Genomic DNA, 144,179 nt, shown 5'->3' with positions numbered 1-144,179 from the left:
ATTTGGTGTACTTTTTGATATTTTATGTACAGTATGTAATATATATTTACTGTAATTTTTGATAATTTATTTACAGTATATAAAATGTATTTGGTGTACTTTTAGTTAATATTATATATACAATATATGAAATATATTTACTGTACATTTTGATATTTTATGTACAGTATAGAAGATATATTTGGTGTCCTTTTGATATTTTATGTAAATTATATAATATATATTTGGTGAAGTTTGTGATATTTTACATAGGGTGTGTAATATATATTTACTGTACTTTTTGATATTTTATTTACAGTATATAAAATGTATTTGGTGTACTTTTAGTTAACATTATATGTACAATATAGGAAATATATTTACTGTAATTTTGATATATTATGTACAGTATATAAGATATATTTGGTGTCCTTTTGATATTTTATGTAAATTATATAATATATATTTGGTGTAGATTGTGATATTTTACATAGGGTGTGTAAGATATATTTACTGTACTTTTTGATATTTTATTTACAGTAAATAATATACATTTGGTGTAATTTTTGATATTTTATGTACAGTATATTAAACATAATTACTGCAGTTTTTGATAGTTTATTTACAGTATATATAACACATATTTGGTGTACTTTTTGATATTTTATGTACAGAATGTAATATATATTTACTGTACTTTTGATATTTTATTTACAGTATTTAAAATGTATTTGGTGTACTTTTAGTTAATATTATATGTACAATATATGAAATATATTTACTGTACATTTTGATATTTCATGTTCAGTATATAAGGTATATTTGGTGTCCTTTTGATATTTTATGTAAATTATATAATATATATTTGGTGTAGTTTGTGATATTTTACATAGGGTTTGTAATATATATTTACTGTAATTTTTGGTATTTTCTTTACAGTAAATAATATATATTTGTTGTAATTTTTGATATTTTATGTACAGTATATTATATATAATTACTGTGGATTTGATAGTTCATTTACAGTATATATTACACATATTTGGTGTACTTTTTGATATTTTATGTACAGTATGTAATATATATTTACTCTACTATTTGATATTTTATTTACAGTATATAAAATGTATTTGGTGTACTTTTAGTTAATATTATATGTACAATATATGAAATATATTTACGGTACATTTTGATATTTTATGTTCAGCATATAAGGTATATATGGTGTCCTTTTGATATTTTATGTAAATTACATAATATAAATTTGGTGTAGATTGTGATATTTTACATAGGGTGTGTAATATATATTTACTGTACATTTTGATATTTTATTTACACTATATAAGATATATTTGGTGTACTTTTAGTTAACATTATATGTACAATATATGAAATATATTTACTGTAATTTTGATATTTTATGTACAGTATATAAGATATATTTGGTGTCCTTTTGATATTTTATGTAAATTATATAATATATATTTGGTGTAGATTGTGATATTTTACATAGGGTGTGTAAGATATATTTACTGTAATTTTTGATATTTTATTTACAGTAAATAATACACATTTGCTTTAATTTTTGATATTTTATGTACAGTATATTAAATATAATTACTGCAGTTTTTGATAGTTTATTTACAGTATATATAACACATATTTGGTGTACTTTTTGATATTTTATGTACAGTATGTAATATATCTTTACTGTAATTTTTGATAATTTATTTACAGTATATAAAATGTATTTGGTGTACTTTTAGTTAATATTATATATACAATATATGAAATATATTTACTGTACATTTTGATATTTTATGTACAGTATAGAAGATATATTTGGTGTCCTTTTGATATTTTATGTAAATTATATAATATATATTTGGTGAAGTTTGTGATATTTTACATAGCGTGTGTAATATATATTTACTGTACTTTTTGATATTTTATTTACAGTATATAAAATGTATTTGGTGTACTTTTAGTTAACATTATATGCACAATATACGAAATATATTTACTGTAATTTTGATATTTTATGTACAGTATATAAGATATATTTGGTGTCCTTTTGATATTTTATGTAAATTATATAATATATATTTGGTGAAGTTTGTGATATTTTACATAGGGTGTGTAACATATATTTACTGTACTTTTTGATATTTTATTTACAGTAAATAATATACATTCGGTGTAATTTTTGATATTTTATGTACAGTATATTAAATATAATTACTGCAGTTTTTGATAGTTTATTTACAGTATATATAACACATATTTGGTGTAGTTTTTGATATTTTATGTACAGAATGTAATAAATATTTACTGTACTTTTGATATTTTATTTAGAGTATATAAAATGTATTTGGTGTACTTTTAGTTAATATATGTACAATATATGAAATATATTTACTGTACATTTGGATATTTCATGTTCAGTATATAAGGTATATTTGGTGTCCTTTTGATATTTTATGTAAATTATATAATATATATTTGGTGTATTTTGTGATATTTTACATAGGGTGTGTAAGATATATTTACTGTACTTTTTGATATTTTATTTACAGTAAATAGTATACATTTGGTGTAATTTTTGATATTTTATGTACAGTATATTAAATCTAATTACTGCAGTTTTTGATAGTTTATTTACAGTATATATAACACATATTTGGTGTACTTTTTGATATTTCATGTACAGAATGTAATATATATTTACTGTACTTTTTATATTTTACTTACAGTATATAAAATGTATTTGGTGTACTTTTAGTTAATATTATATGTACAATATATGAAATATATTTACTGTACTTTTTGATATTTCATGTTCAGTATACAAGATATATTTGGTGTACTTTTGATATTTTATGTAAATTATATAATATATATTTGGTGTAGTTTGTGATATTTTACATAAGGTGTGTAAGATATATTTACTCTACTTTTTGGTATTTTCTTTACAGTAAATAATATATATTTGGTGTAATTTTTGATATTTTATGTACAGTATATTAAATATAATTAGTGTAGTTTTGATAGTTTATTTACAGTATGTATAACACATATTTGGTGTACTTTTTGATATTTTATGTACAGTATGTAATATATATTTACTGTAATTTTTGCTAATTTATTTACAGTATATAAAATGTATTTGGTGTACTTTTAGTTTATATTATATATACAATATATGAAATATATTTACTGTACATTTTGATATTTTATGCACAGTATAGAAGATATATTTGGTGTCCTTTTGATATTTTGTGTAAATTATATAATATATATTTGGTGAAGTTTGGGATAATTTACATAGGGTGTGTAATATATATTTACTGTATTTTTGATATGTTATTTACAGTATATAAAATGCATTTGGTGTACTTTTAGTTAACATTATATGTACAATATATGAAAAATATTTACTGTAATTTTGATATTTTATGTACAGTATATAAGATATATTTGGTGTCCTTTTGATATTTTATGTAAATTATATAATATATATTTGGTGTAGATTGTGATACTTTACATAGGGTGTGTAAGATATATTTACTGTATTTTTGATATTTTATTTACAGTAAATAATATACATTTGGTGTAATTTTTGATATTTTATGTACAGTATATTAAATATAATTACTGCAGTTTTTGATAGTTTATTTACAGTATATATAACACATATTTGGTGTACTTTTTGTTATTTTATGTACAGAATGCAATATATATTTACTGTGCTTTTTGATATTTTATTTACAGTATATAAAATGTATTTGGTGTACTTTTAGTTAATATTATATGTACAATATATGAAATATATTTACTGTAATTTTTGATATTTTATGTACAGTATAGAAGATATATTTGGTGTCCTTTTGATATTTTATGTAAATTACATAATATATATTTTGTGTAGTTTGTGATATTTTACATAGGGTGTGTAATATATATTTACTGTACTTTTTGATATTTTATTTACAGTATATAATATACATTTGGTGTAATTTTTGATATTTTATGTACAGTATAATAAATATAATTACTGTAGTTTTTAATAGTTTATTTACAGTATATATTACACATATTTGGAGTACTTTTTGATATTTTATGTACACTATGTAACATATATTTACTGTACTTTTTGATATTTTATTTACAGTATATAAAATGTATTTGGTGTACTTTTAGTTAATATTACATGTACAATATATGAAATATATTTACTGTACTTTTAGATATTTTATGTAGAGTATATAATATATATATGGTGTCCTTTTGATATTTTATGTGAATTTTATAATATATATTTGGTGTAGTTTTTGATATTTTACATAGGGTGTGTAATATATATTTACTGTAATTTTTGATATTTTATTTACAGTAAATAATAAACATTTGGTGTAATTTTTGATATTTTATGTACAGTATATTAAATATAATTACTGTAGTTTTTGATTGTTTATTTACAGTATATATAACACATATTTGGTGTATTTTTTGATATTTTATGTACAGTATGTAATATATATGTACTGTAATTTTTGATAATTTATTTACAGTATATAAAATGTATTTGGTGTACTTTTAGTTAATGTTATATATACAATATATGAAATATATTTACTGTACTTTTTGATATTTCATGTTCAGTATATAAGGTATATTTGGCGTCCTTTTGATATATTATGTAAATTATATAATATATATATGGTGTAGTTTCTGATATTTTACATAGGGTGTGTAATATATATTTACTGTACTTTTTGATATTTTATTTACAGTAAATAATATATACTTGGTGTAATTTTTGATATTTTATGTACAGTATATTAAATATAATTAGTGTAGTTTTGATAGTTTATTTAGAGTATATATAAAACATATTTGGTGTACTTTTTCATATTTTATGTACAGTATGTAATATATATTTACTGTACTAATTGATATTTTATTTACAGTATATAAAATGTATTTGGTGTACTTTTAGTTAATATTATATGTACAATATATGAAATATATTTACTGTACATTTTGATATTTTATGTACAGTATATATGATATATTTGGTGTCCTTTTGATATTTTATGTAAATTATATAATATATATTTGGTGTAGATTGTGATATTTTACATAGGGTGTGTAAGATATATTTACTGTTCTTTTTGATATTTTATTTACAGTAAATAACGTACATTTGGTTTAATTTTTGATATTTCATGTACAGTATATTTAATATAATTGCTGCAGATTTTGATAGTTTATTTACAGTATATATAACACATATTTGGTGTACTTTTTGATATTTTATGTACAGAATGTGATATATATTTACTGTACTTTTTGATATTTTATTTACAGTATATAAAATGTATTTGGTGTACTTTTAGTTAATATTATATGTACAATATATGAAATATATTTACTGTACATTTGGATATTTTCTGTTCAGTATATAAGGTATATTTGGTGTCCTTTTTATATTTTATGTAAATTATATAATATATATTTGGTGTAGTTTGTGATATTTTACATAGGGTGTGTAATATATATTTACTGTATTATTTGGTAATTTATTTACAGTAAATAATATACATTTGGTGTAATTATTGATATTTTATGTACAGTATATTAAATATAATTACTGTAGTTTTTGATTGTTTATTTACAGTATTTATAACACATATTAGGTGTACATTTTGATATTTTATGTACAGTATGTAATATATATTTACTGTAATTTTTGATAATTTATTTACAGTATATAAAAAACATTTGATGTACTTTTAGTTAATATTATATATACAATATATGAAATATATTTACTGCACTTTTTGATATTTAATGTACAGTATAGAAGATATATTTGGTGTCCTTTTGATATTTTATGTAAATTATATAATATATATTTGGTGCAGTTTGTGATATTTTACTTAGGGTGTGTAATTTATATTTACTGTACTTTTTGATATTTCATTTACAGTATATAATATACATTTGGTGTAATATTTGATATTTTATGTACAGTATATTAAATATCATTACTGTAGTTTTTGATAGTTTATTTACAGTATATATAACACATATTTGGTGTACTTTTTGATATTTTATGTACAGTATGTAATATATATTTACTGTAATTTTTGATAATTTATTTTGTGTATACAAAATATATTTGGTGTACTTTTAGTTAATATTATATGTACAATATATGAAATATATTTACTGTACTTTTTGATATTTTATGTAAAGTATAGAAGATATATTTGGTGTCCTTTTGATATTTTACGTAAATTATATAATATATATTTGGTGTAGATTGTGATATTTTACATATGGTGTGCAATATATATTTACTGTACTTTTTGATATTTTATTTACAGTAAATAATATACATTTGGTGTAATTTTTGATATTTTATGTACAGTATGTTAAATATAATTACTGTAGTATTTTATAGTTTATTTACAGAAGATACAGCACATATTTGGTGTACTTTTTGATATTTTATGTACAGTATGTAATATATATTTACTGTACTTTTTGATATTTTATTTACAGTATACAAAATGTATTTGGTGTACTTTTAGTTAATATTATATGTACAATATATGAAATATATTTACTGTACATTTTGATATTTTATGTACAGTATAGAAGATATATTTGGTGTCCTTTTGATATTTTATGTAAATTATATAATATATATTTGGTGTAGATTGTGATACTTTACATATGGTGTGTAAGATATATTTACTGTATTTTTGATATTTTATTTACAGTAAATAATATACATTTGGTGTAATTTTTGATATTTTATGTACAGTATATTAAATATAATTACTGCAGTTTTTGATAGTTTATTTACAATATATATAACACATATTTGGTGTACTTTTTGTTATTTTATGTACAGAATGTAATATATATTTACTGTACTTTTTGATATTTTTTTTACAGTATATAAAATGTATTTGGTGTACTTTTAGTTAATATTATATGTACAATATATGAAATATATTTACTGTAATTTTTGATATTTTATGTACAGTATAGAAGATATATTTGGTGTCCTTTTGATATTTTATGTAAATTACATAATATATATTTGGTGTATTTTGTGATATTTTACATAGGGTGTGTAATATATATTTACTGTACTTTTTGATATTTTATTTACAGTATATAATATACATTTGGTGTAATTTTTGATATTTTATTTACAGTATAATAAATATAATTACTGTAGTTTTTAATAGTTTATTTACAGTATATATTACACATATTTGGAGTACTTTTTGATATTATATGTACACTATGTAATATATATTTACTGTACTTTTTGATATTTTATTTACAGTATATAAAATGTATTTGGTGTACTTTTAGTTAATATTACATGTACAATATATGAAATATATTTACTGTACTTTTTGATATTTTATGTACAGTATATAATATATATTTGGTGTCCTTTTGATATTTTATGTGAATTTTATAATATATATTTGGTGTAGTTTTTGATATTTTACATAGGGTGTGTAATATATATTTACTGTAATTTTTGATATTTTATTTACAGTAAATAATAAACATTTGGTGTAATTTTTGATATTTTATGTACAGTATATTAAATATAATTACTGTAGTTTTTGATTGTTTATTTACAGTATATATAACACATATTTGGTGTACTTTTTGATATTTTATGTACAGTATGTAATATATATTTACTGTAATTTTTGATAATTTATTTAAAGTATATAAAATGTATTTGGTGTACTTTTAGTTAATGTTATATATACAATATATGAAATATATTTACTGTACTTTTTGATATTTCATGTTCAGTATATAAGGTATATTTGGCGTCCTTTTGATATATTATGTAAATTATATAATATATATATGGTGTAGTTTCTGATATTTTACATAGGGTGTGTAATATATATTTACTGTACTTTTTGATATTTTATTTACTGTAAATAATATATATTTGGTGTAATTTTTGATATTTTATGTACAGTATATTAAATATAATTAGTGTAGTTTTGATAATTTATTTACAGTATACATAACACATATTTGGTGTACTTTTTCATATTTTATGTACAGTATGTAATATATATTTACTGTACTAATTGATATTTTATTTACAGTATATAAAATGTATTTGGTGTACTTTTAGTTAATATTATATGTACAATATATGAAATATATTTTCTGTACATTTTGATATTTTATGTACAGTATATATGATATATTTGGTGTCCTTTTGATATTTTATGTAAATTATATAATATATATTTGGTGTAGATTGTGATATTTTACATAGGGTGTGTAAGATATATTTACTGTTCTTTTTGATATTTTATTTACAGTAAATAACGTACATTTGGTTTAATTTTTGATATTTCATGTACAGTATATTTAATATAATTACTGCAGTTTTTGATAGTTTATTTAGAGTATATATAACACATATTTGGTGTACTTGTTGATATTTTATGTACAGAATGTGATATATATTTACTGTACTTTTTGATATTTTATTTACAGTATATAAAATGTATTTGGTGTACTTTTAGTTAATATTAAATGTACAAAATATGAAATATATTTACTGTACATTTTGATATTTTCTGTTCAGTATATAAGGTATATTTGGTGTCCTTTTGATATTTTATGTAAATTATATAATATATATTTGGTGTAGTTTGTGATATTATACATAGGGTGTGTAATATATATTTACTGTACTATTTGGTAATTTATTTACAGTAAATAATATACATTTGGTGTAATTTTTGATATTTTATGTACAGTATATTAAATATAATTACTGTAGTTTTTGATAGTTTATTTACAGTATATATAACATATATTTGGTGTAGATTTTGATATTTTATGTACAGTATGTAATATATATTTACTGTAATTTTTGATAATTTATTTACAGTATACAAAATGTATTTTGTGTACTTTTAGTTAATATTATATGTACAATATATGAAATATATTTACTGTACATTTTGATATTTTATGTACAGTATAGAAGATATATTTGGTGTCCTTTTGATATTTTATGTAAATTATATAATATATATTTGGTGTAGATTGTGATACTTTACATATGGTGTGTAAGATATATTTACTGTATTTTTGATATTTTATTTACAGTAAATAATATACATTTGGTGTAATTTTTGATATTTTATGTACAGTATATTAAATATAATTACTGCAGTTTTTGATAGTTTATTTACTGTATATATGACACATATTTGGTGTACTTTTTGTTATTTTATGTACAGAATGTAATATATATTTACTGTACTTTTTGATATTTTATTTACAGTATATAAAATGTATTTGGTGTACTTTTAGTTAATATTATATGTACAATATATGAAATATATTTACTGTAATTTTTGATATTTTATGTACAGTATAGAAGATATATTTGGTGTCCTTTTGATATTTTATGTAAATTATATAATATATATTTTGTGTAGTTTTTGATATTTTACATAGGGTGTGTAAGATATATTTACTGTACATTTTGATATTTTATTTACAGTAAATAATAAACATTTGGTGTAATTTTTGATATTTTATGTACAGTATGTTAAATATAATTACTGTAGTATTTTATAGTTTATTTACAGTATATATAACACATATTTGGTGTACTTTTTGATATTTTATGTACAGTATGTTATATATTTACTGTAATTTTTGATAATTTATTTACAGTATATAAAATGTATTTGGTGTACTTTTAGTTAATGTTATATATACAATATATGAAATAAGTTTACTGTACTTTTTGATATTTCATGTTCAGTATATAAGGTATATTTGGCGTCCTTTTGATATATTATGTAAATTATATAATATATATATGGTGTAGTTTCTGATATTTTACATACGGTTTGTAATATATATTTACTGTACTTTTTGATATTTTATTTACAGTAAATAATATATATTTGGTGTAATTTTTGATATTTTATGTACGGTATATTAAATATAATTAGTGTAGTTTTGATAGTTTATTTACAGTATATATAACACATATTTGGTGTACTTTTTGATATTTTATGTACAGAATGTGATATATATTTACTGTACTAATTGATATTTTATTTACAGTATATAAAATGTATTTGGTGTACTTTTAGTTAATATTATATGTACAATATATGAAATATATTTACTGTACATTTTGATATTGTATGTACAGTATATATGATATATTTGGTGTCCTTTTGATATTTTATGTAAATTATATAATATATATTTGGTGTAGATTGTGATATTTTACATAGGGTGTGTAAGATATATTTACTGTTCTTTTTGATATTTTATTTACAGTAAATAACGTACATTTGGTTTAATTTTTGATATTTCATGTACAGTATATTTAATATAATTACTGCAGTTTTTGATAGTTTATTTACAGTATATATAACACATATTTGGTGTACTTTTTGATATTTTATGTACAGAATGTGATATATATTTACTGTACTTTTTGATATTTTATTTACAGTATATAAAATGTATTTTGTGTACTTTTAGTTAATATTATATGTACAATATATGAAATATATTTACTGTACATTTTGATATTTTCTGTTCAGTATATAAGGTATATTTGGTGTCCTTTTGATACTTTATGTAAATTATATAATATATATTTGGTGTAGTTTGTGATATTTTACATAGGGTGTGTAATATATATTTACTGTACTATTTGGTATTTTATTTACAGTAAAGAATATACATTTGGTGTAATTTTTGATATTTTATGTACAGTATATTAAATATAATTACTGCAGTTTTTGATAGTTTATTTACAGTATATATAACACATATTTGGTGTACTTTTTGATATTTTATGTACAGAATGTAATATATATTTACTGTACTTTTTGATATTTTATTTTCAGTATATAAAATGTATTTGGTGTACTTTTAGTTAATATTATATATACAATATATGAAATATATTTACTGTAATTTTTGATATTTTATGTACAGTATAGAAGATATATTTGGTGTCCTTTTGATATTTTATGTAAATTACATAATATATATTTGGTGTAGTTTGTGATATTTTACATAGGGTGTGTAATATATATTTACTGTACTTTTAGATATTTTATTTACAGTATATAATATACATTTGGTGTAATTTTTGATATTTTATTTACAGTATAATAAATATAATTACTGTAGTTTTTAATAGTTTATTTACAGTATATATTACACATATTTGGAGTACTTTTTGATATTATATGTACACTATGTAATATATATTTACTGTACTTTTTGATATTTTATTTACAGTATATAAAATGTATTTGGTGTACTTTTAGTTATTATTACATGTACAATATATGAAATATATTTACTGTACTTTTTGATATTTTATGTACAGTATATAATATATATTTGGTGTCCATTTGATATTTTATGTGAATTTTATAATATATATTTGGTGTAGTTTTTGATATTTTACATAGGGTGTGTAATATATATTTACTGTAATTTTTGATATTTTATTTACTGTAAATAATAAACATTTGGTGTAATTTTTGATATTTTATGTACAGTATATTAAATATAATTACTGTAGTTTTGATTGTTTATTTACAGTATATATAACACATATTTGGTGTACTTTTTGATATTTTATGTACAGTATGTAATATATATTTACTGTAATTTTTAATAATTTATTTAAAGTTTATAAAATGTATTTGGTGTACTTTTAGTTAATGTTATTTATACAATATATGAAATATATTTACTGTACATTTTGATATTTCATGTTCAGTATATAAGGTATATTTGGCGTCCTTTTGATATATTATGTAAATTATATAATATATATATGGTGTAGTTTCTGATATTTTACATAGGGTGTGTAATATATATTTACTGTACTTTTTGATATTTTATTTACAGTAAATAATATATATTTGGTGTAATTTTTGATATTTTATGTACAGTATATTAAATATAATTAGTGTAGTTTTGATAATTTATTTACAGTATATATAACACATATTTGGTGTACTTTTTCATATTTTATGTACAGTATGTAATATATATTTACTGTACTAATTGATATTTTATTTACAGTATATAAAATGTATTTGGTGTACTTTTAGTTAATATTATATGTACAATATATGAAATGTATTTACTGTACATTTTGATATTTTCTGTTCAGTATATAAGGTATATTTGGTGTCCTTTTGATATTTTATGTAAATTATATAATATATATTTGGTGTAGTTTGTGATATTATACATAGGGTGTGTAATATATATTTACTGTACTATTTGGTAATTTATTTACAGTAAATAATATACATTTGGTGTAATTTTTGATATTTTATGTACAGTATATTAAATATAATTACTGTAGTTTTTGATAGTTTATTTACAGTATATATAACACATATTTGGTGTAGATTTTGATATTTTATGTACAGTATGTAATATATATTTACTGTAATTTTTGATAATTTATTTACAGTATATAAAATGTATTTGATGTACTTTTAGTTAATATTATATATGCAATATATGAAATATATTTACTGTACTTTTTGATATTTTATGTACAGTATAGAATATATATTTTGTGTCCTTTTGATATTTTATGTAAATTATATAATATACATTTGGTGTAGTTTGTGATATTTTACATAGGGTGTGTAATTTATATTTACTGTACTTTTTGATATTTTATTTACAGTATATAATATACATTTGGTGTAATATTTAATATTTTATGTACAGTATATTAAATATAATTACTGTAGTTTTTGATAGTTTATTTACAGTATATATAACACATATTTGGTGTACTTTTTGATATTTTATGTACAGTATGTTATATATTTACTGTAATTTTTGATAATTTATTTACAGTATACAAAATGTATTTTGTGTACTTTTAGTTAATATTATATGTACAATATATGAAATATATTTACTGTACATTTTGATATTTTATGTACAGTATAGAAGATATATTTGGTGTCCTTTTGATATTTTATGTAAATTATATAATATATATTTGGTGTAGATTGTGATATTTTACATATGGTGTGCAATATATATTTACTGTACTTTTTGATATTTTATTTACAGTAAATAATATACATTTGGTGTAATTTTTGATATTTTATGTACAGTATGTTAAATATAATTACTGTAGTATTTTATAGTTTATTTACAGTATATACAGCACATATTTGGTGTACTTTTTGATATTTTATGTACAGTATGTAATATATATTTACTGTACTTTTTGATATTTTATTTACAGTATACAAAATGTATTTGGTGTAGTTTTAGTTAATATTATATGTACAATATATGAAATATATTTACTGTACATTTTGATATTTTATGTACAGTATAGAAGATATATTTGGTGTCCTTTTGATATTTTATGTAAATTATATAATATATATTTGGTGTAGATTGTGATACTTTACATATGGTGTGTAAGATATATTTACTGTATTTTTGATATTTTATTTACAGTAAATAATATACATTTGGTGTAATTTTTGATATTTTATGTACAGTATATTAAATATAATTACTGCAGTTTTTGATAGTTTATTTACTGTATATATAACACATATTTGGTGTACTTTTTGTTATTTTATGTACAGAATGTAATATATATTTACTGTACTTTTTGATATTTTATTTACAGTATATAAAATGTATTTGGTGTACTTTTAGTTAATATTATATGTACAATATATGAAATATATTTACTGTAAATTTGATATTTTATGTACAGTATAGAAGATATATTTGGTGTCCTTTTGATATTTTATGTAAATTACATAATATATATTTTGTGTAGTTTTTGATATTTTACATAGGGTGTGTAATATATATTTACTGTAATTTTTGATATTTTATTTACAGTAAATAATAAACATTTGGTGTAATTTTTGATATTTTATGTACAGTATATTAAATATAATTACTGTAGTTTTTGATTGTTTATTTACAGTATATATAACACATATTTGGTGTACTTTTTGATATTTTATGTACAGTATGTAATATATATTTACTGTAATTTTTGATAATTTATTTACAGTATATAAAATGTATTTGGTGTACTTTTAGGTAATGTTATATATACAATATATGAAATATATTTACTGTACTTTTTGGTATTTCATGTTCTGTATATAAGGTATATTTGGCGTCCTTTTGATATATTATGTAAATTATATAATATATATATGGTGTAGTTTCTGATATTTTACATAGGGTTTGTAATATATATTTACTGTACTTTTTGATATTTTATTTACAGTAAATAATATATATTTGGTGTAATTTTTGATATTTTATGTACGGTATATTAAATATAATTAGTGTAGTTTTGATAGTTTATTTACAGTATATATAACACATATTTGGTGTACTTTTTGATATTTTATGTACAGAATGTGATATATATTTACTGTACTAATTGATATTTTATTTACAGTATATAAAATGTATTTGGTGTACTTTTAGTTAATATTATATGTACAATATATGAAATATATTTACTGTACATTTTGATATTTTATGTACAGTATATATGATATATTTGGTGTCCTTTTGATATTTTATGTAAATTATATAATATATATTTGGTGTAGATTGTGATATTTTACATAGGGTGTGTAAGATATATTTACTGTTCTTTTTGATATTTTATTTACAGTAAATAACGTACATTTGGTTTAATTTTTGATATTTCATGTACAGTATATTTAATATAATTACTGCAGTTTTGGTAGTTTATTTACAGTATATATAACACATATTTGGTGTACTTTTTGATATTTTATGTACAGAATGTGATATATATTTACTGTACTTTTTGATATTTTATTTACAGTATATAAAATGTATTTGGTGTACTTTTAGTTAATATTATATGTACAATATATGAAATATATTTACTGTACATTTTGATATTTTCTGTTCAGTATATAAGGTATATTTGGTGTCCTTTTGATACTTTATGTGAATTATATAATATATATTTGGTGTAGTTTGTGATATTTTACATAGGGTGTGTAATATATATTTACTGTAGTATTTGGTATTTTATTTACAGTAAATAATATACATTTGGTGTAATTTTTGATATTTTATGTACAGTATATTAAATATAATTACTGCAGTTTTTGATAGTTTATTTACAGTATATATAACACATATTTGGTGTACTTTTTGATATTTTATGTACAGAATGTAATATATATTTACTGTACTTTTTGATATTTTATTTACAGTATATAAAATGTATTTGGTGTACTTTTAGTTAATATTATATATACAATATATGAAATATATTTACTGTAATTTTTGATATTTTATGTACAGTATAGAAGATATATTTGGTGTCCTTTTGATATTTTATGTAAATTACATAATATATATTTGGTGTAGTTTGTGATATTTTACATAGGGTGTGTAATATATATTTACTGTACTTTTTGATATTTTATTTACAGTATATAATATACACTTGGTGTAATTTTTGATATTTTATTTACAGTATAATAAATATAATTACTGTAGTTTTTAATAGTTTATTTACAGTATATATTACACATATTTGGAGTACTTTTTGATATTATATGTACACTATGTAATATATATTTACTGTACTTTTTGATATTTTATTTACAGTATATAAAATGTATTTGGTGTACTTTTAGTTAATATTACATGTACAATATATGAAATATATTTACTGTACTTTTTGATATTTTATGTACAGTATATAATATATATTTGGTGTCCTTGTGATATTTTATGTGAATTTTATAATATATATTTGGTGTAGTTTTTGATATTTTACATAGGGTGTGTAATATATATTTAGTGTAATTTTTGATATTTTATTTACTGTAAATAATAAACATTTGGTGTAATTTTTGATATTTTATGTACAGTATATTAAATATAATTACTGTAGTTTTTGATTGTTTATTTACAGTATATATAATACATATTTGGTGTACTTTTTGATATTTTATGTACAGTATGTAATATATATTTACTGTAATATTTGATAATTTATTTAAAGTATATAAAATGTATTTGGTGTACTTTTAGTTAATGTTATATATACAATATATGAAATATATTTACTGTGCATTTTGATATTTCATGTTCAGTATATAAGGTATATTTGGCGTCCTTTTGATATATTATGTAAATTATATAATATATATATGGTGTAGTTTCTGATATTTTACATAGGGTGTGTAATATATATTTACTGTACTTTTTGATATTTTATTTACAGTAAATAATATATATTTGGTGTAATTTTTGATATTTTATGTACAGTATATTAAATATAATTAGTGTAGTTTTGATAATTTATTTACAGTATATATAACACATATTTGGTGTACTTTTTCATATTTTATGTACAGTATGTAATATATATTTACTGTACTAATTGATATTTTATTTACAGTATATAAAATGTATTTGGTGTACTTTTAGTTAATATTATATGTACAATATATGAAATATATTTACTGTACATTTTGATATTTTATGTACAGTATATATGATATATTTGGTGTCCTTTTGATATTTTATGTAAATTATATAATATATATTTGGTGTAGATTGTGATATTTTACATAGGGTGTGTAAGTTATATTTACTGTTCTTTTTGATATTTTATTTACAGTAAATAACGTACATTTGGTTTAATTTTTGATATTTCATGTACAGTATATTTAATATAATTACTGCAGTTTTTGATAGTTTATTTACAGTATATATAACACATATTTGGTGTACTTTTTTATATTTTATGTACAGAATGTGATATATATTTACTGTACTTTTTGATATTTTATTTACAGTATATAAAATGTATTTGGTGTACTTTTAGTTAATATTATATGTACAATATATGAAATATATTTACTGTACATTTTGATATTTTCTGTTCAGTATATAAGGTATATTTGGTGTCCTTTTGATATTTTATGTAAATTATATAATATATATTTGGTGTAGTTTGTGAACTTTTTGATATTTTATTTACAGTATATAAAATGTATTTGGTGTACTTTTAGTTAATATTATATGTACAATATATGAAATATATTTACTGTACATTTTGATATTTTATGTACAGTATATAATATATATTTGGTGTCCTTTTGATATTTTATGTGAATTTTATAATATATATTTGGTGTAGTTTTTGATATTTTACATAGGGTGTGTAAAATATGTTTACTGTAATTTTTTGATATTTTATTTACAGTAAATAATATACATTTGGTGTAATTTTTGATATTTTATGTACAGTATATTAAATATAATTACTGTAGATTTTTATAGTTTATTTACAGTATATATAACACATATTTGGTGTACTTTTTGATACTTTATGTACTGTATGTAATATATATTTAATGTACTTTTTGATATTTTATTTACAGTACATGAAATGTATTTGGTGTACTTTTAGTTAATATTATATGTACAATATATGAAACATATTTACTGTACTTTTTGATATTTTATGTACAGTATATAATATATATTTGGTGTTCTTTTGATATTTTATGTGAATTTTATAATATATATTTAGTGTAGTTTTTGATATTTTCCATAGGGTGTGTAATGTATATTTACTGTAATTTTTGATATTTTATTTTCAGTAAATAATATACATTTGGTGTAGTTTTTGATATTTTAGGTACAGTATATTAAATATAATTACTGTAGTTTTTGATTGTGTATTTACAGTTTATATAACACATATTTGGTGTACTTTTTGATATTTTATGTACAGTATGTAATATATATTTACTGTAATTTTTGATAATTTATTTACAGTATGTAAAATGTATTTGGTGTACTTTTAGTTAATATTATATATACAATATATGAAATATATTTACTGAATTTTTCATATTTTTTGTACAGTATAGAAGATATATTTGGTGTCCTTTTGATATTTTATGTAAATTATATAGTATATATTTGGTGTAGTTTGTGATATTTTACATAGGGTGTGTAATATATATTTACTGTACTTTTTGATATTTTATTTACAGTATATAATATACATTTGGTGTAATTTTTGATATTTTATGTACAGTATAGTAAATATAATTACTGCAGTTTTTGATAGTTTATTTACAGTATATATTACACATATTTGGAGTACTTTTTGATATATTATGTACACTATGTAATATATATTTACTGTACTTTTTGATATTTTATTTACAGTATATAAAATGTATTTGGTGTACTTTTAGTTTATATTTCATGTACAATATATGAAATATATTTACTGTACTTTTTGATATTTTATGTACAGTATATAATATATATTTGGTGTCCTTTTTATATTCTATGAAATTATATAATATATATTTGGTGTAATTTTTGATATTTTACATAGGGTGTGTAGTATATATTTACTGTCCTTTTTGATATTTTATTTACAGTATTTAATTTATATTTGGTGTAATTTTTGATATTTTATATACAGTACATTGAATATGATTACTGTAGTTTTTGATATTTACAATATATATAACATATTTGGTGTACTTTTTGATATTTTATGCACAGTATGTAATATATATTTACTGTACATTTTGATATTTTATTTACAGTATATAAAATATATTTGGTGTACTTTTAGTTAATATTATATGTGCAATATATGAAATATAATTACTGTACTTTTGATATTTTGTGTACAGTATAGAAGATATATTTGGTGTCCTTTTGATATTTTATGTGAATTTTATAATATATATTTAGTGTAGTTTTTGATATTTTCCACAGGGTGTGTAATATATATTTACTGTAATTTTTGATATTTTATTTACAGTAAATAATATACATTTGGTGTAATTTTTGATATTTTATGTACAGTATATTAACTATATTTACTGTAGTTTTTGATTGTTTATTTACAGTATATACTACACATATTTGGTGTACTTTTTCATATTTTATGTACAGTATGTAATATATATTTACTGTACTTTTTGATATTTTATTTACAGTATATAAAATGTATTTGGTGTACTTTTAGTTAATATTATATGAACAATATATGAAATATATTTACTGTACTTTTGATATTTTGTGTAGAGTATAGAAGATATATTTGGTGTCCTTTTGATATTTTATGTAAAATATATAATATATATTTGGTGTCGTTTTTGATATTTTATATAGGGTGTGTCATATATATTTACTGTATTTTTGATATATTATTTACAGTATATAATATACATTTGGTGTAATTTTTGATATTTTATGAACCGTATAGTAAATATAAATACTGTAGTTTTTGATAGATTATTTACAGTATATATAACACATATTTGGTGTACTATTTGATATTTTATGTACAGTATGTAATATATATTTACTGTAATTTTCGATAATTTATTTACAGTATGTAAAATGTATCTGGTGTACTTATAGTTAATATTATATATACAATATATGAAATATATTTACTGTATTTTTCATATTTTTTGTACAGTATAGAAGATATATTTGGTGTCCTTTTGATATTTTATGTAAATTATATAATATATATTTGGTGTAGTTTTTGATATTTTACATAGGGTATGTCATATATATTTACTGTACTTTTTGATATTTTATTTACAGTAAATAATATACATTTGGTGTAATTTTTGATATTTTATGTACAGTATATTAAATATAAATACTGTAGATTTTTATAGTTTATTTACAGTATATATAACACATATTTGGTGTACTTTTTGATACTTTATGTACTGTATGTAATATATATTTACTGTACTTTTTGATATTTTATTTACAGTACATGAAATGTATTTGGTGTACTTTTAGTTAATATTATATGTACAATATATGAAATATATTTACTGTACTTTTTGATATTTTATGTACAGTATATAATATATATTTGGTGTCCTTTTGATATTTTATGTGAATTTTATAATATATATTTAGTGTAGTTTTTGATATTTTCCATAGGGTGTGTAATGTATATTTACTGTAATTTTTGATATTTTATTTACAGTAAATAATATACATTTGGTGTAATTTTTGATATTTTATGTACAGTATATTAAATATAATTACTGTAGTTTTTGATTGTGTATTTACAGTTTATATAACACATATTTGGTGTACTTTTTGATATTTTATGTACAGTATGTAATATATATTTACTGTAATTTTTGATAATTTATTTACAGTATATAAAATGTATTTGGTGTACTTTTAGTTAATATTATATATACAATATATGAAATATATTTACTGTACATTTTGATATTTTATGTACAGTATAGTAGATATATTTGGTGTCCTTTTGATATTTTATGTAAATTATATAGTATATATTTGGTGTAGTTTGTGATATTTTACATAGGGTGTGTAATGTATATTTACTGTACTTTTTGATATTTTATTTACAGTATATAATATACATTTGGTGTAATATTTGATATTTTATGTACAGTATATTAAATATAATTAATGTAGTTTTTGATAGTTTATTTACAGTATATATAACACATATTTGGTGTACTTTTTGATATTTTATGTACAGTATGTAATATATATTTACTGTAATTTTTGATATTTTATTTACAGTATATAAAATGTATTTGGTGTAGTTTTGATTAATATTATATGTACAATATATGAAATATATTTACTGTAATTTTTGATATTTTATGTACGGTATAGAAGATATATTTGGTGTCCTTTTGATATTTTTTGTCAGTTATATAATATATATTTGGTGTAGTTTGTGAACTTTTTGATATTTTATTTACAGTAAATAATATACATTTGGTGTAATTTTTGATATTTTATGTACAGTATATTAAATATAATTACTGTAGTATTTTATAGTTTATTTACAGTATATATAACACATATTTGGTGTACTTTTTGATATTTTATGTACAGAATGTAATATATATTTAGTGTACTTTTTGATATTTTATTTACAGTATATAAAATGTATTTGGTGTACTTTTAGTTAATATTATATGTACAATATATGAAATATATTTACTGTAATTTTTGATATTTTATGTACAGTATAGAAGATATATTTGGTGTCCTTTTGATATTTTATGTAAATTATATAATATATATTTGGTGTAGTTTGTGATATTTTACATAGGGTGTGTAATATATATTTACTGTACTTTTTGATAATTTATTTACAGTATATAATATACATTTGGTGTAATTTTTGATATTTTATGTACAGTATAGTAAATATAATTACTGTAGTTTTTGATAGTTTATTTACAGTATATATTACACATATTTGGAGTACTTTTTGATATTTTATGTACACTATGTAATATATATTTACTGTACTTTTTGATATTTTATTTACAGTATATAAAATGTATTTGGTGTACTTTTAGTTAATATTACATGTACAATATATGAAATATATTTACTGTACTTTTGATATTTTATGTACAGTATATAATATATATTTGGTGTCCTTTTGATATTTTTTGTGAATTTTATAATATATATTTGATGTAGTTTTTGATATTTTACATAGGGTGTGTAATATATATTTACTGTAATTTTTGATATTTCATTTACAGTAAATAATATACATTTGGTGTAATTTTTGATATTTTATGTACAGTATATTAAATATAATTACTGTAGTTTTTGATTGTTTATTTACAGTATATATAACACATATTTGGTGTACTTTTTGATATTTTATGTACAGTATGTAATATATATTTACTGAAATTTTTGATAATTTATTTACAGTATATAAAATGGGTTTGGTGTTCTTTTAGTTAATATTATATATACAATATATGAAATATATTTACTGTACTTTTTGATATTTTATGTACAGTATAGAAGATATATTTGGTGTCCTTTTGATATTTTATGTAAATTATATAATATATATTTGGTGTAGTTTGTGATATTTCATAGGGTGTGTAATGTGTACTTACTGTACTTTTTGATATATTATTTACAGTATATAATATACATTTGGTGTAATTTTTGATATTTTATGTACAGTATATTAAATATAATTACTGCAGTTTTTGATAGTTTATTTACAGTATATATAACACATATTTAGTGTACTTTTTGATATTTTCTGTACAGTATGTAATATATATTTACTGTATTTTTGATATTTTATTTACAGTATATAAAATGTATTTGGTGTACTTTTAATTAATATTATATGAACAATATATGAAATATATTTACTGTACTTTTGATATTTTGTGTACAGTATAGAAGATATATTTTGTGTCCTTTTGATATTTTATGTAAATTATATAATATATATTTGGTGTCGTTTTTGATATTTTATATAGGGTGTGTCATATATATTTACTGTACTTTTTGATATATTATTTACAGTATATAATATACATTTGGTGTAATTTTTGATATTTTATGAACAGTATAGTAAATATAAATACTGTAGTTTTTGATAGATCATTTACAGTATATATAACACATATTTGGTGTACTTTTTGATATTTTATGTACAGTATGTAATATATATTTACTGTAATTTTTGATAATTTATTTACATTATGTAAAATGTATTTGGTGTACTTATAGTTAATATTATATATACAATATATGAAATATATTTACTGTATTTTTCATATTTTTTGTACAGTATAGAAGATATATTTGGTGTCCTTTTGATATTTTATGTAAATTATATAATATATATTTGGTGTAGTTTTTGATATATTACATAGGGTATGTCATATATATTTACTGTACTTTTTGATATTTTATTTACAGTAAATAATATACATTTGGTGTAATTTTTGATATTTTATGTACAGTATATTAAATATAATTACTGTAGATTTTTATAGTTTATTTACAGTATATATAACACATATTTGGTGTACTTTTTGATACTTTATGTACTGTATGTAATATATATTTACTGTACTTTTTGATATTTTATTTACAGTTCATGATATGTATTTGCTGTACTTTTAGTTAATATTATATGTACAATATATGAAATATATTTACTGTACCTTTTGATATTTTATGTACAGTATATAATATATATTTGGTGTCCTTTTGATATTTTATGTGAATTTTATAATATATATTTAGTGTAGTTTTTGATATTTTCCATAGGGTGTGTAATGTATATTTACTGTAATTTTTGATATTTTATTTACAATAAATAATATACATTTGGTGTAATTTTTGATATTTTAGGTACAGTATATTACATATAATTGCTGTAGTTTTTGATTGTGTATTTACAGGTTATATAACACATATTTGGTGTACTTTTGGATATTTTATGTACAGTATGTAATATATATTTACTGTAATTTTTGATAATTTATTTACAGTATATAAAATGTATTTGGTGTACTTTTAGTCAATATTATATATACAATATATGAAATATATTTACTGTACATTTTGATATTTTATGTACAGTATAGAAGATATATTTGGTGTCCTTTTGATATTTTCTGTAAATTATATGATATATATTTGGCGTAGATTGTGATATTTTACATAGGGTGTGTAAGATATATTTACTGTACTTTTTGATATTTTATTTACAGTAAATAGTATACATTTGGTGTAATTTTTGATATTTTATGTACAGTATATTAAATATAATTACTGCAGTTTTTGATAGTTTATTTACAGTACATATAACACATATTGGGTGTACTTTTTGATGTTTTATGTACAGAATGTAATATATATTTACTGTACTTTTTGATATTTTATTTACAGTATATAAAACGTATTTGGTGTACTTTTAGTTAATATTATATGTACAATATATGAAATATATTTACTGTACTTTTTGATATTTTATGTACAGTATAGAAGATATATTTGGTGTCCTTTTGATATTTTATGTAAATTATATAATATATATTTGGTGTAGTTTGTGATATTTTACATAGGGTGTGTAATATATATTTACTGTACTTTTTGATATTTTATTTACAGGATATAATATACATTTGGTGTAATTTTTGATATTTTATGTACAGTAAAGTAAATATAATTACTGTAGTTTTTGATAGTTTATTTACAGTATATATTACACATATTTGGAGTACTTTTTGATATTTTATGTACACTATATAATATATATTTACTGTACTTTTTGATATTTTATTTACAGTATATAAAATGTATTTGGTGTACTTTTAGTTAATATTACATGTACAATATATGAAATATATTTACTGTACTTTTTGATATTTTATGTACAGTATATAATATATATTTTGTGTCCTTTTGATATTTTTTGTGAATTTTATAATATATGTTTGATGTAGTTTTTGATATTTTCCATAGGGTGTGTAATATATATTTATTGTAATTTTTGATGTTTCATTTACAGTAAATAATATACATTTGGTGTAATTTTTGATATTTTATGTACAGTATATTAAATATAATTACTGTAGTTTTTGATTGTTTATTTACAGTATATACAGCACATATTTGGTGTACTTTTTGATATTTTATGTACAGTATGTAATATATATTTACTGTAATTTTTGATAATTTATTTACAGTATATAAAATGTGTTTGGTGTACTTTTAATTAATATTATATACACAATATATGAAATATATTTACTGTACTTTTTGATATTTTATGTACAGTATAGAAGATATATTTGGTGTCCTTTTGATATTTTATGTAAATTATATAATATATATTTGGTGTAGTTTGTGATATTTCATAGGGTGTGTAATGTGTAGTTACTGTACTTTTTGATAATTTATTTACAGTATATAATATATATTTGGTGTAATTTTTGATATTTAATGTACAGTATATTAAATATAATTACTGTAGTGTTTGATAGTTTATTTACAGTATATATAACACATATTTAGTGTACTTTTTGATATTTTCTGTACAGTATGTAATATATATTTACTGTATTTTTGATATTTTATTTTCAGTATACAAAATGTATTTGGTGTACTTTTAGTTAATAATATATATACAATGTATGAAATATATATACTGTACTTTTTGATATTTTATGTACAATATATAAGATATATTTGGTGTCCTTTTTATATTCTATGTAAATTATATAATATATATTTGGTGTAATTTTTGATATTTTACATAGGGTGTGTAGCATATATTTACTGTCCTTTTTGATATTTTATTTACAGTATTTAATGTACATTTGGTGTAATTTTTGATATTTTATATACAGTACATTGGATATGATTACTGTAGTTTTTGATATTTACAGTATATATAACACATATTTGGTGTACTTTTTGATGTTTTATGTACAGCATGTAATATAAATTTACTGTAATTTTGATATTTTATTTACAGTATATAAAATGTATTACGTGTACTTTTAGTTAATATTATATGTACAATATATGAAATATATTTACTGTACATTTTCATATTTTTTGTACAGTATAGAAGATATAATTTGTGTCCTTTTGATATTTTACGTAAATTATATAATATATATTTGGTGTAGCTTTTGATATTTTACATAGGGTATGTCATATATATTTACTGTACTTTTTGATATTTTATTTACAGTAAATAATTTACATTTGGTGTAGTTTTTGATATTTCATGTACAGTATATTAAATATAATTACTGTAGTTTTTTATAGTTTATTTACAGTATTTATAACACATATTTGGTGTACTTTTTGATATTTTATGTACAGTATGTAATATATATTTACTGTACTTTTTGATATTTTATTTACTGTACATGAAATGTATTTGGTGTACTTTTAGTTAATATTATATGTACAATATATGAAATATATTTACTGTTCTTTTTGATATTTTATGTACAGTATATAATATATATTTGGTGTCCTTTTGATATTTTATGTGAATTTTATAATATATATTTAGTGTAGTTTTTTATATTTTCCATAGGGTGTGTAATATATATTTACTGTAATTTTTGATATTTTATTCACAGTAAATATTATACATTTGGTGTAATTTTTGATATTTTATGTACAGTATATTAAATATAATTACTGAAGATTTTGATAGTTTATTTACAGTATATATAACACGTATTTGGTGTACTTTTTCATATTTTATGTACAGTAGATAATATATACTTACTGTAATTTTTTATATTTTATTTACAGTATGTAAAATGTATTTGGTGTACTTTTAGTTAATATTATATGTACAATATATGAAATATATTTACTGAACTTTTTGATATTTTATGTACAGTATATAATATATATTTGGTGTACTTAGGTTATTTTATGTAAATTATATAATATATACTTGGTGTAGTTTTTGATATTTTACATAGATTGTAATATATATTTACTGTCCTTTTTGATATTTTATTTAGAGTGTATAAAATACATTTGGTGTAATTTCTGATATTTTTTGTACAGTATATTAAATATAATTACTGAAGATTTTGATAGTTTATTTACAGTATATATAACACATATTTGGAGAAATTTTTGATATTTTATGTACAGTAGATAATATATACTTACTGTAACTTGATATTTTATTTACAGTATGTAAAATGTATTTGGTGTACTTTTAGTTAATATTATATGTACAATATATGAAATATATTTACTGTACTTTTTGATATTTTATGTACAGTATATAATATATATTGGGTGTACTTTTGATATTTTATGTAAATTATATAATATATATTTGGTGTAGTATTTGATGTTTTACATAGAGTGTAATATATATTTACTGTCCATTTTGATATTTTATTTATAGTGTATAATATACATTTGTTGTAATTTTTGATATTTTATGAACAGTATATTAAATATAATTACTGAAGATTTTGATAGTTTATTTACAGTATATATAACACATATTTGGTGTACTTTTTGATATTTTATGTACAGTAGACAATATATACTTACTGAAATTTTTTATATTTTATTTACAGTATGTAAAATGTATTTGGTGTACTTTTAGTTAATATTATATGTACAATATATGAAATATATTTACTGTACTTTTTGATATTTTATGTACAGTATATAATATATATTTGGTGTACCTTTGATATTTTATGTAAATTATATAATATATATTTGGTGTAGTTTTTGATATTTTACATAGAGTGTAATATATATTTACCGACTTTTTATATTTTATTTAGAGTGTATAATATACATTTGGTGTAGTTTTTGATATTTTATGAACAGTATATTAAATCTAATAACTGAAGGTTTTGATAGTTTATTTACAGTATATATAACACATATTTGGTGTACTTTTTGATATTTTATGTACAGTAGATAATATATACTTACTGTAATTTTTGATATTTTATTTACAGTATGTAAAATGTATTTGGTGTACTTTTATTTAATATTATATGTACAATATATGAAATATAATTAGTGTACTTTTTGATATTTTATGTACACTATATAATATATATTTAGTGTACTTTTGATATTTTATGTAAATTATATAATATATAGTTTGTGTAGTTTTTGATGTTTTACATAGAGTGTAATATATATTTACTGTCCTTTTTGATATTTTATTTAGAGTGTATAATGTACATTTGGTGTAAATTTTGATATTTTATGTACAGTATATTAAATATAATTACTGAAGGTTTTGATAGTTTATTTACAGTATATATAACACATATTTGGTGTACTTTTTGATATTTTATGTACAGTAGATAATATATACTTACTGTAATTTTTGATATTTTATTTACAGTATGTAAAATGTATTTGGTGTACTTTTACTTAATACTATATGTACAATATATGAAATATATTTACTGTACTTTTTGATATTTTATGTACAGTATATAATATGTATTTGGTGTACTTTTGATATTTTATGTATATTATATAATATATATTTGGTGTAGTTTTTGATATTTTACATAGAGTGTAATATATATATACTGTCCTTTTTGATATTTTATTTAGAGTGTATAAAATACATTTGGTGTAATTACTGATATTTTATGAACAGTATATTAAATATAATTACTGAAAATTTTGATAGTTTATTAACAGTATATATAACACATATTTGGTGTACGTTTTGATATTTTATGTACAGTAGATAATATATACCTACTGTAATTTTTGATATTTTATTTACAGTATGTAAAATGTATTTGGTGTACTTTTAGTTAATACTATATGTACAATATATGAAATATATTTACTGTACTTTTTGATATTTTATGTACAGTATATAATATATATTTGGTGTACTTTTGATATTTTATGTAATTTATATAATATATATTTGGTGTAGTTTTTGATATTTTACATAGAGTGTAATATATATTAACTGTCATTCTTGATATTTTATTTAGAGTGTATAATATACATTTGGTGTAATTTTTGATATTTTATCTACAGTATATTAAATATAATTACTGAAGATTTTGATAGTTTATTTACAGTATATATAAAACATATTTGGTGTACTTTTTGATATTTTCTGTACAGTAGATAATATATACTTACTGTAATTTTTTATATTTTATTTACAGTATGTAAAATGTATTTGTTGTACTTTTAGTTTATATTATATGTACAATATATGAAATATATTTACTGTACTTTTTGATATTTTATGTACAGTATATAATATATATTTGGTGTACTTTTGATATTTTATGAAAATTATATAATATATATTTCGTGTAGTTTTTGATATTTTACATAGAGTGTAATATATATTTACTGTCCTTTTTGATATTTTATTTAGAGTGTATAAAGTACATTTGGTGTAATTACTGATATTTTATGAACAGTATATTAAATATAATTACTGAAGATTTTGATAGTTTATTTACAGTATATATAACACATATTTGGTGTACTTTTTGATATTTTATGTACAGTAGATAATATATACTTACTGTAATTTTTGATATTTTATTTACAGTATGTAAAATGTATTTGTTGTACCTTTAGTTAATATTATATGTACAATATATGAAATATATTTACTGTACTTTTTGATATTTTATGTACAGTACATAATATATATTTGGTGTACTTTTGATATTTTATGTAAATTATATAATATATAGTTGGTGTAGTTTTTGATATTTTACATAGAGTGTAATATATATTTACTGTCATTTTTGGTATTTTATTTAGAGTGTATAATATATATTTGGTGTAATTTTTGATATTTTATGTACAGTATATTAAATATAATTACTGAAGATTTTGATAGTTTATTTACAGTATATATAACACGTATTTGGTGTACTTTTTGATATTTTATGTACAGTAGATAATATATACTTACTGTAATTTTTTATATTTTATTTACAGTATGTAAAATGTATTTGGTGTACTTTTAGTTAATATTATATGTACAATATATGAAATATATTTACTGAACTTTTTGATATTTTATGTACAGTATATAATATATATTTGGTGTACTTAGGTTATTTTATGTAAATTATATAATATATACTTGGTGTAGTTTTTGATATTTTACATAGATTGTAATATATATTTACTGTCCTTTTTGATATTTTATTTAGAGTGTATAATATACATTTGGTGTAATTTTTGATATTTTTTGTACAGTATATTAAATATAATTACTGAAGATTTTGATAGTTTATTTACAGTATATATAACACATATTTGGAGAAATTTTTGATATTTTATGTACAGTAGATAATATATACTTACTGTAACTTGATATTTTATTTACAGTATGTAAAATGTATTTGGTGTACTTTTAGTTAATATTATATGTACAATATATGAAATATATTTACTGTACTTTTTGATATTTTATGTACAGTATATAATATATATTGGGTGTACTTTTGATATTTTATGTAAATTATATAATATATATTTGGTGTAGTATTTGATGTTTTACATAGAGTGTAATATATATTTACTGTCCATTTTGATATTTTATTTAGAGTGTATAATATACATTTGTTGTAATTTTTGATATTTTATGAACAGTATATTAAATATAATTACTGAAGATTTTGATAGTTTATTTACAGTATATATAACACATATTTTGTGTACTTTTTGATATTTTATGTACAGTAGACAATATATACTTACTGTAATTTTTTATATTTTATTTACAGTATGTAAAATGTATTTGGTGTACTTTTACTTAATATTATATGTACAATATATGAAATATATTTACTGTACTTTTTGATATTTTATGTACAGTATATAATATATATTTGGTGTACTTTTGATATTTTATCTAAATTATATAATATATATTTGGTGTAGTTTTTGATATTTTACATAGAGTGTAATATATATTTACCGTCTTTTTGATATTTTATTTAGAGTGTATAATATACATTTGGTGTAGTTTTTGATATTTTATGAACAGTATATTAAATATAATAACTGAATGTTTTGATAGTTTATTTACAGTATATATAGCACATATTTGGTGTACTTTTTGATATTTTATGTACAGTAGATAATATATACTTACTGTAATTTTTGATATTTTATTTACAGTATGTAAAATGTATTTGGTGTACTTTTAGTTAATATTATATGTACAATATATGAAATATAATTACTGTACTTTTTGATATTTTATGTACACTATATAATATATATTTGGTGTACTTTTGATATTTTATGTAAATTATATAATATATAGTTGGTGTAGTTTTTGATGTTTTACATAGAGTGTAATATATATTTACTGTCCTTTTGATATTTTATTTAGAGTGTATAATGTACATTTGGTGTAATTTTTGATATTTTATGTACAGTATATTAAATATAATTACTCAAGGTTTTGATAGTTTATTTACAGTATATATAGCACATATTTGGTGTACTTTTTGATATTTTATGTACAGTAGATAATATATACTTACTGTAATTTTTGATATTTTATTTACAGTATGTAAAATGTATTTGGTGTACTTTTACTTAATACTATATGTACAATATATGAAATATATTTACTGTACTTTTTGATATTTTATGTACAGTATATAATATGTATTTGGTGTACTTTTGATATTTTATGTAAATTATATAATATATATTTGTTGTAGTTTTTGATATTTTCCATAGAGTGTAATATATATATACTGTCCTTTTTGATATTTTATTTAGAGTGTATAAAATACATTTGGTGTAATTACTGATATTTTATGAACAGTATATTAAATATAATTACTGAAGATTTTGATAGTTTATTAACAGTATATATAACACATATTTGGTGTACGTTTTGATATTTTATGTACAGTAGATAATATATACCTACTGTAATTTTTGATATTTTATTTACTGTATGTAAAATGTATTTGTTGTACTTTTAGTTAATATTATATGTACAATATATGAAATATAATTACTGTACTTTTTGATATTTTATGTACAGTATATAATATATATTTGGTGTACTTTTGATATTTTATGTAAATTATATAATATATAGTTGGTGTAGTTTTTTATGTTTTACATAGGGTGTGTCATATATATTTACTGTACTTTTTGATATTTTATTTACAGTATATAATATGCATTTGGTGTAATATTTGATATTTTATGTACAGTATATTAAATATAATTAATGTAGTTTTTGATAGTTTATTTACAGTATATATTACACATATTTGGTGTACTTTTTGATATTTTATGTACAGTATGTAATATATATTTACTGTACTTTTTGATATTTTATTTACAGTATATAAAATGTATTTGGTGTACTTTTATTTAATATATGTACAATATATGAAATATATTTAGTGTACATTTTGATATTTTATGTACAGTATATAAGATATATTTGGTGTCCTTTTGATATTTTATGTAAATTATATAATATATATTTGGTGTAGATTGTGATATTTTACATAGGGTGTGTAAGATATATTTACTATTCTTTTTGATATTTTATTTACAGTAAATAATATACATTTGGTGTAATTTTTGATATTTTATGTACAGTATATTAAATATAATTACTGCAGTTTTTGATAGTTTATTTACAGTATATATAACACATATTTGGTGTACTTTTTGATATTTTATGTACAGAATGTAATATATTTTTACTGTAGTTTTTGATATTTTATTTACAGTATATGAAAAGTATTTGGTGTACTTTTAGTTAATATTATATGTACAGTATATGAAATATATTTTCTGTACCTTTTGATAATTTATGTTCTGTATATAAGGTATATTTGTTGTCCTTTTGATATTTTATGTAAATTATATAATATATATTTGGTGTAGTTTTTGATATTTTACATAGGGTGTGTCATATACATTTACTGTACTTTTTGATATTTTATTTACAGTATATAATATGCATTTGGTGTAATTTTTGATATTTTATGCACAGTATATTATATATAATTAGTGTAGTTTTGATAGTTTATTTATAGTATATATAACACATATTTGGTGTACTTTTTGATATTTTATGTACAGTATGTAATATATATTTACTGTACTTTTTGATATTTTATTTACAGTATATAAAATGTATTTGGTGTACTTTTAGTTAATATTATATGTACAATATATGAAATATATTTACTGTACATTTTGATATTTTATGTATGGTATAGAAGATATATTTGGTGTCCTTTTGATATTTTATGTAAATTATATTATATATATTTGGTGTAGTTTGTGATATTTTACATAGGGTGTGTTATACATATTTACTCTACTTTCTGATATTTTATTTACAGTATATAAAGTGTATTTGGTGTACTTTTAGTTAATATTATATGTACAATATATGAAATATATTTACTGTACATTTTGATATTTTATGTACAGTATATAAGATATATTTGGTGTCCTTTTGAAATTTTATGTAAATTATATAATATATATTTGGTGTAGATTGTGATATTTTACATAGGGTGTGTAAGATATATTTACTGTACATTTTGATATTTTATTTACAGTAAATAATATACATTTGGTGTAATTTTTGATATTTTATGTACAGTATATTAAATATAATTACTGCAGTATTTGATAGTTTATTTACAGTATATATAACACATATTTGGTGTACTTTTTGATATTTTATGTACAGAATGTAATATATATTTACTGTACTTTTTGATATTTTATTTACAGTATATAAAATGTATTTGGTGTACTTTTAGTTAATATTATATGTACAGTATATGAAATATATTTACTGTACATTTTGATAATTTATGTTCAGTATATAAGGTATATTTGGTGTCCTTTTGATATTTTATGTAAATTATATAATATATATTTGGTGTAGTGTTTGATATTTTACATAGGGTGTGTAAGATATATTTACTGTTCTTTTTGATATTTTATTTACAGTAAATAATATACATTTGGTGTAATTTTTGATATTTTATGTACAGTATATTAAATATAATTACTGCAGTTTTTGATAGTTTATTTACAGTATATATAACACATATTTGGTGTACTTTTTGATATTTTATGTACAGAATGTAATATATTTTTACTGTAGTTTTTGATATTTTATTTACAGTATATGAAATGTATTTGGTGTACTTTTAGTTAATATTATATGTACAGTATATGAAATATATTCACTGTACATTTTGATAATTTATGTTCAGTATATAAGGTATATTTGGTGTCCTTTTGATATTTTATGTAAATTATATAATATATATTTGGTGTAGTTTTTGATATTTTACATAGGGTGTGTCATATACATTTACTGTACTTTTTGATATTTTATTTACAGTATATAATATACATTTGGTGTAATTTTTGATATTTTATGCACAGTATATTATATATAATTAGTGTAGTTTTGATAGTTTATTTATACTATATATAACACATATTTGGTGTACTTTTTGATATTTTATGTACAGTATGTAATATATATTTACTGTACTTTTTGATATTTTATTTACAGTATATAAAATGTATTTGGTGTACTTTTAGTTAATATTATATGTACAGTATATGAAATATATTTACTGTACATTTTGATATTTTATGTACAGTATATAATATATATTTGCTGTCCTTTTGATATTTTATGTGTATTTTATAATATATATTTGGCGTAGTTTTTGATATTTTACATAGGGTGTGTAATATATATTTACTGTAATTTTTGATATTTTATTTACAGTAAATAATATACATTTGGTGTAATTTTTGATATTTTATGTACAGTGTATTAAATATAATTACTGCAGTATTTGATAGTTTATTTACAGTATATATAACACATATTTGGTGTACTTTTTGATATTTTATGTACAGAATGTAATATATATTTACTGTACTTTTTGATATTTTATGTATGGTATAGAAGATATATTTGGTGTCCTTTTGATATTTTATGTAAATTATATTATATATATTTGGTGTAGTTTGTGATATTTTACATAGGGTGTGTCATACGTATTTACTCTACTTTCTGATATTTTATTTACAGTATATAAAATGTATTTGGTGTACTTTTAGTTAATATTATATGTACAATATATGAAATATATTTACTGTACATTTTGATATTTTATGTACAGTATATAAGATATATTTGGTGTCCTTTTGAAATTTTATGTAAATTATATAATATATATTTGGTGTAGATTGTGATATTTTACATAGGGTGTGTAAGATATATTTACTGTACATTTTGATATTTTATTTACAGTAAATAATATACATTTGGTGTAATTTTTGATATTTTATGTACAGTATATTAAATATAATTACTGCAGTATTTGATAGTTTATTTACAGTATATATAACACATATTTGGTGTACTTTTTGATATTTTATGTACAGTATGTAATATATATTTACTGTAATTTTTGATAATTTATATACAGTATATAAAATCTATTTGGTGTACTTTTAGTTAATATTATTTATACAATATATGAAATATATTTACTGTACATTTTGATATTTTATGTATGGTATAGAAGATATATTTGGTGTCCTTTTGATATTTTATGTAAATTATATTATATATATTTGGTGTAGTTTGTGATATTTTACATAGGGTGTGTCATACATATTTACTCTACTTTCTGATATTTTATTTACAGTATATAAAATGTATTTGGTGTACTTTTAGTTAATATTATATGTACAATATATGAAATATATTTACTGTACATTTTGATATTTTATGTACAGTATATAAGATATATTTGGTGTCCTCTTGAAATTTTATGTAAATTATATAATATATATTTGGTGTAGATTGTGATAATTTACATAGGGTGTGTAAGATATATTTACTGTACATTTTGATATTTTATTTACAGTAAATAATATACATTTGGTGTAATTTTTGATATTTTATGTACAGTATATTAAATATAATTACTGCAGTATTTGATAGTTTATTTACAGTATATATAACACATATTTGGTGTACTTTTTGATATTTTATGTACAGAATGTAATATATATTTACTGTACTTTTTGATATTTTATTTACAGTATATAAAATGTATTTGGTGTACTTTTAGTTAATATTATATGTACAGTATATGAAATATATTTACTGTACATTTTGATAATTTATGTTCAGTATATAAGGTATATTTGGTGTCCTTTTGATATTTTATGTAAATTATATAATATATATTTGGTGTAGTTTTTGATATTTTACATAGGGTGTGTAAGATATATTTACTGTTCTTTTTGATATTTTATTTACAGTAAATAATATACATTTGGTGTAATTTTTGATATTTTATGTACAGTATATTAAATATAATTACTGCAGTTTTTGATACATTATTTACAGTATATATAACACATATTTGGTGTACTTTTTGATATTTTATGTACAGAATGTAATATATTTTTACTGTAGTTTTTGATATTTTATTTACAGTATATGAAATGTATTTGGTGTACTTTTAGTTAATATTATATGTACAGTATATGAAATATATTTACTGTACATTTTGATAATTTATGTTCAGTATATAAGGTATATTTGGTGTCCTTTTGATATTTTATGTAAATTATATAATATATATTTGGTGTAGTTTTTGATATTTTACATAGGGTGTGTCATATACATTTACTGTACTTTTTGATATTTTATTCACAGTATATAATATATATTTGGTCTAATTTTTGATATTTTATGCACAGTATATTATATATAATTAGTGTAGTTTTGATAGTTTATTTATAGTCTATATAACACATATTTGGTGTACTTTTTGATATTTTATGTACAGTATGTAATATATATTTACTGTACTTTTTGATATTTTATTTACAGTATATAAAATGTATTTGGTGTACTTTTAGTTAATATTATATGTACAATATATGAAATATATTTATTGTACATTTTGATATTTTATGTACAGTATATAATATATATTTGCTGTCCTTTTGATATTTTATGTGAATTTTATAATATATATTTGGCGTAGTTTTTGATATTTTACATAGTGTGTGTAATATATATTACTGTAATTTTTGATATTTTATTTACAGTAAATAATATACATTTGGTGTAATTTTTGATATTTTATGTACAGTATATTAAATATAATTACTGCAGTATTTGATAGTTTATTTACAGTATATATAACACATATTTGGTGTACTTTTTGATATTTTATGTACAGAATGTAATATATATTTACTGTATATTTTGATATTTTATGTATGGTATAGAAGATATATTTGGTGTCCTTTTGATATTTTATGTAAACTATATAATATATATTTGGTGTAGATTGTGATATTTTACATAGGGTGTGTAATATATATTTACTGTAATTTTTGATATTTTATTTACAGTAAATAATATACATTTGGTGTAATTTTTGATATTTTATGTACAGTATATTAAATATAATTACTGTAGATTTTGATAGTTTATTTACAGTATATATAACACATATTTGATGTACTTTTTGATATTTTATGTACAGTATGTAATATATATTTACTGTAATTTTTGATAATTTATTTACAGTATATAAAATGTATTTGGTGAATTTAGTTAATATTATATATACAATATATGAAATATATTTACTGTACATTTTGATATTTTATGTATGGTATAGAAGATATATTTGGTGTCCTTTTGATATTTTATGTAAATTATATTATATATATTTGGTGTAGTTTGTGATATTTTACATAGGGTGTGTCATACATATTTACTCTACTTTCTGATATTTTATTTACAGTATATAAAATGTATTTCGTGTACTTTTAGTTAATATTATATGTACAATATATGAAATATATTTACTGTACATTTTGATATTTTATGTACAGTATATAAGATATATTTGGTGTCCTTTTGAAATTTTATGTAAATTATATAATATATATTTGGTGTAGATTGTGTTATTTTACATAGGGTGTGTAAGATATATTTACTGTACATTTTGATATTTTATTTACAGTAAATAATATACATTTGGTGTAATTTTTGATATTTTATGTACAGTATATTAAATATAATTACTGCAGTATTTGATAGTTTATTTACAGTATATATAACACATATTTGGTGTACTTTTTGATATTTTATGTACAGTATGTAATATATATTTACTGTAATTTTTGATAATTTATTTACAGTATATAAAATGTATTTGGTGTACTTTTAGTTAATATTATGTATACAATATATGAAATATATTTATGTACATTTTGATATTTTATGTATGGTATAGAAGATATATTTGGTGTCCTTTTGATATTTTATGTAAATTATATTATATATATTTGGTGTAGTTTGTGATATTTTACATAGGGTGTGTCATACATATTTACTCTACTTTCTGATATTTTATTTACAGTATATAAAATGTATTTGGTGTACTTTTAGTTAATATTATATGTACAATATATGAAATATATTTACTGTACATTTTGATATTTTATGTACAGTATATAAGATATATTTGGTGTCCTTTTGAAATTTTATGTAAATTATATAATATATATTTGGTGTAGATTGTGATATTTTACATAGGGTGTGTAAGATATATTTACTGTACATTTTGATATTTTATTTACAGTAAATAATATACATTTGGTGTAATTTTTGATATTTTATGTACAGTATATTAAATATAATTACTGCAGTATTTGATAGTTTATTTACAGTATATATAACACATATTTGGTGTACTTTTTGATATTTTATGTACAGTATGTAATATATATTTACTGTAATTTTTGATAATTTATTTACAGTATATAAAATGTATTTGGTGTACTTTTAGTTAATATTATATATACAATATATGAAATATATTTATGTACATTTTGATATTTTATGTATGGTATAGAAGATATATTTGGTGTCCTTTTGATATTTTATGTAAATTATATTATATATATTTGGTGTAGTTTGTGATATTTTACATAGGGTGTGTCATACATATTTACTCTACTTTCTGATATTTTATTTACAGTATATAAAATGTATTTGGTGTACTTTTAGTTAATATTATATGTACAATATATGAAATATATTTACTGTACATTTTGATATTTTATGTACAGTATATAAGATATATTTGGTGTCCTTTTGAAATTTTATGTAAATTATATAATATATATTTGGTGTAGATTGTGATATTTTACATAGGGTGTGTAAGATATATTTACTGTACATTTTGATATTTTATTTACAGTAAATAATATACATTTGGTGTAATTTTTGATATTTTATGTACAGTATATTAAATATAATTACTGCAGTATTTGATAGTTTATTTACAGTATATATAACACATATTTGGTGTAGTTTTTGATATTTTATGTACAGTATGTAATATATATTTACTGTAATTTTTGATAATTTATTTACAGTATATAAAATGTATTTGGTGTACTTTTAGTTAATATTATATATACAATATATGAAATATATTTATGTACATTTTGATATTTTATGTATGGTATAGAAGATATATTTGGTGTCCTTTTGATATTTTATGTAAATTATATTATATATATTTGGTGGAGTTTGTGATATTTTACATAGGGTGTGTCATACATATTTACTCTACTTTCTGATATTTTATTTACAGTATATAAAATGTATTTGGTGTACTTTTAGTTAATATTATATGTACAATATATGAAATATATTTACTGTACATTTTGATATTTTATGTACAGTATATAAGATATATTTGGTGTCCTTTTGAAATTTTATGTAAATTATATAATATATATTTGGTGTAGATTGTGATATTTTACATAGGGTGTGTAAGATATATTTACTGTACATTTTGATATTTTATTTACAGTAAATAATATACATTTGGTGTAATTTTTGATATTTTATGTACAGTATATTAAATATAAATACTGCAGTATTTGATAGTTTATTTACAGTATATATAACACATATTTGGTGTACTTTTTGATATTTTATGTACAGTATGTAATATACATTTACTGTAATTTTTGATAATTTATTTACAGTATATAAAATGTATTTGGTGTACTTTTAGTTAATATTATATATACAATATATGAAATATATTTACTGTACATTTTGATATTTTATGTACAGTATATAAGATATATTTGGTGTCCTTTTGAAATTTTATGTAAATTATATAATATATATTTGGTGTAGATTGTGATATTTTACATAGGGTGTGTAAGATATATTTGCTGTACATTTTGATATTTTATTTACAGTAAATAATATACATTTGGTGTAATTTTTGATATTTTATGTACAGTATATTAAATATAATTACTGCAGTATTTGATAGTTTATTTACAGTATATATAACACATATTTGGTGTACTTTTTGATATTTTATGTACAGAATGTAATATATATTTACTGTACTTTTTGATATTTTATTTACAGTATATAAAATGTATTTGGTGTACTTTTAGTTAATATTATATGTACAGTATATGAAATATATTTACTGTACACTTTGATAATTTATGTTCAGTATATAAGGTATATTTGGTGTCCTTTTGATATTTTATGTAAATTATATAATATATATTTGGTGTAGTTTTTGATATTTTACATAGGGTGTGTAAGATATATTTACTGTTCTTTTTGATATTTTATTTACAGTACATAATATACATTTGCTGTAATTTTTGATATTTTATGTACAGCATATTAAATATAATTACTGCAGTTTTTGATAGTTTATTTACAGTATATATAACACATATTTGGTGTACTTTTTGATATTTTATGTACAGAATGTAATATATTTTTACTGTAGTTTTTGATATTTTATTTACAGTATATGAAATGTATTTGGTCTACTTTTAGTTAATATTATATGTACAGTATATGAAATATATTTACTGTACATTTTGATAATTTATGTTCAGTATATAAGGTATATTTGGTGTCCTTTTGATATTTTATGTAAATTATATAATATATATTTGGTGTAGTTTTTGATATTTTACATAGGGTGTGTCATATACATTTACTGTACTTTTTGATATTTTATTTACAGTATATAATATACATTTGGTTTAATTTTTGATATTTTATGCACAGTATATTATATATAATTAGTGTAGTTTTGATAGTTTATTTTTAGTATATATAACACATATTTGGTGTACTTTTTGATATTTTATGTACAGTATGTAATATATATTTACTGTACTTTTTGATATTTTATTTACAGTATATAAAATGTATTTGGTGTACTTTTAGTTAATATTATATGTACAATATATGAAATATATTTACTGTACATTTTGATATTTTATGTACAGTATATAATATATATTTGCTGTCCTTTTAATATTTTATGTGAATTTTATAATATATATTTGGCGTAGTTTTTGATATTTTACATAGGGTGTGTAATATATATTTACTGTAATTTTTGATATTTTATTTACAGTAAATAATATACATTTGGTTTAATTTTTGATATTTTATGTACAGTATATTAAATATAATTACTGCAGTATTTGATAGTTTATTTACAGTATATATAACACATATTTGGTGTACTTTTTAATATTTTATGTACAGAATGTAATATATATTTACTGTACTTTTTGATATTTTATGTATGGTATAGAAGATATATTTGGTGTCCTTTTGATATTTTATGTAAACTATATAATATATATTTGGTGTAGATTGTGATATTTTACATAGGGTGTGTAACATATATTTACTGTAATTTTTGATATTTTATTTACTGTAAATAATATACATTTGGTGTAATTTTTGATATTTTATGTACAGTATATTAAATATAATTACTGTAGTTTTTGATAGTTTATTTACAGTATATATAACACATATTTTGTGTACTTTTTGATATTTTATGTACAGTATGTAATATATATTTACTGTAATTTTTGATAATTTATTTACAGTATATAAAATGTATTTGGTGTACTTTTAGTTAATATTATTTATACAATATATGAAATATATTTACTGTACATTTTGATATTTTATGTATGGTATAGAAGATATATTTGGTGTCCTTTTGATATTTTATGTAAATTATATTATATATATTTGGTGTAGTTTGTGATATTTTACATAGGGTGTGTCATACATAGTTACTCTACTTTCTGATATTTTATTTACAGTATATAAAATGTATTTGGTGTACTTTTAGTTAATATTATATGTACAATATATGAAATATATTTACTGTACATTTTGATATTTTATGTACAGTATATAAGATATATTTGGTGTCCTTTTGAAATTTTATGTAAATTATATAATATATATTTGGTGTAGATTGTGATATTTTACATAGGGTGTGTAAGATATATTTACTGTACATTTTGATATTTTATTTACAGTAAATAATATACATTTGGTGTAATTTTTGATATTTCATGTACAGTATATTAAATATAATTACTGCAGTATTTGATAGTTTATTTACAGTATATATAACACATATTTGGTGTACTTTTTGATATTTTATGTTCAGTATGTAATATATATTTACTGTAATTTTTGATAATTTATTTACTGTATATAAAATGTATTTGGTGTACTTTTAGTTAATATATATACAATATATGAAATATATTTACTGTACATTTTGATATTTTATGTATGGTATAGAAGATATATTTGGTGTCCTTTTGATATTTTATGTCAATTATATTATATATATTTGGTGTAGTTTGTGATATTTTACATAGGGTGTGTCATACATATTTACTCTACTTTCTGATATTTTATTTACAGTATATACAATGTATTTGGTGTACTTTTAGTTAATATTATATGTACAATATATGAAATATATTTACTGTACATTTTGATATTTTATGTACAGTATATAAGATATTTTTGGTGTCCTTTTGAAATTTTATGTAAATTATATAATATATATTTGGTGTAGATTGTGATAATTTACATAGGGTGTGTAAGATATATTTGCTGTTCATTTTGATATTTTATTTACAGTAAATAATATACATTTGGTGTAATTTTTGATATTTTATGTACAGTATATTAAATATAATTACTGCAGTATTTGATAGTTTATTTACAGTATATATAACACATATTTGGTGTACTTTTTGATATTTTAAGTACAGAATGTAATATATATTTACTGTACTTTTTGATATTTTATTTACAGTATATAAAATGTATTTGGTGTACTTTTAGTTAATATTATATGTACTTTATATGAAATATATTTACTGTACATTTTGATAATTTATGTTCAGTATATAAGGTATATTTGGTGTCCTTTTGATATTTTATGTAAATTATATAATATATATTTGGTGTAGTTTTTGATATTTTACATAGGGTGTGTCATATACATTTACTGTACTTTTGATATTTTATTTACAGTATATAATATACATTTGGTGTAATTTTTGATATTTTATGCACAGTATATTATATATAATTAGTGTAGTTTTGATAGTATATTTATAGTATATATAACACATATTTGGTGTACTTTTTGATATTTTATGTACAGTATGTAATATATATTTACTGTACTTTTTGATATTTTATTTACAGTATATAAAATGTATTTGGTGTACTTTTAGTTAATATTATATGTACAATATATGACATATATTTACTGTACATTTTGATATTTTATGTACAGTATATAATATATATTTGCTGTCCTTTTGATATTTTATGTGAATTTTATAATATATATTTGGCGTAGTTTTTGATATTTTACATAGGGTGTGTAATATATATTTACTGTAATTTTTGATATTTTATTTACAGTAAATAATATACATTTGGTGTAATTTTTGATATTTTATGTACAGTATATTAAATATAATTACTGCAGTATTTGATAGTTTATTTACAGTATATATAACACATATTTGGTGTACTTTTTGATATTTTATGTACAGAATGTAATATATATTTACTGTACTTTTTGATATTTTATGTATGGTATAGAAGATATATTTGGTGTCCTTTTGATATTTTATGTAAATTATATTATATATATTTGGTGTAGTTTGTGATATTTTACATAGGGTGTGTCATACATATTTACTCTACATTCTGATATTTTATTTACTGTATATAAAATGTATTTGGTGTACTTTTAGTTAATATTATATGTACAATATATGAAATATATTTACTGTACATTTTGATATTTTATGTACAGTATATAAGATATATTTGGTGTCCTTTTGAAATTTTATGTAAATTATATAATATATATTTGGTGTAGATTGTGATATTTTACATAGGGTGTGTAAGATATATTTACTGTACATTTTGATATTTTATTTACAGTAAATAATATACATTTGGTGTAATTTTTGATATTTTATGTACAGTATATTAAATATAATTACTGCAGTATTTGATAGTTTATTTACAGTATATATAACACATATTTGGTGTACTTTTTGATATTTTATGTACATAATGTAATATATATTTACTGTACTTTTTGATATTTTATTTACAGTATATAAAATGTATTTGATGTACTTTTATTTAATATTATATGTACAGTATATGAAATATATTTACTGTACATTTTGATAATTTATGTTCAGTATATAAGGTATATTTGGTGTCCTTTTGATATTTTATGTAAATTATGTAATATATATTTGGTGTAGTTTTTGATATTTTACATAGGGTGTGTAAGATATATTTACTGTTCTTTTTGATATTTTATTTACAGTAAATAATATACATATGGTGTAATTTTTGATATTTTATGTACAGTATATTAAATATAATTACTGCTGTTTTTGATAGTTTATTTACAGTATATATAACACATATTTGGTGTACTTTTTGATATTTTATGTACACTATGTAATATATATTTACTGTACTTTTTGATATTTTATTTACAGTATATAAAATGTATTTGGTGTACTTTTAGTTAATATTATATGTACAATATATGAAATATATTTACTGTACATTTTGATATTTTTTGTACAGTATAGAAGATATATTTGGTGTCCTTTTGATATTTTATTTAAATTATATAATATATATTTGGTGTAGATTGTGATATTTTACATAGGGTGTGTAAGATATATTTACTGTACTTTTTGATATTTTATTTACAGTATATAATATACATTTGGTGAAATTTTTGATATTTTATGTACAGTATATTAAATATAATTACTGTAGTTTTTGATAGTTTATTTACAGTGTATATAACACATATTTGGTGTACCTTTTGATATTTTATGTACACTATGTAATATATATTTACTGTAATTTTCGATAATTTATTTACAGTATAAAAAATGTATTTGGTTTACTTTTAGTTAATATTATATATACAATATAAGAAATATATTTACGCGACATTTTGATATTTTTTGTACAGTATAGAAGATATATTTGGTGTCCTTTTGATATTTTATGTAAATTATATAATATATATTTGGTGTAGATTGTGATATTTTACATAGGGTGTGTCATATATATTTACTGTACTTTTTGATATTTTATTTACAGTACATAATATACATTTGGTGTAATTTTTGATATTTTATGTTCAGTATATTAAATATAATTACTGTGGTTTTTGATAGTTTATTTACAGTATATATTACACATATTTGGTGTACTTTTTGATATTTTATGTACAGTATGTAATATATATTTACTGTAATTTTTGATATTTTATTTACACTATATAAAATGTATTTGGTGTACTTTTAGTTAATATTATATGTACAATATATGAAATATATTTACTGTACATTTTGATATTTTATGTACAGTATATAAGATATATTTGGTGTCCTTTTGATATTTTATGTAAATTATATAATATATATTTGGTGTATATTGTGATATTTTATATAGGGTGTGTAAGATATATTTACTGTACTTTTTGATGTTTTATTTACAGTAAATAATATACATTTGGTGTAATTTATGATATTTTATGTACAGTATATTAAATATAATTACTGCAGTTTTTGATAGTTTATTTACAGTATATATAACACATATTTGGTGTACTTTTTGATATTTTAAGTACAGAATGTAATATATATTTACTGTACTTTTTGATATTTTATTTACAGTATATAAAATGTATTTGGTGTACTTTTAGTTAATATTATATGTACTTTATATGAAATATATTTACTGTACATTTTGATAATTTATGTTCAGTATATAAGGTATATTTGGTGTCCTTTTGATATTTTATGTAAATTATATAATATATATTTGGTGTAGTTTTTGATATTTTACATAGGGTGTGTCATATACATTTACTGTACTTTTTGATATTTTATTTACAGTATATAATATACATTTGGTGTAATTTTTGATATTTTATGCACAGTATATTATATATAATTAGTGTAGTTTTGATAGTATATTTATAGTATATATAACACATATTTGGTGTACTTTTTGATATTTTATGTACAGTATGTAATATATATTTACTGTACTTTTTGATATTTTATTTACAGTATATAAAATGTATTTGGTGTACTTTTAGTTAATATTATATGTACAATATATGAAATATATTTACTGTACATTTTGATATTTTATGTACAGTATATAATATATATTTGCTGTCCTTTTGATATTTTATGTGAATTTTATAATATATATTTGGCGTAGTATTTGATATTTTACATAGGGTGTGTAATATATATTTACTGTAATTTTTGATATTTTATTTACAGTAAATAATATACATTTGGTGTAATTTTTGATATTTTATGTACAGTATATTAAATATAATTACTGCAGTATTTGATAGTTTATTTACAGTATATATAACACATATTTGGTGTACTTTTTGATATTTTATGTACAGAATGTAATATATATTTACTGTACTTTTTGATATTTTATGTATGGTATAGAAGATATATTTGGTGTCCTTTTGATATTTTATGTAAATTATATTATATGTATTTGGTGTAGTTTGTGATATTTTACATAGGGTGTGTCATACATATTTACTCTACATTCTGATATTTTATTTACAGTATATAAAATGTATTTGGTGTACTTTTAGTTAATATTATATGTACAATATATGAAATATATTTACTGTACATTTTGATATTTTATGTACAGTATATAAGATATATTTGGTGTCCTTTTGAAATTTTATGTAAATTATATAATATATATTTGGTGTAGATTGTGATATTTTACATAGGGTGTGTAAGATATATTTACTGTACATTTTGATATTTTATTTACAGTAAATAATATACATTTGGTGTAATTTTTGATATTTTATGTACAGTATATTAAATATAATTACTGCAGTATTTGATAGTTTATTTACAGTATATATAACACATATTTGGTGTACTTTTTGATATTTTATGTACAGAATGTAATATATATTTACTGTACTTTTTGATATTTTATTTACAGTACATAAAATGTATTTGATGTACTTTTATTTAATATTATATGTACAGTATATGAAATATATTTACTGTACATTTTGATAATTTATGTTCAGTATATAAGGTATATTTGGTGTCCTTTTGATATTTTATGTAAATTATGTAATATATATTTGGTGTAGTTTTTGATATTTTACATAGGGTGTGTAAGATATATTTACTGTTCTTTTTGATATTTTATTTACAGTAAATAATATACATATGGTGTAATTTTTGATATTTTATGTACAGTATATTAAATATACTTACTGCTGTTTTTGATAGTTTATTTACAGTATATATAACACATATTTGGTGTACTTTTTGATATTTTATGTACACTATGTAATATATATTTACTGTACTTTTTGATATTTTATTTACAGTATATAAAATGTATTTGGTGTACTTTTAGTTAATATTATATGTACAATATATGAAATATATTTACTGTACATTTTGATATTTTTTGTACAGTATAGAAGATATATTTGGTGTCCTTTTGATATTTTATTTAAATTATATAATATATATTTGGTGTAGATTGTGATATTTTACATAGGGTGTGTAAGATATATTTACTGTACTTTTTGATATTTTATTTACAGTATATAATATACATTTGGTGAAATTTTTGATATTTTATGTACAGTATATTAAATATAATTACTGTAGATTTGATAGTTTATTTACAGTGTATATAACACATATTTGGTGTACCTTTTGATATTTTATGTACACTATGTAATATATATTTACTGTAATTTTCGATAATTTATTTACAGTATAAAAAATGTATTTGGTTTACTTTTAGTTAATATTATATATACAATATAAGAAATATATTTACGCGACATTTTGATATTTTTTGTACAGTATAGAAGATATATTTGGTGTCCTTTTGATATTTTATGTAAATTATATAATATATATTTGGTGTAGTTTGTGATATTTTACATAGTGTGTGTCATATATATTTACTGTACTTTTTGATATTTTATTTACAGTAAATAATATACATTTGGTGCAATTTTTGATATTTTATGTACAGCATATTAAATATAATTACTGTAGTATTTGATAGTTTATTTACAGTATATATAACACATATTTGGTGTACTTTTTACTATTTTATGTACAGTATGTAATATATATTTACTGTACTTTTTGATATTTTACAGTATATAAAATGTATTTGGTGTACTTTTAGTTAATATTATATGTACAATATATGAAATATATTTACGGTACATTTTGATATTTTATGTTCAGTATAGAAGATATATTTGGTGTCCTTTTGATATTTTATGTAAATTATAAAATATATATTTGGTGTAGATTGTGATATTTTACATAGGGTGTGTCATATATATTTACTGTACTTTTTGATATTTTATTTACAGTACATAATATACATTTGGTGTAATTTTTGATATTTTATGTTCAGTATATTAAATATAATTACTGTGGTTTTTGATAGTTTATTTACAGTATATATTACACATATTTGGTGTACTTTTTGATATTTTATGTACAGTATGTAATATATATTTACTGTAATTTTTGATATTTTATTTACACTATATAAAATGTATTTGGTGTACTTTTAGTTAATATTATATGTACAATATATGAAATATATTTACTGTACATTTTGATATTTTATGTACAGTATATAAGATATATTTGGTGTCCTTTTGATATTTTATGTAAATTATATAATATATATTTGGTGTATATTGTGATATTTTATATAGGGTGTGTAAGATATATTTACTGTACTTTTTGATGTTTTATTTACAGTAAATAATATACATTTGGTGTAATTTATGATATTTTATGTACAGTATATTAAATATAATTACTGCAGTTTTTGATAGTTTATTTACAGTATATATAACAAATATTTGTTGTACTTTTTGATATTTTATGTACAGAATGTAATATATATTTACTGTACTTTTTGATATTTTATTTACAGTATATAAAATTTATTTGGTGTACTTTTAGTTAATATTATATGTACAATATATGAAATATATTTACGGTACATTTTCATATTTTATGTTCAGTATATAAGGTATATTTGGTGTCCTTTTGATATTTTATGTAAATTACAAAATATATATTTGGTGTAGATTGTGATATTTTACATAGGGTGTGTAATATACATTTACTGTACATTTTGATATTTTATTTACACTATATAAAATGTATTTGGTGTACTTTTAGTTAACATTATATGTACAATATATGAAATATATTTACTGTACTTTTTGATATTTTATGTACAGTATATAAGATATATTTGGTGTCCTTTTGATATTTTATGTAAATTATATAATACATATTTGGTGTAGATTGGGATATTTTACATGGGGTGTGTAATATATATTTACTGTAATTTTTGATATTTTATTTACAGTAAATAATATACATTTGGTGTAATTTTGGATATTTTATGTACAGTATATTAAATATAATTACTGTAGTTTTTCATAGTTTATTTACAGTATATATAACACATATTTGGTGTACTTTTTGATATATTATGTACAGTATGTAATACATATTTACTGTAATTTTTGATAATTTATTTACAGTATATGAAATGTATTTGGTGTACTTTTAGTTAATATTATATATACAATATATGAAATATATTTACTGTAAATTTTGATATTTTATGTACAGAACAGAAGATATATTTTGTGTCCTTTTGATAGAACCACAGAACCACTAGTTGGTTTTCAGTGTTTCAGTGCATACAATTCCTAATATATCTGGCCAAGAAAACTTGTAAGTTCTTAGATTGTCCCAAAGGTGGCGCATGAAATCTAAGCAGGAGAACAGTTTCCTACGAGGTGTAGCCTGGGAAAGTTGGGGGTGACTGATGGAAAGGAGGAGTGAAGCTCCGCCCTTTCCGCTGCTAGGCCGCGCCCGAGGCCATTTAAACCCACCCTGGCTGGCCTGTACTCAGATCTTCGCGGAGCGGATCAGCGGCCGGAGCGGTTGGCGGACTCTGTGTTGACTTGGAGCTCACAGCGTCTTGCGACTTGGAAGCGGATTCAGAGGACAGGACAGAACACTTGGGCAAGTGAATCTCTGTCTGTCTGTCTGTCTGTCTGTCTCATTGGTTGGTTGATTTCCATTTTCTTAAGGGGCACATACCTCACACCGCACACACACACACACACACGCACACACACTCCTTCCTTCTGCGAGTTAGAAAATTAGTAGGGGCCCCTGGGAGCTGCAGGTTTCCTAATCATGTCTGCACCTAAGAACAGTAGGGTCTTGTCCGGCTCTTCTTATGAACGGTCCCCCAGCACGGACTCCCCAAGTTCCATGCGAGCCTCACCCAGCTTCTCCCACTCCCCTCTCAGAAACTCAGGCTTCAGGGGAAGCTCCTCACCAGGGATCCGGAGCTACCATTCACCATCCCCTAGGGCTTCACCACACTCACCTCTGTCATCACCAGAATCCCACAAGCTCCCATTTCCCTGTCCTCACCGTGATGGGCAATCAATGAAGCCATTGGGCTCTCCCGTGTCCTCCTCTGAGGATTCCTCAGAGTCCCCACGTTCATCAATAATATACCACATGTTCTTACTGCCATCACCCAGCAGCTCACCCCCAGCTCTCGGGGGATCTCCTGTGTCTCCCAGCTACTCTCCAAACAACCCCAGATTTCAGCTGGAGTCAGCCCCCCACACCCGGGAATCACCTACAAACTCACGAGCCTCACGGTGCTCCACCCCTGTGTCTTTCATCTCTTCACCCCCAGGCCTCAGGGACTCTCCTGTGGCTCCCAGTTACTCTCCAGCCATCCCCAGGTTCCTGCGGGAGTCAGCCCCATGCACCCAGGAGTCCCCCAGAGACTCACACGTCTCGGGAGAATATGAGCGGTCCCCCAGCCCTGACTCCTCAAGATTCATGCCTGCCTCACCCAGCTTCTCCCTCTCCCCTCCCAGAAACTCAGACCCAAGGGGCAGCTCCTCACCAGGGATGTGGAAGTACTCTACATCACCCCGCAGGGCTTCACCACTCTCACATCCATCATCAACAGAATTCCACAACTTTACGTTTCCCTTTCCTAACCAAGCAGGACAGTCACTCATGTCATTGTGTTCTCCCGTGTCCTCCTCTGGAGATTCTTCACAGTCACCTCATTCATCAATAATATACCATATGTTCTTACTGCCATCATCCAGCAGCTCACCCCCAGCCACCCATGACTCTCCTGTCTGTCCCAGCTACTCTCCAACTACGCCCAGATTTCAGCGGGAGTCTCTACCCCACACCCCAGAAACACCTACAAACTCACAGACCTCAGTGAGATCCTCGCCAGTCTCTCTCACGTCTTCACCCCCAGCCCTTACGGACCCTCCAGTCTGTCCCAGCTACTCTCCAACCACGCCCACATTTCAGCGCGGGTCAGTTCCAGGAACCCAGGGATCACCACCAAGCCCACCACTTTCACTGAGTTACTCCCCAGTCTCTAGCACGTCTTTATCTCCAACCCTCAGGGACTCGCCTGTCTGTCCCAGCTACTCTCCAAACACGCCCACACTTCAGCGGGAGTCCGTTGCAGGCACCCAGAAATCACCACCAAACTCACCAATTTCACTGCGTTACTCCCCAGTCTCTCTCATGTCTTCACCATCCCTCAGGGACTCTCCCGTCTGTCCCAGCTACTCTCCAACCACGCCCACATTTCAGCTGCAGTCAGCTCCAGGCGCCCCGGAATCACCACCAAACTCCCCAATTTCACTCAGTTACTCCTCACTCTCTAGCACGTCTTTATCTCCAACCCTCAGGGACTCTCCTGTGTGTCCCAGCTACTCTCCAACCACGCCCACACTTCAGCGGGAGTCAGTTCCAGGCACCCAGGAAGCACCACCAAACTCACCAATTTCACTCACTTACTCTCCAGTCTCTCTCATGTCTTCACCAGCCCTCAGGGACTCTCCTGTCTGTCCCAGCTACTCTCCAACCACGCACACATTTCAGCTGGAGTCAGTCCCAGGCACCCCGGAGTCACCACCAAACTCACCAGTTTCACTGAGGTACTCCCCGGTCTCTCTCATGTCTTCACCCCCAGCCCTCAGGGACTCTCCTGTGTGTCCCAGCTACTCTCCAACCATGCCCAGATTTCAGCGGGAGTCAGTTCCAGGCACCCAGGTATCACCACCAAACTCAGCAGTTTCGCTGAGTTACTCCCCAGTCTCTGTCATGTCTTCACCCCCAGCCCCCTGGGACTCTCCTGTCTGTCCCAGCTACTCTCCCACCACGCCCAGATTTCAGCGGCACTCAGCCTCCCACACTCCGGAATCACCTACAGACTCACAGACTTCACTGAGGTCCTCCCTGGTCTCTCTCAGGTCTTTGCCCTCAGCCCACAGGGACTCCTGTGTCTCTTTCAGCTACTCTCAAAACTTCGCTAGATTCCAGCTGGAGTCAGTTCCAGGCACCCACGATACACCACCGAACTCACGAATTTCACTGACTTACTCCCCAGTCTCCCTCATGTTCTCACCCCCAGCCCTCAAGGACTCTTCTGTCTCTCTCAGCTACACTCCGACCATCTCCAGATTTCACCTGGAGTCAGCTTCCCGCACCCAGGAATCACCTACAAACTCACGGACCTTACTGCAACCCTCCCCCATTTCTTTCACCTCTTCACCCCCTGCCTTCAGGGACTCTCCTGGGTCTCCCAGCTTCTCTCCAGCCTTCCCCAGATTTCTGCCACAGTCAGCCCCAGGCACCCAGGACAACCCTAGACACTCACAGGCCTCACGAGACTATCTCCCTATGACCTGTACCTATACAGGGATGGCTCCCACGCATCCCTCAGTGACCCCAAACCCATCTCCACTTACACTCAGACACTCCCAGGGCCTGACAGCTACTCCCCGTTATTGTCCTTCAGTTCGAAGCCCTGGCCAATCTACTAGCCCACATGACGCAGTTACCTGGCCATTTCTCCACGGTTCCCGTGAGGGCCCCACACCCAGCCGCACAAGAGCCCCTCCTGCATTCCGTCCTCACACGCAGGCTTGTCCATCTACTTGCTACTGTCACACTCTTGCCAGCAGAAGAGGCCCCTGTAATGGGCGATATCACCACCCAGTCTATCCTCACCCCACAGCTGTGCAGCGGGACCCTCCTGCTGGCCCACGTGGCTGCCAGAGCCCATGCTGGCACGACGCTCCAGCAGGTCGGCGTCCCTGCGGGCCACACTACCGGTGACATGGCTAGCATGACCCTCCTTCCTGGCAGTGACACTGTTGATGTGAACCCCGGTTTCACATCTGTCATTTGTAAATAGGACCATTTTCCCTTTTCGCTCTCCCTTCCATTCACAGGGCTTCTCATTCTCTCTCTTTCTGCCTCCGTTTCAGATATTTACTCACCTTTTTCTCTCTCACTATGTCTGCCGTGGTCTCCATGAGAGTGCGCCACAGAAGATTCCCCCATTAAAAGTCATGAATTGAGTGGCTTTTAGTATACCTGTGGTGGTGCACATTCAATTTTAATTCGCAATCCATTGTAGAACGTCTTATCACCCCCGACCAGAGAAAAACCCTGTAGACATTAGTCACTCCTCATTCTGTCTCAAACCCTCTCCCTGACCCTCAGCCCTAGGTAGCAACTACCTAGTGCGATCAATCCCATATGCATAGATTTCCATATTGTGGACATTTCCTATCAACGGAATTGCACAATAGGTGAGCTGTTATGACTGACACAACACGTAGCACAATATTTTCAAGATTCATCCACATTGTAGGCTTACCCACAGGGGGAAACCATTTTTTGGGGGGTTTTAGTAACACCGGGTGTTTTCTCCTTCCTTTCGTCCTTCTTTCCTTCCTTCCTTCCTTCCTTCCTTCCTTCCTACCTTCCTTCTTTCTTTCCTTCCTTCCTTCCTTCCTCCTATTTCTCTCTTACTCCTTCTGCCCTCTCTCTTTCATATGCCTTAGGTGCATCCCACATTCTGCGTTTTTTGGGAGAAATCCTCGACAGGTGCAGGAAAATTGTGTTATTGTAACTATTTACCGCTATCTCTCTTTCACGGCTCTCCATCAGTTGTGAACATCTATTGGTTTATCCCAAGTCACTAAGCATATTTTTATTAGGTACACCTGTTTTTCCTTATACAGCTGTTTCTGGACTATAGGGTCGCATACTCATAAACCCACTGTAACTCAGAAACGCATCTAATATTCCAATAATCCCATCATAACGTTGAAAAATCATAAATCAAACCACCGTAAGTCACGGTGTGTCCGTGGATATGGGCGTCATCAATTCCATTGTATTCAGTAATGCTGTACACCATTAACAATGGCAGACTGATTGGGAGTGGATATTGATAGCATTATAAAAGTCAGTTATTAGAGGGATACTTCTTTAACCTGACTGAAGAACTGATCTAATGGCTTTAGTACAGTGCATGATTATGTGAGATGTTTTGAGACAGAGTAGTACATTTGTGAATGAAGTTTTTTCACTTAGTAGGAACCATTGTGTGTGGAAAAGTGAGAAAATTGCTTTCTGCTGTAGAGTCTGGCATTCATTGTAGACTTAAGCTTATTTTTCTGTGAGCAAATCTTATTCAATAAAATACTACTCTTTCTACTAAAAAACAGAAACAGTGGTGATGTGTGGTCATTATGCTCAGCAAACTAATCCAGGGAAAGAAAACCAAACGCCACATTCTCACTTATAATGAGAGCTGAAAAATGAGATCACATGGACACAGGAAGGGGAACAACACTCACTGGGGCCTTTCGGGAGGCAGAGCGTTAAGAAAAACAGCTACTGCATGCTGGGCTTAATACCTAGGTGATGGGTTGACAGGTGCAGCGAACCACCATGGCACACGTTTACCTTAGTAACAAATCTGCACATCCTGCACATATACCCCAGAACTTAGAAACGAAACGAAACAAAAGAAAACGAAAAAGCAATAGCAAAACGCTAAAGGCAAACTAAAGTTTCAAACTCAGAACGTGACAGACCAATGTTTGGTTCAAATCATGGTTCTCAACCCAGGTGCCATAAGGCCAGGATAAAGAATTTGATTACATATTGTAAATAAGACATGCAGCAAATGACCAGAAAGATTATTCTCAACATATGTGTGTCTTCTAATTCAATGGTGACGCTATCTACCGGGACATAGCTTTAGATTCCAAAGGGCCGAGTCCCGCCAGACAGGCCTCCCACACTAATAACAACGGGAAGCCCCACGTTGTTTTACCTGTGCTTCTCAGCAACTGGCTATAAATCAGGTTGCCACCACTCCCAGATTTAATTGCATTCATTGGCTGGAAGAGCTCACAGCACGCAGAGAAACACTTACATTTGCCGTTGTATTTTAGCGGACTTTGCAAAAAGTTCAGAAATAAATGCGGGGCCCGGCGTGTGGGGAGGGGTGCACTACCTTCCAGGAAGTGTTATCCACAAGCTCTCTGAACCCAGTCCTTTTGGGTTTTTATGGAGACCTCATTCTATAGGCATGACGGGTTAAACCATAGGCTATTGGTGATCAACTCCACCTGAGGCTCTCAACCCTCCCTGGAAATTGGGGTTGAGGCTTTGCCATTCTCAGTCTGACTAAAAGAATTTACCCAAACGGAATTTTAAAACAGATGAGCATAACTGGAATCTTAATTAGATGATTGGATTATCTGGAGCCACACCTTGATATTCCTAACCCGAGCACCCTCATCCAACGAATGCTCCTCCCAACTGGCTCCCAAGTCTCTACGTGGTTCCAGAGCAAAAGAATGTTTATACAACGCATATCTCCACCTTTTCTTCAAAGTCTTTTCCCTTACACGGAAAGACTTCTTAAACTGCCATGCATCCGGATCAGGGGGAGGTATTGTTACACCGCAGATCTGTGGATCTCCGGGGTTTGATTGTGGCAAGGATGCTGCTGGTGTCAAAACCACAACGTGGGAACCACAGAACCACTAGTTGGTTTTCAGTGTTTCCGTGCATACAATTCCTAATATATCTGGCCAAGAAAACTTGTAAGTTCTTAGATTGTCCCAAAGGTGGCGCATGAAATCAAAGCAGGAGAACAGTTTCCTACGAGGTGTAGCCTGGGAAAGTTGGGGGTGACTGATGGAAAGGAGGAGTGAAGCTCCGCCCTTTCCGCTGCTAGGCTGCGCCCGAGGCCATTTAAACCCACCCTGGCTGGCCTGTACTCAGATCTTCGCGGAGCGGATCAGCGGCCGGAGCGGTTGGCGGACTCTGCGTTGACTTGGAGCTCACAGCGTCTTGCGACTTGGAAGCGGATTCAGAGGACAGGACAGAACACTTGGGCAAGTGAATCTCTGTCTGTCTGTCTGTCTGTCTGTCTGTCTGTCTCATTGGTTGGTTGATTTCCATTTTCTTAAGGGGCACATACCTCACACCGCACACACACACACACACACGCACACACACTCCTTCCTTCTGCGAGTTAGAAAATTAGTAGGGGCCCCTGGGAGCTGCAGGTTTCCTAATCATGTCTGCACCTAAGAACAGTAGGGTCTTGTCCGGCTCTTCTTATGAACGGTCCCCCAGCACGGACTCCCCAAGGTCCATGCGAGCCTCACCCAGCTTCTCCCTCTCCCCTCTCAGAAACTCAGGCTTCAGGGGAAGCTCCTCACCAGGGATCCGGAGCTACCATTCACCATCCCCTAGGGCTTCACCACACTCACCTCTGTCATCACCAGAATCCCACAAGCTCCCATTTCCCTGTCCTCACCGTGATGGGCAATCAATGAAGCCATTGGGCTCTCCCGTGTCCTCCTCTGAGGATTCCTCAGAGTCCCCACGTTCATCAATAATATACCACATGTTCTTACTGCCATCACCCAGCAGCTCACCCCCAGCTCTCGGGGGATCTCCTGTGTCTCCCAGCTACTCTCCAAACAACCCCAGATTTCAGCTGGAGTCAGCCCCCCACACCCGGGAATCACCTACAAACTCACGAGCCTCACGGTGCTCCACCCCTGTGTCTTTCATCTCTTCACCCCCAGGCCTCAGGGACTCTCCTGTGGCTCCCAGTTACTCTCCAGCCATCCCCAGGTTCCTGCGGGAGTCAGCCCCATGCACCCAGGAGTCCCCCAGAGACTCACACGTCTCGGGAGAATATGAGCGGTCCCCCAGCCCTGACTCCTCAAGATTCATGCCTGCCTCACCCAGCTTCTCCCTCTCCCCTCCCAGAAACTCAGACCCAAGGGGCAGCTCCTCACCAGGGATGTGGAAGTACTCTACATCACCCCGCAGGGCTTCACCACTCTCACATCCATCATCAACAGAATTCCACAACTTTACGTTTCCCTTTCCTAACCAAGCAGGACAGTCACTCATGTCATTGTGTTCTCCCGTGTCCTCCTCTGGAGATTCTTCACAGTCACCTCATTCATCAATAATATACCATATGTTCTTACTGCCATCATCCAGCAGCTCACCCCCAGCCACCCATGACTCTCCTGTCTGTCCCAGCTACTCTCCAACTACGCCCAGATTTCAGCGGGAGTCTCTACCCCACACCCCAGAAACACCTACAAACTCACAGACCTCAGTGAGATCCTCGCCAGTCTCTCTCACGTCTTCACCCCCAGCCCTTACGGACCCTCCAGTCTGTCCCAGCTACTCTCCAACCACGCCCACATTTCAGCGCGGGTCAGTTCCAGGAACCCAGGGATCACCACCAAGCCCACCACTTTCACTGAGTTACTCCCCAGTCTCTAGCACGTCTTTATCTCCAACCCTCAGGGACTCGCCTGTCTGTCCCAGCTACTCTCCAAACACGCCCACACTTCAGCGGGAGTCCGTTGCAGGCACCCAGAAATCACCACCAAACTCACCAATTTCACTGCGTTACTCCCCAGTCTCTCTCATGTCTTCACCGTCCCTCAGGGACTCTCCCGTCTGTCCCAGCTACTCTCCAACCACGCCCACATTTCAGCTGCAGTCAGCTCCAGGCACCCCGGAATCACCACCAAACTCCCCAATTTCACTCAGTTACTCCTCACTCTCTAGCACGTCTTTATCTCCAACCCTCAGGGACTCTCCTGTGTGTCCCAGCTACTCTCCAACCACGCCCACACTTCAGCGGGAGTCAGTTCCAGGCACCCAGGAAGCACCACCAAACTCACCAATTTCACTCACTTACTCTCCAGTCTCTCTCATGTCTTCACCAGCCCTCAGGGACTCTCCTGTCTGTCCCAGCTACTCTCCAACCACGCACACATTTCAGCTGGAGTCAGTCCCAGGCACCCCGGAGTCACCACCAAACTCACCAGTTTCACTGAGGTACTCCCCGGTCTCTCTCATGTCTTCACCCCCAGCCCTCAGGGACTCTCCTGTGTGTCCCAGCTACTCTCCAACCATGCCCAGATTTCAGCGGGAGTCAGTTCCAGGCACCCAGGTATCACCACCAAACTCAGCAGTTTCGCTGAGTTACTCCCCAGTCTCTGTCATGTCTTCACCCCCAGCCCCCTGGGACTCTCCTGTCTGTCCCAGCTACTCTCCCACCACGCCCAGATTTCAGCGGCACTCAGCCTCCCACACTCCGGAATCACCTACAGACTCACAGACTTCACTGAGGTCCTCCCTGGTCTCTCTCAGGTCTTTGCCCTCAGCCCACAGGGACTCCTGTGTCTCTTTCAGCTACTCTCAAAACTTCGCTAGATTCCAGCTGGAGTCAGTTCCAGGCACCCACGATACACCACCGAACTCACGAATTTCACTGACTTACTCCCCAGTCTCCCTCATGTTCTCACCCCCAGCCCTCAAGGACTCTTCTGTCTCTCTCAGCTACACTCCGACCATCTCCAGATTTCACCTGGAGTCAGCTTCCCGCACCCAGGAATCACCTACAAACTCACGGACCTTACTGCAACCCTCCCCCATTTCTTTCACCTCTTCACCCCCTGCCTTCAGGGACTCTCCTGGGTCTCCCAGCTTCTCTCCAGCCTTCCCCAGATTTCTGCCACAGTCAGCCCCAGGCACCCAGGACAACCCTAGACACTCACAGGCCTCACGAGACTATCTCCCTATGACCTGTACCTATACAGGGATGGCTCCCACGCATCCCTCAGTGACCCCAAACCCATCTCCACTTACACTCAGACACTCCCAGGGCCTGACAGCTACTCCCCGTTATTGTCCTTCAGTTCGAAGCCCTGGCCAATCTACTAGCCCACATGACGCAGTTACCTGGCCATTTCTCCACGGTTCCCGTGAGGGCCCCACACCCAGCCGCACAAGAGCCCCTCCTGCATTCCGTCCTCACACGCAGGCTTGTCCATCTACTTGCTACTGTCACACTCTTGCCAGCAGAAGAGGCCCCTGTAATGGGCGATATCACCACCCAGTCTATCCTCACCCCACAGCTGTGCAGCGGGACCCTCCTGCTGGCCCACGTGGCTGCCAGAGCCCATGCTGGCACGACGCTCCAGCAGGTCGGCGTCCCTGCGGGCCACACTACCGGTGACATGGCTAGCATGACCCTCCTTCCTGGCAGTGACACTGTTGATGTGAACCCCGGTTTCACATCTGTCATTTGTAAATAGGACCATTTTCCCTTTTCGCTCTCCCTTCCATTCACAGGGCTTCTCATTCTCTCTCTTTCTGCCTCCGTTTCAGATATTTACTCACCTTTTTCTCTCTCACTATGTCTGCCGTGGTCTCCATGAGAGTGCGCCACAGAAGATTCCCCCATTAAAAGTCATGAATTGAGTGGCTTTTAGTATACCTGTGGTGGTGCACATTCAATTTTAATTCGCAATCCATTGTAGAACGTCTTATCACCCCCGACCAGAGAAAAACCCTGTAGACATTAGTCACTCCTCATTCTGTCTCAAACCCTCTCCCTGACCCTCAGCCCTAGGTAGCAACTACCTAGTGCGATCAATCCCATATGCATAGATTTCCATATTGTGGACATTTCCTATCAACGGAATTGCACAATAGGTGAGCTGTTATGACTGACACAACACGTAGCACAATATTTTCAAGATTCATCCACATTGTAGGCTTACCCACAGGGGGAAACCATTTTTTGGGGGGTTTTAGTAACACCGGGTGTTTTCTCCTTCCTTTCGTCCTTCTTTCCTTCCTTCCTTCCTTCCTTCCTTCCTTCCTTCCTTCCTACCTTCCTTCTTTCTTTCCTTCCTTCCTTCCTTCCTCCTATTTCTCTCTTACTCCTTCTGCCCTCTCTCTTTCATATGCCTTAGGTGCTTCCCACATTCTGCGTTTTTTGGGAGAAATCCTCGACAGGTGCAGGAAAATTGTGTTATTGTAACTATTTACCGCTATCTCTCTTTCACGGCTCTCCATCAGTTGTGAACATCTATTGGTTTATCCCAAGTCACTAAGCATATTTTTATTAGGTACACCTGTTTTTCCTTATACAGCTGTTTCTGGAGTATAGGGTCGCATACACATAAACCCACTGTAACTCAGAAACGCATCTAATATTCCAATAATCCCATCATAACGTTGAAAAATCATAAATCAAACCACCGTAAGTCACGGTGTGTCCGTGGATATGGGCGTCATCAATTCCATTGTATTCAGTAATGCTGTACACCATTAACAATGGCAGACTGATTGGGAGTGGATATTGATAGCATTATAAAAGTCAGTTATTAGAGGGATACTTCTTTAACCTGACTGAAGAACTGATCTAATGGCTTTAGTACAGTGCATGATTATGTGAGATGTTTTGAGACAGAGTAGTACATTTGTGAATGAAGTTTTTTCACTTAGTAGGAACCATTGTGTGTGGAAAAGTGAGAAAATTGCTTTCTGCTGTAGAGTCTGGCATTCATTGTAGACTTAAGCTTATTTTTCTGTGAGCAAATCTTATTCAATAAAATACTACTCTTTCTACTAAAAAACAGAAACAGTGGTGATGTGTGGTCATTATGCTCAGCAAACTAATCCAGGGAAAGAAAACCAAACGCCACATTCTCACTTATAATGAGAGCTGAAAAATGAGATCACATGGACACAGGAAGGGGAACAACACTCACTGGGGCCTTTCGGGAGGCAGAGCGTTAAGAAAAACAGCTACTGCATGCTGGGCTTAATACCTAGGTGATGGGTTGACAGGTGCAGCGAACCACCATGGCACACGTTTACCTTAGTAACAAATCTGCACATCCTGCACATATACCCCAGAACTTAGAAACGAAACGAAACAAAAGAAAACGAAAAAGCAATAGCAAAACGCTAAAGGCAAACTAAAGTTTCAAACTCAGAACGTGACAGACCAATGTTTGGTTCAAATCATGGTTCTCAACCCAGGTGCCATAAGGCCAGGATAAAGAATTTGATTACATATTGTAAATAAGACATGCAGCAAATGACCAGAAAGATTATTCTCAACATATGTGTGTCTTCTAATTCAATGGTGACGCTATCTACCGGGACATAGCTTTAGATTCCAAAGGGCCGAGTCCCGCCAGACAGGCCTCCCACACTAATAACAATGGGAAGCCCCACGTTGTTTTACCTGTGCTTCTCAGCAACTGGCTATAAATCAGGTTGCCACCACTCCCAGATTTAGTTGCATTCATTGGCTGGAAGAGCTCACAGCACGCAGGGAAACACTTACATTTGCCGTTGTATTTTAGCGGACTTTGCAAAAAGTTCAGAAATAAATGCGGGGCCCGGCGTGTGGGGAGGGGTGCACTACCTTCCAGGAAGTGTTATCCACAAGCTCTCTGAACCCAGTCCTTTTGGGTTTTTATGGAGACCTCATTCTATAGGCATGACGGGTTAAACCATAGGCTATTGGTGATCAACTCCACCTGAGGCTCTCAACCCTCCCTGGAAATTGGGGTTGAGGCTTTGCCATTCTCAGTCTGATTAAAAGAATTTACCCAAACGGAATTTTAAAACAGATGAGCATAACTGGAATCTTAATTAGATGATTGGATTATCTGGAGCCACACCTTGATATTCCTAACCCGAGCACCCTCATCCAACGAATGCTCCTCCCAACTGGCTCCCAAGTCTCTACGTGGTTCCAGAGCAAAAGAATGTTTATACAACGCATATCTCCACCTTTTCTTCAAAGTCTTTTCCCTTACACGGAAAGACTTCTTAAACTGCCATGCATCCGGATCAGGGGGAGGTATTGTTACACCGCAGATCTGTGGATCTCCGGGGTTTGATTGTGGCAAGGATGCTGCTGGTGTCAAAACCACAACGTGGGAACCACAGAACCACTAGTTGGTTTTCAGTGTTTCCGTGCATACAATTCCTAATATATCTGGCCAAGAAAACTTGTAAGTTCTTAGATTGTCCCAAAGGTGGCGCATGAAATCAAAGCAGGAGAACAGTTTCCTACGAGGTGTAGCCTGGGAAAGTTGGGGGTGACTGATGGAAAGGAGGAGTGAAGCTCCGCCCTTTCCGCTGCTAGGCTGCGCCCGAGGCCATTTAAACCCACCCTGGCTGGCCTGTACTCAGATCTTCGCGGAGCGGATCAGCGGCCGGAGCGGTTGGCGGACTCTGCGTTGACTTGGAGCTCACAGCGTCTTGCGACTTGGAAGCGGATTCAGAGGACAGGACAGAACACTTGGGCAAGTGAATCTCTGTCTGTCTGTCTGTCTGTCTCATTGGTTGGTTGATTTCCATTTTCTTAAGGGGCACATACCTCACACCGCACACACACACACACGCACACACACTCCTTCCTTCTGCGAGTTAGAAAATTAGTAGGGGCCCCTGGGAGCTGCAGGTTTCCTAATCATGTCTGCACCTAAGAACAGTAGGGTCTTGTCCGGCTCTTCTTATGAACGGTCCCCCAGCACGGACTCCCCAAGGTCCATGCGAGCCTCACCCAGCTTCTCCCACTCCCCTCTCAGAAACTCAGGCTTCAGGGGAAGCTCCTCACCAGGGATCCGGAGCTACCATTCACCATCCCCTAGGGCTTCACCACACTCACCTCTGTCATCACCAGAATCCCACAAGCTCCCATTTCCCTGTCCTCACCGTGATGGGCAATCAATGAAGCCATTGGGCTCTCCCGTGTCCTCCTCTGAGGATTCCTCAGAGTCCCCACGTTCATCAATAATATACCACATGTTCTTACTGCCATCACCCAGCAGCTCACCCCCAGCTCTCGGGGAATCTCCTGTGTCTCCCAGCTACTCTCCAAACAACCCCAGATTTCAGCTGGAGTCAGCCCCCCACACCCGGGAATCACCTACAAACTCACGAGCCTCACGGTGCTCCACCCCTGTGTCTTTCATCTCTTCACCCCCAGGCCTCAGGGACTCTCCTGTGGCTCCCAGTTACTCTCCAGCCATCCCCAGGTTCCTGCGGGAGTCAGCCCCATGCACCCAGGAGTCCCCCAGAGACTCACACGTCTCGGGAGAATATGAGCGGTCCCCCAGCCCTGACTCCTCAAGATTCATGCCTGCCTCACCCAGCTTCTCCCTCTCCCCTCCCAGAAACTCAGACCCAAGGGGCAGCTCCTCACCAGGGATGTGGAAGTACTCTACATCACCCCGCAGGGCTTCACCACTCTCACATCCATCATCAACAGAATTCCACAACTTTACGTTTCCCTTTCCTAACCAAGCAGGACAGTCACTCATGTCATTGTGTTCTCCCGTGTCCTCCTCTGGAGATTCTTCACAGTCACCTCATTCATCAATAATATACCATATGTTCTTACTGCCATCATCCAGCAGCTCACCCCCAGCCACCCATGACTCTCCTGTCTGTCCCAGCTACTCTCCAACTACGCCCAGATTTCAGCGGGAGTCTCTACCCCACACCCCAGAAACACCTACAAACTCACAGACCTCAGTGAGATCCTCGCCAGTCTCTCTCACGTCTTCACCCCCAGCCCTTACGGACCCTCCAGTCTGTCCCAGCTACTCTCCAACCACGCCCACATTTCAGCGCGGGTCAGTTCCAGGAACCCAGGGATCACCACCAAGCCCACCACTTTCACTGAGTTACTCCCCAGTCTCTAGCACGTCTTTATCTCCAACCCTCAGGGACTCGCCTGTCTGTCCCAGCTACTCTCCAAACACGCCCACACTTCAGCGGGAGTCCGTTGCAGGCACCCAGAAATCACCACCAAACTCACCAATTTCACTGCGTTACTCCCCAGTCTCTCTCATGTCTTCACCGTCCCTCAGGGACTCTCCCGTCTGTCCCAGCTACTCTCCAACCACGCCCACATTTCAGCTGCAGTCAGCTCCAGGCACCCCGGAATCACCACCAAACTCCCCAATTTCACTCAGTTACTCCTCACTCTCTAGCACGTCTTTATCTCCAACCCTCAGGGACTCTCCTGTGTGTCCCAGCTACTCTCCAACCACGCCCACACTTCAGCGGGAGTCAGTTCCAGGCACCCAGGAAGCACCACCAAACTCACCAATTTCACTCACTTACTCTCCAGTCTCTCTCATGTCTTCACCAGCCCTCAGGGACTCTCCTGTCTGTCCCAGCTACTCTCCAACCACGCACACATTTCAGCTGGAGTCAGTCCCAGGCACCCCGGAGTCACCACCAAACTCACCAGTTTCACTGAGGTACTCCCCGGTCTCTCTCATGTCTTCACCCCCAGCCCTCAGGGACTCTCCTGTGTGTCCCAGCTACTCTCCAACCATGCCCAGATTTCAGCGGGAGTCAGTTCCAGGCACCCAGGTATCACCACCAAACTCAGCAGTTTCGCTGAGTTACTCCCCAGTCTCTGTCATGTCTTCACCACCAGCCCCCTGGGACTCTCCTGTCTGTCCCAGCTACTCTCCCACCACGCCCAGATTTCAGCGGCACTCAGCCTCCCACACTCCGGAATCACCTACAGACTCACAGACTTCACTGAGGTCCTCCCTGGTCTCTCTCAGGTCTTTGCCCTCAGCCCACAGGGACTCCTGTGTCTCTTTCAGCTACTCTCAAAACTTCGCTAGATTCCAGCTGGAGTCAGTTCCAGGCACCCACGATACACCACCGAACTCACGAATTTCACTGACTTACTCCCCAGTCTCCCTCATGTTCTCACCCCCAGCCCTCAAGGACTCTTCTGTCTCTCTCAGCTACACTCCGACCATCTCCAGATTTCACCTGGAGTCAGCTTCCCGCACCCAGGAATCACCTACAAACTCACGGACCTTACTGCAACCCTCCCCCATTTCTTTCACCTCTTCACCCCCTGCCTTCAGGGACTCTCCTGGGTCTCCCAGCTTCTCTCCAGCCTTCCCCAGATTTCTGCCACAGTCAGCCCCAGGCACCCAGGACAACCCTAGACACTCACAGGCCTCACGAGACTATCTCCCTATGACCTGTACCTATACAGGGATGGCTCCCACGCATCCCTCAGTGACCCCAAACCCATCTCCACTTACACTCAGACACTCCCAGGGCCTGACAGCTACTCCCCGTTATTGTCCTTCAGTTCGAAGCCCTGGCCAATCTACTAGCCCACATGACGCAGTTACCTGGCCATTTCTCCACGGTTCCCGTGAGGGCCCCACACCCAGCCGCACAAGAGCCCCTCCTGCATTCCGTCCTCACACGCAGGCTTGTCCATCTACTTGCTACTGTCACACTCTTGCCAGCAGAAGAGGCCCCTGTAATGGGCGATATCACCACCCAGTCTATCCTCACCCCACAGCTGTGCAGCGGGACCCTCCTGCTGGCCCACGTGGCTGCCAGAGCCCATGCTGGCACGACGCTCCAGCAGGTCGGCGTCCCTGCGGGCCACACTACCGGTGACATGGCTAGCATGACCCTCCTTCCTGGCAGTGACACTGTTGATGTGAACCCCGGTTTCACATCTGTCATTTGTAAATAGGACCATTTTCCCTTTTCGCTCTCCCTTCCATTCACAGGGCTTCTCATTCTCTCTCTTTCTGCCTCCGTTTCAGATATTTACTCACCTTTTTCTCTCTCACTATGTCTGCCGTGGTCTCCATGAGAGTGCGCCACAGAAGATTCCCCCATTAAAAGTCATGAATTGAGTGGCTTTTAGTATACCTGTGGTGGTGCACATTCAATTTTAATTCGCAATCCATTGTAGAACGTCTTATCACCCCCGACCAGAGAAAAACCCTGTAGACATTAGTCACTCCTCATTCTGTCTCAAACCCTCTCCCTGACCCTCAGCCCTAGGTAGCAACTACCTAGTGCGATCAATCCCATATGCATAGATTTCCATATTGTGGACATTTCCTATCAACGGAATTGCACAATAGGTGAGCTGTTATGACTGACACAACACGTAGCACAATATTTTCAAGATTCATCCACATTGTAGGCTTACCCACAGGGGGAAACCATTTTTTGGGGGGTTTTAGTAACACCGGGTGTTTTCTCCTTCCTTTCGTCCTTCTTTCCTTCCTTCCTTCCTTCCTTCCTTCCTTCCTTCCTACCTTCCTTCTTTCTTTCCTTCCTTCCTTCCTTCCTCCTATTTCTCTCTTACTCCTTCTGCCCTCTCTCTTTCATATGCCTTAGGTGCTTCCCACATTCTGCGTTTTTTGGGAGAAATCCTCGACAGGTGCAGGAAAATTGTGTTATTGTAACTATTTACCGCTATCTCTCTTTCACGGCTCTCCATCAGTTGTGAACATCTATTGGTTTATCCCAAGTCACTAAGCATATTTTTATTAGGTACACCTGTTTTTCCTTATACAGCTGTTTCTGGAGTATAGGGTCGCATACACATAAACCCACTGTAACTCAGAAACGCATCTAATATTCCAATAATCCCGTCATAACGTTGAAAAATCATAAATCAAACCACCGTAAGTCACGGTGTGTCCGTGGATATGGGCGTCATCAATTCCATTGTATTCAGTAATGCTGTACACCATTAACAATGGCAGACTGATTGGGAGTGGATATTGATAGCATTATAAAAGTCAGTTATTAGAGGGATACTTCTTTAACCTGACTGAAGAACTGATCTAATGGCTTTAGTACAGTGCATGATTATGTGAGATGTTTTGAGACAGAGTAGTACATTTGTGAATGAAGTTTTTTCACTTAGTAGGAACCATTGTGTGTGGAAAAGTGAGAAAATTGCTTTCTGCTGTAGAGTCTGGCATTCATTGTAGACTTAAGCTTATTTTTCTGTGAGCAAATCTTATTCAATAAAATACTACTCTTTCTACTAAAAAACAGAAACAGTGGTGATGTGTGGTCATTATGCTCAGCAAACTAATCCAGGGAAAGAAAACCAAACGCCACATTCTCACTTATAATGAGAGCTGAAAAATGAGATCACATGGACACAGGAAGGGGAACAACACTCACTGGGGCCTTTCGGGAGGCAGAGCGTTAAGAAAAACAGCTACTGCATGCTGGGCTTAATACCTAGGTGATGGGTTGACAGGTGCAGCGAACCACCATGGCACACGTTTACCTTAGTAACAAATCTGCACATCCTGCACATATACCCCAGAACTTAGAAACGAAACGAAACAAAAGAAAACGAAAAAGCAATAGCAAAACGCTAAAGGCAAACTAAAGTTTCAAACTCAGAACGTGACAGACCAATGTTTGGTTCAAATCATGGTTCTCAACCCAGGTGCCATAAGGCCAGGATAAAGAATTTGATTACATATTGTAAATAAGACATGCAGCAAATGACCAGAAAGATTATTCTCAACATATGTGTGTCTTCTAATTCAATGGTGACGCTATCTACCGGGACATAGCTTTAGATTCCAAAGGGCCGAGTCCCGCCAGACAGGCCTCCCACACTAATAACAACGGGAAGCCCCACGTTGTTTTACCTGTGCTTCTCAGCAACTGGCTATAAATCAGGTTGCCACCACTCCCAGATTTAGTTGCATTCATTGGCTGGAAGAGCTCACAGCACGCAGGGAAACACTTACATTTGCCGTTGTATTTTAGCGGACTTTGCAAAAAGTTCAGAAATAAATGCGGGGCCCGGCGTGTGGGGAGGGGTGCACTACCTTCCAGGAAGTGTTATCCACAAGCTCTCTGAACCCAGTCCTTTTGGGTTTTTATGGAGACCTCATTCTATAGGCATGACGGGTTAAACCATAGGCTATTGGTGATCAACTCCACCTGAGGCTCTCAACCCTCCCTGGAAATTGGGGTTGAGGCTTTGCCATTCTCAGTCTGATTAAAAGAATTTACCCAAACGGAATTTTAAAACAGATGAGCATAACTGGAATCTTAATTAGATGATTGGATTATCTGGAGCCACACCTTGATATTCCTAACCCGAGCACCCTCATCCAACGAATGCTCCTCCCAACTGGCTCCCAAGTCTCTACGTGGTTCCAGAGCAAAAGAATGTTTATACAACGCATATCTCCACCTTTTCTTCAAAGTCTTTTCCCTTACACGGAAAGACTTCTTAAACTGCCATGCATCCGGATCAGGGGGAGGTATTGTTACACCGCAGATCTGTGGATCTCCGGGGTTTGATTGTGGCAAGGATGCTGCTGGTGTCAAAACCACAACGTGGGAACCACAGAACCACTAGTTGGTTTTCAGTGTTTCCGTGCATACAATTCCTAATATATCTGGCCAAGAAAACTTGTAAGTTCTTAGATTGTCCCAAAGGTGGCGCATGAAATCAAAGCAGGAGAACAGTTTCCTACGAGGTGTAGCCTGGGAAAGTTGGGGGTGACTGATGGAAAGGAGGAGTGAAGCTCCGCCCTTTCCGCTGCTAGGCTGCGCCCGAGGCCATTTAAACCCACCCTGGCTGGCCTGTACTCAGATCTTCGCGGAGCGGATCAGCGGCCGGAGCGGTTGGCGGACTCTGCGTTGACTTGGAGCTCACAGCGTCTTGCGACTTGGAAGCGGATTCAGAGGACAGGACAGAACACTTGGGCAAGTGAATCTCTGTCTGTCTGTCTGTCTGTCTGTCTGTCTGTCTCATTGGTTGGTTGATTTCCATTTTCTTAAGGGGCACATACCTCACACCGCACACACACACACACACACGCACACACACTCCTTCCTTCTGCGAGTTAGAAAATTAGTAGGGGCCCCTGGGAGCTGCAGGTTTCCTAATCATGTCTGCACCTAAGAACAGTAGGGTCTTGTCCGGCTCTTCTTATGAACGGTCCCCCAGCACGGACTCCCCAAGGTCCATGCGAGCCTCACCCAGCTTCTCCCTCTCCCCTCTCAGAAACTCAGGCTTCAGGGGAAGCTCCTCACCAGGGATCCGGAGCTACCATTCACCATCCCCTAGGGCTTCACCACACTCACCTCTGTCATCACCAGAATCCCACAAGCTCCCATTTCCCTGTCCTCACCGTGATGGGCAATCAATGAAGCCATTGGGCTCTCCCGTGTCCTCCTCTGAGGATTCCTCAGAGTCCCCACGTTCATCAATAATATACCACATGTTCTTACTGCCATCACCCAGCAGCTCACCCCCAGCTCTCGGGGGATCTCCTGTGTCTCCCAGCTACTCTCCAAACAACCCCAGATTTCAGCTGGAGTCAGCCCCCCACACCCGGGAATCACCTACAAACTCACGAGCCTCACGGTGCTCCACCCCTGTGTCTTTCATCTCTTCACCCCCAGGCCTCAGGGACTCTCCTGTGGCTCCCAGTTACTCTCCAGCCATCCCCAGGTTCCTGCGGGAGTCAGCCCCATGCACCCAGGAGTCCCCCAGAGACTCACACGTCTCGGGAGAATATGAGCGGTCCCCCAGCCCTGACTCCTCAAGATTCATGCCTGCCTCACCCAGCTTCTCCCTCTCCCCTCCCAGAAACTCAGACCCAAGGGGCAGCTCCTCACCAGGGATGTGGAAGTACTCTACATCACCCCGCAGGGCTTCACCACTCTCACATCCATCATCAACAGAATTCCACAACTTTACGTTTCCCTTTCCTAACCAAGCAGGACAGTCACTCATGTCATTGTGTTCTCCCGTGTCCTCCTCTGGAGATTCTTCACAGTCACCTCATTCATCAATAATATACCATATGTTCTTACTGCCATCATCCAGCAGCTCACCCCCAGCCACCCATGACTCTCCTGTCTGTCCCAGCTACTCTCCAACTACGCCCAGATTTCAGCGGGAGTCTCTACCCCACACCCCAGAAACACCTACAAACTCACAGACCTCAGTGAGATCCTCGCCAGTCTCTCTCACGTCTTCACCCCCAGCCCTTACGGACCCTCCAGTCTGTCCCAGCTACTCTCCAACCACGCCCACATTTCAGCGCGGGTCAGTTCCAGGAACCCAGGGATCACCACCAAGCCCACCACTTTCACTGAGTTACTCCCCAGTCTCTAGCACGTCTTTATCTCCAACCCTCAGGGACTCGCCTGTCTGTCCCAGCTACTCTCCAAACACGCCCACACTTCAGCGGGAGTCCGTTGCAGGCACCCAGAAATCACCACCAAACTCACCAATTTCACTGCGTTACTCCCCAGTCTCTCTCATGTCTTCACCGTCCCTCAGGGACTCTCCCGTCTGTCCCAGCTACTCTCCAACCACGCCCACATTTCAGCTGCAGTCAGCTCCAGGCACCCCGGAATCACCACCAAACTCCCCAATTTCACTCAGTTACTCCTCACTCTCTAGCACGTCTTTATCTCCAACCCTCAGGGACTCTCCTGTGTGTCCCAGCTACTCTCCAACCACGCCCACACTTCAGCGGGAGTCAGTTCCAGGCACCCAGGAAGCACCACCAAACTCACCAATTTCACTCACTTACTCTCCAGTCTCTCTCATGTCTTCACCAGCCCTCAGGGACTCTCCTGTCTGTCCCAGCTACTCTCCAACCACGCACACATTTCAGCTGGAGTCAGTCCCAGGCACCCCGGAGTCACCACCAAACTCACCAGTTTCACTGAGGTACTCCCCGGTCTCTCTCATGTCTTCACCCCCAGCCCTCAGGGACTCTCCTGTGTGTCCCAGCTACTCTCCAACCATGCCCAGATTTCAGCGGGAGTCAGTTCCAGGCACCCAGGTATCACCACCAAACTCAGCAGTTTCGCTGAGTTACTCCCCAGTCTCTGTCATGTCTTCACCACCAGCCCCCTGGGACTCTCCTGTCTGTCCCAGCTACTCTCCCACCACGCCCAGATTTCAGCGGCACTCAGCCTCCCACACTCCGGAATCACCTACAGACTCACAGACTTCACTGAGGTCCTCCCTGGTCTCTCTCAGGTCTTTGCCCTCAGCCCACAGGGACTCCTGTGTCTCTTTCAGCTACTCTCAAAACTTCGCTAGATTCCAGCTGGAGTCAGTTCCAGGCACCCACGATACACCACCGAACTCACGAATTTCACTGACTTACTCCCCAGTCTCCCTCATGTTCTCACCCCCAGCCCTCAAGGACTCTTCTGTCTCTCTCAGCTACACTCCGACCATCTCCAGATTTCACCTGGAGTCAGCTTCCCGCACCCAGGAATCACCTACAAACTCACGGACCTTACTGCAACCCTCCCCCATTTCTTTCACCTCTTCACCCCCTGCCTTCAGGGACTCTCCTGGGTCTCCCAGCTTCTCTCCAGCCTTCCCCAGATTTCTGCCACAGTCAGCCCCAGGCACCCAGGACAACCCTAGACACTCACAGGCCTCACGAGACTATCTCCCTATGACCTGTACCTATACAGGGATGGCTCCCACGCATCCCTCAGTGACCCCAAACCCATCTCCACTTACACTCAGACACTCCCAGGGCCTGACAGCTACTCCCCGTTATTGTCCTTCAGTTCGAAGCCCTGGCCAATCTACTAGCCCACATGACGCAGTTACCTGGCCATTTCTCCACGGTTCCCGTGAGGGCCCCACACCCAGCCGCACAAGAGCCCCTCCTGCATTCCGTCCTCACACGCAGGCTTGTCCATCTACTTGCTACTGTCACACTCTTGCCAGCAGAAGAGGCCCCTGTAATGGGCGATATCACCACCCAGTCTATCCTCACCCCACAGCTGTGCAGCGGGACCCTCCTGCTGGCCCACGTGGCTGCCAGAGCCCATGCTGGCACGACGCTCCAGCAGGTCGGCGTCCCTGCGGGCCACACTACCGGTGACATGGCTAGCATGACCCTCCTTCCTGGCAGTGACACTGTTGATGTGAACCCCGGTTTCACATCTGTCATTTGTAAATAGGACCATTTTCCCTTTTCGCTCTCCCTTCCATTCACAGGGCTTCTCATTCTCTCTCTTTCTGCCTCCGTTTCAGATATTTACTCACCTTTTTCTCTCTCACTATGTCTGCCGTGGTCTCCATGAGAGTGCGCCACAGAAGATTCCCCCATTAAAAGTCATGAATTGAGTGGCTTTTAGTATACCTGTGGTGGTGCACATTCAATTTTAATTCGCAATCCATTGTAGAACGTCTTATCACCCCCGACCAGAGAAAAACCCTGTAGACATTAGTCACTCCTCATTCTGTCTCAAACCCTCTCCCTGACCCTCAGCCCTAGGTAGCAACTACCTAGTGCGATCAATCCCATATGCATAGATTTCCATATTGTGGACATTTCCTATCAACGGAATTGCACAATAGGTGAGCTGTTATGACTGACACAACACGTAGCACAATATTTTCAAGATTCATCCACATTGTAGGCTTACCCACAGGGGGAAACCATTTTTTGGGGGGTTTTAGTAACACCGGGTGTTTTCTCCTTCCTTTCGTCCTTCTTTCCTTCCTTCCTTCCTTCCTTCCTACCTTCCTTCTTTCTTTCCTTCCTTCCTTCCTTCCTTCCTCCTATTTCTCTCTTACTCCTTCTGCCCTCTCTCTTTCATATGCCTTAGGTGCTTCCCACATTCTGCGTTTTTTGGGAGAAATCCTCGACAGGTGCAGGAAAATTGTGTTATTGTAACTATTTACCGCTATCTCTCTTTCACGGCTCTCCATCAGTTGTGAACATCTATTGGTTTATCCCAAGTCACTAAGCATATTTTTATTAGGTACACCTGTTTTTCCTTATACAGCTGTTTCTGGAGTATAGGGTCGCATACACATAAACCCACTGTAACTCAGAAACGCATCTAATATTCCAATAATCCCGTCATAACGTTGAAAAATCATAAATCAAACCACCGTAAGTCACGGTGTGTCCGTGGATATGGGCGTCATCAATTCCATTGTATTCAGTAATGCTGTACACCATTAACAATGGCAGACTGATTGGGAGTGGATATTGATAGCATTATAAAAGTCAGTTATTAGAGGGATACTTCTTTAACCTGACTGAAGAACTGATCTAATGGCTTTAGTACAGTGCATGATTATGTGAGATGTTTTGAGACAGAGTAGTACATTTGTGAATGAAGTTTTTTCACTTAGTAGGAACCATTGTGTGTGGAAAAGTGAGAAAATTGCTTTCTGCTGTAGAGTCTGGCATTCATTGTAGACTTAAGCTTATTTTTCTGTGAGCAAATCTTATTCAATAAAATACTACTCTTTCTACTAAAAAACAGAAACAGTGGTGATGTGTGGTCATTATGCTCAGCAAACTAATCCAGGGAAAGAAAACCAAACGCCACATTCTCACTTATAATGAGAGCTGAAAAATGAGATCACATGGACACAGGAAGGGGAACAACACTCACTGGGGCCTTTCGGGAGGCAGAGCGTTAAGAAAAACAGCTACTGCATGCTGGGCTTAATACCTAGGTGATGGGTTGACAGGTGCAGCGAACCACCATGGCACACGTTTACCTTAGTAACAAATCTGCACATCCTGCACATATACCCCAGAACTTAGAAACGAAACGAAACAAAAGAAAACGAAAAAGCAATAGCAAAACGCTAAAGGCAAACTAAAGTTTCAAACTCAGAACGTGACAGACCAATGTTTGGTTCAAATCATGGTTCTCAACCCAGGTGCCATAAGGCCAGGATAAAGAATTTGATTACATATTGTAAATAAGACATGCAGCAAATGACCAGAAAGATTATTCTCAACATATGTGTGTCTTCTAATTCAATGGTGACGCTATCTACCGGGACATAGCTTTAGATTCCAAAGGGCCGAGTCCCGCCAGACAGGCCTCCCACACTAATAACAATGGGAAGCCCCACGTTGTTTTACCTGTGCTTCTCAGCAACTGGCTATAAATCAGGTTGCCACCACTCCCAGATTTAGTTGCATTCATTGGCTGGAAGAGCTCACAGCACGCAGGGAAACACTTACATTTGCCGTTGTATTTTAGCGGACTTTGCAAAAAGTTCAGAAATAAATGCGGGGCCCGGCGTGTGGGGAGGGGTGCACTACCTTCCAGGAAGTGTTATCCACAAGCTCTCTGAACCCAGTCCTTTTGGGTTTTTATGGAGACCTCATTCTATAGGCATGACGGGTTAAACCATAGGCTATTGGTGATCAACTCCACCTGAGGCTCTCAACCCTCCCTGGAAATTGGGGTTGAGGCTTTGCCATTCTCAGTCTGATTAAAAGAATTTACCCAAACGGAATTTTAAAACAGATGAGCATAACTGGAATCTTAATTAGATGATTGGATTATCTGGAGCCACACCTTGATATTCCTAACCCGAGCACCCTCATCCAACGAATGCTCCTCCCAACTGGCTCCCAAGTCTCTACGTGGTTCCAGAGCAAAAGAATGTTTATACAACGCATATCTCCACCTTTTCTTCAAAGTCTTTTCCCTTACACGGAAAGACTTCTTAAACTGCCATGCATCCGGATCAGGGGGAGGTATTGTTACACCGCAGATCTGTGGATCTCCGGGGTTTGATTGTGGCAAGGATGCTGCTGGTGTCAAAACCACAACGTGGGAACCACAGAACCACTAGTTGGTTTTCAGTGTTTCCGTGCATACAATTCCTAATATATCTGGCCAAGAAAACTTGTAAGTTCTTAGATTGTCCCAAAGGTGGCGCATGAAATCAAAGCAGGAGAACAGTTTCCTACGAGGTGTAGCCTGGGAAAGTTGGGGGTGACTGATGGAAAGGAGGAGTGAAGCTCCGCCCTTTCCGCTGCTAGGCTGCGCCCGAGGCCATTTAAACCCACCCTGGCTGGCCTGTACTCAGATCTTCGCGGAGCGGATCAGCGGCCGGAGCGGTTGGCGGACTCTGCGTTGACTTGGAGCTCACAGCGTCTTGCGACTTGGAAGCGGATTCAGAGGACAGGACAGAACACTTGGGCAAGTGAATCTCTGTCTGTCTGTCTGTCTGTCTCATTGGTTGGTTGATTTCCATTTTCTTAAGGGGCACATACCTCACACCGCACACACACACACACGCACACACACTCCTTCCTTCTGCGAGTTAGAAAATTAGTAGGGGCCCCTGGGAGCTGCAGGTTTCCTAATCATGTCTGCACCTAAGAACAGTAGGGTCTTGTCCGGCTCTTCTTATGAACGGTCCCCCAGCACGGACTCCCCAAGGTCCATGCGAGCCTCACCCAGCTTCTCCCACTCCCCTCTCAGAAACTCAGGCTTCAGGGGAAGCTCCTCACCAGGGATCCGGAGCTACCATTCACCATCCCCTAGGGCTTCACCACACTCACCTCTGTCATCACCAGAATCCCACAAGCTCCCATTTCCCTGTCCTCACCGTGATGGGCAATCAATGAAGCCATTGGGCTCTCCCGTGTCCTCCTCTGAGGATTCCTCAGAGTCCCCACGTTCATCAATAATATACCACATGTTCTTACTGCCATCACCCAGCAGCTCACCCCCAGCTCTCGGGGAATCTCCTGTGTCTCCCAGCTACTCTCCAAACAACCCCAGATTTCAGCTGGAGTCAGCCCCCCACACCCGGGAATCACCTACAAACTCACGAGCCTCACGGTGCTCCACCCCTGTGTCTTTCATCTCTTCACCCCCAGGCCTCAGGGACTCTCCTGTGGCTCCCAGTTACTCTCCAGCCATCCCCAGGTTCCTGCGGGAGTCAGCCCCATGCACCCAGGAGTCCCCCAGAGACTCACACGTCTCGGGAGAATATGAGCGGTCCCCCAGCCCTGACTCCTCAAGATTCATGCCTGCCTCACCCAGCTTCTCCCTCTCCCCTCCCAGAAACTCAGACCCAAGGGGCAGCTCCTCACCAGGGATGTGGAAGTACTCTACATCACCCCGCAGGGCTTCACCACTCTCACATCCATCATCAACAGAATTCCACAACTTTACGTTTCCCTTTCCTAACCAAGCAGGACAGTCACTCATGTCATTGTGTTCTCCCGTGTCCTCCTCTGGAGATTCTTCACAGTCACCTCATTCATCAATAATATACCATATGTTCTTACTGCCATCATCCAGCAGCTCACCCCCAGCCACCCATGACTCTCCTGTCTGTCCCAGCTACTCTCCAACTACGCCCAGATTTCAGCGGGAGTCTCTACCCCACACCCCAGAAACACCTACAAACTCACAGACCTCAGTGAGATCCTCGCCAGTCTCTCTCACGTCTTCACCCCCAGCCCTTACGGACCCTCCAGTCTGTCCCAGCTACTCTCCAACCACGCCCACATTTCAGCGCGGGTCAGTTCCAGGAACCCAGGGATCACCACCAAGCCCACCACTTTCACTGAGTTACTCCCCAGTCTCTAGCACGTCTTTATCTCCAACCCTCAGGGACTCGCCTGTCTGTCCCAGCTACTCTCCAAACACGCCCACACTTCAGCGGGAGTCCGTTGCAGGCACCCAGAAATCACCACCAAACTCACCAATTTCACTGCGTTACTCCCCAGTCTCTCTCATGTCTTCACCGTCCCTCAGGGACTCTCCCGTCTGTCCCAGCTACTCTCCAACCACGCCCACATTTCAGCTGCAGTCAGCTCCAGGCACCCCGGAATCACCACCAAACTCCCCAATTTCACTCAGTTACTCCTCACTCTCTAGCACGTCTTTATCTCCAACCCTCAGGGACTCTCCTGTGTGTCCCAGCTACTCTCCAACCACGCCCACACTTCAGCGGGAGTCAGTTCCAGGCACCCAGGAAGCACCACCAAACTCACCAATTTCACTCACTTACTCTCCAGTCTCTCTCATGTCTTCACCAGCCCTCAGGGACTCTCCTGTCTGTCCCAGCTACTCTCCAACCACGCACACATTTCAGCTGGAGTCAGTCCCAGGCACCCCGGAGTCACCACCAAACTCACCAGTTTCACTGAGGTACTCCCCGGTCTCTCTCATGTCTTCACCCCCAGCCCTCAGGGACTCTCCTGTGTGTCCCAGCTACTCTCCAACCATGCCCAGATTTCAGCGGGAGTCAGTTCCAGGCACCCAGGTATCACCACCAAACTCAGCAGTTTCGCTGAGTTACTCCCCAGTCTCTGTCATGTCTTCACCCCCAGCCCCCTGGGACTCTCCTGTCTGTCCCAGCTACTCTCCCACCACGCCCAGATTTCAGCGGCACTCAGCCTCCCACACTCCGGAATCACCTACAGACTCACAGACTTCACTGAGGTCCTCCCTGGTCTCTCTCAGGTCTTTGCCCTCAGCCCACAGGGACTCCTGTGTCTCTTTCAGCTACTCTCAAAACTTCGCTAGATTCCAGCTGGAGTCAGTTCCAGGCACCCACGATACACCACCGAACTCACGAATTTCACTGACTTACTCCCCAGTCTCCCTCATGTTCTCACCCCCAGCCCTCAAGGACTCTTCTGTCTCTCTCAGCTACACTCCGACCATCTCCAGATTTCACCTGGAGTCAGCTTCCCGCACCCAGGAATCACCTACAAACTCACGGACCTTACTGCAACCCTCCCCCATTTCTTTCACCTCTTCACCCCCTGCCTTCAGGGACTCTCCTGGGTCTCCCAGCTTCTCTCCAGCCTTCCCCAGATTTCTGCCACAGTCAGCCCCAGGCACCCAGGACAACCCTAGACACTCACAGGCCTCACGAGACTATCTCCCTATGACCTGTACCTATACAGGGATGGCTCCCACGCATCCCTCAGTGACCCCAAACCCATCTCCACTTACACTCAGACACTCCCAGGGCCTGACAGCTACTCCCCGTTATTGTCCTTCAGTTCGAAGCCCTGGCCAATCTACTAGCCCACATGACGCAGTTACCTGGCCATTTCTCCACGGTTCCCGTGAGGGCCCCACACCCAGCCGCACAAGAGCCCCTCCTGCATTCCGTCCTCACACGCAGGCTTGTCCATCTACTTGCTACTGTCACACTCTTGCCAGCAGAAGAGGCCCCTGTAATGGGCGATATCACCACCCAGTCTATCCTCACCCCACAGCTGTGCAGCGGGACCCTCCTGCTGGCCCACGTGGCTGCCAGAGCCCATGCTGGCACGACGCTCCAGCAGGTCGGCGTCCCTGCGGGCCACACTACCGGTGACATGGCTAGCATGACCCTCCTTCCTGGCAGTGACACTGTTGATGTGAACCCCGGTTTCACATCTGTCATTTGTAAATAGGACCATTTTCCCTTTTCGCTCTCCCTTCCATTCACAGGGCTTCTCATTCTCTCTCTTTCTGCCTCCGTTTCAGATATTTACTCACCTTTTTCTCTCTCACTATGTCTGCCGTGGTCTCCATGAGAGTGCGCCACAGAAGATTCCCCCATTAAAAGTCATGAATTGAGTGGCTTTTAGTATACCTGTGGTGGTGCACATTCAATTTTAATTCGCAATCCATTGTAGAACGTCTTATCACCCCCGACCAGAGAAAAACCCTGTAGACATTAGTCACTCCTCATTCTGTCTCAAACCCTCTCCCTGACCCTCAGCCCTAGGTAGCAACTACCTAGTGCGATCAATCCCATATGCATAGATTTCCATATTGTGGACATTTCCTATCAACGGAATTGCACAATAGGTGAGCTGTTATGACTGACACAACACGTAGCACAATATTTTCAAGATTCATCCACATTGTAGGCTTACCCACAGGGGGAAACCATTTTTTGGGGGGTTTTAGTAACACCGGGTGTTTTCTCCTTCCTTTCGTCCTTCTTTCCTTCCTTCCTTCCTTCCTTCCTTCCTACCTTCCTTCTTTCTTTCCTTCCTTCCTTCCTTCCTTCCTCCTATTTCTCTCTTACTCCTTCTGCCCTCTCTCTTTCATATGCCTTAGGTGCTTCCCACATTCTGCGTTTTTTGGGAGAAATCCTCGACAGGTGCAGGAAAATTGTGTTATTGTAACTATTTACCGCTATCTCTCTTTCACGGCTCTCCATCAGTTGTGAACATCTATTGGTTTATCCCAAGTCACTAAGCATATTTTTATTAGGTACACCTGTTTTTCCTTATACAGCTGTTTCTGGAGTATAGGGTCGCATACACATAAACCCACTGTAACTCAGAAACGCATCTAATATTCCAATAATCCCGTCATAACGTTGAAAAATCATAAATCAAACCACCGTAAGTCACGGTGTGTCCGTGGATATGGGCGTCATCAATTCCATTGTATTCAGTAATGCTGTACACCATTAACAATGGCAGACTGATTGGGAGTGGATATTGATAGCATTATAAAAGTCAGTTATTAGAGGGATACTTCTTTAACCTGACTGAAGAACTGATCTAATGGCTTTAGTACAGTGCATGATTATGTGAGATGTTTTGAGACAGAGTAGTACATTTGTGAATGAAGTTTTTTCACTTAGTAGGAACCATTGTGTGTGGAAAAGTGAGAAAATTGCTTTCTGCTGTAGAGTCTGGCATTCATTGTAGACTTAAGCTTATTTTTCTGTGAGCAAATCTTATTCAATAAAATACTACTCTTTCTACTAAAAAACAGAAACAGTGGTGATGTGTGGTCATTATGCTCAGCAAACTAATCCAGGGAAAGAAAACCAAACGCCACATTCTCACTTATAATGAGAGCTGAAAAATGAGATCACATGGACACAGGAAGGGGAACAACACTCACTGGGGCCTTTCGGGAGGCAGAGCGTTAAGAAAAACAGCTACTGCATGCTGGGCTTAATACCTAGGTGATGGGTTGACAGGTGCAGCGAACCACCATGGCACACGTTTACCTTAGTAACAAATCTGCACATCCTGCACATATACCCCAGAACTTAGAAACGAAACGAAACAAAAGAAAACGAAAAAGCAATAGCAAAACGCTAAAGGCAAACTAAAGTTTCAAACTCAGAACGTGACAGACCAATGTTTGGTTCAAATCATGGTTCTCAACCCAGGTGCCATAAGGCCAGGATAAAGAATTTGATTACATATTGTAAATAAGACATGCAGCAAATGACCAGAAAGATTATTCTCAACATATGTGTGTCTTCTAATTCAATGGTGACGCTATCTACCGGGACATAGCTTTAGATTCCAAAGGGCCGAGTCCCGCCAGACAGGCCTCCCACACTAATAACAATGGGAAGCCCCACGTTGTTTTACCTGTGCTTCTCAGCAACTGGCTATAAATCAGGTTGCCACCACTCCCAGATTTAGTTGCATTCATTGGCTGGAAGAGCTCACAGCACGCAGGGAAACACTTACATTTGCCGTTGTATTTTAGCGGACTTTGCAAAAAGTTCAGAAATAAATGCGGGGCCCGGCGTGTGGGGAGGGGTGCACTACCTTCCAGGAAGTGTTATCCACAAGCTCTCTGAACCCAGTCCTTTTGGGTTTTTATGGAGACCTCATTCTATAGGCATGACGGGTTAAACCATAGGCTATTGGTGATCAACTCCACCTGAGGCTCTCAACCCTCCCTGGAAATTGGGGTTGAGGCTTTGCCATTCTCAGTCTGATTAAAAGAATTTACCCAAACGGAATTTTAAAACAGATGAGCATAACTGGAATCTTAATTAGATGATTGGATTATCTGGAGCCACACCTTGATATTCCTAACCCGAGCACCCTCATCCAACGAATGCTCCTCCCAACTGGCTCCCAAGTCTCTACGTGGTTCCAGAGCAAAAGAATGTTTATACAACGCATATCTCCACCTTTTCTTCAAAGTCTTTTCCCTTACACGGAAAGACTTCTTAAACTGCCATGCATCCGGATCAGGGGGAGGTATTGTTACACCGCAGATCTGTGGATCTCCGGGGTTTGATTGTGGCAAGGATGCTGCTGGTGTCAAAACCACAACGTGGGAACCACAGAACCACTAGTTGGTTTTCAGTGTTTCCGTGCATACAATTCCTAATATATCTGGCCAAGAAAACTTGTAAGTTCTTAGATTGTCCCAAAGGTGGCGCATGAAATCAAAGCAGGAGAACAGTTTCCTACGAGGTGTAGCCTGGGAAAGTTGGGGGTGACTGATGGAAAGGAGGAGTGAAGCTCCGCCCTTTCCGCTGCTAGGCTGCGCCCGAGGCCATTTAAACCCACCCTGGCTGGCCTGTACTCAGATCTTCGCGGAGCGGATCAGCGGCCGGAGCGGTTGGCGGACTCTGCGTTGACTTGGAGCTCACAGCGTCTTGCGACTTGGAAGCGGATTCAGAGGACAGGACAGAACACTTGGGCAAGTGAATCTCTGTCTGTCTGTCTGTCTGTCTGTCTGTCTGTCTCATTGGTTGGTTGATTTCCATTTTCTTAAGGGGCACATACCTCACACCGCACACACACACACACACACGCACACACACTCCTTCCTTCTGCGAGTTAGAAAATTAGTAGGGGCCCCTGGGAGCTGCAGGTTTCCTAATCATGTCTGCACCTAAGAACAGTAGGGTCTTGTCCGGCTCTTCTTATGAACGGTCCCCCAGCACGGACTCCCCAAGGTCCATGCGAGCCTCACCCAGCTTCTCCCACTCCCCTCTCAGAAACTCAGGCTTCAGGGGAAGCTCCTCACCAGGGATCCGGAGCTACCATTCACCATCCCCTAGGGCTTCACCACACTCACCTCTGTCATCACCAGAATCCCACAAGCTCCCATTTCCCTGTCCTCACCGTGATGGGCAATCAATGAAGCCATTGGGCTCTCCCGTGTCCTCCTCTGAGGATTCCTCAGAGTCCCCACGTTCATCAATAATATACCACATGTTCTTACTGCCATCACCCAGCAGCTCACCCCCAGCTCTCGGGGAATCTCCTGTGTCTCCCAGCTACTCTCCAAACAACCCCAGATTTCAGCTGGAGTCAGCCCCCCACACCCGGGAATCACCTACAAACTCACGAGCCTCACGGTGCTCCACCCCTGTGTCTTTCATCTCTTCACCCCCAGGCCTCAGGGACTCTCCTGTGGCTCCCAGTTACTCTCCAGCCATCCCCAGGTTCCTGCGGGAGTCAGCCCCATGCACCCAGGAGTCCCCCAGAGACTCACACGTCTCGGGAGAATATGAGCGGTCCCCCAGCCCTGACTCCTCAAGATTCATGCCTGCCTCACCCAGCTTCTCCCTCTCCCCTCCCAGAAACTCAGACCCAAGGGGCAGCTCCTCACCAGGGATGTGGAAGTACTCTACATCACCCCGCAGGGCTTCACCACTCTCACATCCATCATCAACAGAATTCCACAACTTTACGTTTCCCTTTCCTAACCAAGCAGGACAGTCACTCATGTCATTGTGTTCTCCCGTGTCCTCCTCTGGAGATTCTTCACAGTCACCTCATTCATCAATAATATACCATATGTTCTTACTGCCATCATCCAGCAGCTCACCCCCAGCCACCCATGACTCTCCTGTCTGTCCCAGCTACTCTCCAACTACGCCCAGATTTCAGCGGGAGTCTCTACCCCACACCCCAGAAACACCTACAAACTCACAGACCTCAGTGAGATCCTCGCCAGTCTCTCTCACGTCTTCACCCCCAGCCCTTACGGACCCTCCAGTCTGTCCCAGCTACTCTCCAACCACGCCCACATTTCAGCGCGGGTCAGTTCCAGGAACCCAGGGATCACCACCAAGCCCACCACTTTCACTGAGTTACTCCCCAGTCTCTAGCACGTCTTTATCTCCAACCCTCAGGGACTCGCCAGTCTGTCCCAGCTACTCTCCAAACACGCCCACACTTCAGCGGGAGTCCGTTGCAGGCACCCAGAAATCACCACCAAACTCACCAATTTCACTGCGTTACTCCCCAGTCTCTCTCATGTCTTCACCGTCCCTCAGGGACTCTCCCGTCTGTCCCAGCTACTCTCCAACCACGCCCACATTTCAGCTGCAGTCAGCTCCAGGCACCCCGGAATCACCACCAAACTCCCCAATTTCACTCAGTTACTCCTCACTCTCTAGCACGTCTTTATCTCCAACCCTCAGGGACTCTCCTGTGTGTCCCAGCTACTCTCCAACCACGCCCACACTTCAGCGGGAGTCAGTTCCAGGCACCCAGGAAGCACCACCAAACTCACCAATTTCACTCACTTACTCTCCAGTCTCTCTCATGTCTTCACCAGCCCTCAGGGACTCTCCTGTCTGTCCCAGCTACTCTCCAACCACGCACACATTTCAGCTGGAGGCAGTCCCAGGCACCCCGGAGTCACCACCAAACTCACCAGTTTCACTGAGGTACTCCCCGGTCTCTCTCATGTCTTCACCCCCAGCCCTCAGGGACTCTCCTGTGTGTCCCAGCTACTCTCCAACCATGCCCAGATTTCAGCGGGAGTCAGTTCCAGGCACCCAGGTATCACCACCAAACTCAGCAGTTTCGCTGAGTTACTCCCCAGTCTCTGTCATGTCTTCACCACCAGCCCCCTGGGACTCTCCTGTCTGTCCCAGCTACTCTCCCACCACGCCCAGATTTCAGCGGCACTCAGCCTCCCACACTCCGGAATCACCTACAGACTCACAGACTTCACTGAGGTCCTCCCTGGTCTCTCTCAGGTCTTTGCCCTCAGCCCACAGGGACTCCTGTGTCTCTTTCAGCTACTCTCAAAACTTCGCTAGATTCCAGCTGGAGTCAGTTCCAGGCACCCACGATACACCACCGAACTCACGAATTTCACTGACTTACTCCCCAGTCTCCCTCATGTTCTCACCCCCAGCCCTCAAGGACTCTTCTGTCTCTCTCAGCTACACTCCGACCATCTCCAGATTTCACCTGGAGTCAGCTTCCCGCACCCAGGAATCACCTACAAACTCACGGACCTTACTGCAACCCTCCCCCATTTCTTTCACCTCTTCACCCCCTGCCTTCAGGGACTCTCCTGGGTCTCCCAGCTTCTCTCCAGCCTTCCCCAGATTTCTGCCACAGTCAGCCCCAGGCACCCAGGACAACCCTAGACACTCACAGGCCTCACGAGACTATCTCCCTATGACCTGTACCTATACAGGGATGGCTCCCACGCATCCCTCAGTGACCCCAAACCCATCTCCACTTACACTCAGACACTCCCAGGGCCTGACAGCTACTCCCCGTTATTGTCCTTCAGTTCGAAGCCCTGGCCAATCTACTAGCCCACATGACGCAGTTACCTGGCCATTTCTCCACGGTTCCCGTGAGGGCCCCACACCCAGCCGCACAAGAGCCCCTCCTGCATTCCGTCCTCACACGCAGGCTTGTCCATCTACTTGCTACTGTCACACTCTTGCCAGCAGAAGAGGCCCCTGTAATGGGCGATATCACCACCCAGTCTATCCTCACCCCACAGCTGTGCAGCGGGACCCTCCTGCTGGCCCACGTGGCTGCCAGAGCCCATGCTGGCACGACGCTCCAGCAGGTCGGCGTCCCTGCGGGCCACACTACCGGTGACATGGCTAGCATGACCCTCCTTCCTGGCAGTGACACTGTTGATGTGAACCCCGGTTTCACATCTGTCATTTGTAAATAGGACCATTTTCCCTTTTCGCTCTCCCTTCCATTCACAGGGCTTCTCATTCTCTCTCTTTCTGCCTCCGTTTCAGATATTTACTCACCTTTTTCTCTCTCACTATGTCTGCCGTGGTCTCCATGAGAGTGCGCCACAGAAGATTCCCCCATTAAAAGTCATGAATTGAGTGGCTTTTAGTATACCTGTGGTGGTGCACATTCAATTTTAATTCGCAATCCATTGTAGAACGTCTTATCACCCCCGACCAGAGAAAAACCCTGTAGACATTAGTCACTCCTCATTCTGTCTCAAACCCTCTCCCTGACCCTCAGCCCTAGGTAGCAACTACCTAGTGCGATCAATCCCATATGCATAGATTTCCATATTGTGGACATTTCCTATCAACGGAATTGCACAATAGGTGAGCTGTTATGACTGACACAACACGTAGCACAATATTTTCAAGATTCATCCACATTGTAGGCTTACCCACAGGGGGAAACCATTTTTTGGGGGGTTTTAGTAACACCGGGTGTTTTCTCCTTCCTTTCGTCCTTCTTTCCTTCCTTCCTTCCTTCCTTCCTTCCTACCTTCCTTCTTTCTTTCCTTCCTTCCTTCCTTCCTTCCTCCTATTTCTCTCTTACTCCTTCTGCCCTCTCTCTTTCATATGCCTTAGGTGCTTCCCACATTCTGCGTTTTTTGGGAGAAATCCTCGACAGGTGCAGGAAAATTGTGTTATTGTAACTATTTACCGCTATCTCTCTTTCACGGCTCTCCATCAGTTGTGAACATCTATTGGTTTATCCCAAGTCACTAAGCATATTTTTATTAGGTACACCTGTTTTTCCTTATACAGCTGTTTCTGGAGTATAGGGTCGCATACACATAAACCCACTGTAACTCAGAAACGCATCTAATATTCCAATAATCCCGTCATAACGTTGAAAAATCATAAATCAAACCACCGTAAGTCACGGTGTGTCCGTGGATATGGGCGTCATCAATTCCATTGTATTCAGTAATGCTGTACACCATTAACAATGGCAGACTGATTGGGAGTGGATATTGATAGCATTATAAAAGTCAGTTATTAGAGGGATACTTCTTTAACCTGACTGAAGAACTGATCTAATGGCTTTAGTACAGTGCATGATTATGTGAGATGTTTTGAGACAGAGTAGTACATTTGTGAATGAAGTTTTTTCACTTAGTAGGAACCATTGTGTGTGGAAAAGTGAGAAAATTGCTTTCTGCTGTAGAGTCTGGCATTCATTGTAGACTTAAGCTTATTTTTCTGTGAGCAAATCTTATTCAATAAAATACTACTCTTTCTACTAAAAAACAGAAACAGTGGTGATGTGTGGTCATTATGCTCAGCAAACTAATCCAGGGAAAGAAAACCAAACGCCACATTCTCACTTATAATGAGAGCTGAAAAATGAGATCACATGGACACAGGAAGGGGAACAACACTCACTGGGGCCTTTCGGGAGGCAGAGCGTTAAGAAAAACAGCTACTGCATGCTGGGCTTAATACCTAGGTGATGGGTTGACAGGTGCAGCGAACCACCATGGCACACGTTTACCTTAGTAACAAATCTGCACATCCTGCACATATACCCCAGAACTTAGAAACGAAACGAAACAAAAGAAAACGAAAAAGCAATAGCAAAACGCTAAAGGCAAACTAAAGTTTCAAACTCAGAACGTGACAGACCAATGTTTGGTTCAAATCATGGTTCTCAACCCAGGTGCCATAAGGCCAGGATAAAGAATTTGATTACATATTGTAAATAAGACATGCAGCAAATGACCAGAAAGATTATTCTCAACATATGTGTGTCTTCTAATTCAATGGTGACGCTATCTACCGGGACATAGCTTTAGATTCCAAAGGGCCGAGTCCCGCCAGACAGGCCTCCCACACTAATAACAATGGGAAGCCCCACGTTGTTTTACCTGTGCTTCTCAGCAACTGGCTATAAATCAGGTTGCCACCACTCCCAGATTTAGTTGCATTCATTGGCTGGAAGAGCTCACAGCACGCAGGGAAACACTTACATTTGCCGTTGTATTTTAGCGGACTTTGCAAAAAGTTCAGAAATAAATGCGGGGCCCGGCGTGTGGGGAGGGGTGCACTACCTTCCAGGAAGTGTTATCCACAAGCTCTCTGAACCCAGTCCTTTTGGGTTTTTATGGAGACCTCATTCTATAGGCATGACGGGTTAAACCATAGGCTATTGGTGATCAACTCCACCTGAGGCTCTCAACCCTCCCTGGAAATTGGGGTTGAGGCTTTGCCATTCTCAGTCTGATTAAAAGAATTTACCCAAACGGAATTTTAAAACAGATGAGCATAACTGGAATCTTAATTAGATGATTGGATTATCTGGAGCCACACCTTGATATTCCTAACCCGAGCACCCTCATCCAACGAATGCTCCTCCCAACTGGCTCCCAAGTCTCTACGTGGTTCCAGAGCAAAAGAATGTTTATACAACGCATATCTCCACCTTTTCTTCAAAGTCTTTTCCCTTACACGGAAAGACTTCTTAAACTGCCATGCATCCGGATCAGGGGGAGGTATTGTTACACCGCAGATCTGTGGATCTCCGGGGTTTGATTGTGGCAAGGATGCTGCTGGTGTCAAAACCACAACGTGGGAACCACAGAACCACTAGTTGGTTTTCAGTGTTTCCGTGCATACAATTCCTAATATATCTGGCCAAGAAAACTTGTAAGTTCTTAGATTGTCCCAAAGGTGGCGCATGAAATCAAAGCAGGAGAACAGTTTCCTACGAGGTGTAGCCTGGGAAAGTTGGGGGTGACTGATGGAAAGGAGGAGTGAAGCTCCGCCCTTTCCGCTGCTAGGCTGCGCCCGAGGCCATTTAAACCCACCCTGGCTGGCCTGTACTCAGATCTTCGCGGAGCGGATCAGCGGCCGGAGCGGTTGGCGGACTCTGCGTTGACTTGGAGCTCACAGCGTCTTGCGACTTGGAAGCGGATTCAGAGGACAGGACAGAACACTTGGGCAAGTGAATCTCTGTCTGTCTGTCTGTCTGTCTGTCTGTCTGTCTGTCTCATTGGTTGGTTGATTTCCATTTTCTTAAGGGGCACATACCTCACACCGCACACACACACACACACACGCACACACACTCCTTCCTTCTGCGAGTTAGAAAATTAGTAGGGGCCCCTGGGAGCTGCAGGTTTCCTAATCATGTCTGCACCTAAGAACAGTAGGGTCTTGTCCGGCTCTTCTTATGAACGGTCCCCCAGCACGGACTCCCCAAGGTCCATGCGAGCCTCACCCAGCTTCTCCCACTCCCCTCTCAGAAACTCAGGCTTCAGGGGAAGCTCCTCACCAGGGATCCGGAGCTACCATTCACCATCCCCTAGGGCTTCACCACACTCACCTCTGTCATCACCAGAATCCCACAAGCTCCCATTTCCCTGTCCTCACCGTGATGGGCAATCAATGAAGCCATTGGGCTCTCCCGTGTCCTCCTCTGAGGATTCCTCAGAGTCCCCACGTTCATCAATAATATACCACATGTTCTTACTGCCATCACCCAGCAGCTCACCCCCAGCTCTCGGGGAATCTCCTGTGTCTCCCAGCTACTCTCCAAACAACCCCAGATTTCAGCTGGAGTCAGCCCCCCACACCCGGGAATCACCTACAAACTCACGAGCCTCACGGTGCTCCACCCCTGTGTCTTTCATCTCTTCACCCCCAGGCCTCAGGGACTCTCCTGTGGCTCCCAGTTACTCTCCAGCCATCCCCAGGTTCCTGCGGGAGTCAGCCCCATGCACCCAGGAGTCCCCCAGAGACTCACACGTCTCGGGAGAATATGAGCGGTCCCCCAGCCCTGACTCCTCAAGATTCATGCCTGCCTCACCCAGCTTCTCCCTCTCCCCTCCCAGAAACTCAGACCCAAGGGGCAGCTCCTCACCAGGGATGTGGAAGTACTCTACATCACCCCGCAGGGCTTCACCACTCTCACATCCATCATCAACAGAATTCCACAACTTTACGTTTCCCTTTCCTAACCAAGCAGGACAGTCACTCATGTCATTGTGTTCTCCCGTGTCCTCCTCTGGAGATTCTTCACAGTCACCTCATTCATCAATAATATACCATATGTTCTTACTGCCATCATCCAGCAGCTCACCCCCAGCCACCCATGACTCTCCTGTCTGTCCCAGCTACTCTCCAACTACGCCCAGATTTCAGCGGGAGTCTCTACCCCACACCCCAGAAACACCTACAAACTCACAGACCTCAGTGAGATCCTCGCCAGTCTCTCTCACGTCTTCACCCCCAGCCCTTACGGACCCTCCAGTCTGTCCCAGCTACTCTCCAACCACGCCCACATTTCAGCGCGGGTCAGTTCCAGGAACCCAGGGATCACCACCAAGCCCACCACTTTCACTGAGTTACTCCCCAGTCTCTAGCACGTCTTTATCTCCAACCCTCAGGGACTCGCCAGTCTGTCCCAGCTACTCTCCAAACACGCCCACACTTCAGCGGGAGTCCGTTGCAGGCACCCAGAAATCACCACCAAACTCACCAATTTCACTGCGTTACTCCCCAGTCTCTCTCATGTCTTCACCGTCCCTCAGGGACTCTCCCGTCTGTCCCAGCTACTCTCCAACCACGCCCACATTTCAGCTGCAGTCAGCTCCAGGCACCCCGGAATCACCACCAAACTCCCCAATTTCACTCAGTTACTCCTCACTCTCTAGCACGTCTTTATCTCCAACCCTCAGGGACTCTCCTGTGTGTCCCAGCTACTCTCCAACCACGCCCACACTTCAGCGGGAGTCAGTTCCAGGCACCCAGGAAGCACCACCAAACTCACCAATTTCACTCACTTACTCTCCAGTCTCTCTCATGTCTTCACCAGCCCTCAGGGACTCTCCTGTCTGTCCCAGCTACTCTCCAACCACGCACACATTTCAGCTGGAGGCAGTCCCAGGCACCCCGGAGTCACCACCAAACTCACCAGTTTCACTGAGGTACTCCCCGGTCTCTCTCATGTCTTCACCCCCAGCCCTCAGGGACTCTCCTGTGTGTCCCAGCTACTCTCCAACCATGCCCAGATTTCAGCGGGAGTCAGTTCCAGGCACCCAGGTATCACCACCAAACTCAGCAGTTTCGCTGAGTTACTCCCCAGTCTCTGTCATGTCTTCACCACCAGCCCCCTGGGACTCTCCTGTCTGTCCCAGCTACTCTCCCACCACGCCCAGATTTCAGCGGCACTCAGCCTCCCACACTCCGGAATCACCTACAGACTCACAGACTTCACTGAGGTCCTCCCTGGTCTCTCTCAGGTCTTTGCCCTCAGCCCACAGGGACTCCTGTGTCTCTTTCAGCTACTCTCAAAACTTCGCTAGATTCCAGCTGGAGTCAGTTCCAGGCACCCACGATACACCACCGAACTCACGAATTTCACTGACTTACTCCCCAGTCTCCCTCATGTTCTCACCCCCAGCCCTCAAGGACTCTTCTGTCTCTCTCAGCTACACTCCGACCATCTCCAGATTTCACCTGGAGTCAGCTTCCCGCACCCAGGAATCACCTACAAACTCACGGACCTTACTGCAACCCTCCCCCATTTCTTTCACCTCTTCACCCCCTGCCTTCAGGGACTCTCCTGGGTCTCCCAGCTTCTCTCCAGCCTTCCCCAGATTTCTGCCACAGTCAGCCCCAGGCACCCAGGACAACCCTAGACACTCACAGGCCTCACGAGACTATCTCCCTATGACCTGTACCTATACAGGGATGGCTCCCACGCATCCCTCAGTGACCCCAAACCCATCTCCACTTACACTCAGACACTCCCAGGGCCTGACAGCTACTCCCCGTTATTGTCCTTCAGTTCGAAGCCCTGGCCAATCTACTAGCCCACATGACGCAGTTACCTGGCCATTTCTCCACGGTTCCCGTGAGGGCCCCACACCCAGCCGCACAAGAGCCCCTCCTGCATTCCGTCCTCACACGCAGGCTTGTCCATCTACTTGCTACTGTCACACTCTTGCCAGCAGAAGAGGCCCCTGTAATGGGCGATATCACCACCCAGTCTATCCTCACCCCACAGCTGTGCAGCGGGACCCTCCTGCTGGCCCACGTGGCTGCCAGAGCCCATGCTGGCACGACGCTCCAGCAGGTCGGCGTCCCTGCGGGCCACACTACCGGTGACATGGCTAGCATGACCCTCCTTCCTGGCAGTGACACTGTTGATGTGAACCCCGGTTTCACATCTGTCATTTGTAAATAGGACCATTTTCCCTTTTCGCTCTCCCTTCCATTCACAGGGCTTCTCATTCTCTCTCTTTCTGCCTCCGTTTCAGATATTTACTCACCTTTTTCTCTCTCACTATGTCTGCCGTGGTCTCCATGAGAGTGCGCCACAGAAGATTCCCCCATTAAAAGTCATGAATTGAGTGGCTTTTAGTATACCTGTGGTGGTGCACATTCAATTTTAATTCGCAATCCATTGTAGAACGTCTTATCACCCCCGACCAGAGAAAAACCCTGTAGACATTAGTCACTCCTCATTCTGTCTCAAACCCTCTCCCTGACCCTCAGCCCTAGGTAGCAACTACCTAGTGCGATCAATCCCATATGCATAGATTTCCATATTGTGGACATTTCCTATCAACGGAATTGCACAATAGGTGAGCTGTTATGACTGACACAACACGTAGCACAATATTTTCAAGATTCATCCACATTGTAGGCTTACCCACAGGGGGAAACCATTTTTTGGGGGGTTTTAGTAACACCGGGTGTTTTCTCCTTCCTTTCGTCCTTCTTTCCTTCCTTCCTTCCTTCCTTCCTTCCTACCTTCCTTCTTTCTTTCCTTCCTTCCTTCCTTCCTTCCTCCTATTTCTCTCTTACTCCTTCTGCCCTCTCTCTTTCATATGCCTTAGGTGCTTCCCACATTCTGCGTTTTTTGGGAGAAATCCTCGACAGGTGCAGGAAAATTGTGTTATTGTAACTATTTACCGCTATCTCTCTTTCACGGCTCTCCATCAGTTGTGAACATCTATTGGTTTATCCCAAGTCACTAAGCATATTTTTATTAGGTACACCTGTTTTTCCTTATACAGCTGTTTCTGGAGTATAGGGTCGCATACACATAAACCCACTGTAACTCAGAAACGCATCTAATATTCCAATAATCCCGTCATAACGTTGAAAAATCATAAATCAAACCACCGTAAGTCACGGTGTGTCCGTGGATATGGGCGTCATCAATTCCATTGTATTCAGTAATGCTGTACACCATTAACAATGGCAGACTGATTGGGAGTGGATATTGATAGCATTATAAAAGTCAGTTATTAGAGGGATACTTCTTTAACCTGACTGAAGAACTGATCTAATGGCTTTAGTACAGTGCATGATTATGTGAGATGTTTTGAGACAGAGTAGTACATTTGTGAATGAAGTTTTTTCACTTAGTAGGAACCATTGTGTGTGGAAAAGTGAGAAAATTGCTTTCTGCTGTAGAGTCTGGCATTCATTGTAGACTTAAGCTTATTTTTCTGTGAGCAAATCTTATTCAATAAAATACTACTCTTTCTACTAAAAAACAGAAACAGTGGTGATGTGTGGTCATTATGCTCAGCAAACTAATCCAGGGAAAGAAAACCAAACGCCACATTCTCACTTATAATGAGAGCTGAAAAATGAGATCACATGGACACAGGAAGGGGAACAACACTCACTGGGGCCTTTCGGGAGGCAGAGCGTTAAGAAAAACAGCTACTGCATGCTGGGCTTAATACCTAGGTGATGGGTTGACAGGTGCAGCGAACCACCATGGCACACGTTTACCTTAGTAACAAATCTGCACATCCTGCACATATACCCCAGAACTTAGAAACGAAACGAAACAAAAGAAAACGAAAAAGCAATAGCAAAACGCTAAAGGCAAACTAAAGTTTCAAACTCAGAACGTGACAGACCAATGTTTGGTTCAAATCATGGTTCTCAACCCAGGTGCCATAAGGCCAGGATAAAGAATTTGATTACATATTGTAAATAAGACATGCAGCAAATGACCAGAAAGATTATTCTCAACATATGTGTGTCTTCTAATTCAATGGTGACGCTATCTACCGGGACATAGCTTTAGATTCCAAAGGGCCGAGTCCCGCCAGACAGGCCTCCCACACTAATAACAATGGGAAGCCCCACGTTGTTTTACCTGTGCTTCTCAGCAACTGGCTATAAATCAGGTTGCCACCACTCCCAGATTTAGTTGCATTCATTGGCTGGAAGAGCTCACAGCACGCAGGGAAACACTTACATTTGCCGTTGTATTTTAGCGGACTTTGCAAAAAGTTCAGAAATAAATGCGGGGCCCGGCGTGTGGGGAGGGGTGCACTACCTTCCAGGAAGTGTTATCCACAAGCTCTCTGAACCCAGTCCTTTTGGGTTTTTATGGAGACCTCATTCTATAGGCATGACGGGTTAAACCATAGGCTATTGGTGATCAACTCCACCTGAGGCTCTCAACCCTCCCTGGAAATTGGGGTTGAGGCTTTGCCATTCTCAGTCTGATTAAAAGAATTTACCCAAACGGAATTTTAAAACAGATGAGCATAACTGGAATCTTAATTAGATGATTGGATTATCTGGAGCCACACCTTGATATTCCTAACCCGAGCACCCTCATCCAACGAATGCTCCTCCCAACTGGCTCCCAAGTCTCTACGTGGTTCCAGAGCAAAAGAATGTTTATACAACGCATATCTCCACCTTTTCTTCAAAGTCTTTTCCCTTACACGGAAAGACTTCTTAAACTGCCATGCATCCGGATCAGGGGGAGGTATTGTTACACCGCAGATCTGTGGATCTCCGGGGTTTGATTGTGGCAAGGATGCTGCTGGTGTCAAAACCACAACGTGGGAACCACAGAACCACTAGTTGGTTTTCAGTGTTTCCGTGCATACAATTCCTAATATATCTGGCCAAGAAAACTTGTAAGTTCTTAGATTGTCCCAAAGGTGGCGCATGAAATCAAAGCAGGAGAACAGTTTCCTACGAGGTGTAGCCTGGGAAAGTTGGGGGTGACTGATGGAAAGGAGGAGTGAAGCTCCGCCCTTTCCGCTGCTAGGCTGCGCCCGAGGCCATTTAAACCCACCCTGGCTGGCCTGTACTCAGATCTTCGCGGAGCGGATCAGCGGCCGGAGCGGTTGGCGGACTCTGCGTTGACTTGGAGCTCACAGCGTCTTGCGACTTGGAAGCGGATTCAGAGGACAGGACAGAACACTTGGGCAAGTGAATCTCTGTCTGTCTGTCTGTCTGTCTGTCTGTCTGTCTGTCTCATTGGTTGGTTGATTTCCATTTTCTTAAGGGGCACATACCTCACACCGCACACACACACACACACACGCACACACACTCCTTCCTTCTGCGAGTTAGAAAATTAGTAGGGGCCCCTGGGAGCTGCAGGTTTCCTAATCATGTCTGCACCTAAGAACAGTAGGGTCTTGTCCGGCTCTTCTTATGAACGGTCCCCCAGCACGGACTCCCCAAGGTCCATGCGAGCCTCACCCAGCTTCTCCCTCTCCCCTCTCAGAAACTCAGGCTTCAGGGGAAGCTCCTCACCAGGGATCCGGAGCTACCATTCACCATCCCCTAGGGCTTCACCACACTCACCTCTGTCATCACCAGAATCCCACAAGCTCCCATTTCCCTGTCCTCACCGTGATGGGCAATCAATGAAGCCATTGGGCTCTCCCGTGTCCTCCTCTGAGGATTCCTCAGAGTCCCCACGTTCATCAATAATATACCACATGTTCTTACTGCCATCACCCAGCAGCTCACCCCCAGCTCTCGGGGGATCTCCTGTGTCTCCCAGCTACTCTCCAAACAACCCCAGATTTCAGCTGGAGTCAGCCCCCCACACCCGGGAATCACCTACAAACTCACGAGCCTCACGGTGCTCCACCCCTGTGTCTTTCATCTCTTCACCCCCAGGCCTCAGGGACTCTCCTGTGGCTCCCAGTTACTCTCCAGCCATCCCCAGGTTCCTGCAGGAGTCAGCCCCATGCACCCAGGAGTCCCCCAGAGACTCACACGTCTCGGGAGAATATGAGCGGTCCCCCAGCCCTGACTCCTCAAGATTCATGCCTGCCTCACCCAGCTTCTCCCTCTCCCCTCCCAGAAACTCAGACCCAAGGGGCAGCTCCTCACCAGGGATGTGGAAGTACTCTACATCACCCCGCAGGGCTTCACCACTCTCACATCCATCATCAACAGAATTCCACAACTTTACGTTTCCCTTTCCTAACCAAGCAGGACAGTCACTCATGTCATTGTGTTCTCCCGTGTCCTCCTCTGGAGATTCTTCACAGTCACCTCATTCATCAATAATATACCATATGTTCTTACTGCCATCATCCAGCAGCTCACCCCCAGCCACCCATGACTCTCCTGTCTGTCCCAGCTACTCTCCAACTACGCCCAGATTTCAGCGGGAGTCTCTACCCCACACCCCAGAAACACCTACAAACTCACAGACCTCAGGGAGATCCTCGCCAGTCTCTCTCACGTCTTCACCCCCAGCCCTTACGGACCCTCCAGTCTGTCCCAGCTACTCTCCAACCACGCCCACATTTCAGCGCGGGTCAGTTCCAGGAACACAGGGATCACCACCAAGCCCACCACTTTCACTGAGTTACTCCCCAGTCTCTAGCACGTCTTTATCTCCAACCCTCAGGGACTCGCCTGTCTGTCCCAGCTACTCTGCAAACACGCCCACACTACAGTACATAAGATGTATTTGGTGTCCTTTTGATATTTTATGTAAATTATATAATATATATTTGGTGCAGTTTTTGATGTTTTACATAGAGTGTAATATATATTTACTGTCCTTTTTCATATTTTATTTAGAGTATATAATATACATTTGGTGTAATTTTTGATATTTTATGTACAGTATATTAAATATAAGTACTGTAGTTTTATAGTTTATTTACAGTATATATAACACATATTTGGTGTACTTTTTGATATTTTATGTACAGTACGTAATATATATTTACTGTACTTTTGGATAATATATTTACAGTATGTAAAATGTATTTGGTGTACTTTAATATTATATGTACACTATATGAAATATATTTACTCTACATTTTCATATTTTATGTACAGTATATAAAATATATTAAGTGTACATTTGTTATTTTATGTAAATTATAAAATATATTTTTGGTGTAGTTTTTGATATTTTAAATAGAATGTGAAGAATACATTTACTGTAATTTTTGATATTTTATTTACAGTACATAATATTCATTTTGTGTAATTTTTGATATTTTACGTACAGTATATTAAATATAATTACTGTAGTTTTTATAGTTTATTTACAGTATATGTAACACATACTTGGTGTACTTTTTGATATTTTATGTACAGTATGTAATATATATTTACTGAACTTTTGGATATTTTATTTACAGTATATAAAATATATTTGGTGTATTTCTAGTTAATATTATATATACAGTATTTGCAATATATTTACTGTACTTTTTGATATTTTATGTACAGTATATAATATATATTTGGTGTACTTTTGATATTTTATGTAAATTATAAAATATATATTTGGCGTAGTTTATGATATTTTACATAGGGTTTGTAATATATATTTACTGTAATTTTAGATTTTTTTTACAGTATATGGTATACATTTCGTGTAATTTTTGTTATTTTATGTACAGTATATAATATATATTTGGTGTACTTTGATATATTATGTAAATTATATAACATATATTTGGTGTAGTTTTTGATATTTTACATAGAGTGTGTAATGAATATTTACTGTACTATTTGATATTTTATTTACAGTATATAATATGAATTTAGTGTAATTTTTGATATTTTATGTACAGTATATTAAATATAATTACTGTAGTTTTTATAGTTTATTTACAGTATTTATAACACATATTTGGTGTACTTTTTGATATTTTATGTACAATATGTAATATATATTTACTGTATTATTGGATATTTTATTTACAGAATATAAAATGTATTTGGTGTTCTTTTAGTTAATATTATATGTACAATATATGAAATATATTTAATGTACTTTTTGATATTTTATGTACTGTATATAATATCTATTTGGTGTACTTTTGATATTTTATGTAAATTATATAATATATATTTGGCGTAGTTTTTGATATTTTACATAGAGCGTGTAATATATATTTACTGTAATTTTAGATTTTTTTTACGGCATATAGTATACATTTCGTGTAATTTTTGATATTTTATGTACAGTATATTAAATATAATTACTGTAGTTTTTGATAGCTTATTTACAGTATATATAACACATATTTGGTGTACAATTTGATATTTTATTTACAGTATGCAATATATATTTACTGTACATTTGGATATTTTATTTAGAGTATATAAAATGTATTTGGTGTACTTTATTTAATATTATATGTACAATATATGAAATATATTTTCTGTATATTTTCATATTTTATGTACAGTATATAAAATATATTAAGTGTACTTTTGATATGTTATGTAAATGATAGAATATATTTTTGGTGTAGTTTTTGATATTTTAAATAGAATATGTAATATATATTTACTGTAATTTTTGATATTTTATTTACAGTATATAATATATATTTTGCATAATTTTTGATATTTTATGTACAGTATATTAAATATAATTACTGTATTTTTTATAGTTTATTTACAGTATATATAAAACATATTTGGTGTACTTTTTGATATTTTATGTACAGTATGTAATATATATTTACTGTATTTTGGATATTTTATTTACAGTATATAAAATGTATTTGGTGTACTTTTAGTTAATATTATATGTACAATATTTGCAATACATTAACTGTACTTTTTGATATTTTTTGTGCAGTATATAATGTATATTTTGTGTGCTTTTGATATTTTATGTAAATTATATAATATATATTTGGCGTAGTTTTTGATATTTTACATAGATTGTGTAATATATATTTATTGTAATTTTAGATTTTTTTACACAATGTAGTATACATTTCGTGTAATTTTTGACAGTTAATGTACAGTATATAGTATATATTTGGTGTACTTTTGATATTTTATGTAAATTATATAACATATATTTATTGTAGTTTTTGATATTTTACATAGAGTGTGTAATAAATATTTACTGTACTATTTGATATATTATTTAAAGTATATAATATGCATTTAGTGTAATTTTTGATATATTATGTACAGTATATTAAATATAATTACTGTAGTTTTTATACTTTATTTCTAGTATATATAACACATATTTGGTGTACTTTTTGACATTTTATGTACAGTATGTAATATATATTTACTGTATTATTGGATATTTTATTTACTGTATATAAAATGTATTTGGTGTACTTTTTGTTAATATTATATGTACAATATCTGAAATATATTTACTGTACTTTTTGATATTTTATGTACTGTATATAATATCTATTTGGTGTACTTTTGATATTTTATGTAAATTATATAATATATATTTGGCGTAGATTTTGATACTTTACATAGAGTGTGTACTATATATTTACTGTAATTTTAGATATTTTTACGGTATATAGTATACATTTCGTGTAATTTTTGATATTTTATGTAGAGTATATAATATATATTTGGTGTACTTTTGATATTTTATGTAAATTATATAACATATATTTGGTGTAGTTTTTGATATTTTACATAGTGTCTGTAATAAATATTTACTGTACTATTTGATATCTTATTTACAGAATATAATATGCATTTTGTGTAGTTTTTGATATTTTATGTACAGTATATTAAATATAATTACTGTAGTTTTTATAGTTTATTTACAGTATATATAACACATATTTGGTGTACTTTTTGATATTTTATGTACAGTATGTAATATATATTCACTGTGCTTTGGATATTTTATTTACAGTATATAAAATGTATTTGGTGTACTTTCAGTTAATATTATATGTACAATATATCAAATAGTTTTAAAATGCATTTTGATATTTTATGTACAGTTTATAATATATATGTGGTGTACTTTTGATATTTTATGTAAATTATATAACATATATTTGGTGTAGTTTTTGATATTTTACATAGAGTGTGTAATAAATATTTACTGTACTATTTGATATTTTATTTACAGTATATAATATGCATTTAGTGTAATTTTTGATATTTTATGTACAGTATATTAAATATAATTACTGTAGTTTCTATAGTATATTTACAGTATAGATAACACATATTTGGTGTACTTTTTGATATTTTATGTACAGCATGTAATATATATTTACTGTACTATTGAATATTTTATTTACAGTATATAAAATGTATTTGGTGTAGTTTTAGTTAATATTATATGTACAATATATGAAATATATTTACTGTACTTTTTGATCTTTTATGTACTGTATATAATACCTATTTGGTGTACTTTTGATATTTTATGTAAATTATATAATATATATTTGGCGTAGTTTTTGATATTTTACATAGAGTGTGTAACATATATTTACTGTAATTTTAGATTTTTTTTATGGTATATAGTATACATTTCGTGTAATTGTTGATATTTTATGTACAGTATAATAAATATAATTACTGAAGTATTTGATTGTTTATTTACAGTATATATAACACATATTTGGTGTACTTTTTGATATTTTATGTACAGTATGTAATATATATTTACTGTGCTTTTGGATATTTTATTTACAGTATATAAAATGTATTTGTTGTACTTTCAGTTAATATTATATGTACTATATATGAAATAGATTTACTGTGCATTTTGATATTTTATGTACAGTATATAATATATATTTGGAGAACTTTTGATATTTTATGTAAATTATATAACATATATAATTGGTGTAGTTTTTGATATTTTACGTAGAGTGTGTAATAAATATTTACTGTACTATTTGATATTTTATTTACAGTATATAATATGCATTTAGTGTAATTTTTGACATTTCATGTACAGTATATTAAATATAAAAACTGTAGTTTTTATAGTTTTTTTACAGTATATATAACACATATTTGGTGTACTTTTTGATATTTTATGTACAGTATGTAATATATATTTACTGTATTATTGGATATTTTATTTACAGTATATAAAATGTATTTGGTGTACTTTTAGTTTATATTATATGTACAATATATGAAATATATGTACTATACATTTTGATATTTTATGTACAGTATATAATATCTATTTGGTGTACATTTGATATTTTATGTAAATTATATAATGTATATTTGGCGTAGTTTTTGATATTTTACATAGAGTGTGTAATATATATTTACTGTAATTTAGATTTTTTTTACGGTATATAGTATACATTTCGTGTAATTTTTGATACTTTATGTACAGTATAATAAATATAATTACTGTAATTTTTGATTGTTTATTTACAGTATATATAACACATATTTGGTGTACTTTTTGACATTTTATGTACAGAATATAATATATATTCACTGTGCTTTTGGATATTTTATTTACAGTATATAAAATGTATTTGGTGTACTTTCAGTTAATATTATATGTACAATATATGAAATAGTTTTACTGTGCGTTTTGATATTTTATATACAGTTTATAATATATATTTGGTGTACTTTTGATATTTTATGTAAATTATATAACATATATTTGGTGTAGTTTTTGATATTTTACATAGAGTGTGTAATAAATATTTACTGTACTATTTGATATTTTATTTACAGTATATAATATGCATTTAGTGTAATTTTTGATATTTTATGTACAGTATATTCAATATAATTACTGTAGTTTTTGATAGCTTATTTACAGTATATATAACACATATTTGGTGTACTGTTTGATATTTTATGTACAGTACGTAATATATATTTACTGTACTTTTGGATATTTTATTTACAGTATATAAAGTGTATTTGGTGTACTTTATTTAATATTATATGTACACTATATGAAATATATTTACTGTACATTTTCATATTATATGTACAGCATATAAAATATATTAAGTGTGCTTTTGATATTTTATGTAAACTGTAAATTATATTTTTGGTGTAGTTTTTGCTATTTTAAATAGAATGTGTAATATATATTTACTGAAAGTTTCATATTTTATTTACTGTAGATAATATACATTTTGTGTAATTTTGGATATTTTTTGTACAGTATATTAAATATAATTACTGTAGTTTTTATAGTTTATTTACAGTATATATGACACATATTTGGTGTACATTTTGATATTTTATGTACAGTATGCAACGTATATTTACTGTACTTTTGGATATTTTATTTACAGTATATAAAGTGTATTTGGTGTACTTTTATTTAATATTGTATGTACAATATTTGCAATATATTTACTATACTTTTTGATATTTTATGTAGATTATATAATATATATTTGGTGTTCTTTTGATATTTTATGTAAATTATATAATATATATTTGGCGAAGTTTTTGATATTTACCTAGAGTGTGTAATATATATTTACTGTAACTTTAGATTTTTTTTTACAGTATATAGTATACATTTTGTGTAATTTTTGATATTTTATGAACAGTATATTAAATATAATTACTGTATTTTTTGATTGTTTATTTACAGTATATATAACACAGATTTGGTGTACTTTTTGATATTTTATGTACAGTATGTAATATATATTTACTGTGCTTTTGGATATATTATTTACAGTATATAAAATGTATTTGGTGTACTTTCAGTTAATTTGATATGTACAATATATGAAATAGATTTACTGTGCATTTTGATATTTTATATACAGTATATAATATATATTTGGTGTACATTTGATATTTTATGTAAATTATATAACATATATTTGGTGTAGTTTTTGATATTTTACATAGAGTGTGTAATAAATAATTACTGTAATATTTGATATTTTATTTACAGTATATAATATGCATTTAGTGTAATTTTTGATATTTTATGTACAGTATATTAAATATAATTACTGTAGTTTTTATAGCTTATTTAGAGTGTATATAACACATATTTGGTGTACTTTCTGATATTTTATTTACAGTATGTAATATATATTTGCTGTACCTTTGGGTATTTTATTTACAGTATATAAAATGTATTTGGTGTACTTTATTTAATATTATTTGTACACTATATGAAATATAGTTACTGTACATTTTCATATTTTATGTACAGTATATAAAATATATTAATTGTACTTTTGATATTTTATGTAAATTATAAAATATACTTTGGTGTAGTTTTTGCTATTTTAAATAGAATGTGTAATATATGTTTACTGTAATTTTTATATTTTAGTTACAGTATATAATACACATTTTGTGTAATTTTTGATATTTTATGTACATTATAATAAATATAATTACTGTAGTTTTTAATAGCTTATTTACAGTATATATAACACATATTTGGTGTACTTTTTGATATTTTATGTACAGTATGTAATATATATTTACTGTACTTTTGTATATTTTATTTACAATATATAAAATGTATTTGGTGTACTTTTAGTTAATATTATATATACAATATTTGCAATATATTTACTGTAGGTTTTGATATTTTATGTACAGTATATAATATATATTTGGTGTACTTTTGATATTTTATGTAAATTATATAATATATATTTGGCATGGTTTTTGATATTTTACATAGAGTGTGTAATATATATTTACTGAAATTTTAGATATTTTTTTACAGTATATAGTATATATTTCATGTAATATTTGATATTTTATGTACAGTATATTAAATATAATTAGTGTATTTTTTGATCGTTTATTTACAGTGTATATAACACATATTTGGTGTACTTTTTGATATTTTATGTACAGTATGTAATATATATTTACTGTGTTTTGGAGATTTTATTTACAGTATATAAAATGTATTTGGTGTACTTTTAGTTTATATTATATGTACAATATATGAAATATATTTACTGTACATTTTGATATTTTATATACAGTATATAATATATATTTGGTGTACTTTTTATATTTTATGTAAATTGTATAATATATATTTGGTGTAGTACTTTATATTTTACATAGGGTGTGTAGTATATATTTACTGTACTTTTTGATATTTTATTTACTGTATATAATATACATTTGGTGTAATTTTTGATATTTTATGTACATTATATAATATATATTTGGTGTACTTTTGATATTTTATGTAAATTACATAAGATATATTTGGTGTAGTTTTTGATATTTTTCATAGAGTGTAATATGTATTTACTGTACTTTTTCATATTTTATTTAGACTATATAATATACATTTGATGTAATTTTTGATAATTTATATACAGTGTATTAAATATAATTTCTATAGTTTTTGATAGTTTATTTACAATATATACAACACATATTTGGTGTACTTTTTGATAGTTTATGTAGTGTATGTAATATATATTTAATGAATTTTTTGATGTTTTATTTACAGAATATAAAATGTATTTGGTGTACTTTTAGTTAATATTATATGTACAATATATGAAATATATTTACTGTAGTTTTTGATAGTTTATTTACAGTATATATAACACATATTTGGTGTACTTTTTGATATTTTATGTACAGTATGTAATATATATTTACTGTACATTTGATATTTTATTTACAGTATATAAAATGTATTTGGTGTACTTTTAGTTAATATTATGTGCACAATATATGAAATGTATTTACTGTACTTTTTGATATTTTATGTACAGTATATAAGATATATCTGGTGTCCTTTTGATATTTTTTGTAAATTATATAATATAAATTTGGTGTAGTTTTTGATATTTGACATAGTGTGGGTACTATATATTTACTTTCCTTTTTGATATTTTATTTACAGTCTAAAATATACATTTGGTGTAATTTTTGATATTTTACGTAGAGTATATTAAATATACTTACTGTAGTTTTTGATAGCTTATTTACTGTATATATAACACATATTTGTTGTACTTTTTGATATTTTATGTAAAGTATGTAATATATATTTACAGGATTTTGATATTTTATTTTCAGTATACAAAATGTATTTGGTGTACTTTTAGTTAATATTATATGTACAATATATGAAACATATTTACTGTACTTTTCGATATTTTATGCACAGTATATAAAATATATTTGGAGGCCTTTTGATATTTTATGTAATATATATTTGGTGTAGTTTTTGATATTTTACATAGGGTCTGTAATATATATTTACTGTCCTTTTGGATATTTTATTTACAGTATATAATATACATTTGGTGTAATTTTTGATATTTTATGTACAGTATATTAAATATAATTACAGCAATTTTTGATAGTTTATTTACAGTATATATAACACATATTTGGTGTACTTTTTGATATTTTATGTACAGTATGTAATATATATTTACTGTACTTTTTGATATTTTATTTACAGTATATAAAATGTTTTTGGTGTACTTTTACTTAATATTATATATACAATATATGAAATATATATACTGTACTTTTTGATATTTTATGTACAGAATATAAGATATATTTGGTGTCCTTTTGATATTTTATGTAAATTATATAATATGTATTTGGTGTAGTTTGTGATATTTTACATAGGGTGTGTAATATATATTTACTGTACTTTTTGATATTTTATTTACAGTGTATTATATTCGTTTGGTGTAATTTTTGATATTATATGTACAGTATATTAAATATAATTACTGTAGTTTTTGATAGTTTATTTACAGTATATATAACACATATTTGGTGTACTTTTTGATATTTTATGTACAGTATGTAATATATATTTACCGTACTTTTTGATATTTTATTTACAGTATATAAAATGTATTTGCTGTACTTTTAGTTAATATTATAAGTACAATATATGAAATATATTTACTGTGCTTTTTGTTATTTTATGCACAGTATATAAGATATATTTGGTGTCCTTTTGATATTTTATGTGAATTATATAATATATATTTGGTGTAGTTTTTCATAATTTACATAGGGTGTGTCATATATTTTTACCGTCCTTTTTGATATTTTCTTTACACTATATAATGTACATTTGGTGTAATTTTTGATATTTTATGTGCAGTATATTAAATATAGTCACTGTAGTTTTTGATAGATTATTTACAGTATATATAACACATATTTGGTGTACTTTTTGATATTTTATGTACAGTATGTAATATAGATTTACAGGGTTTTGATATTTTATTTACAGTATATAAAATGTATTTGGTGTACTTTTAGTTAATATTATATGTACAATATATGAAACATATTTGCTGTAATTTTTGATATTTTATGTACAGTATATAAGATATATTTGGTGTCCATTTGATATTTTATGTAAATTATATAATATATATTTGGTGTAGTTATTGATATTTTACATTGGGTGTGTAATATATTTGTACTTTTTGATATTTTATTTACAGTATATAATAATCCTTTGGTGTAATTTTTGATATTTTATGTACAGTATATTAAATATAATTACAGTAGTTTTTGATAGTTTATGTACAGTATATATAACACATATTTGGTGTACTTTTTGATATTTTATGTACAGTATGTAATATATATTTACGGTACTTTTTGATATTTTATTTACAGTATATAAAATGTATTTGGCGTACTTTTAGTTAATATTATATGTACAATGTATGAAATATATTTACTGTACTTTTTGATATTTATGTACAGTATATAACATATATTTGGTGTCGTTTTGATATTTTATGGAAATTATATATTACATATTTGGTGTGGTTTTTGATATTTTACATAGGGTGTGTAGTATATATTTACCGTCCTTTTTGATATTTTATTTACAGTATATATTATACATTTGGTGTAATTCTTGATATTTTATGTACAGTATATTAAATATAAGCACTGTAGTTTTTAATAGTTTATTTACAGTATATATAACACATATTTGGTGTACTTTTTGATATTTTATGTACAGTATGTAATATATATTTACTGTACATTTTGATATTTTATTTACACTATATAAAATGTAATTGGTGTACTTTTAGTTAATATTATATGCACAATATATGAAATATATTTACTGTACCTTTTGATATTTTATGTACAGTATATAAGATATATTTGGCGTACTTTTGATATTTTATGTAAATTATATAATATATATTTGTTGTAGATTGTGATATTTTACATATGGTGTGTAATATATATTTACTGTACTTTTTGATATTTTATTTACAGTACATAATATACATTTGGTGTAATTTTTGATATTTTATGTACAGAATATTAAATATAATTACTGTAGATTTTATAGTTTATTTACAGTATATATAACACATATTTGGTGTACTTTTTGATATTTTATGTACAGTATGTAATATATATTTACTGTACTTTTTGATATTTTATTTACAGTATATAAAGTGTATTTGGTGTACTTTCAGTTAATATTATATGTACAATATATGAAACATATTTAGTGTACTTTTTGATACTTTATGTACAGTATATAAGATATATTTGGTGGCCTTTTGATATTTCATGAAAATTATATAATATATATTTGGTGTAGTTTTTGATATTTTACAAATGGTGTGTAATATATATTTACTGTAATTTTTGATATTTTATTTACTGTATATAATATACATTTGGTGTAATTTTTGATATTTTAAGTACAGTATATTAAATATAATTACTGTAGTTTTTGATTGTTTATTTACAGTATATATAACACATATTTGGTGTACTTTTGATATTTTATGTACAGTATGTAATATACAGTTACTGTAGTTTTTGATATTTTATTCACAGTATATAAAATGTATTTGGTGTACTTTTAGTTAATATTATATGTACAATATATGAAATATATTTACTGTACTATTTGATATTTTATTTACAGTATATAAGATATATTTGGTGTCCTTTTGATATTTTATGTAAATTATATTATATATATTTGTTGTAGTTTTTCATATTTTACATAGGGTGTGTAGTATATATTTACTATCCTTTTTGATATTTTATTTACAGTCTACAATATACATTTGGTGTAATTTTTGATATTTTATGTACAGTATATTAAATGTAATAACTGTAGGTTTTGATAGTTTATTTACAGTATATATAACACATATTTGGTGTAATTTTTGATATTTTATGTACAGTATGTTATATATATTTACTGTACTTTTTGATATTTTATTTACAGTATATAAAATATATTTGGTGTACTTTTAGTTAATATTATGTGCAATATATGAAATATATTTACTGTACTTTTTGATATTTTATGAACAATATATAATATATATTTGCTGTCCTTTTTGTATTTTATATAAATTATATAGTATATATTTTTTGTAGTTTTTGATAATTTACATAGAGTGTAATATATATTTACTGTCCTTTTTCATGTTTTATTTGGAATATATAATATACATTTGGTGTAATTTTTGATATTTTATGTACAGTATATTAAATATAATTACAGCAGTTTTTGATAGTTTATTTACAGTATATATAACACATATTTGGTGTACTTTTTGATATTTTCTGTACAGTATGTAATATATATTTACTGTACATTTTGATATTTAATTTACCGTACATAAAATGTATTTGGTGTACTTTTATTTAATATTGTATGTACAATATATGAAATATATTTACTGTAGCTTTGATATTTTATGTACAGTATATAAGATATATTTGGTGTCCTTTTGACATTTTAGGTAAATCATATATATTTGGTGTAGTTTTTGATATTTTACATGGGGTGTGTAGTATATATTTACTGTCCTTTTTGATATTTTATTTACAGTATATATTATACATTTGGTGCAATTTTTGATATTTTATGTACAGTATATTAAATATAAGTAATGTAGTATTTGATAGTTTATTTACAGTATATATAACACATATTTGGTGTACTTTTTGATATTTTATGTACAGTATGTAATATATATTTACTGTACTTTTTAAATATTATTTACAGTATATGAAATGCATTTGTTGTACTTTTAGTTAATATTATATGTACAATATATGAAACCTATTTACTCTACTTTTTGGTATTTTATGTACAGTATATATGATATAATTGGTGGCCTTTTGATATTTTATTTAAATTATATAATATATATTTGGTGTAGTTTTTTATATTTTACATAGGTTGTGTAATATATATTTTCTGTACTTTTAGATATTTTATTTACAGTATATAATATACATTTGCTGTAATTTTTGATATTTTATGTACAGTATATTAATTATATTTACTGTAGTTTCTCATAGTTTATTTACATTATATATAACACATATTTGGTGTACTTTTTGATATTTTATGTACAGTATGTAACGTATACTTACTCTACTTTTTGATATTTTATTTACAGTATATAAAATGTAATTGGTGTTCTTTTAGTTAATATTATATGTACAATATATGAAATATATATACTGTACTTTTTGATATTTTATGTACAGTATATAATATATAATTGGTGTCCTTTTCATATTTTACGTAAATTATACAATATATATTTGGTGTAGTTTTTGATATTTTACATAGGGTGTGTCATATATATTTACTGTCCTTTTTGGTGTTTTATTTACAGTATATAATATACATTTGTTGTAATTTTTGACATTTTATGTACAGCATAATAAATATAATTACTGTAGTTTTTGATAGTTGATTTACAGAATATATAACACATATTTGGTGTACTTTTTGATATTTTATGTCCAGTATGTAATATATATTTACTGTAATTTTGATATTTTATTTACAGTATATAAAATGTATTTTGTGTACTTTTAGTTAATATTATATGTACAATATATGAAACATATTTACTGTACTTTTCGATATGTTATGTACAGTATATAAGATATATTTGGTGTCCTTTTGATATTTTATGTAAATTATATAATATAAATTTGGTGTAGTTTCTGATATTTGACATAGGGTGTGTACTATATATTTACTTTCCCTTTTGATATTTTATTTACAGTCTAAAATATACATTTGGTGTAATTTTTGATATTTTATGTAGAGTATGTTAAATATAATTACTGTAGTTTTTGATAGTTTATTTACTGTATATATAACACATATTTGTTGTACTTTTTGATATTTTATGTAAAGTATGTAATATATATTTACAGGATTTTGATATATTATTTACTGTATACAAAATGTATTTGGTGTACTTTTAGTTAATATTTTATGTACAATATATGAAACATATTTACTGTACTTTTCGATATTTTATGTACAGTATATAAGATATATTTGGTGGCCTTTTGATATTATATGTAAATTATGTCATATATATTTGGTGTAGTTTTTGATATTTTTCATAGGGTGTGTAATATATATTTACTGTCCTTTTAATATTTTATTTACAGTATATAATGTACATTTGGTGTAATTTTTGATATTTTATGTACAGTATATTAAATATAATTACAGCAGTTTTTGATAGTTTACTTAATGTATATATAACACATATTTGGTTTATTTTTTATATTTTATGAACTCTATGTAATATATATTTACTGTTCTTTTTGATATTTTATTTACAGTATATAAAATGTATTTTTTGTACTGTTAGTTAATATTATATGTACAATATATGAAATATATTCACTGTACTTTTTGATACTTTATGTATAGTATATAAGATATATTTGGTGTACTTTTGATATTTTATGTAAATTATATAATATATATTTGGTGTAGATTGTGATATTTTACATACGGTGTGTAATATATATTTACTGTACTTTTTGATATTTTATTTACAGTATATAATATACATTTGGTGTAATTTTTGGTATTTTATGTACAGGATATTAAATATAATTACTGTAGTTTTTCATAGTTTATTAACAGTATGTAAAACACATATTTGGGGTACTATTTGATCTTTTATGTACAGTATGTAGTATATATTTACTGTACTTTTTGATATTTTATTTACAGTATATAAAATGTATTTGGTGTATTTTAGTTAATATTATATGTACAATATATGAAATATATTTCCTGTACTTTTTGATATTTTATGTACAGTATATAAGATATATTTGGTGTCCATTTGATATTTTATGTAAATTATATAATATATATTTGGTGTAGTTTTTGTTATTTTACATAGGGTGTGTAGTATATATTTACTGTCCTTTTTGATATTTTATTTACAGTATATAATATACATGTGGTGTAATTTTTGATATTTAATATACAGTATATTAAATATAATTACTGTAGTTTTTGATAGTTTATTTACAGTATATATAACACATATTTGGTTTACTTTTTTATATTTTATGAAAGATATGTAATATATATTTACTGTACTTTTTGATATTTTATTTACAGTATATAAAATGTATTTGGTGTACTGTTAGTTAATATTATATGTACAATATATGAAATATATTTACTGTACATTTTGATATTTTATGTATAGTATCTAAGATATATTTGGTGTACTTTTCATATTTTATGTAAATTATATAATATATATTTGGTGTAGGTTGTGATATTTTACATATGGTGTGTAATATATATTTACTGTACTTTTTGATATTTTATTTACAGTATATAATATACATTTGGTGTAAGTTTTCATATTTTATATACAGTATATTAAATATAATTACTGTAGAATTTATAGTATATTTACAGTATATATAACACATATTTGGTGTACTTTTTGATATTTTATGTACAGTATGTAATACATATTTACTGTACTATTTGATATTTTATTTACAGTATATAAAATGTATTTTGTGTACTTTTAGTTAATATTATAGGTACAATATATGAAATATATTTACTGTAATTTTTGATATTTTATGTACAGTATATAAGATATATTTGGTGTCCTTTTGATATTTTATGTAAATTATATAATATATATTTGGTGTAGTTTTTGATATTTTACATAGGGTGTGTAATATATATTTACTGTGCTTTTTCATATTTTATTTAGAGTATATAATATACATTTGGTGTAATTTTTTATATTTTATGTACAGTATATTAAATGTAATTACTGTAGTTTTTGATAGTTTATGTACAGTATATGTAACACATATTTGGTGTACTTCTTGATATTTTATGTACAGTATGTAATATATATTTACTGTACTTTTTGATGTTTTATTTACAGTATATAAAATGTATTTGGTGTACTTTAAGTTCATATTATATGTACAATATATGAAATGTATTTACTATACATTTTGATATTTTATGTACAGTATATAAGATATATTTGGTGTTCTTTTGATATTTTATGTAAATTATATAATATATATTTTTAGTTTTTGATATTTTACATAGAGTGTAATACATATTTACTCTCCTTTTTGATATTTTACTTACAGTATATAATATATATTTGGTGTAATTTTTGATATTTTATGTACAGTATATTAAATATAATTACTGTATTTTTTGATAGTTTATTTAGAGTATATATAACACATGTTTGTTGTACTTTTTGATATTTTATGTACAGTATGCAATATATATTTACTGTAATTTTTGATATTTTATTTACATTATATAAAATGTATTTGGTGTACTTTTAGTTAATATTATATGTACAATATATGAAATATATTTACTGTATATTTTAATATTTTATGTACAGTGTATAAGGTATATTTGGTGTCCTTATGATATTTTATGTAAATTATATAATATATATTTGGTGTTGTTTGTGATATTTTACATAGGGTGTGTAATATATATTTACTGTACTTTTCGGTATTTTATTTACAGTAAATAATATACATTTGGGGTAATTTTTGATATTTTATGTACAGTACATTGAATATAATTACTGTAGCTTTGATAGTTTATTTACAGTATATATAACACATATTTGGTGTACTTTTTGATATTTTTTGTACAGTATGTAATATATATTCACTGTAATTTTTGATATTTTATTTACACTATATAAAATGTATTTGGTGTACTTTTAGCTAATATTATATATACAATATATGAAATATATTTACTGTACATTTTGATATTTTATGTACAGTATATAAGATATATTTGGTGTCCTTTTGATATTTTATGTAAATTATAAAATATATATTTGGGGTAGATTGTGATATTTTACATATGGTGTGTAATATATATTCACTGTAATTTTTGATATTTTATTTACACTATATAAAATGTATTTGGTGTACTTTTAGTTAATATTATATGTACAATATATGAAATATATTTACTGTACTTTTTGATATTTTATGTACAGTATATAAGATATATTTGGTGTCCTTTTGATATTTTATGTAAATTATATAATATATATTTGGTGTAGATTGTGATATTTTACATAGGGTGTGTAATATATATTTACTGTACTTTTTGATATTTTATTTACAGTAAAAAATATACATTTGGTGTAATTTTTGATATTTTATGTACAGTATATTAAATATAATTACTGTATTTTTTGATAGTTTATTTACAGTATATATAACACATATTTGGTGTACTTTTTGATATTTTACGTACAGTATGTAATATATATTTACTGTAAATTTTGATATTTTATTTACACTATATAAAATGTATTTGGTGTACTTTAATTAATATTATATGTACAATATATGATATATATTTACTGTACATTTTGATATTATATGTACAGTGTATAAGGTATATTTGGTGTCCTTTTGATATTTTATGTAAATTATATAATATATATTTGGTGTAGTTTGTGATATTTTACATAGGGTGTGTAATATATATTTACTGTACTTTTTGTTATTTTATTTACAGTAAATAATATACATTTGGTGTAATTTTTGATATTTTATGTACAGTATGTTAAATATAATTACTGTAGTATTTGATAGTTGGTTTACAGTATATATAACACATATTTGGTGTACTTTTTGATATTTTATGTACAGTATGTAATATATATTTACTGTAATTTTCGATATTTTATTTACACTACATAAAATGTAATTGGTGTACTTTTAGTTAATATTATATGTGCAATATATGAAATATATTTACTGTAATTTTTGATATTTTATGTACAGTATATATGATATATTTGGTGTCCTTTTGATATTTTATGTAAATTATTTAATATATATTTGGCGTAGATTGTGATATTTTACATATGGTGTGTAATATATATTTACTGTGCTTTTTGATATATTATTTACACTATATAAAATGTATTTGGTGTACTTTTATTTAATATTATATGTACAATATATGAAATATATTTACTGTACATTTTGATACTTTATGTACAGTATATAAGATATATTTGGTGTCCTTTTTATATTTTATGTAAATTATATAATATATATTTGGTGTAGATTGTGATATTTTACATAAGGTGTGTGATATATATTTACTGTAGTGTTTGATATTTTATTTACAGTATATAATATATATTTGGTGTAATTTTTGATATTTTATGTACAGTATATGAAATATAATTACTGTAGTTTTTCATAGTTTATTTACAGTATATATAACACATATTTGGTGTACTTTTTGATATTTTATGTAGAGTATGTAATATATATTCAGTGTAATTTTTGATATTTTATTTACACTATATAAATTGTATTTTGTGTACTTTTAGTTAATATTATATGTACAATATATGAAATATATATACTGTACTTTTTGATATTTTATGTACACTATATAAGATATATTTGGTGTCCTTTTGATATTTTATGTAAATTATATAATATATATTTGGCCTAGATTGTGATATTTTACATATGGTGTGTAATATATATTTACTGTACTTTTTGATATTTTATTTACACTATATAAAATGTATTTGGTGTACTTTTAGTTAATATTATATGTACAATATATGAAATATATTTACTGTACATTTTGATATTTTATGTACAGTATATAATGTATATTTGGTGTCCTTTTGATATTTTATGTAAATTATATAATATATATTTGGTGTAGTTTTTGATATTTCACATAGGGTGCGTAATATATATTTCCTGTCCTTTTTCATATTTTATTTAGAGTATATAACATACATTTGGTGTACTTTTTGATATTTTATGTACAGTATATTAAATGTAATTACTGTAGTCTTTGATAATTTATTTACAGTACATATAACACATATTTGGTGTACTTTTGGATATTTTATGTACAGTATGTAATATATTTACTGTACTTTTTGATATTTTAGTTACATTACATAAAATGTATTTGGTGTAATTTTAGTTAACATTATATGTTCAATATATGAAATATATTTACTGAAATTTTTGATATATTATGTACAGGATATGAGATATATTTGGTGTCCTTTTGATATTTTATGTAAATTATATAATATATATTTTTAGTTTTTGATATTTTACATAGAGTGTAATATATATTTACTGTCCTTTTTGATATTTTATTTCCAGTATATAATATATATTTGGTGTAATTTTTGATATTTTATGTACAGTATATTAAATATAATTACTGTAGTTTTTGATAGTTTATTTATATTATATATAACACATATTTGGTGTACTTTTTGATATTTTATGTACAGTATGTAATACATATTTACTGTACTATTTGATATTTTATTTACACTATATAAAATATATTTGGTGTATTTTAGTTAATATTTTATGTACAATATATGAAATATATTTACTGTAATTTTTGATATTTTATGTACACTATATAAGATATATCTGGTGTCCTTTTGATATTTCATGTAAATTATATAATATATATTTGGTGTAGATTGTGATATTTTACATATGGTGTGTAATATATATTTACTGTACCTTTTGATATTTTATTTACAGTACATAATATACATTTCTAGTAATTTTTGATATTTTACGTACAGTACATTAAATATAAGTACTGTAGTTTTTGATAGTTTATTTATGTTATATATAACACATATTTGGTGTACTTTATGATATTTTATATACAGTATGTAATATATATTTACTGTAATTTTTGATATTTTATTTACATTATATAAAATGTATTTGGTGTACCTTTAGTTAATATTATATGTACAATATATGAAATATATTTACTCTATATGTTGATATTTTATGTACAGTATATAAGGTATATTTGGTGTCCTTTTGATATTTATGTAAACTATATAATTTATATTTGGTGTAGTTTGTGATATTTTACATAGGGTGTGTAGTATATATTTACTGTCCTTTTTGATATTTATTTACAGTATATAATATATATTTGGTGTAATTTTTGATATTTTATATACAGTATATTAAATATAATTACTGTAGTTTTTGATAGTTTATTTACAGTATATATAACACATATTTGGTGTACTTTTTGATATTTTATGTACAGTATGTAATATATATTTACTGTAATTTTGATAATGTATTTACTGTATATAAAATGTATTTGGTGTACTTTTAGTTACTATTGTATATACAATATATGAAATATATTTACTGTAATTTTTGATATTTTAGGTACAATATAGAAGATATATTTGGTGTCCCTTTGATATTTTATGTAAATTATATAATATATATTTGGTGTAGTTTGTGATAGTTTACATAGAGTGTGTAATATATATTTACTGTACTTTTTGATATTTTATTTACAGTATATTATATATTTGGTGTAATTTTTGATATTTAATGTACAGTATATTAAATATAATTACTGTAGTTTTTGATAGTTTATTTACAGTATATATGACACATATTTGGTGTACTTTTTGATATTTTATGTACCGTATGTAATATATATTTACTGTACCTTTTGATTTTTTTTACAGTATACAAAATATATCTGGTGTACTTTTAGTTAATAAAATATTTACAATATATGAAATATATATACTGTACTTTTTGATATTTTATCTACAGTATATAAGATATATTTGGTGTCCTTTTTATATTTTATGTAAATTATATAATATATATTTGATGTAGTTTTTGATATTTTACATAGGGTGTGTAGTATATATTTACTGTCCTATTTGATATTTTATTTACAGCATATAATTTATATTTGGTGTAATATTTGATATTTTATATACAATACATTGAATATAATTACTGTAGTTTTTGATATTTACAGTATATATAACACATATGTGGTGTACATTTTGATATATTATGTACAGTATGTAATATATATTTACTGTAATTTTTGATATTTTATTTACAGTATATAAAATGTATTTTGTGTACTTTTAGTTAATATTAGTTGTACAATATATGAAATATATTTACTGTACATTTTGATATTTTATGTACAGCATATAAGATATATTTGGTGTCCTTTTGCTATTTCATGTAAATTACATAATATATATTTGGTGTAGTTTGTGATATTTTACATAGGGTGTGTAATATATATTTACTGTACTTTGTGATATTTTATTTACAGTATATTATACCTTTGGTGTAATTTATTATTTTATGTACAGTATATTTAATATAATTATTTTAGTTTTTGATAACTTTTTACAGCATATATAACACATATTTGGTGTACTTTTTGAGATTTTATGTACAGTATGTAATATATATTTACTGTAATATTTGATATTTTATTTACAGTACATAAAATGTATTTGGTGTAATTTTAGTTAATATTATATGCACAAAATATGAAATATATTTACTGTACTTTTTGATATTTTATGTACAGTATATAAGATATATTAGGTGTCCTTTTCATATCTTATGTAAATTATATAATATGTATTTGTTGTAGTTTTTGATATTTTACATAGGGTGTGTAATATATATTTACCGTCCTTTTTGATATTTTCTTTACAGTATATAATATACATTTGGTGTAATTTTTGATATTTTATATACAGTATATTAAATATAATTACTGTAGTTTTTGATAGTTTATTTACTATATATAACACATGGCGTACTATTTTATATTTTATGTACTGTATTTAATATGTATTTACTGTACTTTTTGATATTTTATTTACATTATATAAAATGTTTTTGTGGTTCTTTTAATTTATATTATATGTACAATATATGAAATATATTTACTGTACATTTTGATATTTTATGTTCAGTATATAATATATATTTGGTGTACTTTTGATATTTTATGTAAATTATATAATATATATTTGGTGTAGTTTTTGATATTTCACAAAGGGTGCGTAATATATATTTCCTGTCCTTTTCATATTTTATTTATAGTATACAATATTCATTTGGTGTACTTTTTGATATTTTATGTACAGTATATTAAATGTAATTACTGTAGTTTTTGATAATTTATTTACAGTACATATAACACATATTTGGTGTACTTTTGGATATTTTATGTACAGTATGTAATATATATTTACTGTTCTTTTTGATATTTTAGTTACAGTATATAAAATGTATTTGGTGTACTTTTAGTTAACATTATATGTTCAATATATGAAATATATTTACAGAAATTTTTGATATATTATGTACAGTATATGAGATATATTTGGTGTCCTTTTGATATTTTATGTAAATTATATAATATATATTTTTAGTTTTTGATATTTTACATAGAGTGTAATATATATTTACTGTCCTTTTTGATATTTTATTTAAAGTAAAAAATATACATTTGGTGTAATTTTTGACATTTTACGTTCAGTATATTAAATATAATTACTGTAGCTTTTGATAGTTTATTTATATTATATATAGCACATATTTGGTGTACTTTATGATATTTTATATACAGTATGTAATATATATTTACTGTAATTTTTGATATTTTATTTACATTATATAAAATGTATTTGGTGTACTTTTAGTTAATATTACATGTACAATATATGAAATACATTTACTGTATATGTTGATATTTTATGTACAGTATATAAGGTATATTTGTTGTCCTTTTGATATTTTATGTAAACTATATAATTTATATTTGGTGTAGTTTGTGTTATTTTACATAGGGTGTGTAATATATATTTACAGTACTTTTTGATATTTTATTTACAGTATATTATACCTTTGGTGTAATTTTTTATATTTTATATACTGTATATTAAATATAATTATTTTAGTTTTTGGTAGTTTATTTACAGCATATATAAAACATATTTGGTGTACTTTTTGATATTTTATGTACAGTATGTAATATATATTTACTGTAATTTTTGATATTTTATTTACAGTACATAAAATGTATTTGGTGTACTTTTAGTTAATTTTATATGCTCAAGATATGAAATATATTTACTGTATTTTTTGATATTTTATGTATAGTATATAAGATATATTTGCTGTCCTTTTGATGTTTTATGTAAATTATATAATATATATTTGGTGTAGTTTTTGATATTTTACATAGGGTGTGTAGTATATATTTACTGTCCTTTTTGATATTTATTTACAGTATATAATATATATTTGGTGTAATTTTGGTATTTTCTATACAGTATATTAAATATAATTACTGTAGTTTTTGATAGTTTATTTACAGTATATCTAACACATATTTGGTGTACTTTTTGATATTTTATGTACAGTAGGTAATACATATTTACTGTACTTTTTGATATTTTATTTACACTATATAAAATGTATTTGGTGTACTTTTAGTTAATATTATATGTACAATATATGAAATATATTTACTGTATATGTTGATATTTTATGTACAGCTTATAAGGTATATTTGGTGTCCTTTTGATATTTTATGTAAACTATTTAAATTTTATATGGTGTAGTTTGTGATATTTTACATAGGGTGTGTAATATATATTTACTGTACTTTTTGATATTTTATTTACAGTAAATAATATAAATTTGGTGTAATTTTTGATATTTTATTTAGGGTATATTAAATATACTTACTGTAGTTTTTGATAGTTTATTTACAGTATATATAACACATACTTGGTGTACTTTTTGATAGTTTATGTACAGTATGTAATATATATTTACTGTAAATTTTGATATGTATTTACACTGTATAAAATGTATTTGGTGTAATTTTAGTTAATATTATATGTACAATATATGAAATATATTTACTGTACTTTTTGATATTTTATGCACAGTATATAAGATATATTTGGTGTCCTTTTGATATTTCATGTAAATTATATAATATATATTTGATGTAGTTTGTGATATTTTACATAGGGTGTGGAACATATATTTACTGTGCTTTTTGATATTTTATATACAGTATATTATACCTTTGGTGTAATTTTGTATATTTTATGTACAGTATATTAAATATAATTATTTTAACTTTTGATAGTATATTTACAGCATATGTAAAACATATTTGGTGTACTTTTTGATATTTTGTGTACAGTATGTAATATATATTTAGTGTAATTTTTGATATTTTATTTACAGTACATAAAATGTATTTGGTGTACTTTTAGTTAATTTTATATGCTCAATATATGAAATATATTTACTATATTTTTTGATATTTTATGTACAGTATATAAGATATATTTGGTGTCCTTTTGATATTTTATGTAAATTATATAATATATATTTTTAGTTTTTGATATTTTACATAGAGTGTAATATATATTTACTGTCCTTTTTGATATTTTATTTACAGTATATAATATACTTTGGGTGTAATATTTGATATTTTATGTACAGTATATTAAATATAATTACTGTAGTTTTTGATAGTTTATTTACAGTATATCTAACACATATTTGGTGTACTTTTTGATATTTTATGTACAGTATGTAATACATATTTACTGTACTTTTTGATATTTTATTTACACTATATAAAATGTATTTGGTGTACTTTTAGTTAATATTATATGTACAATATATGAAATATATTTACTTTACTTTTTGATATTTAATGTACAGTATATAAGATATATTTGGTGTCCTTTTTATATTTTATTTAAATTATATAATATATATTTGGTGTAGATTGTGATATTTTACATATGGTGTGTAATATATATTTACTGTACTTTTTGATATTTTCTTTATAGTACATAATATATATTTGGTGTAATTTTTGATATTTTATGTACGGTATAATAAATATAATTACTGCAGTTGTTGATAGTTTATTTACAGTATATATAACACATATTTGGTGTACTTTTTGATATTTTATGTACAGTATGTAATATATATTTACTGTACTTTTTGATATTTTATTTACAGTATATAAAATGCATTTAGTGTACTTTTAGTTGATATTATATGTACAATATATGAAATATATTTACTGTACTTTTTTATATTTTATGTACAGTATATAAGATATATTTGGTGTCCTTTTGATATTTTATGTAAATTATATAATATATAATTGTAGTTTTAGATATTTTACATAGAGTGTAATATATATTTACTGTCCTTTTTGATATTTTATTTACATTATATAATGTACATTTGGTGTAATATTTGATATTTTATGTACAGTATATTAAATATAATTACTGTAGCTTTGATATTATATTTACAGTTTATATAATACATATTTGGTGTACTTTTTGATATTTTATGTACAGTATGTAATACATATTTACTGTACTTTTTGATATTTTATTTACACTATATAAAATGTATTTGGTGTACTTTTAGTTAATATTATGTGTACAATATATGAAATAAATTTACTGTACTTTTTGATATTTTATGTACAGTATATAAGATATATTTGTTGTCCTTTTGCTATTTCATGTAAATTATATAATATATATTTGGTGTAGATTGTGATATTTTACATATGGTGTGTAATATATATTTACTGTACTCTTTGATATTTTATTTACAGTACTTAATACACATTTGGTGTAATTTTTGATATTTTATGTGCAGTATATTAAATAAAATTACTGTAGTTTTTGCTAGTTTATTTACCATATATAACACATGTTTGGTGTACTTTTTGATATTTTATATACAGTATGTAATATATATTTACTGCAATTTTTGATATTTTATTTACAGTATATAAAATGTATTTGGTGTACTTTTAGTTAATATTATATGTACAATATATGAAATATATTTACTGTACATTTTGATATTTTATGTACAGTATAAAAAGTATATTTGGTGTCCTTTTGATATTTTATGTAAATTATATATTATATATTTGGTGTAGTTTTTGACATTTTACATAGGGTGTGTAGTATATATTTACTGTCCTTTTTGACATTTTATTTACAGTATATAATATACATTTGTTGTAATTTTTGATATTTTATATACAGTATATTAAATATAATTACTGTAGTTTTTGATATTTTATTTACAGTATATATAACAAATAGTTGTACTTTTTTATTTTTTATGTACTGTATGTAATATGTATTTACTGTACTTTTTGGTATTTTATATACATTATATAAAATATATTTGTTGTACTTTTAATTTATATTATATGTACATTATATGACATATATTTACTGTACTTTTTGATATTTTATGTACAATATATAATATATATTTGGTGTACTTTTGATATTTTATATAAATTATATAATATAAATTTGGTGTAGTTTTTGATATTTTACATAGGGTGCGTAATATATATTTACTGTCCTTTTTCATCTTTTATTTAGAGTATATAATATTCATTTGGTGTACTTTTTGATATTTTATGTACACTATATTAAATATAGTTACTGTAGGTTTGACAGTTTATTTAGAGTATATATAACACATATTTGGTGTACTTTTTTATATTTTATGTACAATATGTAATACATATTTACTGTAATTTTTGATATTTTATTTACAGTATATAAAATGTATTTGGTGTAATTTTAGTTAATATTATATCTACAATATATGAAATATATTTACTGTACTTTTTTATATTTTATGTACAGTATATAAGATATATTTGGTGTCCTTTTGTTATTTATTGTAAATTATATAATATATATTTGGTGTAGTTTTTGATATTTTACATAGTGTGTGTCATATATATTCACTGTCCTTTTTGATATTTTATTTACAGTATATAATATACATTTGGTGTGATTTTTGATATTTTATGTACAGTATATTATATATAATTACTGAAGTTTTTGATAGTTTACAGTATATATAACACATATGTGGTGTACTTTTTGATATTTTATGTACAGTATGTAATATATATATACTGTAATTTTTGACAATTTATTTACAGTATATAAAATGTATTTGGTGTACTTTTAGTTAATATTATATGTACAATATATGAAATATATTTACTGTAGTTTTTGATATTTTACGTACAGTATATAAGATATATTTGGTGTCCTTCCGATATTTTTTGTAAATTATATAATATATATTTGGTGTAAATTTGGATATTTTACATAGGGTGTGTAATATATATTTACTGTATTTTGTATATATTATTTACACTATATAATGTACATTTGGAGTAATTTTTGATATTTTATATACAGTATATTGAATATAATTACTGTAGTTTTTGATAGTTTATTTACAGTATATATAACACATATTTGGTGTACTTTTTGATATTTTATGTGCAGTATGTAATATATATTTACTGTAGTTTTTGATTTTTTATTTACAGTATATAAAATGTATTTGGTGTACATTTAGTTAATATTATATGTAAAATATATGAAATTTATTTACTGTAGTTTTTGATATTTTACGTACAGTATATAGGATATATTTGGTGTCCGTCCGATATTTTTTGTAAATTATATAATATATATTTGGTGTAATTTTTGATATTTTACATAGGGTGTGTAATATATATTTACTGTATTTTGGATATATTATTTACACTATATAATGTACATTTGGAGTAATTTTTGATATTTTATATACAGTATATTAAATATAATTACTGTAGATTTTCATAGCTTATTTACAGTATATATAACATATATTTGGTGTACTTTTTTATGTTTTATGTACTGTATGTAATACATATTTACTGTACTTTTTGATATTTTATTTACAGTATATAAAATGTATTTGGTGTACTTTTAGTTAATATTATAAGTACAATATATGAAATATATTTACTGTACTTTTTGATATTTTATGTACAGTATATAAGATATATTTGGTGTCCTTTTGATATATATTGTAAATTATATAATATATATTTGGTGTAGTTTTTGATATTTTACATAGTGTGTGTCATACATATTCACTGTCCTTTTTGATATATTATTTACAGTATATAATATACATTTGGTTTGATTTTTGATATTTTATGTACAGTATATTATATATAATTACTGAAGTTTTTGATAGTTTACAGTATATATAACACATATTTGGTGTACTTTTTGATATTTTATGTACAGTATGTAATATATATTTTCTGTCATTTTTGATATTTTATTTACAGTATATAATATGTATTTGGTGTACTTTTAGTTAATATTATATGTACAATATATGTAATATATTTACTGTAGTTTTTGATATTTTACGTACAGTATATAAGGTATATTTGGTGTCCTTCTGATATTTTTTGTAAATTATATAATATATATTTGGTGTAAATTTGGATATTTTACATGGGGTGTGTAATATGTATTTACTGTATTTTGGATATTTTATTTACACCATATAATGTACATTTGGAGTAATTTTTGATAATTTATGTACAGTATATTGAATATAATTACTGTAGTTTTTGATAGTTTATATACAGTATATATAACACATATTTGGTGTACTTTTTGATATTTTATGTACAGTATGTAATATATATTTACTGTACTTTTTGATATTTTATTTACAGTATATAAAATGTATTTGGTGTACTTTTAGTTAATATTATATGTACAATATATGAAATATATTTACTGTAGTTTTTGATATTTTACGTACAGTGTATAGGATATATTTGGTGTCCTTCCGATATTTTTTGTAAATTATATAATATATATTTGGTGTAATTTTTGATATTTTACATAGGGTGCGTAATATATATTTACTGTATTTTGGATATATTATTTACACAATATAATGTACATTTGGAGTAATTTTTGACATTTTATGAACAGTATATTAAATGTAATTACTGTAGTTTTTGATAGTTTATTTACAGTGTATATAACACATATTTGGTGTACTTTTTGATAGTTTATGTACAGTATGTAATATATATTTACTGTACTTTTTGAGATTTTAGTTACAGTATATAAAATGTATTTGGTGTACTTTTAGTTAATATTATATGTACAATAAATGAAATATATTTACTGTACTTTTTGATATTTTATGTACAGTATATAAGATATATTTTGTGTCCTTTTGATATTTATTGTAAATTATATGATATATATTTGGTGTAGTTTTTGATATTTTACATAGTGTTTGTCTTATATATTCACTGTCCTTTTTGATATTTTTTTTACAGTATGTAATATACATTTGGTTTGATTTTTGATATTTTATGTACAGTATATTATATATAATTACTGAAGTTTTTGATAGTTTACAGTTTATATAACACATATTTGGTGTACTTTTTGATATTTTATGTACAGTATGTAATATATATTTACTGTAATTTTTGATATTTGATTTACAGTATTTAAAATGTATTTGGTGTACTTTTAGTTAATAGTATATGTACAATATATGAAATATATATACTGTACATTTTGATATTTTATGTACAGCATGTAAGATATATTTGGTGTCCTTTTGATATTTTATGTAAATTATATAATATATATTTGGTGTAGTTTTTGATATTTTACATAGGGTGTGTAGTCCATATTTACTGTCCTTTTTGATATTTTATTTACAGTATATAATTTACATTGGGTGTAATTTTTGGTAATTTATATACAGTACATTGAATATAATTACTGTAGTTTTTGATAATTACAGTATATATAACACATATTTGGTGTACTTTTTCATATTTTATGTACAGTATGTAATATATATTTCCTGTAATTTTTGATATTTTATTTACAGTATATAAAATGTATTTCGTGTACTTTTAGTTAATATTATATGTACAATACATGTAATATATTTACTGTAACTTTTGATATATTATGTGCAGTATATAAGATGTACTTGGTGTCCTTCCGATATTTTTTGTAAATTATATAATATATATTTGATGTAAATTTGGATATTTTACATAGGGTGTGTAATATATATTTACTGTATTTTGGATATCTTATTTACAGTATATAATATACATTTGGTGTAATTTTTGATATTATATGTACAGTATATTAAATATAATTACTCTAGTTTTGATAGTTTATTTACAGTATATATAACACATATTTGGTGTACTTTTTGATATTTTATGTACAGTATGTAATATATATTTACTGTAATTTTTGATATTTTATTTACAGTATATCAAATGTATTTGGTGTACTTTTATTTAATAATATATGTAGAATATATGAAATATATATACTGTACTTTTTGATATTTTATGTACAGTATATAAGATATATTTGGTGTCCTTTTGATATTTTATGTAAATTATATAATATATATTTGGTGTAGTTTTTGATATTTTACATAGGGTGTGTATTATATATTTACTGTCCTTTTTGATATTTTATTTACAGTATATAATTTACATTTGCTGTAATTTTTGATAATTTATATACAGTACATTGAATATAATTACTGTAGTTTTTGATAATTACAGTATATACAACACATATTTGGTGTACTTTTTGATAATTTATGTACAGTATGTAATATATATTTACTGTAATTTTTGATATTTTATTTAAAGTATATAAAATGTATTTGGTGTACTTTTAGTTAATATTATATGTACAATATATGAAATATATTTACTGTAGGTTTTGATATTTTACGTACAGTATATAAGATATATTTGGTGTTCTTCCGATATTTTTTGTAAATTATATAATATATATTTGGTGTAAATTTGGATATTTTACATAGGGTGTGTAACATATATTTACTGTATTTTGAATATTTTATTTACACCATATAATGTACATTTGGAGTAATTTTTGATATTTTATTTACAGCATATTGTATATAATTACTGTTGATTTTGATAGTTTATTTACAGTATATGTAACACATATTTGGTGTACTTTTTGATACTTTATATACAGTATGTAATATATATTTACTGTACATTTTGATATTTTATTTACAGTATATAAAGTGTATTTGGTGTACTTTTAGTTAATATTATATGTACAAAATATGAAATATATTTACTGTACTTTTTGATATTTTATGTACAGTATATAAGATATATTTGGTGTCCTTTTGATATTTTATGTAACTTATATAATATATATTTGGTGTAGTTTTTGATATTTACATAGGGTTTGTAGTATATATTTACTGTCCTTTTTGATATTTTATTTACAGTATATAATTTACATTTGGTGTAATTTTTGATAATTTATATACAGTACATTGAATATAATTACTGTAGTTTTTGATAATTACAGTATATATAACACATATTTGGTGTACTTTTTGATATTTTATATACAGTATGTAAAATATATTTACTGTAATTTTTGATAATTTATTTACAGTATATAAAATGTATTTGGTGTACTTTTAGTTAATATTATATGCACAATATATGACATATATTTACTGTATTTTTATTATTTTATGTACAGTATATAATATATATTTGGTGTCCTTTTGATATTTTATGTAAATTACATAATATATATTTGGTGTAGGTTTTGATATTTTACATAGGGTGTGTAGTAAATATTTACAGTCCCTTTTGATATTTTATTTACAGTATATGATATACATTTGCTCTAATTTTTGATATTTTATGAAAAGTATATTAAATATAATTACTGTAGTTTTTGATAGTTTATTTACAGTATACATAACACATATTTGGTGTACTTTTTGATATTTTATGTACAGTATGTAATATATATTTACTGTACTTTTGGATATTTTATTTACAGTATATAAAATGTATTTCGTATACTTTTAGTTGATATTATATGTACAATATGTGAAATATATTTACTATACTTTTTGATATTTTATGTCCAGTATATAAGATATATTTGGTGTCCTTTTGTTATTTTATGTAAATTATATAATAAATATTTTTTGTTTTTGATATTTTACATAGAGTGTAATACATATTCACTGTCCTTTTTGATATTTCATTTACAATATATAATATACATTTGGTGTAATTTTTGATATTTTATGAACACTATATTAAATATAATTACTGTAGTTTTTTATAGTTTATTTACTGTATATATAACACGTATTTGGTGTACTTTTTGATATTTTATGTACAGTATGTAATATATATTTACTGTAATTTTTGATGTTTTATTTACAGTAAATAAAATGTATTTGGTGTATTTTTAGTTAATATTATATGTACAATATATGAAATATATTTACTGTACTTTTTGATATTTTATGTACAGTATGTACTATATATTTACTGTACTTTTTGATATTTTATTTACAGTATATAAAATGTATTTGGTGTACTTTTATTTAATATTATATATACAATATATGAAACATATTTACTGTACTTTTTGATATTTTATGTGCAGTATATAAGATATATTTGGTGTGCTTTTGATATTTTATGTAAATTATGTAATATATATTTGGTGTAGATTGTGATATTTTACCTATGGTGTGTAATATATTTTTACTGTACTTTTTGATACTTTATTTACACTATAAAAAATGTACTTGGTGTACTTTTAGTTAATATTCTCTGTACAATATATCAAATATATTTGCTGTAATTTTGATATTTTATATAGAATATATAAGATATATTTCGTGTCCTTTTGATATTTTATGTAAATTATATAATATATACTTGCTGTAGATTGTGATAGTTTACATAGGGTGTGTAATATATGTTTACTGTAAATTTTGATATTTTATTTACAGTATATAAAATGTATTTGGTGTACTTTTAGTTAATATTATATGTACAATATATGAAATATATTTACTGTAGTTTTTGATATTTTACGTACAGTGTATAGGATATATTTGGTGTCCTTCCGATATTTTTTGTAAATTATATAATATATATTTGGTGTAATTTTTGATATTTTACATAGGGTGCGTAATATATATTTACTGTATTTTGGATATATTATTTACACAATATAATGTACATTTGGAGTAATTTTTGACATTTTATGAACAGTATATTAAATGTAATTACTGTAGTTTTTGATAGTTTATTTACAGTGTATATAACACATATTTGGTGTACTTTTTGATAGTTTATGTACAGTATGTAATATATATTTACTGTACTTTTTGAGATTTTAGTTACAGTATATAAAATGTATTTGGTGTACTTTTAGATAATATTATATGTACAATATGTGAAATATATTTACTGTACTTTTTGATATTTTATGTACAGTATATAAGATATATTTTGTGTCCTTTTGATATTTATTGTAAATTATATGATATATATTTGGTGTAGTTTTTGATATTTTACATAGTGTTTGTCTTATATATTCACTGTCCTTTTTGATATTTTTTTTACAGTATGTAATATACATTTGGTTTGATTTTTGATATTTTATGTACAGTATATTATATATAATTACTGAAGTTTTTGATAGTTTACAGTTTATATAACACATATTTGGTGTACTTTTTGATATTTTATGTACAGTATGTAATATATATTTACTGTAATTTTTGATATTTGATTTACAGTATTTAAAATGTATTTGGTGTACTTTTAGTTAATAGTATATGTACAATATATGAAATATATATACTGTACATTTTGATATTTTATGTACAGCATGTAAGATATATTTGGTGTCCTTTTGATATTTTATGTAAATTATATAATATATATTTGGTGTAGTTTTTGATATTTTACATAGGGTGTGTAGTCCATATTTACTGTCCTTTTTGATATTTTATTTACAGTATATAATTTACATTGGGTGTAATTTTTGGTAATTTATATACAGTACATTGAATATAATTACTGTAGTTTTTGATAATTACAGTATATATAACACATATTTGGTGTACTTTTTCATATTTTATGTACAGTATGTAATATATATTTCCTGTAATTTTTGATATTTTATTTACAGTATATAAAATGTATTTCGTGTACTTTTAGTTAATATTATATGTACAATACATGTAATATATTTACTGTAACTTTTGATATATTATGTGCAGTATATAAGATGTACTTGGTGTCCTTCCGATATTTTTTGTAAATTATATAATATATATTTGATGTAAATTTGGATATTTTACATAGGGTGTGTAATATATATTTACTGTATTTTGGATATCTTATTTACAGTATATAATATACATTTGGTGTAATTTTTGATATTATATGTACAGTATATTAAATATAATTACTCTAGTTTTGATAGTTTATTTACAGTATATATAACACATATTTGGTGTACTTTTTGATATTTTATGTACAGTATGTAATATATATTTACTGTAATTTTTGATATTTTATTTACAGTATATCAAATGTATTTGGTGTACTTTTATTTAATAATATATGTAGAATATATGAAATATATATACTGTACTTTTTGATATTTTATGTACAGTATATAAGATATATTTGGTGTCCTTTTGATATTTTATGTAAATTATATAATATATATTTGGTGTAGTTTTTGATATTTTACATAGGGTGTGTATTATATATTTACTGTCCTTTTTGATATTTTATTTACAGTATATAATTTACATTTGCTGTAATTTTTGATAATTTATATACAGTACATTGAATATAATTACTGTAGTTTTTGATAATTACAGTATATACAACACATATTTGGTGTACTTTTTGATAATTTATGTACAGTATGTAATATATATTTACTGTAATTTTTGATATTTTATTTAAAGTATATAAAATGTATTTGGTGTACTTTTAGTTAATATTATATGTACAATATATGAAATATATTTACTGTAGGTTTTGATATTTTACGTACAGTATATAAGATATATTTGGTGTTCTTCCGATATTTTTTGTAAATTATATAATATATATTTGGTGTAAATTTGGATATTTTACATAGGGTGTGTAACATATATTTACTGTATTTTGAATATTTTATTTACACCATATAATGTACATTTGGAGTAATTTTTGATATTTTATGTACAGCATATTGTATATAATTACTGTTGATTTTGATAGTTTATTTACAGTATATGTAACACATATTTGGTGTACTTTTTGATACTTTATATACAGTATGTAATATATATTTACTGTACATTTTGATATTTTATTTACAGTATATAAAGTGTATTTGGTGTACTTTTAGTTAATATTATATGTACAAAATATGAAATATATTTACTGTACTTTTTGATATTTTATGTACAGTATATAAGATATATTTGGTGTCCTTTTGATATTTTATGTAACTTATATAATATATATTTGGTGTAGTTTTTGATATTTACATAGGGTTTGTAGTATATATTTACTGTCCTTTTTGATATTTTATTTACAGTATATAATTTACATTTGGTGTAATTTTTGATAATTTATATACAGTACATTGAATATAATTACTGTAGTTTTTGATAATTACAGTATATATAACACATATTTGGTGTACTTTTTGATATTTTATATACAGTATGTAAAATATATTTACTGTAATTTTTGATAATTTATTTACAGTATATAAAATGTATTTGGTGTACTTTTAGTTAATATTATATGCACAATATATGACATATATTTACTGTATTTTTATTATTTTATGTACAGTATATAATATATATTTGGTGTCCTTTTGATATTTTATGTAAATTACATAATATATATTTGGTGTAGGTTTTGATATTTTACATAGGGTGTGTAGTAAATATTTACAGTCCCTTTTGATATTTTATTTACAGTATATGATATACATTTGCTCTAATTTTTGATATTTTATGAAAAGTATATTAAATATAATTACTGTAGTTTTTGATAGTTTATTTACAGTATACATAACACATATTTGGTGTACTTTTTGATATTTTATGTACAGTATGTAATATATATTTACTGTACTTTTGGATATTTTATTTACAGTATATAAAATGTATTTCGTATACTTTTAGTTGATATTATATGTACAATATGTGAAATATATTTACTATACTTTTTGATATTTTATGTCCAGTATATAAGATATATTTGGTGTCCTTTTGTTATTTTATGTAAATTATATAATAAATATTTTTTGTTTTTGATATTTTACATAGAGTGTAATACATATTCACTGTCCTTTTTGATATTTCATTTACAATATATAATATACATTTGGTGTAATTTTTGATATTTTATGAACACTATATTAAATATAATTACTGTAGTTTTTTATAGTTTATTTACTGTATATATAACACGTATTTGGTGTACTTTTTGATATTTTATGTACAGTATGTAATATATATTTACTGTAATTTTTGATGTTTTATTTACAGTAAATAAAATGTATTTGGTGTATTTTTAGTTAATATTATATGTACAATATATGAAATATATTTACTGTACTTTTTGATATTTTATGTACAGTATGTACTATATATTTACTGTACTTTTTGATATTTTATTTACAGTATATAAAATGTATTTGGTGTACTTTTATTTAATATTATATATACAATATATGAAACATATTTACTGTACTTTTTGATATTTTATGTGCAGTATATAAGATATATTTGGTGTGCTTTTGATATTTTATGTAAATTATGTAATATATATTTGGTGTAGATTGTGATATTTTACCTATGGTGTGTAATATATTTTTACTGTACTTTTTGATACTTTATTTACACTATAAAAAATGTACTTGGTGTACTTTTAGTTAATATTCTCTGTACAATATATCAAATATATTTGCTGTAATTTTGATATTTTATATAGAATATATAAGATATATTTCGTGTCCTTTTGATATTTTATGTAAATTATATAATATATACTTGCTGTAGATTGTGATAGTTTACATAGGGTGTGTAATATATGTTTACTGTAAATTTTGATATTTTATTTACACTATATAAAATGTATTTGGTGTACTTTTAGTTAATATTATATGTACAATATATGAAATATATTTACTGTAGATTTGATATTTTATGTACAGTATATAAGATATATTTGGTGTCCTTTTGATATTTTATGTAAATTATATAATATATATTTGGTGTAGATTGTGATATTTTACATATGGTGTGTAATATATATTTACTGTACTTTTTGATATTTTATTTACAGTAAATAATATACATTTGGTGTAATTTTTGATATTTTATGTACAGTATATTAAATATAATTACTGTAGTTTTTTATAGTTTATTTACAGTATATATAACACATATTTGGTGTACTTTTTGATATTTTATGTACAGTATGTAATATATATTTACTGTAATTTTTGATATTTTATTTACCCTACATAAAATGTATTTGGTGTCCTTTTAGTTAATATTATATGTACAATATATGAAATATATTTACTGTACTTTTTGATATTTTATGTACAGTATATAAAATATATTTGGTGTCCTTTTGATATTTTATGTAAATTATATAATATATATTTGGTGTAGTTTGTGATATTTTACAAAGGGTGTGTAATATATCTTTAGTGTACTTTTTGGTATTTTATTTACAGGAAATAATATACATTTGGTGTAATTTTTGATATTTTATGTACAGTATATTAAATATAATTACTGTAGTTTTTGATAGTTTATTTACAGTATATATAAGACATATTTGGTGTACTTTTTGATATTTTATGTACAGTTTGTAATATATATTCACAGAAATTTTTGATATTTTATTTACACTATATAAAATGTATTTGGTTTAGTTTAAGTTAATATTATGTGTACAATGTATGAAATATATTTACTGTACATTTTTATATTTTATGTACAGTATATAAGGTATATTTGGTGTCCTTTTGGTATTTTATGTAAATTATATAATATATATTTGGTGTAGTTTGTGATATTTTACATAGGGTGTGTAATATACGTTTACAGTAATTTTTGGTATTTTATTTACAGTAAATAATATACATTTGGTGAAATTTTTGGTATTTTATGTACATTATATTAAATATACTTACTGCAGTTTTTGATAGTTTACAGTATATATAACACATATTTGGTGTACTTTTTGATATTTTATGTACAGTATGTAATATATATTTACTGTAATTTTGATATATTATTTACAGTATATAAAATGTATTTGGTTTACTTTTAGTTAATATTATATGTACAATATATGAAATATATTTACTGTACATTTTGATATTTTATGTACAGTATATAAGGTATATTTTGTGTCCTTTTGATATTTTATGTAAATTTTGTGATATATATTTGGTGTAGATTGTGATATTTTACATATGGTGTGTAATATATTTTTACTGTACATTTTGATATTTTATTTACACTATATAAAATATACTTGGTGTACTTTTAGTTAATGTTCTCTGTACAATATATGAAATATATTTAGTGTAATTTTTGATATTTTATGTAGAATATATAAGATATATTTGGTGTCCTTTTGATATTTTATGTAAATTATATAATATATATTTGGTGTAGTTTTTGATATTTTACATAGGGTGTGTAATATATATTTACTGTACTTTTTGATATTTTATTTACAGTAAATAATGTACATTTGGAGTAATTTTTGATAATTTATGTACAGTATATTAAATATCATTACGGTAGTTTTTGATAGTTTATGTACAGTATATATAACACATATTTGTTGTCCTTTTGATATTTCATGTACAGTACGTAATATATATTTGCTGTACATTTTGATATTTTATTTACAGCATATAAAATGTATTTGGTGTACTTTTAGTTGATATTATATGTACAGTATATGAAACATATTTACTGCACTTTGTGATATTTTATGTAGAGTATATCATATATATTTACTGTACTTTTGATATTTTATGTAAATTATATAATATATATTTGGTGTAGTTTGTGATATTTTACATAGGGTGTGTAATATATATTTACTATACTTTTTGATATTTTATTTACAGTATATAGTGTACAGTTGGAGTAATTTTTGATATTTTATGTACAGTATATTAAATATAATTACTGCAGTTTTTGATATTTTATTTACTATATATAACATATATTTGGTGTACTTTTTGATATTTTATGTACAGTATGTAATTTGTATTTACTGTAATTTTTGATATTTTATTTACAGTATATAAAATGTATTTGGTGTACTTTTAGTTAATATTATATGTGCAATATATGAAATATATTTACTGTACTTTTTGATATTTTATGTAGAGTATATAATATATATTTGGTGTACTTTTGATATTTTATGTAAATTAAAAAATATCTATTTGGTGTAGTTTTTGATATTTTACATGGAGTGTGTAATATATATTTACTATCCTTTTTGATATGTTATTTTCCTTATATAATATACATTTGGTGTAATTTTTGATATTTTATATAGAGTGTAATAAATATAGTTACTGTAGTTTTTGACAGTGTATTTACAGTATATAAAACACATATTTGGAGTACGTTCTGATATTTTAAGTACAGAGTGTAATATATATTTACTGTACTTTTCGATATTTTTTTAAAGTGTATAAAATGTATTTGGTGTACGTTAAGTTAATATTATATGTACAATATATGAAATATATTTACTGTACTTTTTGTTATTTTATGTACAGTATATAATATATATTTGGTGTAATTTTATTATTTTATGTAAATTGTATAATATATATTTGTTGTAGTTTTTGATATTTTACATAGGGTGTGTAGTATATATTTACTGTCCTTTTTGATATATTATTTACAGTAAATAATATACATTTGGTGTAATTTTTATATTTTATTTACAGTATATTAAATATAATTACTGTAGTTTTTGATAGTTTATTTACGGTATATATAACACATATTTGGTGTACTTTTTGATATTTTATGTACATTATGTAATATATATTTACTGAACTTTTTGATATTTTATTCACAGTATATAAAATGTATTTGGGGTAGTTTTAGTTAATATTATATGTGCAATATTTGAAATACATTTACTGTACTTTTTGATATTTTATGTAGATTATATAATATATATTTGGTGTACTTTTGATATTTTATGTAAATTATATAATATCTATTTGGTGTAGTTTTTGATATTTTACATGGAGTGTGTAATATATATTTACTATGTTTTTGATATGTTATTTACCATATATAATATACATTTGGTGTAATTTTTGATATTTTATGTACACTATAATAAATATAATTACTGTAGTTTTTGATAGTGTATTTACAGTATATAAAACACATATTTGGAGTACTTTTTGATATTTTAAGTACAGTGTGTAATGTATATTTACTGTACTTTTTAATATTTTATAAGTATATAAAATGTATTTGGTGTACTTTAAGTTAATATTATATGTACAATCTATGAAATATATATAATGTACTTTTTGTTATTTTATGTACAGTATATAATATATATTTGGTGTACTTTTATTATTTTATGTAAATTATATAATATATATTTGGTGTAGTTTTTGATATTTTACATAGTGTGTGTAGTATATATTTACTGTCCTTTTTGATATTTTATTTACGGTAAATAATATACATTTTGTGTAATTTTTGATATTTTATTTACAGTATATTAAATATAATTACTGTAGTTTTTGATAGTTTATTTACAGTATATATAACACATATTTGGTCTACTTTTTGATATTTTATGTACAGTATGTAATATATATATTCTGTTATATTTGATATTTCATTTACAGTATATAAAATGTATTTCGGGTACTTTTAGTTAATATATGTACAATATATGAAATATATTTACTGTACATTTTGAAATTTTATGTACAGTATATAAGATATATTTGGTGTCCTTTTGATATTTTATGTAAATTATATAATATATATTTGGTGTAGTTTGTGATAATTTACATAGGGTGTGTAATATATACTTACTGCACTTTTTGATATTTTATTTACAGTATATTATACATTTGGGGTAATTTTTTATATTTTATGTACAGTATATTAAATATAATTATTGTAGTTTTTGATAGTTTATTTACAGTATATATAACACCTATTTGGTGTACTTTTCGATATTTTAGGTACAGTATGTAATATATAATTACTTTACTTTTTGATATTTTATTCACAGTACATAAAATGTATTTGGTGTACTTTTAGTTAATATTATATGTTCCTTATATGAAATATATTCACTGTACATTTTGATATTTTATGTAGAGTATATAAGACATATTTGGTGTCATTTTCATATTTTATGTAAATTATATAATATACATTTGGTGTAGATAGTGATATTTTACATTTGGTGTGTAAGATATATTTACTGTACTTTTTGATATTTTATTTACAGTAAATAATATATTTTGGTGTAATTTTTGATATTTTACATACAGTATCTTAAAAAAATTACCGCAGTTTTTGTTATTTTACAGTATATATAACACATATTTGGTGTTCTTTTTGATATTTTATGTACAGTATGTAATATATATTTACTGTAATTTTTGATATTTTATGTACAGTATATAAGATATATTTGGTGTCCTTTTGATATTTTATGTAAATTATATAATATACATTTGGTGTAGGTTGTGATATTTTACATATGCTGTGTAAGATATATTTACTGTACATTTTGATATTTTATTTACAGTATATAAAATGTATTTGGTGTACTTTTAGTTAATAGTATACGTACAATATTTGCAATATATTTACTGTACTTTTTGATATTTTATGTACAGTATATAATATATATTTGGTGTACTTTTGATATTTTATGTGAATTATATAACGTATATTTGGTGTAGTGTTTGATATTTTACATAGAGTGTGTAATATATATTTAGTGTAATTTTAGATATTTTTTACAGTATATAGTATACATTTCTTGTAATTTTTGATATTTTATGTACAGTATATGAAATATAATTACTGTATTTTTTGATTGTTTATTTACAGTATATATAACACATATTTGGTGTAGTTTTTGATATTTTACATAGAGTATATAATAAATATTTACTGTACTATTTGATATTCTATTTAAAGTATATAATATGCATTTAGTGTAATTTTTGATATTTTATGTACAGTATATTAAATATAATTACTGTAGTTTTTATAGTTTATTTACAGTATATATAACACATATTTGGTGTACTTTTTGATATTTTATGAACAGTATGTAATATATATTTACTGTACTATTGGATATTTTATTTACAGTATATAAAATGTATTTGGTGTACTTTTAGTTTATATTATATGTACAATATATGAAATATATTTACTGTAGATTTGATATTTTATGTACACTATATAATATATATTTGGTGTTCTTTTTATATTTTATGTAAATTACATAATATATATTTGGTGTAGTTTTTGATATTTTACATAGTGTGCGTAATATATATTTATTGTCCTTTTTCATATTTTATTTGGAGTATATAATGTATATTTGGTGTAGTTTTTGATATTTTACATTGGGTGTGTCATATATATTTACTGTCCTTTTTGATATTTTATTTAAAGTATATATTATACACTTGGTGTAATTTTTGATATTTTATGTACAGTATATTAAATATAATTACTGTAGTTTTTGATAGTTTATTTACAGTATATATAACACATATTGGGTGTACTTTTTGATATTTTATGTACAGTATACTAAATATAATTACTGTAGTTTTTGATAGTTTATTTACAGTATATATAAAACATATCTGGTGTACTTTTAGTTAATATTATATGTACAAAATATGAAATATATTTACTGTACATTTTGATATTTTATTTACAGTATATAAGTTATATTTGGGGGCCTTTTGATATTTAATGTAAATTATATAATATATATTTGGTGTAGTTTTTGATATTTTACATATGGTGTGTCATATATATTTACTGTCCTTTTTGATATTTTATTTACAGTATATAATATACACTTGGTTTAATTTTTGATATTTTATGTATTGTATATTAAATATAATTACTGTAGTTTTTCATAGTTTATTTACAATATATATAACACATACTTGGTGTACTTTTTGATATTTTATGTACAGTATGTAATATACACTTGCTGTAATTTTTGATATTTTATTTACAATATATAAAATGTATGTGGTGTACTTTTAGTTATTTTTATATGGACAGTATATGAAATATATTTACTGTACTTTTTGATATTTTATGTACAGTATATAAGATATATTTGGTGTCCTTTTGATATTTTGTGTAAATTATATAATATATATTTGGTGTAGTTTTTGATATTTTACATAGGTTGTGTGATATATTTTTACTGTCTTTTTGATATTTTATTTGCAGTATATAATATACATTTGGTGTTTTTGTTGAAATTTTATGTACTGTATATTATATATAATTACTGTTGTTTTTGATAGTTTATTTAGAGTATATATATAACACATATTTGGTGTACATTTTGATATTTTATGTACAGTATGTAATATATATTTTCTGAAATTTTTGAAATTTTATTTACAGTATATAAAATGTATTTGGTGTACTTTTAATTAATATTATATGTACAATATATGAAACATATTTACTGTACTTTTTGATATTTTATGTACAGTATATAAGATATATTTGGTGGCCTTCTGATATTTTATGTAAATTATATAATATATATTTGGTGTAGTTTTTGATATTTTACATAGGGTGTGTCATATATATTTACTGTCTTTTGAAAATTTATTTACAGTATATAATATACATTTTGGGTCATTTTTGATATTTTATATACAGTATATTAAATATAACTACTGTAGTTTTTGATAGTTTATTTACAGTATATATAACACATATTTGGTGTAGTTTTTGATATTTTATGTACAGTATGTAACATATATACTGTAGTTTTTCATATTTTATTTACAGTATATAAAATGTATTTGGTGTACTTTTAATTAATATTATATGTACAATATATGAAACATATTTACTGTAATTTTTGATATTTTATGTACAGTATATAAGATATATTTGGCGTCCTTTTGATATTTTATGTAAATTATATAATATATATTTGGTGTAGATTGTGATATTTTACATATGGTGTGCAATATATGTTTACTGTACTTTTTGATATTTTATTTACAGTAAATAGCATACATTTGTTGTAATTTTTGATATATTATATACAGTAAATTAAATATAATTACTGTAGTTTTTGATAGTTTATTTACAGTATATATAACACATATTTGGTGTTCCTTTTAACATTTTATGTACAGTATGCAATATATATTTACTGAAATTTTTGATATTTTATTTACAGTATATAAAATGTATTTGGTGTACTTTTAGTTAACATTTTATGTACAATATATGAAATATATATGCTGTACATTTTGATATTTTATGTACAGTATATAAGATATATTTGGTGTCCTTTGGCTATTTCATGTAAATTATATAATATATATTTGGTTTAGTTTGTGATATTTTACATAGGGTGTGTAATATATATTTACTGTACTTTTTGATATTTTAATTAGAGTATATTATAACTTTGGTGTAATTTTTTATATTTTATGTACACTATATTAAATATAATTACTGTAGTTTTTGATATTTTATTTACAGTATACATAACACATATTTGGTGTACTTTTTGATATTTTATGTACAGTATGTAATATATATTTACTGTAATTTTGGATATTTTATTTACAGTATATAAAATATATTTCGTGTACTTTTAGTTAATATTATACGTACAATATGTGAAATATATTTACTGTACATTTTGATATTTTATGTATAGTATATAAGATATATTTGGTGTCCTTTTGATATTTTATGTAAATTATATAATATATATTTGGTGTAGTTATTGATATTTTACATAGGGTGTGTAATATATATTTACTGTACTTTTAGATATTATATTTACAGTATATAATATTCATTTGGTGTAATTTTTGATATTTTATGTACAGTATATTAAATACAATTACAGTAGTTTTTGATAGTTTATGTACAGTATATATAACACATATTTGGTGTATTTTTGATATTTTATGTACAGTATGTAATATATATTTACTGTACTTTTTGATATTTATTTACAGTACATAAAATGTATTTGGTGTACTTTTAGTTAATATTGTATGTACAATATATGAAATATATTTACTGAACTTTTTGATATTTTATGTAGAGTATATAAGATATATTTGGTGTCCGTTTGATATTTTATGTAAATTATATAATATATATTTGGTGTAGTTTTTGATATTTTACATAGGGTGTGTAATATATATTTACTGTCCTTTTTCATATTTTATTTAGATTATATAATATACATTTGGTGTAATTTTTGAGATTTTATGTACAGTATATTAAATGTAATTAGTGTAGTTTTTGATAATTTATTTACTGTATATATAACACATATTTGGTGTTCTTTTTGATATTTTATGTACAGTATGTAATATATATTTACTGTACTTTTTGATATTTTATTTACAGTATATAAAATGTATTTGTGTACTTTTAGTTAATATTATATGTACAATATATGAAATATATTTACTATACATTTTGATATTTTATGTACAGTATATAAGATATATTTGCTGTCCTTTTGATATTTTATGTAAATTATATAATATATATTTTTAGTTTTTGATATTTTACATAGAGTGTAATACATATTTACTGTCCTTTTTTATATTTTATTTACAGTATATAATATACATTTGGTGTAATTTTTTATATTTTATATACACTATATTAAATATAATTCCGGTAGTTTTTTATATTTTATTTACAGTATATAAAACACATACTTGGTGTACTTTTTGATATTTTATGTACAGTATGTAATACATATTTACTGTACTTTTTCATATTTTATTTACAGTATATAAAATGTATATGGTGTACTTTTAGTTAATATTATATGTACAATATATGAAATATATTTACTGTACTTTTGGATACTTTATGTACAGTATATAAGATATATTTTGTGTCCTTTTTATATTTTATGTAAATTATAAAATATATATTTGGTGTAGTTTTTGATATTTTACATAGGGTGCGTATTATATATTTACTGTCCTTTTTCATACTTTATTTAGTGTATATAATATACATTTGGTGTAATTTTTGATATTTTATGTACACTATATTAAATGTAATTACTGTAGTTTTTGATAATTTATTTACAGTATATATAACACATATATGGTGTACTTTTTATATTTTATGTACAGTATGTAATACATATTTACTGTACTTCTTGATATTTTATTTACAGTACATAAAATGTATTTGGTGTACTTTTAGTTAATATTCTATGTACAATATATGAAATATATTTCCTGTACTTTTTGATATTTTATGTACAGTATATAAGATATATTTGGTGACCTTTTGTTATTTTATGTAAATTATATAATATATATTTGGTGTAGTTTTTTATATTTTACATAGGGTGTGTAGAATATATTTACTGTCCTATTTGATATTTTATTTACAGTATATAATATGCATTTGGTGTAATTTTTGATATTTTATTGACAGTATATTAAATGAAATTACTGTAGTTTTTTATAGTTTATTTACTGTATATAAAACACAAATTTGGTGTACTTTTTAATATTTTAAGTACAGTATGTAATACATATTTACTGTACTTTTTGATATTTTATTTACAGTATATAAAATGTATTTGGTGTACATTTAGTTAATATTATATTTACAATATATGAAATATATTTACTGTACATTTGATATTTTATGTACAGTATATAAGATATATTTTTTGTCCTTTTGATATTTTATGTAAATTATATAATATATATTTGTTGTAGTTTGTGATATTTTACATAGGGTGCATAATATATATTTACTGTCCTTTTTCATCTTTTATTTAGAGTATATAATATACATTAGGTGTAATTTTTGATATTTTTGAACAGTATATTAAATGTAATTACTGTAGTTTTTGATAATTTATTTACAGTATATATAACACATATTTGGAGTACTTTTCGATATTTTATGTACAGTATTTAATATATATTTACTGTATTTTTGATATTTTATTACAGTATATAAAATGTATTCGGTGTACTTTTAGTTAATATTATATGTACAATATATGAAATATATTTACTGTATTTTTGATATTTTATGTACAGTATATAAGATATATTTGGTGTCCTTTTGATATTTTATGTAAATTATATAATATATATTTGGTGTAGATTGTGATATTTTACATATGGTGTGCAATATATATTTACTGTATTTTTGATATTTTATTTACCGTAAATAACATACATTTGGTGTAATTTTTGATATTTTATATAGAGTAAATTAAATATAATTACTGTAGTTTTTGATAGTTTATTTACAGTATATATAAAACAAATTTGGTGTTCCTTTTAACATTTTATATACAGTATGTAATATATATTTACTGAAATTTTTGATATTTTATTTACAGTATATAAAATGTATTTGGTGTACTTTTAGTTAACATTATATGTACAATATATGAAATATATATACTGTACATTTTGATATTTTATGTACAGTATATAAGATATATTTGGTGTCCTTTGGCTATTTCATGTAAATTATATAATATATATTTGGTGTAGTTTGTGATATTTTACATAGGGTGTGTAATATATATTTACTGTACTTTTTGATATTTTCTTTAGAGTATATTATAACTTTGGTGTAATTTCTTATATTTTATGTTCACTATATTAAATATAATTACTGTAGTTTTTGATATTTTATTTACAGTATACATAACACATATTTGGTGTACTTTTTGATATTTTACGTACAGTATGTAATATATATTTACTGTAATTTTGGATATTTTATTTACAGTATATAAAATGTATTTCGTGTACTTTTAGTTAATATTATATGTGCAATATGTGAAATATATTTACTGTAGATTTTGATATTTTATGTACAGTATATAAGATATATTTGGTGTCCTTTTGATATTTTATGTAAATTATATAATGTATATTTGGTGTACTTATTGATATTTTACATAGGGTGTGTAATATATATTTACTGTACTTTTTGATATTTTATTTACAGTATATAATATTCATTTGGTGTAATTTTTGATATTTTATGTACAGTATATTAAATAAAATTACAGTAGTTTTTGATAGTTTATGTACAGTATATATAACACATATTTGGTGTACTTTTTGATATTTTATGTACAGTATGTAATATATATTTACTGTACTTTCTAATATTTTATTTACAGTATATAAAATGTATTTGGTGTACTTTTAGTTAATATTATATGTACAATATATGAAACATATTTATTGTATTTTTGATATTTTATATACAGTATATAAGAAATATTTGGTGGCCTTTTTATATTTTATGTAAATTATAGAATATATATTTGGTGTAGTTTTTGATATTTTACATAGGGTGTGTATTATATATTTACTGTCCTTTTGCATATTTTATTTACAGTATATAATATACATTTTGTGTAATTTTTGATATTTTATGTACAGCATATTAAATATAATTACAGCTGTTTTTGATAGTTTATTTACAGTATATATAACATATATTTGGTTTACTTTTTGATATTTTATGTACAGTATGTAATATATATTTACTGTACATTTTGATATTTTATTTACAGTATATAAAATGTATTTGGTGTACTTTTAGTTAATATTATATATACAATATATGAAATATATTTACTGTACCTTTGATATGTTATGTACAGTATATAAAATATATTTGGTGTCCTTTTGACATTTTATGTAAATTATATCATATATATTTGGTGTAGTTTTTGATATTTTACCTAGGGTGTGTAGTATATATTTACTGTCCTTTTTGATATTTTATTTACAGTATATATTATACATTTGGTGTAATTTTTGATATTTTATGTACAGTATATTAAATATAAGTAATGTAGTATTTGATAGTTTATTTACAGTATATATAACACATATTTGGGGTACTTTTTGATATTTTATGTACAGTATGTAATATATATTTACTGTAATTTTTGATATTTTATTTACACTGTATAAAATGTATTTGGTGTACTTTTAGTTAATATTATATGTACAATATATGAAATATATTTACTGTACATTTTGATATTTTATGTACAGCATATAAGATATATTTGCTGTCCTTTTGATATTTTATGTAAATGATATAATATATATTTGGTGTAGTTTGTGATATTTTACATAGGGTGTGTAATATATATTTACTGTAATTTTTGATATTTTATTTACAGTAAATAATATGAATTTGGTGTAATTTTTGATATTTTATGTAC

Source organism: Pan paniscus, chromosome 22, assembly GCF_029289425.2.
Source record: "Pan paniscus chromosome 22, NHGRI_mPanPan1-v2.0_pri, whole genome shotgun sequence".
NCBI lineage: Eukaryota > Metazoa > Chordata > Mammalia > Primates > Hominidae > Pan > Pan paniscus.
The sequence above is the reverse complement of the archived record's forward strand: the minus strand, read 5'-3'. Positions refer to the sequence as shown.